Here is a 144,179-nt window from a genome sequence, read left to right as displayed (position 1 = left end):
TAGTGGGAGCTATATCACAACTTGCATTCTGTGGGTTAGAAATGAAAGCTCAATCAACTAAAAATGAAATGTAGATCATCCATGGATGAGAGAAGACGGGGATGCATCTGATAAGCCCATTGATGTTGCTGTCTTAACTAGAATGAAGCAGTTCCGTGCAATGAACAAGCTCAAAAAAGTAGCGCTAAAGGTGGGACTGAGAGTATCTTATTGTTTTTATTTTGTCCCTACAAATATTCTTGAAAATTTTAATTTATTTTAATCTGTATGTTGGGCTTTGGTTCTGGTTAAACTTGGAGAATCTAATTATGGTTTCTTGAGCTTCTAGGTCATCGCAGAAAATCTTTCTGAAGAAGAAATTGTTGGCTTGAAGGAAATGTTCAAATCAATGGACACAGATAACAGTGGAACGATTACTTTTGAAGAGCTGAAAGCTGGTCTTCCAAAGATGGGTTCCAAGCTTTCTGAGTCGGAAGTGAGGCAGTTGATGGAAGCGGTATCTCCAGTTTTTCTGTTTTTTTTTTTTTTTTTTTTTTTTTTTTAATTTCTAGCTTATCTTCTCGGTGCTTTTGGATATATTGCTCTAGTTCCTACATGCACGTGGGATATCATGATGGGCTTTTCATCGTTTTTGAGCATTGTCATAATCAGCCGGTCCTTAATTTTAGCTGTTTTCTCTTTCACTGAAGCTTCTAGATAAAATTAGATTTCATAGGTAGAAACTTGAACTTTCACAAGCTATTCCACAGTTAAAACTAAAATATCATGGTTCTTCCAGGCTGATGTGGATGGAAATGGAACAATTGATTACATTGAATTTATAACTGCTACAATGCATATGAATAGAGTGGAAAGAGAGCACCACTTATACACTGCCTTTGAATATTTTGACGAGGACAAGAGCGGGTAAGCTTCTCTCTCAAATCTATTGTTATCTTATTATGTTACACATCATTACAGCAATTTTTGTTCCCATTTTCGCCTAAACATAGTTGTAGGACTGATTCTTAAATAATTTATGCTTTGTCGTTCTTGCCTCTTAATTTAGGTACATCACAATGGAAGAATTGGAGCACGCCCTGAAGAAGTATAACATGGGCGATGAGAAAACAATAAAGGAGATTATTGTAGAAGTTGACACAGACAACGTATGGTTTCTCTCCTTTCTTAATGCAATACTTATCTAGCCTTTTTCATTCTCCTCATACATAGAAATTTCATATCGAAAAAATATAGTACTTCATGTCCATGTTTCTTTGTCATCCAACAACTACACTCGGACTAGCGGACATGTTATTTTTCAAAAGTGCAAGACACGACACACTTGTGGCATGTTAAAATTTCGTATTTTTACAAATTTATTATATTTCATACATATGAATGTTTATATATTTTGTAACTTAAAACATCAAGATATCTTGTATGTTACAATTACATTCTAAAGAATGCAAAACAATTATAGAAATTGTAATACACATGTTATATGCATCTTATAGATATTTCAAAATATATTTAGAAGAACGCATAAATTGTGTTATGAAGAATGCAGAACATTATTAATAAGAAAAAGTTATCACTTATGACGTGTTCAGAGGATTTAAGAAGTATCGCTGAAGTATCGTGATCACCATACGCTTCCTTCGCTGAAGTGTCCGTTCCTTTTAGACTATAAACCTTAGTTGCAGGAATCGTCCGCGTTTCTTAGAAAGAAACGTGTAGGAATCGCGTTTCCGTAGAGAGAGAAACGCGACCCTAGCCTAGATGGGATCGTTGGTGAAGAAGAACAAAAACCCTAGCTTGTTGGTGTCAGATACGGCGAGGAGAGAGAGACAGAGGAGAGAGTGTGTGAAGGAAGAGAGTGAGAAGACAAACCTTCGTCGAACCTCCAGTCGTCTTGGCCCTCGCGATTTGCTCGCGATCGCCTTCGATCGTCATCGCCATGGCCATCGCGATCGTGCTCACCTCCTGCTTCTTCTTCTTCTTCTTCTTCTCTCTCTCTCTCTCTCTTTCTTGTCGATCTGCGTCGTCTTCCCCCTCCCGTTTCTAACATATAATAAATATAATAAATAATATAATTTGTTATATAATGATAATAATATAATAATATAATAAATAATATAATTTGTTATATAATAATATAATAAATCTAATTAAATCAAATATAATAAAAAAAAAATCTAATAAGATTTATAAAATAAATCATTATTTTACTATTTTTTATTATTTTACTATTTTTTAACATATTTTATTATTTTACTATTTTTTATTTATAATATATATCAATTAAAAATTAAAAATTAAAAATTAAAAATATATATAAATAAATTAAAAATATTATCTATAAAAATAATATCTAAGATAAAAATAATAAATATATTTTAAAATAATTATTTAACTCACCTTTATATAATAAATATATTTTAGAAATAACTATTAAAAATATATATATATATATTATCGCTTCTCAAGGCGCTCCCAACTTAAGAAACTTCTATCAGCTCACGCTTCCCCGCTCCCGCTCCCGCTCCTGCTCCCGCTCCCGCCCCCGCTCCCGCTCCCGCTTCGTGCAACTAAGCTATAAACGCGTTGTCTTTTGATTCCAATACTCATGATGAATTGGCTCTTTGAAAATGTATCCTTTAATTCTTTTGCAGGATGGAAGAATTAACTACGATGAGTTTGTTGCCATGATGAGGAAAGGCAATCCGGAGATGGTCCCAAACAGACGTCGTAGATAAGATTTTTCAACGTTACATTGACATATGTTTTTCCAGCTTGAGGACATGATTTGTTGGTCTAACCGGGGCGTGTTGCAACTGGGATTGAAAAATGTTCTCAGTTTGGCTACCTGAAATCACGACGGCAGTTCTTGCTTTCTGGATTGGTTTGTGGTTTGTCTATACCTGCCTTTACACACAGAAATGAGTTAGATTGTCATCATTTTGCTACATAATTATACTACCAGAATGTGATTATTTACTCTCTACTTGTTTCCAAATTAAGCACAAGGGCATTTGTCATTTATAGATTGGATTTTATTCTCTCTCTCTCTCTCTCTCTCTGAGTTATGAGCTTCCTTAACTTCCATCTTTTTTTCTTTTTCTTTTATTTATATATTTTTTGAGAACTGTCTACCTTGTTTTACAATGCAAAGGACCATGAACAATATGCGTGACTCATGTACCACATCAGAAAAACTATTCAAGTCTAGCTCATAATCCGATTTATGTGCATTTAGAATTTTTTTTAAATTATTTAATGTCTTGAGACCAGTCGTTGGGAATGTCATTTAGAGTTTAAATCTAATTTTATTCCAAATTTAGAGCTTGAGAAAAATATTGGTTGTAATAGTGTCACAATCAACCAAATGAGTTGAATGAGATTGAACTTAAGATGTTCTTGTAATCAAATAATGCATAATGCATTCACATCCATATATTGACTCAAATTAAAATTTTGGTAAAAAAATATTCAAAATTTATTTAAATTTTTTGTTTCATACTTATATCAAATCGAGTTTTATTCATTTTTTTCTCAAATGAAAAAAGATTTAATTTAAATATTGAATCAAACATCCAACATTTTGGTAAATAACACTGTTAAAATATGTTGAGATTTTTTTTTTTAAAAAAAATATGAATAAAAATTTAAGACTGTTTGATTTTGAGATTATAAAAATGATTTTTAAATTTTTTTGTTTTAGTTAAATTTTTAAATATTTAAAAAAAAATTGTTCCTTAACTTATATGGACTTAAAAATAAAATATTTGTAAAAAAATATTAAAAAAAATTGTATTTAGTGATTTTTTAAAATTATGTTTATATTTTTTTTTACTTTTTAGGTATGTTTAAATTAAATAAATTTTAAAAGTAAAAAAAAACACTTAAAATAATTCAAAAAGCCCACTAAATTACGTAATAGCGCAACAATCAACAATCAATTTCCAAACAGAATAAAAGTTTACCATTAGAATTTTTATTGAAAAATTTACTTAAGTCAGTGCGTAAAAACTTCAATCATAATTGGAGGATATAATTTACATGTATTATAGAACTTTTTTTAAAAAAATCAAACTATTTTAACTTAATTTGTCATTTTTTATTTATTTATTAAAACTCATTTGAAATTGACTTGAATGATAAGCAAACTAAACTTTTAATATATTTTTTAAGCTCATTAAGTTTTAATTGTTCGGGAAATTTTAAATAAATTATATTTTATTTAAAAAAAAATTTTTGGTGATTTTTTTATTTAAAATTATGTTAATTTTTTATATTTCTAGTCTACCTTGTCTAGATGAATTTAAAGATAAAATTATTTTTTTTAAAAATCAAAATCTAAACTAATAAAAGTTCCACCAACAAATGATATTGTCCAAATAAATCAATCAAATATCACAATCAACTAGAAAAACTATTCAAGTATCCGATTTATGTGCACTTAGAATTTTCAAAATTATTTAATGTCTTGAGACTAGTAGTTGGGAATGTTATTTAGAGTTTTAATCTAATTTTATTTCGACTTAGAGCTTGAGAAAAATATTAGTTGTAACAGTGTCACAATCAACCAAATGAATTGAATGAGAGTGAACTTAAGATGTTCTTGTAATCAAATTATGCATAATGTATTCACATCCATATACTAACTCAAATTAAAATTTCAGAAAAAAAATATTCAAATTCATTTAAACTTTTTGTTTCATACTCATATCAAATTGAGTTTTATTCATTTTTTACTCAAATGAAAAAAGATTTAATTTAAATATTGACGTAAACATCCAACAGTTTGGTAAATAACACTGTTAAAATTTTATGAGATTTTTTGTTAAAAAAAAATCTGAATAAAAATTATAGATTGTTTGATTTTGAGATCTTAAAAACGATTTTTAATTTTTTTTTGTATTTAGTGAAATTTTTAAATATTTTAAAAAAAATTGTTTCTTAAGTTATATGCACTTAAAAATAAAATATTTGTAAAGAAATATTAAAAAAAATTGTATTTAGTGATTTTTTAAAATTATGTTCATATTTTTTTTTTACTTTTTAGGTATATTTAAATTAAATAAATTTTAAAAGTAAAAAAATAATGCTTGAAATAGATCAAAAAGCCCACTAAATTACGTAATAGCGCAACAATCAGTTTCCAAACAGAATAAAAGTTTACAATTAGAATTTTTATTGAAATATTTACTTAAATCAGTACATAAAAGCTTCAATCATGATCGGGGGTATAATTTATATGTATTATAGAACTTTTTTTAAAAAAAATCAAACTATTTTAACTTAATTTGTGATTTTTATTTATTTATTAAAACTCATTTGAAATTGACTTGAATGATAAACAAACTAAACTTTTAATATATTTTTTAAACTCGTTAATTTTTAATTGTCCGGAAATTTTAAATAAATTATATTTTATTTTAATTTTTTTTTTGTTTTTAGTGATTTTTTTATTTAAAATTATGTCAATTTTTTATTTTTCTAGTCTACCTTGTCTATATGAATCTAAAGGTAAATTTTTTTTTTTTTAAAAATCAAAATCTAAAGTGGTAAAAGTTCTTATAAACCAATCAAATATAACAATCAATTAAAAATACAATAATAGACATAAATACAAAAAAATAAATAAAATAAAAATAAATAAAAATTTAGAACAATTGTTTGGCCTTCTTCTACCAGACGATAGCTTTGAGAGCATTTCCAATTTGCTAGACATTTCTGGTCAACATCTCCACGTTAGCAAAGAACCCTTCTTGCCTATACGGCATCAACAACCGCCTCCTCCGATCTCTCTCTTGCGCCACCCTCTCTCCTCATCTGGCCACCGTCGGCTTCACTCTTCCGGAGACGCAGTAGGTTCTTGTCGGAACTCCGACGAGCTCATCTCTGCCGAAAATAGGGAAAATGGGCCTGATCTCATCGGCAAAGGTAGGGTACTCAGAATCATCATCTTCATCTTCATCTTCATCTTCATCTTCGTTGCTCTTCCTTTCTTCTTCTTCTTAGACCCCTGGCATCTGATCAATCTGATCAATCTCAGTGTCGTGCTTTTTGCTTCTTAGCCGTTCTTCCAAATTACTATTCTAGTTCCGTAGAGAGTCCACCTCCCATTCCAGCTCCTTCACCTGTACCAGAATACCTTGTTTCTTTTGGAGCATCTTCCTATTTTTTTCTGACTCCTCTGCGATTGTTTCTTCCAATTCTCTGACCCTGTTCTTTGCACCCTGAAACGCATTCAGAATTTCATGAACACGGCTCTCAAAGTACCCGTAGTCTTCCTCAATTGTGCTGTGATTCTCCATTAGCAACTTCACTTCATCTCCTTTCTGGGTACGGAGAGAATCCAGCTCAAGTTCGAAACCCCTCATTCGAGCTGATGTTTCACTTTTATGGGTCTCATGCATCTCGGTGTGACTCGCAAGTTCCCTTTCTCTCTCACCCAATTTCTCCCTCATCTGGCTACATTCGGTGACAAGTTCTTGTAAAAGCTTTGAATTCTCACCATTCAACGTTTCAGCTTCCATCTTTAAATCACTGATCATCTTCTCTGCTTCCTTCTCTTCAATAGTTTCTGTCAACTCCTTTTCCAAGTCAGCCACTTGAAGTTCTTGCTTAATGTCATCTGTCACCTTCTGAAACTCATTTTGCAATTCTCCATTTTTACTGCCCTTTTCCTTTGAAGAATAAGTTGAATTCGAGTCCAAGCCGGAGGAAGAAAAAGAAGAAAAATAATCTGTATTCCCATCTTTTTCATCCTCAACTAATGTCTTCTCCACCGACTTTCCGCCGCAGCTGCCAAAAATGGATCAAAGAAACCGAGAAAATTTTGAGGGTTTTTTAACAATGGATTGCGGTGGTTGTTGAGAAAAAACAACTTGCTGATCCATTGTAATTCTTGGGAAAAAGGACAGAAGACAGAGGTGTAATTCTTGGGAAACAAGACAGAAGGAAGACAGAGATGCAGAGATTGGGGTAGAGATGTAAGGAGTGGCTTTTATGGTGAAAGGTAGTTCATTTTTTTCCATATTCTTGCTTTGGTAGGTTCTTTTTTCCATATAAAATTGGGGTATCAAATGGAAAGTATTGACATTTCCATTCCACATTTCCTTAACTCTCTCTCTCTCTCTGAGTGTGTATGTACGTGTGTGTGTGGGAGATGAAATGTTTCATGATCAACATTTCTTAAATTGCAAAGTAAGCTGAGTAGCTAACATTTTTTGGAGGTAATGGGAGATGAAAATTTCGTTGTAGTCATCCTATTGTGTTATTCGTGAATGTCACTACTCTGACATTGTTTTAGAATGTATTTTTGAATGTTGGTCGGTTGTAAATCTCGATTCAAAAATTGACTTTGAGAAGTGACCAGCAAGTTTGCAAATATTTTTTTCAAACAGTAAAATTCGATCGATGGGTCATAATGGCCCTGTTTGGTTCGGCTTCTTGCAAGTTAAAATCTAATAACCAAAAGCAAAAGTTAAAAGTGCATCTTCCTCAGCATTCCAGTAATTAGTATTTTAAGCTATTTTTTTTATAAGCTATAATTGGAAGCAACACTAAACACTCTGGCACGCAATTCCAAAATAAAAGAAGCTATCAGCAGAGCTTTATACACTGCATTGAACAAGGCCAATAAAGTGCGTATGCGCGTAACGTGTTCTACTCTTCAAGTGTATCTATATGTATGTATATATGTGAATGCTAATTGTATCGTAGTGTGATCCTTCTTAGTAATATAGAATGATATCTCTATACTTTTGTAGTTTTGATCAAATTGTTTAGTTTGGTCACTTATTGTTCACCGTCGAGGGTTTTTTTTCTTTGTTATTTTTCAGAAAGCTTTTTTTTGACTAACTTTAGTGGTCCATTTGTATCAAAGGATGGATTTGATGTTTGGGTACGAGGTATTTTCTGTCATTAGTCTGGGTACAGGGTATTTTCTCTCATTAGCTTGCTATTCAGCAGTGTTTACTGTCATCTTTCAATATGGATTTTGTCAGAGTTAGTTTTTCAATTGATAACTTCTCATTATTGTGTATTTGGTTTATAATATACATGTCTTGGAATCAATTTTCAGATGTGTTGTCATGATAAGTGCCATTTTACTAATCTTATGCTTACACGTGATTAATTTACAGAATCGTGCACAAGGGGTTGCTGGGCTTGTCTTTGGAAATGAGAATTCTGCCTCAAGTGAAGATAGGTAAATTGTTGATTTATGTTCATAATAACTATTGCTATAGTGGTGGATTTTGTTTTGTTGATGACTCAAATATTTATGCAATGCACACCACATAATGCACTTGCTGGAATTCAATTAACAGTAAAGCCATGTAGTAAAAGATTTGTTTAATTTCATAAAATTTGTAATGTCACTTGTTGGTGGTATTGCTCCATCCCAGCCTCAACTAAAGACTCAGTGATGAAGCAGTGAATCTCTCACCTGTGGTTTAATTATTTTTCATCATCACCTTGATTCGTTTTGGAGTTTTACATATGGTTATCATGTGTTGATCCAACTTCTTGTGAACCGTTACTTGGTTTTATTGAAGAAGTTGGACCATTTGTTCATTTACTCATCAGTGTATTGTTATTTCTTTCTATACATAATACATATTTGCCAAATTTGGATGTTGTAACTAATCTGCATCATGTCTTATTTCAATAGTTATGTTGAACGCTTGTTCAACCGTATAAGTAATGGTGTGCTGGCAGAAGACAGGAGGACTGTTATTATTGAACTTCAATTTGTTGTAGCAGAAAGTCGTGCTGCCTAGCTAGCTTTTGGGGCAATGGGTTTGTACTTCTCTTTTGTTGGATAGAGTGGCATTATTTGGAGCATGCTTATCATGTATAATACAATTCATTAAATTCTGTTGCAGGCTTTCCAGTACTTGTAAGTGTCTTGAAGGAAGAGCGTGATGATGTTGAAATGGTTTGAAAGCTTCCATCCATTCTTTATTGATTTCAGTGTCTTTTTTATATTTTGATTTCGTACTTACTTTGAGAAATAACATTTTCTTTGCCTTGAACAAATGGTGGTTACTAGTGACATTATTAGAGAAACTTGTAAATAAATTTTAAGGTAAGTGGACCAATAAAACTAAGCGTTGTGTCCTGAAAAATAACTTGCTAGTTCTTATCAGATAATGTTGCAGATGGAAAATGTTTAGTCTCTTCCACATTTCCTCTTATGCGTATGATCTTTTTTTTTTTTTTATAAAAAAAGTTCCCCATACTTCCTGCCCTCATTTTACTGTACAATAATAAAATTAGTGTTTTCATGGTTTGGATGCTTGAAGGTTCGTGGTGCTCTAGAAACTCTTGTGAGTGCCTTGACTCCAATTGATAAGGCAAAAGCTCTGAAGAATGAGGTTCAACCAACTTTGATGAACACTAATTTGCTTTCTAGAGAAGCAAAAAGCATTTCTCTTCTTCTAAGTTTGTTGGTGAGAGTTCCCACTTGGAACAATTCATTTATTGAATTTACTTGGATTATGCATATTTTTGTACAATATATCGACTTGTACCTTGGCAGTCGAAGGAGGATTTCTACATTCGCTATTACACACTGCAACTATTGACAGTTCTTCTTACGAATTCTCCAAAAATATATTGTTTTTGTGGCTGCTTTCTTTATGTTATATTTTATTTTTGGATTTACTAGATTGTGCTGGGGAAAAATATATTGCTACGTTTCTCCTCAGGTTACAGGAAGCCATTCTGACTATTCCTCGCGGAAGAACTCGGCTTATGGACATGCTAATGGATCGTGAGGTGCGAAAATGGTTGACTGCTTGCTTTATTTAATTTTCATGATTTCAGTTTAATTTTATTTTTCTAAACGATTGTAATAGCCTACTTCTTAAGAAATTAGATAGACATGCATGATAAATTGAAACTTTTAGGAGCTTTGTGAATCTCTCTTCTTCTTTTTTTTGGTACATTGGAATGGAAAAGAATCTCCCTTTCAAATTCTCTAATACTGAGTTTTTCTCTTGTTTGTGAAATATGTTTATAATTGGAATTTTTTGTTTGGGGACTTTTCTTAATCGAACTTTCTAGGAAGGAAAAAGCACAATCTTTTGGCTGTTTGTGTTGTTCCTGATATTATTGGATCCTAAAAAATGTGTCTTACAGGTTATACGAAATGAGGCCCTGTTACTTCTCACTTACTACTCGTGAGGCTGAGGTGAATTTTTCACCTCCCATTGTCATTTTTCTTTATTTTCTTTCTTATTAAAAAATAAAATCAACTCATGATTTTGTTTTCCTACTAATAACTGGTTGAAATATGCTTCGTAATTGTAGGAAATTCAAAACATTCTAGTCTTTGAAGGTGCTTTTGAGAAGATTTTTAGTATTATTAAAGAGGAAGGGTGTTCGGAAGGTGGTGTTGTTCAGGTGATTTACTGAATTGATTCATTTACATGTGTTATGTTAGTTCTGTCGTCAGTCATAACTTTTTGCTGATAAGCCATTTGTTAATGCATGGCCTTTTGTTAGATGCAATATGCAATTTATGCACTATCTTGTGTCATGTACATTTTATTGTGTCATTGTCATTTTATTTTTTTAGCAATCTAAGTGCAATTCAAGTTCAAGGTGCTTGTTGTTTAAGATTGCTTTGTGTGAACTCAAGTGCCTCTACATAGTGGATTACTTGTTTTACTTACCATGATTTGTTGGGAACTTTGCATATTTGAAAAATTGTATTCAACATTAAATCTGGAAAACATTTATGTAAATGTTCTGGTATTCTACAACAAATAATTAGATTGTGGATTTCTTTTTCTGATAAACAAATAATTAGATCGTGGATTTCTTTTTCCTCTTTCATTTTATCAGTAAGTCCTATAACATTTATTTTAAATTCTCTCATTTACTACATGCTTTGTCTAGATGGCTTGTTTCCTAATAAATTCTTGTGTGAACCATCTAGTCTTTTTCGTGACACCTAAGATGATAAATACTTTAATAGTATATAAAAATATGCTATCAATCAGTACTTTGATGTCATATGTATTATACTACTAGTCAAAAGACTTGTTTTGGAAAACAATTCTTTAGCTTTGGCGATAGCCATGGCCAATTATTAATGCCATTGGTAATACGATAAACCAAGACTATAGGTTCTATCGCAGGATTAGGAACTTTGAAGTGGAGATTGCACTTAAGAAGATGAAATCAAATAAGGGTTTAGGACCCGATGATATCCCTATTGAAGCTTGGAAGTGTTTGGGTAAAAAGGGAGTTGCTTGGTTGACTAGGTTGTTTAGCAAAATTTTGTTGACTAGGAACATGCCAGATGAGTAGAGGAAAAGTATTTTAGTGCCAATCTATAAGAATAAAGGTGATGTCCAGAATTGTAATAACTATAGAGGAATCAAGCTAATGTGTCATATAATGAAAGTGTGGGAGAGGGTGATGGAACGCCGATTGCGAGACATAACAAAGGTGTCAGAGAATCAATTTGGGTTTATGCCTGGTAGGTCAACAATGGAAGCGATCTATCTTTTGAGGAGAGTAATAGAAAAGTATAAAGAAAAGAAAAGAGACATTCATATAGTATTTATCGACCTTGAGAAAGCATATGACAGAGTGCCCCGAGATATAATATGGTGGGTGTTAGAGAAAAAAAGGGTGACAAAAGGCTACATTGACGTGATTAGGGACAAATATGAAGGGGTGGTGACCACTATTAGATCGCCAGCTGGAGAGACAAATGAATTTCCTATCACTGTAGGGTTATACCAAGGATCTACCTTAAGTCCTTATCTTTTTGCTTTAGTTATGGACGAGTTGACGATAAATATTCAGGATGACGTGCCATAGTGTATGCTTTTTGCAGACGATATTGTATTAGTGGACGAGACTAGAGGAGAAAAGCTCTTGAATCTAAAGGATTCCGGATAAGAAGAACTAAGATAGAGTACATGGAATGTAAATTTAGTAACAGTAACAATGAAAGCAGAGGAGAAGTGAAGATTGAGAACCAAGAACTGCCTAAGAGTGAACATTTTCGTTATTTAGGGTCGATTATCACAACAGCGGGAGAGATTGATGCAGATGTGGCCCATAGGATTAAGGCGGGATGGTGTAAGTGGAGAAGTGCATCTGGGGTATTGTGCGATAAACGAATACCCACTAGACTAAAAGGTAAGTTTTATAGAACGGCTATTAGACCAGCTATGTTGTATAAGACGGAGTGTTGGGCAACCAAGAAACAATATGTAGATAAGATGAGTGTAACTGAGATGAGGATGCTAAGGTGGATGTGTGGTAAGACTAGACAAGACAAGATTAGGAATGAGTGTATTCGGGAATGGGTAGGAGTAGCACCGATAGAACATAAGTTGAGAGAGAATTGTTTTAGATAGTTTGGTCATATTTAACGGAGACCAGCAGAGGCAGTAGTGAAGAGATGCGATGCTGTAATAGTAGATGGAAGTGTTAGGGGACGGGGTAGGCCTAGATTAACGTTGACTAGCGTTATAAATAGAGATATGAATCTACTTAATTTGACTAATGAAATGGCCTTTGATAGGATCGCGTGGAGAAAAAGGATTCATGTAGCCGACCCCATTTGATGGGACTTAAGGCTTGGTTTGGTTTGGTAATTTCTCTGACATGGCTGTCATTGAACAGGACTTTCTTGAATTGTTGAACAATCTCATTCGTAACAATGCGTCTAATCATGTTTGTAGGCCTTTTGTTATTATTTTTGTTTTGACGCATACGCATTCCTTCATTACTACTAACCATGGTCTAGGTGTGGTGTAGGTATTACTAAGGAAGACTATGGGCTTTGACCCTTTGATATCAATTTTGAAGCTTAGAGGAAGCAGCTACAGTTTCACCCAACAGAAGGTTAGACACTCAGATTTTTAGAACTTTGTTCACTTCTTGTAGTTTAAACTGTCATGTATATGCGTAGACAAACATACACATGTATATGTTATCACTGAAATCTTACTGGTCATTTTTTGTTGTCTTTGAACCAATATGATGCCAGTAGACGATAAACCTTCTTAGTGCTTTAGAGACCATCGGTTTGCTAATAATGGGAGGTCCAGAAATTGACACTGGAAAAGACGCCAATAGGCTGACCAATAAAACAGTCTTGGTTTAGGCTTGTTTCAAAATAAGTTATCTACTATAATGAATACCTGAAAAACCTTATAATTTTGTAAGATTTCTCTCACTGGTCTATGTATATTATTGGTTGTAGAAAAAAGTTTTCAACCATCTTTTAATGCTAGGAGTATAAAGCCAATGGGCTCCTGTTCCTGTGCGGTGTACTGTAAGATAACATTCTTTTTCTTCGTGTGTGTGTGGGTGTGTGTGTTTTAAAGAATACCCTTATAATGAGATATCATAAGGAACACCCTCTTGGATGCTAGGTTACTTAAATTACTTGTACGCTTACTGGTGATTCAGATTGTGCAATCTGAGTTGTGTCACTCATTTCAAAGAATGTTAAAAGCTGGTAATTATTACATCTCCATTTCTTGTTCTATAATATTTAATGGAAAGCGAGAGTACAATTGATAGACCATTAGTAAATACAAAGTCCCTTCTGAAGATGTGTTTCACCATATACTCTTTTTCCTGGTTGAGGGAAAACAAACATGGACTTGGATATAGCTTGTGCCATTCCAATAGAGTATTGCAAGTGAGTCTATCCCGTTAAATGACACTGTGTAAAGCTGTAAAGTAAATGGTACATCTATGAAATACCCATCATGTATGACAATGATTGATGTTCCTAGGAATTTTGCTTTGATAAATAGCTAAAAAAATGACAGTCTTCTCTTATGGTGAACTTTTAGGCACTTATTTGCAAGAATAGCCTACTGTGGGTGATGTATCTACTCTAAAATAACGATTCCACAGTTAAGAGCATCAATCGAGTTGGAATTGCATTTCCATCAAGATAGAATTGAGGTTCCAATTGTGATGGGCCCATTCTCAAGCATATGAATCCGAAAGATACAAATGAAAATCAATGCAAAAAAAAATAAATAAATAATACCAAAGCAAAGCCACCGGGGCAATTGAGATGGGACCGTTCTCAAATACCTACATGGTGCTAGTTTCCTATGTCAGTGCTCTTTAGAGTAAGTTGTATAACTAGGAACTTTCCATTTCTTTTAAAGAAAATAAATAAATAAATAAAATACTGGCAAAGTATATCAATAAATATATACCCTCATCTACGTAGTTGGGCTCAGGATTTTTTTTTTTTTTTTGACTAGAAAATGCTATTTCCTGCTTATTACTAAATGGCTTATTTAAGGCGTATAAGTCTAGCAATAACTAATAAAGTAATTAAGTGTTAACAATAACTAATAAAGTAGTGTTTTACTAACTTTCATGCATTTTTTCTCAGAATAGAGATCTACTAATGAACTTTATGTTAAAATTATTGCATGAAATAAAACGTATGATCATTAATAACCATTTACTTATATACCAACAAAAAGAAACTTCCTGGTGCATCACCAACTTTAAAAAGGTGTAGAGTCTGTATAAAGAATTTCCAGGACTTCTAACATGCACAGAAGCTTTTTATTTATATCAGGTAATAGCTTTGAGAGCATTTCCAATTTCTTTTTCTCTTTTTTGTTCAACTTATATCTTATGGTGATTTCTTGTTAAATTTGCACAATATGGTAATTTTTTATGATTGCTATTTGCATTGTAAAAGATTTTGAGAATTTGCCTATGTTGGAAGGTTATTTATGTTTATAACCAACACATGGAAAATATAAAAACATAAAAAGGAAAAAATAATTGAAAAGAAAAGAAAAATAACAAGAGGAGGTGATTTTGGTTTCATATGTACTCACAAAAGTGTATAGATATTTTTTTTCCCTCAACAAGTGGATGCAACATATTACCTTGTGTGATTTATCGTTTCTTTGATATGATTCTTGGGATCCTGATTCGATGCACACTCTATAATCAACTGTTTTCTCTCTCTGAAGACGCAGTTACAGAGAGATGATTAGAGACATTGAAAAGGTAGATACTCGACCATCAATTTTTAGAAAATATACGTGTATGTGGAAGAAAAAATATTAAATATTTTTTAATTTCAAAAGAAATCTACAAAATTGTTTTGGCAACACAGCCATGTTTCTGTAGTAATCAACTTCATTTCCCAAACAATCTCAGCACAAGTGGCATCACTCTCTGTTATGTTTTCAGCCTTCTCCATCCCTATGCTCTTCTTCCCTTTTTAAGTCAGGTTGTATCATCTTTATGTTAGGAATTTATACTTTTAGCTTCAATTCCAAAAACCTCCCACAAGTCAAAGAATTTGTTTGTAGTCATATTCTTGTCTTCGTACATTTTTTGTGCTCTTGGACACTACATGAGCAAATGTGAACAATTTCATTTTTGGCATGTTCAGTGATTGATTAGAAAAGAACCAAAAGAAAAAGGGGAAGAAAATTGTCTGACCTGATTAGGAAGTTGACACCAAAGCTAGGTTGATGTATTTTTTGCTGTTTTCTTTCTTCTTCTTCTTCACTCCAGATTTTTTTTTTTTTTTTTTTTTTTTGCAGTTTTATTTTCCCTTTTCCCATCTACTTTTATATTCCATGGGAAGAAGTGAAGACATGATATCTCCAAAATCTGAAAAAGCATGTCCAAAATCAGAAAAAAGCATCTCCACCTAAACAGGTTATGTTTTCCTGATATGTTTTTGTTGTGGGATTATATGTCTTTATCAACAACAAATGTATGATTTTTCTCCTTTTTGTTAAATACATGTACAAATAGTTTCTGAATTATGATTGCAATAAGCAAGCAGTACTACTATTTATGTACAATTTAATCCAACATACATACATGCATGTGTGCTTGCATGAAAGAGAGAGGTCTGTTGCATTGTTTCTTTGGCAGATTAACTCTTGGAGTTCAAGATCTGAAATTGGACCAGACAAACATTCATCTCTCCCGACTGGGCAACTATTCAGGTTATTCCCTTTATGGAGCATCTTCCTTTCTTGCACGGCAATTACTTTAGTTAGACTTTAGGTTCAAAAAATTTTGTTTTTGCCAATTTTATTAATTCACTAGCAATTTAACAATTTGATTCACTTTCAGGCATATTATGGGCCCGGAGTACCCATACCATCATCATATTTGAACTTTGCAGTCATGGGTTGTCATGTTCCTCATCCTCATGTGTGGGCACCGCCACAGGTACTCTGGAGTTATCTAAGTTTCTATAGTCATCTTCTGCACATGGCATTTCTGTATGCTTAGCTTGGAGCAGTGTTCCAAATGCAATATTTGTTGAACTCATTCTCTATTTGACATTTAACTATTGCAGCATGTGATGCCACCTTATGGGGTGCCTTACTCTGCCATCTATTCTCCTGGAGTTGTTTATGCTCATCCTAAAGTTCCTATTGTAAGTCATGCTTTTTCTTTAGAACTTCGGTTCCCCACTTACAAACTTCTGTTTGTGGATTGTTTTAAATCTGAGTGAATTGTAAACACGAAATAGTTCCAGAGTACCTTCTCTACTTAAGAGAAGCAAGAAACTTATACTAATCAAAATTCATCAACAACTATGATTGGTGCTACTTAGTTTCGTATGATTGTTGAAATTTTTGTACTTTTCAAACTATTAGTGCGATGACACTTACATCACCACATTGCATCCCTCTTCCTCTTGTTGATATGGGAAACAGTTCCTCCAGTCAGATTCATCCTTTAAAGTAGCCTGTTCTGTTGCATAAATTTTTTACTTCATGCTTGCAATATTCCCAATATCCCATTACTCTGTCCATAAAATCTTTAGAGGTGAAATCTGCACAACATTCTCGTTGCTTAGAAGTGTGATAATTTATGAATTTTTTGGGCTAGGATGATTAACTTGAAGCAGCAGTTTCCTCTACAACCATAAAGTCTTACTTCGGCGACTGTCATGCAGGTTGCAACTCCTGTGAGTGCACAAATGCTTTCTACTTCATCAGACAACATGGATCAAGGCTCAACAAAGAAGTTGAAAAGATTGGATGGAGTTGCTATGCAAGTAGTCAATGACAATGCTGAGGTTGATGGTGAAGGATCAGCCCATGGAGCATCACAGAGGTCTGTTAAACTAATGTTGTTTTTCTATTTGCTTAATTATTTCCTGGGAGCAAACTAGGTGAGGCAGATAAGTTAGCTTCACTACAGGAAAAATTGGTTTAGGCAACGTTTTTTTAACAACATTTTTTTAAACGTCACTTCTATTAATATTTAACGACTTTTTATAAAAATGTTGCATATTCCTTTAATAAAACGACACCGTTTTGAAATAGGAGGCATTTAAAATCGCCTCAAAATGCATTGTGTCTCACGCGCCTATTTTGAGAATACATGTTAAAGCTGTGTAAACCCTTATTTTGAATCCTCACGCCTTCACAATCCTCACGCCTCTCTCTCTCTTGCTCAGCCCCTATTGCTTCATGATATTTCTTTCATGATATCTAGCATTATTGAATATTTAATATGTAGTAGAATACAAGCAAGTTCTTATGGGAAATGTCTAGTATAAAAGAGGAGGACTCCAATTTGTTGGAGAAGTATGGTTTTGGAAGAATACAAAATATTGTTGGAACAATTTTCTGTGTAAATAAAATAACTAGAAATAAATTCAAACACAATAAATAAATAACATACCGGATTTATTTTGTCGAACCAAATACAAATTGCAAGACCAAGTCGAGTGTGTGACACTCTGTCCTTAAGGCAGATTCGTCCCGCTACGGTGCTTACGGTTGAGTGGCGTCTATCTCCCAAGATACAATGATCTTTAAAAACTTGTAATAGCACTCCAACAAATTTTTACGGCGAACCAAACCTTGTGTTCTATACTCTCTTAATATTATTCTAAAACTAATAAATGAAGAATAAATGCAGTAGAACAGAATGGACAGCAAAGAGGCAAAAAAATAGGCTGATATTTTCGAATAGGAAATTCGATTTTTTCCAGATGTTAAGACTGTTGGAATAAGGCTCTATTTATAGGAAAAACCTGTGGTCCGAACAGGTTCCTAAAAAGAATGAACAGATGCCACAGTTTAATTTCAAAACAATTCTGACCGTTGGAAAAACCAAAATTTCAAACAATTGAAAAGTGTCGTTGGTCCAAAGTCAAAACAACTGTTGTGAAATAACATTAAACTATTTTGAATAGTTTAATCATTTTTTTTTTAGGAAACCACAATTTGAATTTAGAATTAAATTAAATTCCCACAATTACAAACTTTAGGAAACCACTTAAGAACCCAAAATTTGAATTTAGAATTAATTAAATTCCCACAATAATTTTTTTTATTGAAAAATTCAAATGAATTTTATCTAAAAAAATTAATGTTAAACCCGAAAACGACGTTAACTTCCCATTCACTCATAAATAGTTTTGACATTCCGTCTTCACTGTATGACTTGCCACGCGGCAAGGAACACTTCACCTCTTCGGATCCATCCCAAAAGACGTTTGGGGCCCACTCAAATTGGGCTAAAAAATATGCCTATATTAAACCATTTCCAACAATCCCCCACATGAATGGAATTTGACGGAGAGAAAATGCAACAACATGATCTAATAAGAGAGTTTAGAAATTGAAAATATTCTGTAAAGGATAGGTAGCTTTTGCCTTTGAACCTTCCCTTGTGAGACACTATCGGATTTACTAGCTAACCAGTGAACATGATGTCTTGAACTGTTCAGCCGTTTGTGTAAATCAAGACAATAGAACTCACACAGTATATCCCCAGACACAGTTTAGTTCTCACTATTGTATTCATTTTGACCCTAAACAGCCTGGTCTTTCATGAGTGCTCTAAAGACTTGTAGCCCTTCACAAATCTTATAGAACCGGCCCAGTTCACACTCACATAAGTGATTCTTATGAAGGGTATCCTGCCATACTCCACTAGGTTTAGCTAGATATAAGAATCATTAAAATTTTACTTAACCTTAAACACTGCAGACGTCACTATTTCATCAAAGAAATGGGTAGGAGTTAGACTCCCTAGTGATCCTTCTGAGTCATTCACAACTCGGTTGTCCCTTTGAACCTAGATCTTGGGATCTCCAGTCAACTAGGTTGGGTTTCCGTTGTGGTAACTCTTATTTAATAGGCTTAAGTCTCATTCCCCTCGATGAATTTTCAACTAACTCTCTTGCTAACCCTTTGGTTAGTGGATCCGCTATGTTGTCTTTAGACTTAACATATTCTATGGAAATAATTCCATTAGAGAGTAGTTGTCTTACGGTGTTATGTCAACGATGAATGTGTCGTGACTTACCGTTATACATATGACTCTGTGCTCTACCTATTGCTGATTGACTATCACAATGTATGCATATAGCAGGCATCGGTTTTGGCCAAATTGGAATATCTTCAAGGAAGTGGCGAAGCAATTCTGCCTCTTCCCCTGCTTTGTCTAAAGCTATGAATTCAAATTCTATAGTAGACCTAGCAATACAAGTCTGTTTGGAAGATTTCTAAGATACAGCCGCCCCACCAAGAGTAAAGACATACACACTAGTGGACTTCGAGTCTCTAGTATCCGATATCCAATTTGCATCACAGTATCCTTCAAGTACTGCTGGATATCTAGTATAGTTAAGGCCAATGTTACGAGTAAATCAGAGATATCTAAGAACCCTTATAATTGCTTTCCAGTGTTCTACTCCCAGATTACTCGTATATCTACTTAATTTACTTACTACATAAGTTATATCTGAGCGAGTGCAGTTCATCAAGTACATTAACCTTCCAATAATTTGGGCATACTCTAATTGAGAAATACTTTCCTGTACATTCTTAGAAAGATACAAATTCACATCTACAGGTGTTCTAGCAAGATGATCATCATCTTTGCTGAACTTGTCAAGTATTTTCTCAATGTAATGAGATTGTGACAAAGCATATCCTTCTGAAGTTTTGGTAATTTTCATACCAAGAATTACATCAACAATGCCCAAGTCCTTCATGTCAAAATGTTTATTCAACATTTTCTTGGTAGTTTTAATCATATCATTATTACTACCTATGATGAGCATATCATCTACATGAAGACATACAACGACATAACCTTTGTCTGTGTTTTTAATATAAACACATTTGTCACATTCATTAATTTTAAATCCATTTGACATCATTGCCTTGTCAAATTTCTCATGCCATTGCTTTGGTGCTTCTTTTAAACCATATAATGATTTAACCAATTTACACACTTTCTTTTCTTTCCCTGGAACAGAAAACCCTTCTGGTTGTTCCATGTAAATTTCTTCCTCTAACTCACCATTTAAGAAAGCGATTTTAACATCCATTTGATGAATTTTTAGATTATATAGAGATGCAATGGCAATTAGCATTCTAATGGATGTTATTCTAGTAACCGGTGAGTATGTGTCAAAGTAATCAAGACCTTCTTTCTGTCTAAAACCTTTTACCACAAGTCTTGCCTTGTATTTGTCAATTGATCCATCCGCTTTCAATTTTCTTTTGAAAATCCACTTGTACCCAAGAGGTTTACAACCTGGTGGCAAATCCACCAATTCCCAAGTGTGATTTTGCAAGATAGATTCAACTTCACTGTTGACAGCTTCTTTCCATAAAGGAGCTTCAGGACTGGACATAGCCTCTTTAAAAGTTAAAGGCTCATTTTCTAACAAATATGTTAGGAAATCTGGACCAAAAGATTTTGAGGTTCTAGCACGTTTACTATGCCTAGGTTCCACTTCCTCTAACTCTTGCTCTTGTTCTTGATCATGATTAGTAATAGCATCATGGGATCTTTTATTGTTACTAGTCTCTTGTCCAGTCTTATTTGGAAATACATGTTCAAAGAATGATGCATTCCTTGACTCAATAATAGTATTTACATGCATTTCGGTATGTTCTGATTTATGAATCAAAAATCGATATGCACTACTATTCTTTGCATAACCAATGAAAATGCAATCAATGGTTTTAGGACCTATCTTAGTCTTTTTAGGACTAGGAATAGCCACTTTAGCCAAACACCCCCACACTTTTAAGTATTTGTAGGATGGTACTCTTCTATGCCACAATTCATAAGGTGTTTGATTCACTTTCTTTCGAGGTACTTTATTAAGTATATAATTAGCAGAAAGTATTGTTTCTCCCCACAAGTTCTGAGGTAATCTAAAACTTATTAACATGGCATTCATCATTTCTTTTAAAGACCTATTTTTCCTTTCAGCAATTCCATTTTGCTGAGGTGAGTAAGGAGCGGTGGTTTGATGAATTATTCCATGTTCTTTACAAAATTCACCAAAAGGTGATTCATATTCACCACCTCTATCACTTCTAATTTTCTTGATTTTCTTACCAAGTTGATTTTCAACTTCATTCTTATATTGAATGAAAGTTTCCAAAACTTCATCCTTGGTTTGAATTAAATAAACATAACTATATCTAGTATAGTCATCTATAAAGTGATAACATACTTTTTCCCACCTCTAGTTTGAATTGATTTACAATCACATATGTCACTATGAATTAGTTCAAGTGGTTCCGTACTTCTTTTAATTGAATAAAAATGAGTTTTTGATAATTTTGCCTAAACACAAATTTCACATTTATGATTTGAATCAATTGCAAATTTAGGTAAACATTCCATATTAATTAATCTACGCAAAGATCCATAATTAACATGTCCTAGTCTACCATGCCATAAATTTGAAGACTCAAGCAAGTAAGAAGAAGATGTATTATTATTAATAACTGAGGGTACAACGGTCATTACATTTAACTTGAAAGGCCATCAGACATGTAACCTTTTCCAACATACATCCCATTCTTAGTAAGTACAAATTTATCACTCTCAAATACTAGCCTAAACCCATTCTTGCGAATGTCCGGTACATGCAGCACATTGTTGAGAGTGAGTTCCTTTCCAGATGTCATCTTGAGTACAATCTTTCCTTGTCCTTCAACTTTGGAAGTTGAAGAGTTGCCCATAAAAAGTAGTGAAATGTGTCTAGACTTACCGTTATACATATGACTCTGTGCTCTACCTATTACTGATTGACTATCGCAATGTATGCATATAGCAGGCACCGGTTTTGGTCATATTGGAATATCTTCAAGGAAGTGGCGCAGCCATTCTGTCTCTTCCCCTGCTTTGTCTAAAGTTATGAATTCAGATTCCATAGTAGACCTAGCAATGCAAGTCTGTTTGGAGGATTTCCAAGATACAGCCGCCCCACCAAGAGTAAAGACATACCCACTGGTGGACTTCAAGTCTCTAGTATCCAATATCCAATTTGCATCACAGTATCCTTCAAGTACTGTTGGATATCTAGTATAATTCAGCCCAATGTTACGAGTGAATCGGAGATATCTCAGAACCCTTATAATTGCTTTCCAGTGTTCTACTCCCGGGTTACTCGTATATCTACTTAATTTACTTACTGCATAAGCTGTATCTGGGCGAGTGCAATTCATCAAGTACATTAAGCTTCCAATAATTTGGGAATACTTTACTAGAAATTATTTTCTGAGTTTTCTTTACTTAAAATTCTGTTTTAGTATTTTAATTATTGAAGTGCTACAAAAATTAATTTTCTGTGTGGAATTAATTTGGTTAAGTAAAATTTTATTTTATTTCCAAATTAATTGAAAAAATAAAAGTTATATTCTTATTTCTTTTATTTTACAGAATTTAATTTCCTATGTGGAATTAATTTGGTTGAATAAAATTTTATTTTATTTCTAAATTAATTGGAAAATAAAAGTTACATTCTTGTTTTTTTTTTTTTTTTTTTACAGAATTTAATTCTGTGCATTTGGTTTAATTTTCTGTGTAGTGTAAATTCTAATTCTAATTTTGTTTTATAAATTAGAATTGATGGCTACTGAAACAAATGTCCAAACAAGTACTACTGTGGTGGCTGCAATTACACCAACCCCCTCTCTTGTGATGACAGTACCAATAAATCATGGAGAGAAGCCAGAGAAGTTCTCAGGAACTGACTTTAAAAGATGGCAATAGAAAATGTTGTTCTATCTTACAACTCTGAGCCTGGCTCGTTTCCTCCGTGAAGATGCTCCTATCCTGAAAAATGATGAAACCAACCGGCAAGTGGTTGCTGCGATTGATGCTTGGAAACCTGCCGATTTCCTTTGCCGAAATTACATCTTAAACGGACATGACAACACATTATACAACGTTTACAGTCCAATCAAGACAGCAAAGGAACTTTGGGAATCGTTAGAGAAAAAGTACAAAACGGAAGATGCCGGCTCAAAAAAATTTGTGGTTGGTAGATTCTTGGATTTTGTAATGGCTGATTCAAAAACTGTGATTAGCCAAGCTCAAGATTTCCAACTCATTCTGCATGACATTCACGCAGAAGGCATGTCTCTCAGTGAATCCTTCCAAGTTGCAGCCTTAATTGAAAAATTACCAAAAGGCTGGAAGGAATTCAAGAACTACCTCAAACACAAGCGCAAAAAAATTTCTATGGAAGAATTAATTGTGCATTTAAGGATTGAGTAGGACAACCGCAATTCTGAAAAGCGGGTTGGTAAGCATCCTATGGAGTCTAAGGCAAATGTGCTGGAACATGTTTCAAAAACCAAGAAACGAAAGTCTTCTGGAGAAAGTTCATCACAAGGCTCTAAAGGGGGGATAATAAAAAGTACAAGTTTAATGGCAAATGTTACATCTGTGACAAAGAAGGACATCGGGCCAAAGATTGCCGTAGCAAAGGCAAAAGCAAAAGAAGAACAAGCAAGAAGTCTGCTCAAGCCAATATGACCGAAGTGGACAATATTTCTAATGGTGTCGATGACATCAATCTTTCTGCAGTTGTTTCCGAGGCAAATCTTGTCGGAAATCCTAAAGAATAGTGGGTGGACACTGGTGCTACTCGCCATATTTGTGCCGACAAAAAGATGTTCACATCTTATTCTTCAGTGGCCAATGGTAAACAACTTTTTATGGGCAACTCCTCAACTTCCAAAGTTGAAGGACGAGGAAAGATTGCACTCAAGATGACATCTGGAAAGGAACTCATTTTCAACAATGTGCTGCATGTACCGGACATTCGCAAGAATCTTGTTTCCGGATCTTTGTTGAGTAAGAATGGGTTTAGGCTAGTATTTGAGAGTGATAAATTTGTACTTACTAAGAATGGGATGTATGTAGGAAAATGTTACATGTCTGATGGCCTTTTCAAGTTAAATGTAATGACCGTTGTACCTTCAGTTATTAATAATAATACATCTTCTTCTTACTTGCTTGAGTCTTCAAATTTATGGCATGGTAGACTAGGACATGTTAATTATGGATCTTTGCGTATATTAATTAATATGGAATGTTTACCAAAATTTGACATTGATTCAAATCATAAATGTGAAATTTGTGTTGAGGCATAATTATCTAAAACTCCTTTTCATTCAATTGAAATAAGTACGGAACCACTTGAATTAATTCATAGTGACATTTGTGATTTTAAATCAATTCAAACCAGAGGTGGGAAAAAGTATGTTATCACTTTTATAGATGACTATACTAGATATAGTTATGTTTATTTAATTCGAACCAAGGATGAAGCTTTGGAAACTTTCATTCAATATAAGAATAAAGTTGAAAATCAACTTGGTAAGAAAATCAAGAAACTTAGAAGTGATAGAGGTGGTGAATATGAATCACCTTTTGGTGAATTTTGTAAAGAACATGGAATAATTCATCAAACCACCACTCCTTACTCACCTCAGCAAAATGGAATTGCTGAAAGGAAAAATAGGACTTTAAAAGAAATGATGAATGCCATGTTAATAAGTTCTGGATTACCTTAGAACTTGTGGAGAAAAGCAATACTTTCTGCTAATTATATACTTAATAAAATACCCCGAAAGAAAGTGAATCAAACACCTTATGAATTGTGGCATGGAAGAGTACCATCCTCCAAATACTTAAAAGTGTGGGGGTGTTTGGCTAAAGTGGCTATTCCTAGTCCTAAAAAGACTAAGATAGGTCCTAAGACCATTGATTGCATTTTCATTGGTTATGCCAAGAATAGTAGTGCATATCGGTTTTTGATTTATAAATCAGAACATTCCGAAATGCATGTAAATACTATTATTGAATCAAGGAATGCATCTTTCTTTGAACATGTATTTCCAAATAAGACTGGACAAGAGACTAGTAACAATAAAAGATCTCATAATGCTATTACTAGTAATGATCAAGAACATGATCAAGAGCAAGAGTTAGATCAAAATGAGGAAGATGAACTTAGGCGTAGTAAATGTGCTAGAACCTCAAAAACTTTTGGTCCAGATTTCCTAACATTTTTGTTAGAAAATAAGCCTTTAACTTTTAAAGAGGCTATATCCAGTTCTGAAACTCCTTTATGGAAAGAAGCTGTCAACAGTGAAGTTGAATCCATCTTGCAAAATCACACTTGGGAATTAGTGGACTTGCCACCAGGTTGTAAACCTCTTAGGTACAAGTGGATTTTCAAAAGAAAATTGAAAGCGGATGGATCAATAAACAAATACAAGGCAAGACTTGTAGTCAAAGGTTTTAGACAAAAAGAAGGTCTAGATTACTTTGACGCATACTCACCGGTTACTAGAATAACATTCATTAGAATGCTAATTGCCATTGCATCTCTATACAATCTAGAAATTCATCAAATGGATGTGAAAATTGCTTTCTTAAATGGTGAGTTAAATGAAGAAATTTACATGGAACAATCAAAAGGGTTTTTTGTTCCAGGGAAAGAAAGAAAGTGTGTAAATTGGTTAAATCATTATATGGTTTAAAACAAGCGCCAAAGCAATGGCATGAGAAATTTAACAAGGCAATGATATCAAATGGATTTAAAATTAATGAGTGTGACAAATGTGTTTATATTAAAAACACAGATAAAGGTTATGTCATTGTATGTCTTTATGTAGATGATATGCTCATTATTGGCAGTAATAATGACATGATTAAAACTACCAAGAAAATGTTGAATAAATATTTTGACATGAAGGACATGAGCATTGCTGATGTAATTCTTGGTATGAAAATTACCAAAACATCAGAAGGATATGCTTTGTCACAATCTCATTACATTGAGAAAATACTTGACAAATTCAGTAAAAATGATAATCATCTTGCTAGAACACCTGTAGATGTGAATTTGTATCTTTCTAAGAATGTTCAGGAAAGTATTTCTCAATTAGAGTATGCCCAAATTATTGGAAGTTTAATGTACTTGATGAACTGCACTCGCCTGGATATAGCTTATGCAGTAAGTAAATTAAGTAGATATACGAGTAACCCGGGAGTAGAATACTGGAAAGCAATTATAAGGGTTTTGAGATATCTCCGATTCACTCGTAACATTGGGCTGAATTATACTAGATATCCAGCAGTACTTGAAGGATACTGTGATGCAAATTGGATATCGGATACTAGAGACTCGAAGTCCACCAGTGGGTATGTCTTTACTCTTGGTGGGGCGGCTGTATCTTGGAAATCCTCCAAACAGACTTGCATTGCTAGGTCTACTATGGAATCTGAATTCATAACTTTAGACAAAGCAGGGGAAGAAGCAGAATGGCTACGCCACTTCCTTGAAGATATTCCAATATAGCCAAAATCGGTGCCTGCTATATGCATACATTGCGATAGTCAATCAGTAATAGGTAGAGCACAGAGTCATATGTATAACGGTAAGTCTAAACACATTCGTCATCGACATAATACCGTGAGACAACTACTCTCTAATGGAATTATTTCCATAGAATATGTTAAGTCTAAAAACAACATAGCGGATCCACTAACCAAAGGGTTAGCAAGAGAGTTAGTTGAAAATTCATCGAGGGGAATGGGACTTAAGCCTATTAAATAAGAGTTACCACAATGGCAACCCAACCTAGTTGACTGGAGATCCCAAGATCTAGGTTCAAAGGGACAACTGAGTTGTGAATGACTCAGAAGGATCACCGGGGAGTCTAACGCCTACCCATTTCTTTGATGAAATAGTGATGATTGCAGTGTTTGAGGTTAAGTAAAATTTAATGATTCTTATATCTAGGTAAACCTAGTGGAGTATGGCAGGATACTCTTCATAAGCATCACCTATGTGAGTGTGAACTGGGCCGGTTTTGTGAGATTTGTGAAAGGCTACAATTTTCTAGAGCACTCATGAAAAACCAGGTTGTTCAGGGCCAAAATGAACACAATAATGAGAACTAAACTGTGTTTGGGGATATACTGTGTGAGTTCTATTGTCTTGGTTTACACAAACGGCTGAACAGTTCAAGACATCATGTTTAGTGGTTAGCTAGTAAATCCGATAGTGTCTCACAAGGGAAGGTTCAAAGCCAAAAGCTACCTATCCTTTGCAGAATATTTCCAATTTCTGTACTCTCTGTATTTAGATCATGTTGTTGCATTTTCTCTCCGTCAAATTCCATTCATGTGGGGGATTGTTAGAAAAATGGTATTTTATATGGCTTATTTTGGGCCAACTTTGAGGCCAATTATGAGTGGGCCCCAAACATTGTTTGGGGTGGGTCCGAAGAGGTGAAGACGGAACGTCAAAACCATTTATGAGTGAATGAGAAGTTCACGTCGTTTTTGGGTCTAACATTAATTTTGATTAAAAAACTCATTTGAATTTTTTCAATAAAAATTATTGTGGGAATTTAATTTAATTCTAAATTCAAATTTTGAGTTCCTAAGTGGTTTCCTAAAGTTTGTACCTCTTCTTTTATTTATTAAACTATTCAAATAAATATATATATATATATATATATTCTAATTGTTTAGTATATATATTTACCAAATAGTTTAATAATAAATTTTCCAAACAGGTGGTAGAAAACTATTCCACTAAACGGTTGGTTTTTATTAAACTATTAAAATAGTTTAATAAGTCTAGTCCAACATTTTGAATTTTTGTTCTACAACGGTCAGATTCAATTTTTCAATTAGCACCTGTTCGGGTCTAATTTTTGGCTATATATACAACCATTTTCCAGCAGTTCGGATGAGGAAAAATTAGTCTGTAAATTCAGTTTTCCTGTCCTAAATTCTGCACTTATGCATTATTCTTCATATTAGATTTAGAATAAAATTCAGAGAGTTAGAACACAGGTTTGGTTCGCCGAACAAATTGTTTTGAGTGCTACTATAATTGTGAAGATCATTGTATCCAGGGAGATAGACACCACTCAACCATAAACACCGTAGCGGGGCGAATCTGTCTTAAGAACAGAGTGTCACACACTCGACTTGGTCTTTAATTATTGATTCGGTTCAACAAAATAATTTCTGTAAGTTTATTTTATTTTGTTTGAATTATTTTCAGTTTATTTTATTTACACAGAAGATTGTTCCAACAATCCATTGTCCACTGAAGAATAAGATGTGAACATCTTTTTGTCGGCACAAATATGGCGAGTAGCACCAGTGTCCACACACCATTCTTTAAGATTTCCGACAAGATTTGCCTCGGAAACAACTGCAGAAAGATTGATGTCATCGACACCATTAGAAATATTGTCCACTTCGGTCATATGGGCTTGAGCAGGCTTCTTGCTTGTTCTTCTTTTGCTTTTGCCTTTGCTACGGCAATCTTTGGCCCGATGTCCTTCTTTGTCACAGATGTAACATTTTCCATTAAACTTGTACTTTTTATTATCCCCCCTTTAGAGCCTTGTGATGAATTTTCTCCAGAAGACTTTCGTTTCTTGGTTTTTGAAGCATGTTCCACCACATTTGCCTTAGACTCCATAAGATGGTTACCAGCCCGCTTTTCAGAATTGCGGTTGTCCTCCTCAATCCTTAAACGCATAATTAATTCTTCCATAGAAATTTCTTTGCACTTGTGTTTGAGGTAATTCTTGAATTCCTTCCAGCCTTTTGGTAATTTTTCAATTAAGGCTGCAACTTGGAAGGAATCATTGAGAGACATGCCTTCTGCGTGAATGTCATGCAGAATGAGTTGGAAATCTTGAGCTTGGTTGATCACAGTTTTTGAATCAACCATTACAAAATCCAAGAATCTACCAACCACAAATTTCTTTGAGCCGGCATCTTCCGTTTTGTACTTTTTCTCTAACGATTCCCAAAGTTCCTTTGCTGTCTTGATTGGACTGTAAACGTTGTATAATGTGTTGTCAAGTCCGTTCAAGATGTAATTCCGGCAAAGGAAATCGGCAGGTTTCCAAGCATCAATCGCAGCAACCACTTGCGGGTTGGTTTCATCCTTTTTCAGGATAGGAGCATCTTCACGGAGGAAACGAGCCAGGCTCAGAGTTGTAAGATAGAACAACATTTTCTGTTGCCATCTTTTAAAGTCAGTTCCTGAGAACTTCTCTGGCTTCGCTCCATGATTTATTGGTACTGTCATCACAAGAGAGGGGGTTGGTGCAATTGCAGCCACCACAGTAGTACTTGTTTGGGCATTTGTTTCAGTAGCCATCAATTCTAATTTATAAAACAAAATTATAATTAGAATTTACACTACATAGAAAATTAAACCAAATGCACAGAATTAAATTCTATAAAAATAAAAGAAGCAAGAATGTAACTTTTATTTTCCAATTAATTTGGAAATAAAATAAAATTTTATTCAACCAAATTAATTCCACACAGGAAATTAAATTCTGGAAAATAAAAGAAATAAGAATATAACTTTTATTTTTTCAATTAATTTGGAAATAAAATAAAATTTTACTCAACCAAATTAATTCCACACAAAAAATTAATTTTTGTAGCACTTCAATAATTAAAATACTAAAACAGAATTTTAAGTAAAGAAAACTCAGAAATTAATTTATAAAACCCAAAATTAATTTCTGAAAAAATTTCACAAAAATATATTCTGAATTGTTAATGACACCAGTATCGTACTACTAGTTGTTGTCAAAGAAAATGGACAGTATATTACTACTATCTGTCAAATAGCATATAATCACTATTTGTTTTTCCAACCAGAATATTATTTTGTAAATTCACAGAAAATAATTTTCTTCTGAAATTATTTACGAAGAATGAAAAAGGAAAACAAACAAAAAATTCTGTAAACAGAATAATTCGAATCTGTTTAGAATTAAATTAAATTAAAAGAAGAGGTACAAACTTTAGGAAACCACTTAGGAAATTTGAATTTAGAATTAAATTAAATTCCCACACTAATTTTTATTGAAAAAATTCAAGTGAGTTTTTCAATCAAAATTAAGGTTAAACCCGAAAACGACGTCAACTTTCCATTCACTCATAAATGATTTTGACGTTCCGTCTTCACCTCTTCGGATGCACCCCAAACAACGTTTGGGGCCCACTCATAATTGGCCTCCAAGTTGGCCTAAAATAAGCCATATAAAATACCATTTTTCCAACAATCCCCCACATGAATGGAATTTGACAGAGAGAAAATGCAACAACATGATCTAAATACAAAGAGTACAGAAATTGGAAATATTCTGCAAATGATAGGTAGCTTTTGGCTTTGAACCTTCCCTTGTGAGACACTATCGGATTTACTAGCTAACCACTAAACATGATGTCTTGAACTGTTCAGCCGTTTGTGTAAACCAAGACAATAGAACTCACACAGTATATCCCCAGACACAGTTTAGTTCTCATTATTGTGTTTATTTTGGCCCTGAACAACCTGGTCTTTCATGAGTGCTCTAGAGAATTGTAGCCTTTCACAAATCTCACAGAACCGGCCCAGTTCACACTCACATAGGTGATGCTTATGAAGAGTATCCTGCCATACTCCACTAGGATTAGCTAGATATAAGAATCATTAAAATTTTACTTAACCTCAAACGCTGCAGTCATCACTATTTCATCAAAGAAATGGGTAGGCGTTAGATTCCCCGGTGATCCTTCTGAGTCATTCACAACTCGGTTGTCCCTTTGAACCTAGATCTTGGGATCTCCAGTCAACTAGGTTGGGTTGCCGTTGTGGTAACTCTTATTTAATAGGCTTAAGTCCCATTCCCCTCGATGAATTTTCAACTAACTCTCTTGCTAACCCTTTGGTTAGTGGATCCGCTATGTTGTCTTTAGACTTAACATATTCTATGGCAATAATTTCATTAAGAGTAGTTGTCTCACGGTATTATGTCGATGATGAATGTGTCTAGACTTACCGTTATACATATGACTCTGTGCTCTACCTATTGCTAATTGACTATCGCAATGCATGCATATAGCAGGCACCAGTTTTGGCCATATTGGAATATCTTCAAGGAAGTGGCGCAGCCATTCTGCTTCTTCCCCTGCTTTGTCTAAAGCTATGAATTCAGATTCCATAGTAGACCTAGCAATGCAAGTCTGTTTGGAGGATTTCCAAGATACAGCCGCCCCACCAAGAGTAAAGACATACCCACTGGTGGACTTCGAGTCTCTAGTATCCGATATCCAATTTGCATCACAGTATCCTTCAAGTACTGCTGGATATCTAGTATAATTCAGCCCAATGTTACGAGTGAATCGGAGATATCTCAGAACCCTTATAATTGCTTTCCAGTGTTCTACTCCTGAGTTACTCGTATATCTACTTAATTTACTTACTGCATAAGCTATATCCAGGCGAGTGCAGTTCATCAAGTACATTAAGCTTCCAATAATTTGGGCATACTCTAATTGAGAAATACTTTCCTGTACATTCTTAGAGAGATACAAATTCGCATCTACAGGTGTTCTAGCAAGATGATTATCATCTTTGCTGAATTTGTCAAGTATTTTCTCAATGTAATGAGATTGTGACAAAACATATCCTTCTAATGTTTTGGTAATTTTCATACCAAGAATTACATCAGCAATGCCCATGTCCTTCATGTCAAAATGTTTATTCAACATATTCTTGGTAGTTCTAATCATGTCATTATTAATACCAATGATGAGCATATCATCTACATAAAGACATACAATGAAATAACCTTTATCTGTGTTTTTAATATAAACACATTTGTCACACTCATTAATTTTAAATCCATTTGACATTATTACCTTGTCAAATTTCTCATGCCATTGCTTTGGCGCCTGTTTTAAACCATATAATAATTTAACCAATTTACACACTTTCTTTTCTTTCCCTGGAACAGAAAACCCTTCTGGTTGTTCCATGTAAATTTCTTCATTTAACTCACCATTTAAGAAAGCGGTTTTCACATCCATTTGATGAATTTCTAGATTGTATAGAGATGCAATGGCAATTAGCATTCTAATGGATGTTATTCTAGTAACCGGTGAGTATGTGTCAAAGTAATCTAGACCTTCTTTCTGTCTAAAACCTTTGACTACAAGTCTTACCTTGTATTTGTCTATTGATCCATCCGCTTTCAATTTTCTTTTGAAAATCCACATGTATGCAAGAGATTTACAACTTGGGGGCAATTCCACTAATTCCCAAGTGTGATTTTGCAAGATAAATTCAACTTCACTGTTGACAGCTTCTTTCCATAAAGGAGCTTCAGAACTGGACATAGCCTCTTTAAAAGTTAAAGGCTCATTTTCTAACAAAAATGTTAGGAAATCTGGACCAAAAGTTTTTGAGGTTCTAGCACGTTTACTACGCTTAGGTTCCTCTTCCTCATTTTGATCTAACTCTTCCTCTTGATCATGTTCTGGATCATTATTAGTAATAGCATTATGAGATCTTTTATTGTTACTAGTCTCTTGTCCAGTCTTATTTGGAAATACATGTTCAAAGAAAGATGCATTCCTTGATTCAATAATAGTATTTACATGCGTTTCAGAATGTTCTGATTTATAAATCAAAAACCGATATGCACTACTATTCTTGGCATAACCAATGAAAATGCAATCAATGGTCTTGGGACCTATCTTAGTCTTTTTAGAATTAGGAATAGCCACTTTAGCCAAACCCCCCCACACTTTTAAGTATTTGTAGGATGGTACTCTTCCATGCCACAATTCATAAGGTGTTTGATTCACTTTTAAGTATTTTATATGGCTTATTTTGGGCCAACTTTGAGGCCAATGATGAGTGGGCCCCAAACGTTGTTTGGGATGGATCCGAAGAGGTGAAGACGGAACGTCAAAACCATTTATAAGTGAATGGGAAGTTGACGTCGTTTTTAGGTCTAACATTAATTTTGATTAAAAAACTCATTTGAATTTTTTCAATAAAAATTATTGTGGTAATTTAATTTAATTCTAAATTCAAATTTTGGGTTCCTAAGTGGTTTCCTAAAGTTTGTACCTCTTCTTTTATTTATTAAACTATTCAAATAAATATATATATATATATATATATATTCTAATTGTTTAGTATATGTATTTACCAAATAGTTTAATAATAAATTTTCCAAATAGGTGGTAGAAAACTATTCCACTAAATGGTTGGTTTTTATTAAACTATTAAAATAGTTTAATAAGTTTAGTCCAAGAGTTTGAATTTTTGTTCTGCAACGGTCAGATTCAATTTTTCAATTAGCACCTGTTTGGCTTCCTCACCTGTTCGGGTCTAATTTTTGGCTATATATACAACCATTTTCCATCAGTTCGGATGATGAAAAAAAAATAAGTCTGTAAATTCAGTTTTCCTGCCCTAAATTCTGCACTTATGCATCATTCTTCATATTAGATTTAGAATAAAATTCAGAGAGTTAGAACACAGGTTTGGTTCGCCGAACAAATTGTTTGGAGTGCTACTACAATTTGTGAAGATCATTGTATCCTGGGAGATAGACGCCACTCAACCGTAAGCACCGTAGTGGAGCGAATCTGTCTTAAGGACAGAGTGTCACACACTCGACTTGGTCTTTAATTATTGATTCGGTTCAACAAAATATCTTCTGTGTAAATAAAATAAATTCAAATTAATTCAAACAAAATAAAATTAAACTTACAGAAATTATTTTGTCGAACCAAACGAAAATTAAAAGGCCAAGTCGAGTGTGTGATACTCTGTCCTTAAGATAGATTCGCCCCGCTACGGTGCTTACGGTTGAGTGGCGTCTATCTCACAAGATACAATGATCTTAACCAATTTGTAGTAGTACTCCAAAATAAATTGTTCGGCGAACCAAACCTGTGTTCTAACTCGCTGAATATTTATTCTAAAACTAAAATGAAGAATAATGAAAAAATACATAATTTTGGACAGCAAAAAATAATAATCAGACTTAATTTCTCCCGGCGACCGATTGCTGGATTTCTGGTTGTATATATAGGCAAAATCTCTGTCCGAGCAGGTCCCCAAAAAAAAAATGAAAAGGTGCACAACAAATATAACCGTTGCTTTAACTCTTTTTCAAAAAGTTTGAGAAAGTACCGTTGGAAGAACAAATTTCAAACAATTTGAAAAAATAGTACAGTTGGTCCAAAGTCAAAGGAACTGATTTAAACAATTTGAATATTTTATTCAAAAATGCTAAAGGTGGAAAAGTTTCTAAACATGTGGAATACTAATATTTAAACTATTTGAATAGTTTAATCATTTTTTAGGAAACCACTTTAGGAAACCAAAAAATAAATTTACATTTAAATTAAAGTCCCACATTAATGTTAGACCCGAAAACGACGTCAACTTCCCATTCACTCATAAATGGTTTTGACGTTCCGTCTTCACCGTGTGACTTGCCATGCGACAAGGAACACGTCACCTCTTCGGACCCACCCCAAAAAACGTTTGGGGCTCACTCAATTTTGGCCTCAAAGTTGGCCCAAAACAAGCCATATAAAACACCATTTTTCCAACAATCCCCCACATGAATGGAATTTGACGGAGAGAAAATGTAACAACATAATCTAATACAGAGAGTACAGAAATTGAAAATATTCTGCAAAGGATAGGTAGCTTTTGGTTTTGAACCTTCCCATGTGAGACATTATTGGATTTACTAGCTAACCCGTAAACATGATGTCTTGAACTGTTCACCCGTTTGTGTAAACCTAGACAATAGAACTCACACAGTATATCCCCAGACACAGTTTAGTTCTCACTATTGTGTTTATTTTGGCCCTGAACAACCTGGTATTTCATGAGTGCTCTAGAGAATTGTAGCTTTTCACAAATCTCACAGAACCGGCCCAGTTCACACTCACATAGGTGATGCTTATGAAGAGTATCCTGCCATACTCCACTAGGTTTACCTAGATATAAGAATCATTAAAATTTTACTTAACCTCAAACGTAGCAGTCATCACAATTTTATCAAAGAAATGGGTAGGCGTTAGACTCCCCGGTATCCTTATATGGTTACATTCTTATATAATCCACAGATGCCCAAACAAGTACTACTGTGGTGGCTGCAATTGCACCAACCCCCTCTCCTGTGATGACAGTACCAATAAATCATGGAGAGAAGCCAGAGAAGTTCTCAGAAGTTGACTTTAAAAGATGGCAACAGAAAATGTTGTTCTATCTTACAACTCTGAACCTGGCTTGTTTCCTCCGTGAAGATGCTCCTATCCTGAAAAATGATGAAACTGACCGGCAAGTGGTTGTTGCGGTTGATGCTTGGAAACATGCCGATTTCCTTTGCCGGAACTACATCTTGAACGGACTTGACAACACATTATACAACGTCTACAGTCCAATCAAGACAGCAAAGGAACTTTGGAAATCGTTGGAGAAAAAGTACAAAACGGAAGATGCCGGCTCAAAGAAATTTGTGGTTGGCAGATTCTTGGATTTTGTAATGATTGACTCAAAAACTGTGATCAGCCAAGCTTAAGATTTCCAACTCATTCTGCATGACATTCACGCAGAAGGCATGTCACTCAGTGAATCCTTCCAAGTTGCAGCCTTAATTGAAAAATTACTAAAAGGCTGGAAGGAATTCAAGAACCACCTTAAACACAAGCGTAAAGAAATTTCTATAGAAGAATTAATTGTGCATTTGAGAATTGAGGACAACCACAATTCTGAAAAGCGGGCTGGTAAGCATCCTATGGAGTCTAAGGCAAATGTGGTGGAACATGCTTCAAAAACCAAGAAACGAAAGTCTTCTGGAGAAAGTTCATCACAAGGCTCTAAAGGGGGGATAATAAAAAGTACAAATTTAATGGAAAATGTTACATCTGTGACAAAGAAGGACATCGGGCCAAAGATTGCCGTAGTAAAGGCCAAAGTAAAAGAAGAACAATCAAGAAACCTGCTCAAGCCCATATGACCGAAGTGGACAATATTTCCAATGGTATCGAAGACATCAATCTTTCTGCAGTTGTTTCCGAAGCAAATCTTGTCGGAAATCCTAAAGAATGGTGGGTGGACACTGGTGCTACTCGCCATATTTGTGCCGACAAAAAGATGTTCACATCTTATTCTATAGTGAACAATGGTGAACAACTCTTTATAGGCAACTCCTCAACTTTCAAAGTTAAAAGACAAGGAAAGATTGTACTCAAGATGACATCTGGAAAGGAACTCATTCTCAACAATGTGCTGCATGTACCGGACATTCGCAAGAATCTTGTTTCCGGATCTTTGTTGAGTAAGAATGGGTTTAGGCTAGTATTTGAGAGTGATAAATTTGTACTTACTAAGAATGGGATGTAGGAAAAGGTTACATGTCTGATGGCCTTTTCAAGTTAAATGTAATGACCATTGTACCTTCAGTTATTAATAATAATACATATTCTTCTTACTTGCTTGAGTCTTCAAATTTATGGCATGGTAGACTAGGACATGTTAATTATGGATCTTTGCGTAGATTAATTAATATGGAATGTTTACCTAAATTTGACATTGATTCAAATCATAAATGTGAAATTTGTGTTGAGGCAAAATTATCTAAAACTCCTTTTCAATTGTTAACCCTTTGGTTAGTGGATCCGCTATGTTGTCTTTAGACTTAACATATTCTATGGAAATAATTCCATTAGAGAGTAGTTGTCTCACGGTATTATGTCGACGACGAATGTGTCTAGACTTACCGTTATAAATATGACTCTGTGCTCTACCTATTGCTGATTGACTATCGCAATGTATGCATATAGCAGGCACCAGTTTTGGCCATATTGGAATATCTTCAAGGAAGTGGCACAGACATTCTGCTTCTTCCCCTGCTTTGTCTAAAGCTATGAATTCAGATTCCATAGTAGACCTAGCAATACAAGTCTGTTTGGAGGATTTCCAAGATACAGCCACCCCACCAAAAGTAAAGACATACCCACTGGTGGACTTCGAGTCTCTAGTATCCGATATCCAATTTGCATCACAGTATCCTTCAAATACTGCTGGATATCTAGTATAATTCAACCCAATGTTATGAGTGAATCGGAGATATCTCAGAACCCTTATAATTACTTTCCAGTGTTCTACTCCCGGGTTACTCGTATATCTACTTAATTTACTTACTGCATAAGCTATATCTGAGCGAGTGCAGTTCATCAAGTACATTAAGCTTTGAATAATTTGGGCATACTCTAATTGAGAAATACTTTCCTGTACATTCTTAGAAAGATACAAATTCACATCTACAGGTGTTCTAGCAAGATGATTATCATCTTTGCTGAATTTGTCAAGTATTTTCTCAATGTAATGAGATTGTGACAAAGCATATCCTTCTGATGTTTTGGTAATTTTCATACCAAGAATTGTCATTATTAATACCAATGATGAGCATATCATCTACATAAAGACATACAATGACATAACCTTTATCTGTGTTTTTAATATAAACACATTTGTCATACTCATTAATTTTAAATCCATTTGACATCATTGCCTTGTCAAATTTCTCATGTCATTGCTTTGGCGCTTGTTTTAAACCATATAATGATTTAACCAATTTACACACTTTCTTTTCTTTCCCTGGAACAGAAAACCCTTCTGGTTGTTCCATGTAAAATTCTTCATTTAACTCACCATTCAAGAAAGCAGTTTTCACATCCATTTGATGAATTTCTAGATTGTATAGAGATGCAATGGCAATTGGCATTCTAATGGATGTTATTCTAGTAACCGGTGAGTATGTGTCAAAGTAATCTAGACCTTCTTTCTGTCTAAAACCTTTGACTACAAGTCTTGCCTTGTATTTGTCTATTTATCCATCCACTTTCAATTTTCTTTTGAAAATCCACTTATACCCAAGAGGTTTACAACCTGGTGGCAAGTCCACTAATTCTCAAGTGTGATTTTGCAAGATGTATTCAACTTCACTATTGGCAGCTTCTTTCCATAAAGGAGCGTCAGAACTGGACATAGCCTCTTTAAAAGTCAAAGGCTCATTTTCTAACAAAAATGTTAGGAAATCTAGACCAAAAGTTTTTGAGGTTCTAACACGTTTACTACACCTAGGTTCCTCTTCCTCATTTTGATCTAACTCTTGCTCTTGATCATGTTCTTGATCATTACTAGTAATAGCATTATGAGATCTTTTATTGTTATTAGTCTCTTGTCCAATCTTATTTGGAAATACATGTTCAAAGAAAGATGCATTCCTTGATTCAATAATAGTATTTACATGCATTTCGGAATGTTCTGATTTATAAATCAAAAACCAATATGCATTACTATTCTTGGCATAACCAATGAAAATGCAATCAATGGTCTTAGGACCTATCTTAGTCTTTTTAGGACTAGGAATAGCCACTTTAGCCAAACACCCCCACACTTTTAAGTATTTGTAGGATGGTACTCTTCCATGCCACAATTCATAAGGTGTTTGATTCACTTTCTTTCGGGGTACTTTATTAAGTATATAATTAGCAGAAAATATTGCTTTCCCCCACAAGTTCTGAGGTAATCCAGAACTTATTAACATGACATTCATCATTTCTTTTAAAGTCCTATTTTTCCTTTCAGCAATTCCATTTTGCTGAGGTGAGTAAGGAGCGGTGGTTTGATGAATTATTCCATGTTCTTTACAAAATTTACCAAAAGGTGATTCATATTCACCACCCCTATTACTTCTAAGTTTCTTGATTTTCTTACCAAGTTGATTTTCAACTTCATTCTTATATTGAATGAAAGTTTTCAAAGTTTCATCCTTGGTTCGAATTAAATAAACATAACTATATCTAGTATAGTCATCTATAAAAGTGATAACATACTTTTTCCCACCTCTGGTTTGAATTGATTTAAAATCACAAATGTCACTATGAATTAATTCAAGTGGTTCCGTACTTCTTTCAATTGAATGAAAAGGAGTTTTAGATAATTTTGCCTCAACACAAATTTCACATTTATGATTTGAATCAATGTTGAATTTAGGTAAACATTCCATATTAATTAATCTACGCAAAGATCCATAATTAACATGTCCTAGTCTACCATGCCATAAATTTGAAGACTCAAGCAAGTAAGAAGAAGATGTATTATTATTAATAATTGAAGGTACAACGGTCATTACATTTAACTTGAAAAAGCCATCAGACATGTAACATTTTCCTACATACATCCCGTTTTTTGTTAGTACAAACTTGTCACTTTCAAAAACTAACCTAAACCCATTCTTACTCAACAAAGATCCGAAAACAAGATTCTTGCGAATATCCGGTACATGCAAAACACATTGTTGAGAGTAAGTTCCTTTCTAGATGTCATCTTGAATACAATCTTTCCTTGTCCTTCAACTTTGGAAGTTGAGGAGTTGCCCATAAAAAGTTGTTTACCATTGTCCACTGAAGAATAAGATGTGAACATCTTTTTATCGGCATAAATATGGCGAGTAGCACCAGTATCCACCCATCAGTCTTTAGGATTCCGACAAGATTTGCCTCGGAAATAACTGCAGAAAGATTGATGTCATCGACACCATTGGAAATATTGTCCACTTCGGTCATATGGGCTTGAGCAAGCTTCTTGCTTGTTCTTCTTTTGCTTTTGCCTTTGCTACGGCAATCTTTGGCCCGATGTCCTTCTTTGTCACAGATGTAACATTTGTAACATTAATATACTGTCCATTTTCTTTGACAACAACTAGTAGTACGATACTGGTGTCATTAACAATTCAGAGCATATTTTTGTGGAATTTTTTCAGAAATTAATTTTGGGTTTTAGAAATTATTTTCTGAGTTTTCTTTACTTAAAATTCTGTTTTAGTATTTTAATTATTGAAGTGCTACAAAAATTAATTTTCTGTGTGGAATTAATTTGTTTGAGTAAAATTTTATTTTATTTCCAAATTAATTGAAAAAATAAAAGTTATATTCTTATTTCTTTTATTTTACAGAATTTAATTTCCTGTGTGGAATTAATTTGGTTCAATAAAATTTTATTTTATTTCTAAATTAATTGGAAAATAAAAGTTACATTCTTGTTTCTTTTATTTTTACAGAATTTAATTATGTGAATTTGGTTTAATTTTCTGTGTAGTGTAAATTGTAATTATAATTTTGTTTTATAAATTAGAATTGATGGCTACTGAAACAAATGCTCAAACAAGTACTACTGTGGTGGTTGCAATTGCACCAACCCCTTCTCCTGTGATGACAGTACCAATAAATCATGGAAAGAAGCCAGAGAAATTCTCAGGAACTGACTTTAAAAGATGGCAACAGAAAATATTGTTTTATCTTACAACTCTGAACCTGGCTCGTTTCCTCTGTGAAGATGCTCCTATCCTGAAATATGATGAAACTGACCGGCAAGTGGTTGCTGCGGTTGATGCTTGGAAACATGTTGATTTCCTTTTCTGGAATTACATCTTGAATGGACTTGACAACACATTATACAACGTCTACAGTCCAATCAAAACAGCAAAGAAACTTTGAAAATCGTTGGAGAAAAAGTACAAAACGGAAGATGCCGGCTCAAAGAAATTTGTGGTTGGCAGATTCTTGGATTTTGTAATGGTTGATTCAAAAACTGTGATCAGCCAAGCTCAAGATTTCCAACTCATTCTGCATGACATTCACGCAGAAGGCATGTCTCTCAGTGAATCCTTCCAAGTTCCACACAGAAAATTAATTTCTGTAACACATCAATAATTAAAATTCTAAAACAGAATTTTAAGTAATGAAAACTCAGAAAATAATTCTAAAACCCAAAATTAATTTCTGAAAAAATTCCACAAAAATATATTCTGAATTGTTAATGACACCAGTATCGTTCTACTAGTTGTCAAAGAAAATAGACAGTATATTACTACTATCTATCAAATAGCATATAATCACTATTTGTTTTTCCAACCATAATATTATTTTGTAAATCCACAGAAAATAATTTTCTTAAAAGAAGAAAGAGAAACGGAAACAAACGAAAAATTTTGTAAACAAAATAATTCGTTTCTGTCTTAAGATTGTTGGAACAATCTTCTGTGTAAATAAAATAACTAGAAATAAATTCAAACAAAATAAATAAATAACATACCGGATTTATTTTGTCGAACCAAATAAAAATTACAAGACCAAGTCGAGTGTGTGACACTCTGTCCTTAAGGCAGATTCGCCCTGCTACGGTGTTTACGGTTGAGTGGCGTCTATCTCTCAGGATACAATGATCTTTAAAAACTTGTAGTAGTACTCCAACAAATTTTTACGGCGAACCAAACCTTGTGTTCTATACTCTCTTAATATTATTCTAAAACTAATAAATGAAGAATAAATGTAGTAGAACAGAATGGACAGCAAAGAGGCAAAAAAATAGACTAATATTTCCGGATAGGAAATTCGATTTTTTCCAGATGTTAAGATTGCTGGAATAAGGCTCTATTTATAGGCAAAACCTGTGGTCTGAACAGGTTCCTAAAAAGAATGAACAGATGCCACAGTTTAATTTCAAAACAATTCTGACCGTAGGAAAAACCAAAATTTCAAACAATTGAAAAGTGCCGATGGTCCAAAGTCAAAGCAACTGTTGTGAAATAACATTAAACTATTGGAATACATTTATTAAACTATTTTGAATAGTTTAATCTCTTTTTTTTTTAGGAAACCACAATTTGAATTTAGAATTAAATTAAATTCATAGAATTACAAACTTTAGGAAACTACTTAAGAACCCAAAATTTGAATTTTGAATTAAATTAAATTCCCACAATAATTTTTTTTATTGAAAAATTCAAATGAATTTTATCTAAAAAATTAATGTTAGACCCGAAAACAACGTTAACTTCCCATTCACTCATAAATGGTTTTGACATTCCGTCTTCACTGTATGACTTGCCACGCGGCAATGAATACTTCACCTCTTCGGATCCACCCCAAAAGACGTTTGGGGCCCACTCAAATTGGGCTAAAAAATATGCCTACATTAAACCATTTCCAACAAATATGATGTTTACTCGATAGAGTCTAAGACTGAAAGCATGTGTAAAAGCTTTGCTGACATATTCAATGCTTTGAATTTTTCCTGATATAAAATCTCAAAATTGGAAGAAAAATAGAAGAGATTGCAACAAGAGAATGAAAGACAGAAATAAAGAGATATGCATCAATATAGTTTCTTATTTTGGGTTATCAGAATCAGTACTAGCAAAGTTGCAGGAGACATACATCAGGATGGAATTTCTTTTGATTTTTCTGTTTTTTCCCATCATTGTGCCGCTCTTCACTGTGCTAAGACTTTCTATGTACTACACAAATATGGTGGTTTTTATTGCCTGTGCTGTATTAGTTGGCCTCTTTGTAATGCAGCACCACGGTATGCACATGGTGGCCTTCTTATTTGCTCCAATTATAATCCTATGGTTGCTATCCATTGCTGCGGTCAGGATCTACAGTATAATTGAGTGGAACCCAAAATTATACCGTGCACTTTCTCCGTATTATGCCTACAAGTTCTTTAGGAACACGGGAAAAGATGGTTGGCTTTCTCTAGGAGGAATTCTTCTTTGTATCACAGGTAAGTTTCATGTTTGTAATCCAATGATGTTTTGTTCATTCAGCTCTACAATAATCAGATTGTTATAGCTTTTTCTTCTTGTCTGCAGGAACTGGAGCTATGTTTGCAAACCTTGGCCACTTCACAGCTGCATCAATAAGAGTATGTATAGCTATTGGTTACTGCATTGGACTTTTATTCTTGATTAATCCATGTTTAAGTCATTATATAGAAACTATAAATAATGATCAGTTCTTTCACTTGCACATAAACCAATCACAAAACTAGACGTAACCCTATCACATGGATGTGGGACCCCTAAACCCACAAAAAATATGGGCCCCAACTCATGTGAGAGGGTTGTGCTTGGTTCTATGATTGGTTTGTGTTAATAAATGTTTTCAACAATGATGGTAACTTCGACTGGAAACACCTTGTAGAGTTATGTGACATGGTCTGACTAAGGTATTGGGTTTTGCAGTTGCAGCTTGACAGTAGCTTTTTCGAACTCTGGGATGCCAGAGGCCCAGAGTAGTACTATAGATGTCACAGCTGCCATTGTTTTTTTTATCCTTCCTACTATATCAGCCACCTAGGAAATTCATTATCATATTTCAACATGATCTGACACTCCTTGGATTTTAAATGTCAATATTGGCCAATATTTGAGATCCAAAATCTAGATGAATCAATTGATAGCTTGACATTGATGATGTATCAATTCATTATCGGTGAGATGTAGTTTTTTTTTTTTTCCCTCTTTTGTACAAGGTTGGTTCCCCCTTGGCACTTTCTCTAATGCAATTTCATTTACTTGTCCCAATAAAATATATGTTTTATGTGTGGGTTCCTTTTCTTTATGATCCATAGTTGAGTGAATGTGGGGATATATTTTCTGAGTACCAACACGTGGCAAGGTGACGCTGACGTGTCAGCCGAGGTGCCACGTGTCCTGGTCGTGACGCCAAGGTGATCTCGGCAAGGCCAAGGTTATCTCCGAAGATATTGGAATCCGAGATAAGCGGATAAAGGACAAGAGTCCTAGAATGAAGAGGGAACTCAACCTAGATATGGACAAGAGTCCTAGATTGGGAGAAGACTTCAGTTTGGGTAAACATAAGACTCTTAGAGAGTTTATCCTAATCTTACTAGGAGTCCCAGATTAGCAGTAATCCTAAGTCCATAGAAGTCAGGCTTCTAGTGGGATTAGGATTGAGTTGGCTATAAAAGAGAGGCACCCCCATGGGTCTAAGGTATGCTTTTGATACTCAAGCTTGTGAGTTTAGTACTTAATTTATCTTTGAGAGATATATTGACTTGATCGTCGGAGTGCCCCCGGGTGGTCAAAACCACCGCGGGATTCTTATATTTCTGTTGCAGGTCAGTCAGGTGCCATCTATTCTGTCAGTGCTCTCCAGCTGGTTACTAAGCGGGCAGTGTGGTCGGAAAATCACCCACACAATTTGGCGCCGTCTGTGGGAAAGAAAAAAGAATAGATGGCCAATGACGGACAGAAGGATCAGATTAGAGACAATGCTCCTACTGGGAGTGGGGGACCTATCGATCTCGACATTGAAGGGGACGATCGATACACAGAAACTCGTGACCAGAGTCACGGAGTGAAGGACGCTGGCCAGGAAGGTGACGCACCAAAGACAACAGATCGAAGCGGATACTACAACGAAGATGACCTCCGGGTATGGAAGGATAAATACCTGCGGAGGAACGAAGACCCTTCCAGAAGGGATGCAAAGACAGAGGGCATGAGCGCTCCCAAGGAGATAACATTCAAGTATAGAAGAGCTCAACTTGAGTGAGCAAATCCCGGATCCCAGATCCCAGAAGACATGATCTCGGCCTAGATGAATAGGCCCGAGAAAAGAAGAGCTCAACCTGAGTGAGCAGATCCAAGATTCCAGAAGATAAGATCTCGGCACCTGAGTCCGAGAAGAAAAGAGCACAATGAGCAGATCTCAGATCCCAGAAGATAAAAAAGAAACACACAAGATCAGACTAAAGTTGGCCAGAATTGAGAAGTATACTAGGGCCGAGGAGGACATGCCGGGAACAAAGGCGTCGAAACAAGAAAAGAGAAACGGCTCGCCGATGCGAGGCCGAAAATCAAACTCAGGTTGGAGCCAAGTAAGATCAATAGAGAAACCAAGGCCGACAACCTCGGCTTGAATTAAACCTCGGCGACAAGGTCGAAGCTACATGTATGATAAGAACCCAAGTGGATTTTAAGTTCACACTGGGGGGGCAGAGAGAAGAAAAATGCGTTTACCACTTGTTGAAATTTGTAGCAATTTACAAGTTGGTTAAACCAATATGATGCTTAACCGAAGTTAAGCCGAGATGATACTTAACCGAAGTTAAGCCGAAATAATGCTTAACTGAAGTTAAGCCCAGATGATGTTTAACCGAAGTTAAACCGAGACGATGCTTAACCGAAGTTAAGCCGAGATGATGCTTAACCGAAACTAAGACGAGATGATGCTTAACCGAAGTTAAGCCGAGATGATGCTTAACCGAAGTTAAGTCCAGATAATGTTTAACCGAAGTTAAACCGAGACGATGCTTAACCGAAGTTAAGCCGAGATGATGCTTAACTGAAATTAAGCCGAGATGGTTCCTTATTTTCACTTGTTGAAATTTGTAGCAATTTACAAGTTGAAGTTAAGCTGAGATGGTTCCTTATCTTCACTTGTTGAAATTTGTAGCAATTTACAAGTTGGAGTTAAGCTGATTCCTTATCTTCACTTGTTGAAATTTGTAGCAATTTACAAGTCGAAGTTAAGCCGAGATTATTCCTTAATTCATTTGTTGAAATTTGTAGCAATTTACAAGTTGGACTTAAGCTGGTTTCTTATCTTCACTTGTTGAAATTTGTAGCAATTTACAAGTCGAAGTAAAGCTGAGGTTATAATTTGCACACTTATAGCAAACTACAGGTTGGTCCAACCAAAGAAGATGCTTAACACTTGTTGAAATTTGTAGCAATTTACAAGATAACGTTAAGCCGACATATGATCATCTGTTGAAATTTGCAGCAATTTATAGGTTGAGGAAAAAGCTAAGTATGTTGTTTAAATACTTGTTGAAATTCGTAGCAATTTACAAATAGATTATTGTTTAACACTTGTTATGTTAATCCTTGTTGATCCCTGTTACGGTATATGTTAATCCTTGTTGAAATTTATAGCAATTTACAAGTAGGCTAGACCGAGATCACCGTTTAAACACTTGTTGAAACTTGAAAAAAAGTTTACAAAGTTAACATTGAGTAGTATATGTTTCACACTTGTTAGAATTTATGAAAAGTTTGCAGGTCAGTATCTTGCCGAAGTAAAAGTTTTGTAGCTATTATACCCGAGGTATGTAACTCTGAGAAAATTGCACAAAGGACGCAAAGTATGAGAGGCATGCAAAATATTCTAAGTATAGAATCATGCAAGAGCAGTTAGAAGAGGATCGAGACAGAATTCATGGTGATTGACACGCCCTCACCATACAATATCATCTTGGGAAGGCCATGGCTGCATACAATGGGGGCAGTTCCCTCAACGTTGCATCAACTATTGCGGTTCCCCACAGAACATGGGATTGAAGAAGTTAAAGGAGACCAACTGCAGGCAAAGATTGAAGACGAGGACATGGAGGTCCTAGATGATGTCGGCAAGGAGCCAGCCGAAAAGAGTGAAGAGACACTGAAGAAAATTCTCGTCCATGAGGGGGATAAAGAACGCTTCTTTCTTCTCGGCTTAGGCTTAGCTGAAGAAGAAGAAAGGGAATTGGAAGCTTTTTTTAGAGCAAACATTGGGGTATTTGCTTGGACACCTTATGAAATGCCTAGCATTGACCCCGAGGTCACGTGCCACAAATTGAACGTCGACAGGTCGGCCAAACCTGTAATCCAATGAGCAAGAGGGCCAACGTTGATGCACGTCGAAGCAATAGAAGTAGACAGACTTCTGGAGCTCAGGGCCATCCGAGAAGTCAATTACCCGACATGGCTATCAAATACAGTGGAATAAGGAATGATAATCAAGGAGCAAGGAATGTTAACATCGGCCAACAACAGACATTTTTCAGAAGTAAAAAAGGTGACATATGCAAAGAAAACAAAAATACAAAGATAAAGACCCTAAGAACTAGGGACTAAGGCAAGAACGTCGGACTAATCTACTTCAACGATTGACGATGGTTCAGCATTAGCAGTCAGCTGGAAGAGCTTCTCTACCATTATCTCGGCAACAAATTCAAGAAGGGACGTGGTTCTAAGACTATGCAGAAAACAGAAAAGAAGGCAATAATCTGGAAATACAATAAGAAAAAACAAGAAGAGAAAAATCAGAGTCAAGAAGGTGACAAAGTTCAAAGAATAAAGCCAAGTACACAGGCACTAAGTAAAATATGTGAAGAACAAGAAAGTAATGACCCAGACACGATGTTAGCAACAGAAAGCGGATATGGCAAGGACAGTTCCAGGCATTCAAACAATTCAAGACTTGAAAACAGACAAAAATAAAAGGCAACAGATTGCAAGTAAACAGAATCAGAAGAGCTATGAAAGATTGAGCTTAATAGCAAGTAAAGAGTTTATGAACCTACAAAGTGAAATGAATGCCGATATGAAGATCACCAGAGTCAAATAGATGACTGGAAGTTAGGAACCCACTAGAGAATGTGAGTGGAGCAATTGTAAAGCTCTTGGAGTTTACGAAGTAATGGAACAAGAACCTCGGCTAGGAGGTGTGATCTCGAGCAGCTTGGAAAGCATGAAGCTTGATACTTGACAGAAGTGGACAGTAAAGTACAGGGAACTTTGAGGTTGGCGAGTTTGATCTCGGACAGAGGGGCACAGATGAACGAACAGTGTAGGTTCCATCACCTCAGAATGCCGAGGTAATAGAACCTAGGGGGCAGTTGTGGGGATATATTTTCTGAGTACCAACACGTGGCAAGGTGACGCCGACGTGTCAGCCGAGGTGCCATGTGTCCTGGTCGTGACGTCGAGGTGATCTCGGCAAGGCCGAGGTTATCTCCGAAGATATTGGAATCCGAGATAAGCGGATAAAGGACAAGAGTCCTAGAATGAAGAGGGAACCCAACCTAGATATGGACAAGAGTCCTAGATTGGGAGAAGACTTCAGTTTGGGTAAAGATAAGACTCTTAGAGAGTTTATCCTAATTTTACTAGGAGTCCCAGATTAGCAGTAATCCTAAGTCCATAGAAGTCAAGCTTCTAGTGGGATTAGGATTGAGTTGGCTATAAAAGAGAGGCACCCCATGGGTCTAAGGTATGCTTTTGATACTCAAGCTTGTGAGTTTAGTACTTAATTTATCTTTGAGAGATATACTGACTTGATCGTCGGAGTGTCCCCGGGTGGTCGAAACCACCGCGGGATTCTTATATTTCTGTTGCAGGTCAGTCAGGTGCCATCTATTCTGTCAGTGCTCTCCAGCTGGTTACTAAGCGGGTAATGTGGTCGGAAAATCACCCACACAGTGAACTAATAATTACGACTGAAACTTATGCTTAAATTTTACCATACAATTCGAACTGATTTCCGTCACTCGGCTTTTTTGTAGCTTCAATAAGAAATTTTGGTTGGTCTGATAATTGTGCTTTTTCTCATATATTTACCAATTAAGTCAAATCCTAAAAATATTCATTGCGATTGCAGGTTTCGTTTTCTTGTGTTGTTTACCCGTCTAGTTCTTCAATACATGGGGCAGGCTGCATTCCTTTCAAAGAATTTTTATGCAATATCTTCAAGCTTCTGTTCTTTAATTCCGGGTAAACTATTACTTGACTATGACCTATATTCATTTTTCTCATTAAATTAGTAGTTTTCCATAAAGGATGCTATCATATATGATCTCAGTCGTCTAATAAGATCAGCATCAGGCATAGAAGATGTTTGAGGCAAAGCCAACTAAAAATTGGTTGTAATCTATTATTCTTATTGGTTCATTTTTGTTTGTAGATCAGTTTGCATATTCCCTTAACAGGGTAACCCTTAGTTTTGCACTTAACCCACATACCAATTGATCATGAACTAAGCAGTTATTCTTCATGCCAACTTGCCAATATTTAGGACAAATTACACTTACGATCATTGTAGTTTGTCGTTTGTATCAATTTAGACCTTGTAGTTCTAATTGAATCAATTTTACCTTTGAATTTTTCGCCTTGTATCATTTTAGTCCAATTGATACCCTCTAGATTGAGAGGTTGATGTCCAATTTGAAATGGTTCTTTTCCTTTAGAATGGACAATTTTGCCCTTGAATTTTGTTTAATTTTTAACAGATGTTATCAATTGGACTAAATTAAAGGGCAAGAGACAAATTACAAGGACCACTAGTATGATTTGCCCCAATACTTATTACCAGTAAATAGGAGTAAGATATTGTCTTGAGTTTGATACTCCACTGCTAAATAAGGGGCACTCCATAAATTTTTTGTCCTGGCCTTGTTATGCTTTAAAACATGAATAATTGAAATAATCAAAAGTTCATCAACAACTTCAAATCATAAAAGTTTGATACGACTCGTGTAAGACTTGAGATAAAAACCCATAATCTTGTAAATTCAACACTAAATAATAGAAATAACAGAAAGTCACATGGTTAGGGCCTATCAATAGCCTGATTAGCAGTTCTCAACTGGTCATGGCTAGGGTGATTATATGGGTCGTTACTTCTTTTAGGTTCCTTACCCTTCCATTGAGGACTCTGCTTTCGGGTTCTCCAAAGTGAGAACTTCCCTAAGCCTAAACCTGATCGAGTTGAATGGAAGTTTAAATTTCCTGAGTTCCAATTTTCTTGTAGAAAAGATATGAATTTGATCTTACATGATTCACCTGGAATTTGGGCAGGAATATGGGCCCATTTTGCTGCAAGCTTCCTTGTTTGGAATTTTTTTTTTTTTTTTTGGGATAAATTCCTCCACTAATATAGATTTGCATTAGCGGTCCACTTCATCATAGTTTACAAAGAAAGCAATTGTTTGTATTTTTGAAAGAATTTTCTTGCCTTTTGGTAGATCCCATATTTTGGCCATCTCTGTCACATTCTCAATTGTCAAACAATGCCATTCATTGGGCTGTTTTCCCCGCATCAAGGTTCTACACAAGGCAAGATGGATTGATGGTCAGATGTACGTCCCAGAAATGAACTGGATCCTCATGATTCTCAGTGGTAAGTTTTTCTTTGGTTAAAGCATCTTCAACTCATGAAATTTAAGTTACTTGGTCATCTTTTTCTATTAGCAATTTCATGGATATGTGTCTATTCATGCCAAGTGTATAAGTGGATAAAATGTTTGAATTCTTTTTATGCCATAATGCAAAACTTTTTACCGTAGATTCTCTAAGGCATCATTTGGTAATGCTTCTGTTTTCCTTTTCTTTTTTGGGGAACTAGAAAAGAAAATTTGTTTCGTATATTGTTTTTGTTCTAAAAAAAGTGGAATTAATTCAAGAAATTTTAAAAATTTTTGATACAAAGAAAAAATGTTTTCACTTGTTTTCAAAACAAGTTTTTTGTACAAGTAATTATAATGAAGGAGATCTTGCATACTGGTATTGTCATTGTGATACTGTCTATTGTATTTTTCTTGATGAGTATGACATTTTTTTTTTCTTTTTGTTTAAAAAAAAAAAAAAAAACTATTTTGGTGAATGTTTAACTTGGGTGAAAATGAAAATTCTTATGTTTAGTGAATCTTGTGTAATATTGTGGTATGTATTTCAAGTAATACAGGTTATTGTTGTCTTTGGTGTTTATTGCCTTGGAAATTTTCCAAAAGGAAAATTAAAAGGTACATCTCTCTTCTGTCTATCACAGGTTTCTAGCATAATATTTGCTTCCTTTGTGTTGCCAAATCAACCAATTTTAAGATTGGAGGCTGATCAAATTTATTTACTATCTGTTGATCATTATTATATTAGTGCAATAAATTTTATCTTTCATGCTAGTCTTTGCCAGTATGATGAACTTCTGAAGTGAACAGAAATTTCATAATTGAGATCTAACAAGATTTTTTTTTTCAGTGGGTTAAGTCTGTAGGAAATATTGAAGGTTGGCGTCAACAAAAATATTTTTGACTAATGTTTTTCGCATTTTTTAGCGTTGGTATAATAAGAATAAAAAATCAACGAAAAATGTTTTCATAGTCAACGGAAAATAAACATATTTGGCTAAAAATATTTTCTACTATCGAAGGGCGAAAAACGTTTTTCGAATCAAAGTCTTATCACTGCCATCATACTACCACTGCCACCACTACTAATACAATCATTAATATAATAGCTTCAAAGACGCAACAAAATATGGGAAAACATTTTATAGAAAAAAAATTGCACAAAATATTTTCTACTAAAATAAATGGAGCATAAGAGTGAAAAATATACTATCTAAAAACCGTAGCTACCAAGGTGAATAATCTGCAGCAAAAATTAAAACTAATCTCTGCAGCTAAAATAAAAGAAATAAAGTAAAATAAAATAAAAAAGTAAGTAAAATAAAATTTTGAAAGTTAAACAAAAAAATGCTGCAGAAAAAGTTAAATAAATAAATAAATGCAGGAAAAAAAAATTAAATGTCAGAAGTGGGATTTGAACCCACGCCTTCTCAGGAAGACCACCTTAGACCACTCGGCCATCCTGACCCTTTCGATAATTTTTGTAAGTTAATAATTCGGTAACTTAATTAATTCAGTGCTCATAAATATAAAACTATAAAAAATGCATGCAGCTCACGAATAGTAAAATCTTTTTGAAGGAAAAAAAAAATTGATCAAACAAATGGAAAATTGTTAATCCCACTATTTTTTTTATAAATAACTGTAAAATTTGTCTTTTAGCATGTATTTAGAATTCAATCATATGAACCCTTAAAGAAAAAATTTAAAATTTATTTATAAATAAATGAGATATAAATAATTATTATTTAAATTTTAAATTTAAGTAAAAATTTGTGAAGAAAAGGAAAAATAAAAGCAAATCTAAAACTAAATGGGTAGGTGAGGCTAAGATAAAATTTCTCATTCCAAACTTAACTAAAAAAATAAACAAACTTAATATCTCAACGCACATATGAGTTGAATATTTGCTTCAAATCTTTAAAATATTGAGTTAGATTGAGATGGTGGGCCAACTAGCATAACCATAATTCTTGTAAGGAGAATTAAATTAGGAGACAAGTACTTATTGCTTTGCGAAGGTGGGGAGATTAATTCATATTGGTGCTAATTTAACAATTAATAATTGACTTTTGCATATTTAAAAAAAAATCATTAGGCCATTTTGATTGATGCTAATCTAACAATTAACAACTGACTTTCGCAAATTAAAAAAAAAATCATTAAGCCATTCTAAAATAAATTCATATAGTGTCCTAATTTGAAATTTATTAATTAAAACAATTAGACTCAATACTTTTTGTTACGTAAAACAATACTCCAAAACCATTAAATAACCACTCCACTTAGAAGAGAGAATCTTCAATTTTTCTTATAAATTTCTATTATCACGCAATTTCCTCTCAATTCACATTATATTTTTTTATCAACTTCTGAATCCAAAAAATAAAATAGTCGAGTCATGAGATTTCGATCTAAAGTGTATTTTTCAATTATATAAATGGATTTTTTTGTTTTTTTAAAAATTAAATGAAGTGGGATAAACTTAACCCACCTTGCCTAGTGAGGCCTAAAAGCTGATTGGCTATGAGCTTCAGCGGCATCAGGTAAACACAGATGCATCGAAATTTGTTGTTCACTGTATCTATCTATTATTTTTTTTTTTTTTCAGGTGTTTGGATCAGTTTATGTGCATTTCAATGAATTTTTTCTTCGATTCGGTCAAAAATATCGGAATTAAGAAATTCACAAAATAATAAAATAAAAAAAATATTATGATCTGATCTCAAAAATTAAATCTTAAATAAATTATGTAAAAAATATACCGACAATGCTACGTACCTCAAATTTTGTGGCTCAAAAGTGGCTCAAATGGCCAAAACGACGTCGTTTTGAGTACAGAACAACATAAAAATGGCCAAAACTACGTCGTTTTGGCCATTTGAGCCACTTTTGAGCCACAAAATTTGAGCTACGAGACATTTTCCAAAATATACCAGCCATTCAAGACGAACCCTCAAGGATCACTGAACCCATCTACAATCAATGAATGTTCCCACAACTTTGTGTGAGGTTCACATTGCAATCTAACAAAATTTGCTTTCAAATTGATGCTATTATTAAATTGCAACTTGTTTTACATAAAAAGTTACATGAATGATTTATTTTGCCGTCAAACCAACTTCTGACTTTTTCATGCTTGAAAAATCGGTTAGATTGTTGGATTAAAAATGAATTAGTATTTTATAATATTTTTAAATTTAATTTATTTATATGATCAATCGATCTTAATCAAATAAATTAAACTTGAATTGAGACGTAATTTTTATTTGCATGAGAATAAGGGTGAATTGATTTGGCTTTTGATGAAGACGACAATAAAGTAACTGATTAGAGAGTGATAGCACGTCCTCATAGATGTAAAAACGGCCTGTAACTTGTGGGGTGGGGTTTGGGGCCGGGCCCAGCTTGGAATTCTGGATTGTTATTTTGAAGCTCGGTCCAATCCACCTAGCTCAACCCATCAGTCCGCTCAAGACTCACTCAAAGCCTAACCTGAGGCCCGGTCTGTCCAAGGCCTAATGTCATTTTAATGGAAAATAATAAAATTTTGGTAGAAAAAATTAAAAAAAAATGTTCAGGTCCGGTTCAAACCCGAGCCCAAGCTCGAATACTCCCTGGGCCTGAGCCTAATTGTCTGACCCGTGGACCGACCGAATCGGATCCAAATTTTAGCAAGAGTTGAGGCAGCCCAACATGGGCTAGCCTAAGCCCAATTTACACCCTTATGCCCTTAATAATGGTGACGGTAGTTGGTGATGGTTTGCATTGCATGAGCTATTAGTAATGATAGTAATGGTAATCGTGAAAGAATAAAGATTGAAAGTTTTAATTTTGGAGCTTTAAAGAGAACTCTAATAATGTGGCAAGGAGTAGGGCCCACATGTGATGTGATGTGTGTACCTATGTTTTTATATATTTTTTTTTTTTCTTTTGTCACATCATTAGAGTTCTCTTTAGAATTTCAAAATTAGAGTTCTCTATCATTGTTGATTGTGAAATGAAGAATTATTTTTTTGTTTGAGTTTGGAGAGCGAGGAAAAAACAAAAAAAGAGTATGGTTAAGAAAAATATAGGCTGTGTTTGGTTAGATGTTCAAACTATGATTCCACGGTTTGGTTTCAGTATGGTATTTGTTTAGAGTTTTCAAAAACTAATTTCACAGCCATTTTTTAAAATTCTTTCCAATGCGGGAAAATTTGGGCTAACCGGTCGTCTTCCCGGATATCCGGCCGGGTCGTCCTCCCAGACATCCGGCCGGTTGACCGATACAGTGTAATTTTTATTTTATTTTTATAATTGGCACTTGTTATTTTTTTATATTTTAAATAAAAAAAAAAATTAGAAAATTTTTAAATTTTTTTATGAGCTTTGAATAGAATTTTGAGTTGTGTATTTGGTTATGAATTATAAGTTTTTGTATCAAATATCATATGTCACATCAAAAATTTCTCACTCAATTCAAAACTCTTTCACTAAACAAATTTTCTATACTCAAATCATAATTCCCAAACTCACAAACTCAAAATACAACTCTATTCTCAAATTATATTTAGAAAATTTTACCAAACGCTACCTAAATACTGTCATAGAAATCTTCATCATTTTTCTCTATTGGGCAAAATGTAGAACTATTGCAATACTTTATTTTGTGATTGATTCTATATAGTAATTTTGCATTAACAACAATTAAATTCTTATGGATTGTATTGCCCACTTTTCCCACTAATAATTAATGTGTAGTACAAATAAATAAATAAATAATTTCGTATTTTAAAATGTGTAGTACAAAAAAATATAAATTATACTACTTACGAATACAATTTTAGCAAAACCTCAAAATAGAAATTTAATTACCAATTTCGTATTTTAAAATGTGAAAAAAAAATAAGTAAAAAACTACAATAAAAAAAATTTAACTACTCCAATGAGTTATAGTACACAATAACTTATTTAATCACAAATATCTTTCCTTAACCCATTTTTCCATACTTTCCATTAAAAAGTTCTATTTATTTATTTATTTATTTTTAATTATATGTTTTATAAGGAGTGAAACGGTGAAGAAAGTTCAAACTTTCAATTTCCTTTTTTCGCAGATAGCAAACAGCAATGCATATGATTCAAACTTCCGTTTCCTCTCTCTCTCTCTCTCAACAATTAACAACCAAACTAAAAAAAAAAAGAGAGAGAGAGAAAGAAAGAAAGAAAGAAAATCCAAAAAAACAGAGATTAAAGTACTAACAAGAGCACTAAGAAATAGCAATTTGCAAGACAAAAAACAGAGATCAAAACATAATCAGAAATCAAACAAAAAATTGAAAAATAACAAAATATGACCATGGATAATTAAAGAGAGTCTCAACCCATTTGACTAAGATAAAATAAAAATGATTCTTAATATGAAATTCATTTTTTCTTAACCCCTATTTGATAGACAGCGAGAGAGAGAAAAGTGGGTCAATCCAATTAATATTAAAAAATAACTAAGAAAAAAGCACAACACAAAATTTTATTTTTTTTGTTTCAGATCTTTTTTTTTTTTTTTTTGGCTCCGAGAAAAAACAATGGGTGAAGCTAGGAAGAGCAAAATAAATCTGAGATAGCAAACAACAATGCATATGATTCAAACTTCATTTCCCTCTCTCTCTCTCTCTCTCTCTCTCAAACAATCAATAGTCAAACTAAAAAAATAAATTAAAAAAAAAAAGAGAGAGAAAGAAAATCCAAAAAAACAGAGATCAAAGTACTAATCAGAGCACCGAGAAACAGCAATCTGCAAGACAAAAAACAGTGATTAAAACACAATAAAAAATCAAACAAAAAATTGAAAAAGAACAAAATATGACCATTGATAATTAAAGAGAGCCTCAACCCATTTGACTAAGATGAAATAAAAATGATTCTTAAAATGAAATCCATTTTTCCTTAACCCCCATTTGATAGAGAGAGAGAGAGGGGGGTCAATCCAATTAATGTTAAAAAAGAACTAAGGAAAAAAACACAACACAAATTTTTTTTTTTGCTTCAAGAAAAAACAATGGGTGAAGCCAGGGGAGAACAAAATAAATCTGAGCCATTGTTTAGCATTCAAACTGAAAGTATAATCGTGATATAAAGACAGAAAAGTTGGATGGGTGGGGATGACAGGATGATGAAAAAAAAAAAAAAACAGAGCTATGAACTGGAAGGGGGGAAAAAAAACAGAGGTAAAAAAGTGAATGGAAAACAAAAAGAAAGTAAGGAGATAAGAGTTCCTTACCTGGTGATGGTGGAGAAAAAATGAAAAGGAATACAAAGAGTTTTGTTTTTCCTTATGCAAAGAGCTTTCCATTGAGCTTTGTTTTTCATTCTTCAAAGCTTCCTCAAAGTTTTGTTTATACATACATATGATGTAAAGCGCAGCATACGTATGATGTAAAGTGCAGTAAGTTGGTAAGAGTTGATATGTAAACAAATTTGGACCATTGAATCTTATTTCTTAGATAAATCTAAACCATTGAATCTCTTTTGAATCTTAGCCATTATTTTTAAATTAGACATATCTGAACCATTGAAGTTGTTTGTGAGAGATATATTTTTAAAAGTAAATCTGAGCCATTACTTTTCAAATTAGACGGATCTAAACTATTAATTTGAAATATAATTTCAAATGAAGTCTTCTATTGTTATATGGGAGATTTGGTGATAGATCCTTCACTGTCTAATTTGTCTTTCAAAAGGACAAGAATTATATATGTACTTTCAAAACCCCCTAATATTTTAAAATTTATTTCTTTTACTATATTACTCTCATATCCATCAGCTCTCCTATTAAGCCATCTTCACAATGTATTTCAGAGTAAAATTTTACTATGATTCAAAGTAAAATTTTATATCGTTAAGCAAATCAACATATTTTTAACCAGAGTAAAATTTCAGAGTAAAATTTTACTTTGCATCATAATAAACTTTACTTTAATTCAGAGTAAAATTTTATATCGTTAAGCAAGTCAACATATTTTTAACCAGAGTAAAATTTTACTTTGAATCATAGTAAACTTTACTCTGACTAACTTTACTCTGATTCAGAGTCAGAGTAAAGTTTACTATAATTTAAAGTAAAATTTTATATCGTTAAGCAAATCAACATGTTTTTAACCAGAGTAAATTCTACTTTGAATCATAGTAAACTTTACTCTGATTTACTGATTCATAGTAAAATTTTACTTTGAATCATAGTAAACTTTACTCTGAAAGTACAATTTTACTATCATTATATAATTCAAATTTGCAATGAATTGATAGTAAAATTTTACTGTCACTAGGAGTCCAAAAACAAATAACAGAAGTACACAATAATAGAGTAAAAGTTTACTATCATTGTATAAAAAAAATAATAAAAAATAAAACAGATAACATCAAAGTAAAAGTTTACTCTCATTTTATTAAACAAAAATAAAGCACATACCAGAGAAAATTTTACTCTTATTTTATCAAACAAAAACAAAACACAAACCAGAGTAAAATTTTACTTTCATTCTGTCAAACAAAAACAAAGCACCAACCAAAGTAAAATTTTACTCTCGTTATGTCAAACAAAAATAGAGCACAAACCAAAGTAAAATTTACTCGCATTCTGTCAAACAAAAACTAAAGCACATACCTGATTAAACTCGGCAAATCAACAAAAAAAAAAAAATTAGATTAACAACCAGCCAGATTGAAAAAAAAAAAAAAAAAATTCTTCTTCAAAATCATCCATGTTTGCAACCTCAACACCATATTTCTTTTTGTGTGTGTTATGTGTTTGTATCAAGAAAAAGAAGATGCTACCTATCAAGAGAGAGACTTATGTCATAATTGCGAACTCGATGGGTCTTCAAATTGCAATCGAAGCTTCAAATCAAGTATAATTTCGCTTCAAGATAGCAAACACAAGTCTGATTTCGATTCAGTTAGCGAACCCGATCTGCAAGTCGTTTGAACTTAGAGTTTGCAACCTTCAAGCCAGATGCAAACTAAAATTGCAAGTCCAATTGGAACTCGAAATCCAAAGTTCTCATCGAAGTTGACTCAAAGAACAACGAGTCACAAGAGAAAATCCAAGGTCAGATCGCAAAGGACTCCAGTTTGTAATCGTGAGTCCCAGAAGCTTGAATTCAGGTTGATTGTTGAATCGGATCAGTTTCGCGATGAAGTCCTTGGTTTCTTGATAGACGCAAATTCGATTAAAGCTTCAAACTAAGCTTCAATTCAAATACACGAGGTCAGATTGTGATTGCTTGAACCAGGTCAGTGTTCAAGGTCAAAGATTGAATGAATCTTAGGCTTAGATGAACTCGATTTTGGCTGGCCAGAGCCATAGAGACGGAGAAGGTGGGGAGAGAGTGGGGGGAGAATGTGAGAAAATTTAGTTGAGAGTATAATAGTCTGATAAAATATTTAAATAATAAATTTTGTCATTTATGCAAGTCTTTATAATTATAAGGGGGTTTAAAAAGTATAATTTTTTTTTTTAGTCCTTCTAACTTAGTCCTTCTAACGATGAAATGAAGGTAAAGGAAGTTTATAGCCAAATTTCCCTAGTTATATATAGATTTTTTCAAAAATAATTCTATTTTATTATATAGATATACTAGCGTATGCCCGTGCCTAAAGGCACGGTGTAAATAATATTAAGATTAAAATGCAATAAATAATATTAAGATTAAAGTGCATCAAAACGTCTATTTCTCTAACCCCGGTAAAAAACAATGGTCACCACCACAGACATCAATTTCATATGGTACAGTCAAAATTTCACAGGTCATGTATCTCACCAACTTAAGGTATGACTCTACAAACCCATATCAAGTAACCTGCCCTCATTTCATTTCCAACAGTTGGAGCCTTGGGATGATTGTTTGGTAATCGATATTCATGCATAATCCAGTTGGTTTTTTCGCCTTTGGGAGGTATTCGTTTGTAGAATACTAATGCAGTTCTAAAACCAACATCGGCACCCATAAATCTCAGAGTCTTATTAGTACCGGTAACCTTCCAGTATCCATTATCTGCAGCTCGATTTGGCTGCTTCCCATTCTTATACCTGCGATCTCTTGGTGTAAAGAAATACCATTCCTTCTCTTCATATGGCTTGTAATTTTCTGTTAATTAAGACCAGACATAATATAAATAAAACTCATTGAACATGTTAGACTATTCGCTGGCCCTTATTCCTTAAAACTTCATCGAATGTTAGAATATACAATTCATAAACCAAAGAATGAATAAGCATACATCAAAGGAAGAAATAAAAAGAAACCAAAATGAGTAACATTACATATGATTCCAAAATTTCAATATGAGTAACAAAACTAATGCAATATTGGGACAATCAAATCTGGAAGAACCCATTAGGTATATCATAGCAGCCAACATCAATTTAAACCATAGAGACAAACCCGATAGAGAGAACGCAAAACAGCCCAAGAAATCGCGAGAAAGTGACAGAAAAATAGGGATTTGATAAACGAACTCAGAACTCAGAAATCAGAACTTAGAAATTAACAGTAGATAGCCCAAGAAATTGCGAGAAAGTAACAGAAAATAGTAGAAAAATAGGAGGTTGTTAAAGTGGTGGAGACGGTTCATGGAAACCTTGATCCTTACATTTTCACAAATAAAAACCATGCCTGTGATCAAATGTCCTCAGACAATATAACAGGAAAACAAACTGATTGTCTACTTAAAAAACTACATATCTATCCAAACAGCATTGTTTGTTACCTAAAAAGAATTACCATACCTATGTAATGTATAAAATTGAAATAAAAATTGCATAAATAAATTCTGGCCGAAATCAACCAAAAAATTAAGAACAGTCCACTTTTTGAAAACTAAGTCCCGTGCGGATTAAGAACCAGAACTCAGAACCTTCACATGTCTCAGATCTCCTTACATTTTCACAAATAAAAACCATGCCTGTGATCAAATGTCCTAAGACAATATAACAGGAAAACAAACTGATTGTCTACTTAAAAACTACAAATCTATCCAAACAGCATTTTTTTTACCTAAAAAGAATTACCATACCTATGTAATGTATAAAATTGAAATAAAAATTGCATAAATAAATTCTGGCCGAAATCAACCAGAAATTAAGAACAGTCCACTTTTGATTTTAGTTCATTATATTTGATTTTTTTCCTCCTAAGAAAACATTTAAGGAAATACATTTACAGAAACTTTTGGAATTGCTTCGGACCACAAAATTTATAATTTTGGAATGAAAGTGTACCATGTTTCGAAACATGCATACTAATAAGTAATTCGCTAGAATATTAGTATTTTCTAGTAACATGGATGTGAACACATTTGCCATAAAAATTCAGAAAATTATAGGTCCCTTGCCACAGTGCACAACTAACTCACTAATAACTTCTTAAAACTTCAATGTTTTTAGTAATTTTCCTCTCTCTGCACTCTTCTGAACCATCATTTTCTAACTAAAACAAAACTGGTTCCAAACAACTGCAAAATCAATACAGATAAATTGCGCTCCCTGCAATGAGGTTACAGTAGAAGAAGCTAGCAATTACCCTTAGCTTTTCCTTACCAATTGATATACATACAGTTATAATAGTAGAATCCTTGCCGGAATAATGAAAAAGTAAAAAAATTGTCATCAAATTAAACCTTGAATAAATAATTCATTTCAAATTAAGTAGGAAAATTTTAAGGAAAACCAAAGGTAAAGGTTTGAAAAAACAAACAAAATAAACTAAAAGGACCAAAATATTAACAGAAGAAAAGTACCATCCGCAAGTTTTAGCATCAATGCATCATATTAAAAAAAAAATTAAAATATATATAACATGAACAGTGTAAAAGAAAAAAAATAAACATCAATGCCCAAAACATCAAAGTACCATTTGCAGGTGGGGTTTCCAAAAGACGAATCAAAAGTAGAATCTTTCGACATCACCGATGAAAAAATGCACAAATTACAAACAAACCTTGTAGCAAAATCAACAAAAACAAAATTAAAAAGGGCAAAAAAATAAAAAATAAAAAACTACAGATCTCCATTTTTAGCACCAGGCAGAAAATTGTAAAATAATATCATGTGAAGAAAAAAAAAAATGAATCGAACCTGAGTGAGTGAGAAAACAGAGGAGAAGGATCGATGAATCCAGCACCAATTAAGAGAGTAAGAAGCGTTTCTGGGCTCTGAAGAGAGTAAGAAGCGTTTCTGGGCTCTTGATATTGGCTCTGAAGTAGCTCCGATTAAGAACCGCGATACCTTTCTGAACCCTGATTGGGGAGACGGGGAGAGGCACTCTGCGAAAGCCCATTGTTTCAGGTGGAAATTTCAAATAGAGTAAAAAGTGTTTCTGGGCTCTTGATATTGGCTCTGAAGTAGCTCCGATTAAGAACCGCGATACCTTTCTGAACCCCGATTGGGGAGACGGGGAGAGGCACTCTGCGAAAGGAGGGAGAGGGGGAGAGGCAGCGAGTGAGAGGGTGGGGCGAGAGGCAGAGATCGGGTGAGAGAGAAGGAGAGAGGTAGCGTCTCTGATAAAGAAGAGAAACAAAGAGGGAGATAGAGATAAGGAGGGAATGAGAGGAGAAGTGCAATAGAGAAGAGATAAAGATGGAACGGGGGAGGAGACGTGGGTAGGTAGGAGAGAGCTCCGAGTGTTTGGGCGGGAATTGAAGCAAAATCTCAACCATTGATGTGTATTACAATTGATCTGAGCCCTTGAAATGAAGTGTATCTCTGATACATTTTATATATTTTCAAAATCCGTCCTGTTTTATTATATAGATATGAGAGAAAATAGAAGAGACAATTAAAATGAAAAATGAGAGAGAGAAGTGGTAGGGTCTCTTCACATGAACAACCCATCGAAGCATACAGGGTTTATATTGTTATTTCCTTTTCCAAAACCTAATAGAAAAAATCACAATTAGGCCTTTTTGATGAATACATGTGGATCGCTACACAACAAACTCGGACGAATTACACGCCAGATTTGCAACAGTCGCAACAGCTATGTCGACCGATTCAACTCGCCATTTCTCCGTAATGTTAATTTATATACACACAATACATATATATATATATATATATTCCATTAGATATATCTTGTTCTTGATTAGTTGAGCTCCTCCACGCTCTCCATAGAAAAAGCAGGCAATTCACAGAGCCTAATCTTTACAGCTATGGTATTGCCCTTTCAAATCCAATTTTCTTTGTTTGTATCCATGCTTATATGAATCTAAATTGAGTGTTAATAGAAGGGCAATTTTTATTTTTGTTTTTTTCTGATAATTTCATGAAATGTGACAGTTTTGGTGATATGGAGAGTTATTGATTTGTTTGATTTGAACATTATGTGGAATTAGTACATGGGTTTTGTGATCAGAAATTGCAATTTATGTTTGAATGTTGATATGGGTTTTTCTAGTCTGAGGTAATAAAATCAAGTGCTAGAGAAAAGGTGGATATGAAGTGTAATTTTATTGAGTTGCATTTAATTCCTAGTGGTGTTGATGATGCTGGTATTTTCCAGTTGTTTTGTACTGTGTAGGCTGGTTAGGGTGTGTTTGGAATGTCCATTTTAGGAGTCTATTCTGGTTATTTGTTCTTGTGTGGTCATGTTAATCTTAAAGTCCTTTTCAAAATTCATTTTTTCTTCATTTCTTCCTTTGAGGGAAATAAATGTTGCCTACTTATGATTTCAAGTTGTTCCAACCCACCAAAAAGAAAAAAGAACCAAAAAACAAAAAAACAAAAAATCCCCTAAAAAATTATCTTTCTATCTCCGCCTTCTGTCTTCTACTTTATTTTATATTTTGTACGTCTCCAATCCATCTATATATAGAGATACACATGTAAGAGGAAAACTAAGAAATGCATTAGTTTCCTAATGCAGCCAAATTTGTATTGCCGTGTTGTCTGGATATATGATGTGATGTGTGATTCTTTTTAAATTTGAGGAATATGTAACTAGTTAGATTTGAATTTGTTAGTTTCTAGGCCTTTTACTTGTTTTGTTGACGAATTTTTTATCATTGATTAGATCTCCTAGATTTGATTATCTATAAGGTTATGGGCATCGAAGTATATTTTACTCATACAAAGTGAATGGGGTAAAATAAAGTAATTCTCAATATTATTGAGTAATTGTATAAAAGAAATTTGCGTGACAGCTACAATGCCAAGGGCTCAAAATCAAGAAATAACTTGTTAATTAAGGGTTGAAATAAATGAGGGAGCAAACAAAGATAAGATTTAGAAAGCAATAATGCTAGAGACTCCAAAAGTTTTACCAAATTTTAGAAAGTAGTATGTGCACTATGTAACTCACAATCTGCACCAATTGAGCACCAATTGAGAACAAATTCAGAAAGATCTTTCAATATGTGTGATAATGTGCAACAAAGAGCAATGACCATACAATTCCTTGCTACTCAACTCAAGTCAAAGATGTCATAAAAGAAACAGGTAGGAAAAAAATAATGTGGATAGAAAATTATGACAGACATGATGGCATTTCAAAAGAATGTATGGGTCATGGTGGAGCTGAATGAAAGAAGGAAAAAAAGAAAAAGAAAAAAAAGAAGCGATGCAACCAAGGCTGAAGACCAATTTTTGATATTGAAACGCACATGATCAAGGTTTAAGAAAATTGTTTAAGAAGCTGAATTTCTTTAGGTATTGTTTTTGGATTTAGGTCATGACATACTTGAAAATTATTTTGTTAGGGTTATTTCATTCTATTGACACGAATATTGGGCCTTAATTTTACTCTTGAATAGTTTATTAACACGAATGTTGACCCTTAATTCTACTCGTGAATGGTGTCAATCTATTAATCCATGAACTAGTCCTTTATGTAACCTAGATACTGCACCTGCATATATTTCTCAATGACCTTATAGGCATGTTTGAACTAAGATATTGTTAATATTTGATATTCATTCATTAAACATTGATTTCCAATCCAAGCAGGTTGACCGTAGAAATCAACGTAAGAATGTTCTCCTTTTAGCATATCAGAGTTTTGGCATAGTGCACGGAGACTTGAGCACTGGCCCCCTTTATGTTTACATAAGTACATTTTCTGGAAGATTACATAATTATCAAACCGAGGATGCAGTTTTTGGGGTATTTTCTTTGATATTTTGGTCTCTTACGCTTCTTTTACTGCTCAAGTATGTCATCATAACGTTGAGTGCAGATGATAATGGTGAAGGTAAGAACCAATATCTTTTTGATGATGCTTATAGTCAACCTCCATGTATTTTCTTCTTTCATTTGTGCTAAAATTGTTGGGCTTGTTCACAGGAGGACCATTTGCTTTGTACTCTCTCCTTTGCAGACACGCAAAATTCAGTTTGCTTCCTAATCATCAAGCTGCAGATGAGGAGATTAGCACGTATCATCCTCTTGGATACTCAAGTAGGAACATACCTTCCTCGGCATTTAAAAGGTTTATTGAGAAGCATAAAAAGATGAAAACTGGTATACTTCTCATGTTATTGTTTGGCGCTTCCCTGTTGATATGTGATGGTATCCTCACACCTGCAATTTCGGGTACTAGCACTGTCTTAGGCCTTTCCCAACCCTTTTAAGATCCTTGGGGATCAAAATGATTCATTCTGAACTGTTACTCTTGCTATTCATTAATCATTTATGCACTGGTCTTTTGCAGTGTTATCATCCGTTAAAGGGCTGCAAGTTTATGCTGCAAGATTTCAAGACCGTAAGTAAAACTTGAGAGACGGGGAGGGGGAAGGGGGGGGGGGGGGGGGGGGAGGAATTCTTTTGTCATAATGATCTATAAAAGCTAGTGCATGTGAAGATGCCGGACCAAGTATTCTGCTCATATTAATGGCGTGTCCGACACTTCTTCAACATGTTTTAATTAAAATTTTAAATTCATAATATCGGACACTTTCTAGACACTTTGGTGCGACTTCTTGATCACTCCGAACATGACCTATGTGATGAATTTTTTCATAGTAACTATATTTAGCATTTTTGTAGTGCAACTTGTGCACTCCAAATATGTTTCAAAATGTTTATAAGATGAATAATCATGTGCATTTCAATGTTTTAAGATTGTTTTGTATTATTAAGAATGCAATTATATCTTGATGTTTAAGGTATGTAATATATGACCTTTTAATTTTAATTAGTGCTACGTTGCTTCTATCTTTTTCCTTTTCTTTTCATTATCTTTGATAAACTATTCATATATTTGACATATAATAAATTTATAAAAATATAAAATTTTAAAGTGTTCCAGGCATATTGTATCCTACATTTTTTTGAAAATCACCTTGTCATCGTGTCTGTATCTGTGCTACTTAGTTCAAAACTCATGGGAACGGAGGAGAAAACATTATCATACCTAATTTAAATAATGACATGAAAGCTCTAACCTTTGTAACTTCTAGTTGCATTTGCAAGTGCCAGATGGATTGTAAGTTTACCTAAGGAGAACAAGACACGTTTTCCCGCACTTTTTTTTTTTTTTTGGGGGGGGGGGGGGGGGATACATTGAGATGGTCTATAATATTTTGATATTTTTCTTTACTTCTCGAGCAGAGATTTGTAGAAGATAAATAGTGCTTCTGTTTTTGAAAAAAGAGATATGGAAGTTGGAATCAGGCCTGATTCTTTTAAGTTTGAATCTTTAATCTTTTCCTTGTCTTTTTGGTATGCAAATATTTAAGAGTAATGCTATGCATTATGAAATAAATATCATGAAATGTTTCATGAAACTAATCCAATGGTGGAGAGTTTTCATGAAGGTTTTCATGATATTTCTTTCATGATACCTAGCATTATTGAATATTTAATATGTAATAGAATACAAGCAAGTTCTTATGGGAAATGTCTAGTAGAAAAGAGGAGGACTCCAATTTGTTGGAGAAGTATGGTTTTGGAAGAACATAAAATATGATGTTTACTTGATAGAGTCTAAGACTGAGAGCATGGGTAAAAGCTTTCCTGACATATTCTATGCTTTGAATTTTTCCTGATATAAAACCTCAAAATTGGAAGAAAAATAGAAGAGATTGCAACGAGAGAATGAAAGACAGAAATAAAGAGAAATGCGTCAATATAATTTCTTATTTTGGGTTATCAGGATCATTACTAGCTAAGTTGCAGGAGACATACATCAGGATGGAATTTCTTTTGATTTTTCTGTTTTTTCCCATCACTGTGCTGTTCTTCACTGTGCTAAGACTTTCTATGTACTACACAGATATGGTGGTTTTTATTGCCTGTGCTGTATTAGTTGGCCTCTTTGCAATGCAGCACCACGGTACGCACATGGTGGCCTTCTTATTTGCTCCAATTATAATCCTATGGTTGCTATCCATTGCTGCTGTCGGGATCTACAATATAATTGAGTGGAACCCAAAAATATACCGTGCACTTTCTCCGTATTATGCCTACAAGTTCTTTAGGGACACAGGAAAAGATGGTTGGCTTTCTCTAGGAGGAATTCTTCTTTGTATCACAGGTAAGTTTCATGTTTGTAATCCAATGATGTTTTGTTCATTCAGCTCTACAATAATCAGATTGTTATAGCTTTTTCTTCTTGTCTGCAGGAACTGGAGCTATGTTTGCAAACCTTGGCCACTTCACATCTGCATCGATAAGAGTATGCATAGCTATTGGTTATTCTTGATTAATCCATGTTTAAGTCATTATATAGAAACTATAAACAATGATTAGTTCTTTCCCTTGCACAAAAACCAATCACAAAACTAGACGCAACCCTATCACATGGATGTGGGACCCCTAGACCCACAAAAAATATGGGACCCAACTCATGTGAGAGGGTTGTGCTCGGTTCTATGATTGATTTGTGTTAATAGATGTTTTCAACAATGATGGTAACTTCAACTGGAAACACCTTGTAGAGTTCTGTGACATGGTCTGACTAAGGTATTGGGTTTTGCAATTGCAGCCTGATAGTAGCTTTTTCGAACTCTGGGATGCCAGAGGCCCAAAGTTGTATTATAGATGTCACAGCTGCCATTGTTTTTTTTATCCTTCCTACTATATCAGCCACCTAGGAAATTCATTATCATATTTCGACATGATCTGACACTCCTTGGATTTTAAATGTCAATATTGGCCAATATTTGAGATCCAAAATCTAGATTTATCAATTGATAGCTTGACATTGATGATGTATCAATTCATTATCGGTGAGATGTAGTTTTTTTTTTCCCCCTCTTTTGTACAAGGTTGGTTCCCCCTTGGCACTTTCTCTAATGCAATTTCATTTACTTGTCCCAATAAAATATATGTTTTATGTGTGGGTTCCTTTTCTTTATGATCCATAGTTGAGTGAACTAATAATTACGGCTGCAACTTATGCTTAAATTTTACCATACAACTCGAACTGATTTCCGTCACTTGGCTTTTTTGTAGCTTCAATAAGAAATTTTGGTTGGTCTGATAATTGTGCTTTTTCTCATATATTTACCAATTAAGTCAAATCCTAAAAATATTCATTGCGATTGCAGGTTTCGTTTTCTTGTGTTGTTTACCCCTGTCTAGTTCTTCAATATATGGGGCAGGCTGCATTCCTTTCAAAGAATTTTTATGCAATATCTTCAAGCTTCTATTCTTCAATTCCGGGTAAACTATTACTCGACTAGGACCTATATTCATTTGTCACATTAAAATAGTAGTTTTCCATAAAGGATGCTATCATATATGATCTCAGTCGTCTAATAAGGTCAGCATCAGGCATAGAAGATATTTGAGGCAAAGCCAACTAAAAATTGGTTGTAATCTATTATTCTTATTAGTTCATTTTTGTTTGTAGATCAGTTTGCATATTCCCTTAACAGGGTAACCCTTAGTTTTGCACTTAACACACATACCAGTTGATCATGAACTAAGCAGTTATTCTTCATGCCAACTTGCCAATATTTAGGACAAATTACGCTTACAATCATTGTAGTTTGTCGTTTGTGTCAATTTAGACCTTGTAGTTCTAATTGAATCAATTTTACCCTTGAATTTTTTGCCTTGTATCATTTTAGTCCAATTGATACCCTCTAGATTGAGAGGTTGATATCCAATTTGAAATGGTTCTTTTCCTTTGGCATGGACAATTTTGCCCTTTAATTTTGTTTAATTTTTAACAGATGTTATCAATTGGACTAAATTAAAGGGCAAAATTAATACAATTTGAACTACAGGGACAAAATTAACACGAGACAAATTACAAGGACCACTAATATGATTTGCCCCAATACTTATTACCAGTAAATAGGAGTAAGATATTGTCTTGAGTTTGATACTCCACTGCTAAATAAGCGGCACTCCATAAATTTTTTGTCCTGGCCTTGTTATGCTTTAAAACATGAATAATTGAAATAATCAAAAGCTCATCAGCAACTTCAAATCATAAAAGTTTGATACGACTCGTGTAAGACTTGAGATAAAAACCCATAATCTTGTAAATTGAACACAATAATAGAAATAATAGAAAGTCACATGGTTAGGGCCTATCAATAGCCTGATTAGCAGTCCTCAACTGGTCATGACTTGGGTGATTTTATGGGTCGTTACTTCTTTTAGGCTCCTTACCCGTCCATTGAGGACTCTGCTTTTGCGTTCTCCAAAGTGAGAACTTTTCTAAGCCTAAACCTGATCGAGTTGAATGGACGTTTAAATTTCCCGAGTTCCAATTTTCTTGTAGGAAATATATGAATTTGATCTTGCACGATTCACCTGGAATTTGGGCAGGAATATGGGCCCATTTTGCTGCAAGCTTCCTTGTTTGGAATTTTTTTTTTTTTTTTGATAAATTCCTCGTTTGGAAAATTTGTCACCACTATTATAGATGTGCATTAGCAGTCCACTTCATCATAATTTACAAAGAAAGCAATTGTTTGTATTTTTGAAAGAATGTTCTTGCCTTTTGGTAGATCCCATATTTTGGCCAGTTTTTGTCCTGGGAAATCTCGCTGCGGTTGTTGCCAGCCAGGCTGTCATCTCTGTCACATTCTCAATTGTCAAACAATGCCATTCATTGGGCTGTTTTCCCCGCATCAAGGTTCTACACAAGGCAAGATGGATTGATGGTCAGATGTACGTCCCAGAAATGAACTGGATCCTCATGATTCTCAGTGTGGCTGTCACGGCTGGTCTACATAAGATATCACTTATTGGGAATGCTTATGGTAAGTTTTTCTTTGGTTAAAACATCTTCAACTCATGAAATTTAAGTTACTTGGTCATCTTTTTCTATTAGCGATTTCATGGATATGTGTCTATTCATGCCAAGTGTATAAGTGGATAAAATGTTTGAATTCTTTTTATGCCATAATGCAAAACTTTTTACCCTAGATTCTCTTAAGGCATCATTTTGTAATGCTTCTGTTTCCCATTTCTGTTTTGGGGAACTAGAAAAGAAAATTTGTTTCATATATTGTTTTTGTTTTAAAAAAAGTGGAATTAATTCTAAAAAATTTAAAAAATTTTGATACAAAGAAAAAATGTGTTCACTTGTTTTCAAAACAAGTTTTCACTCTCCCCTCTCTCTAGTCTCCCCACCACTTCTGGCCCTGAGCTTAGTTATTATTTTGTGAAATGTTTATACTCATTCTAGGTCTCATCCTTTCGTATTGAAAGCTATTGTTTTTTGCTGTTATCTTACTTTCAGGTATTGCATGCATAGCTGAAGCATTTGTCACAACATGTTTGATGTCATTGGTGATCAACTTTGTGTGGCAAAAGAGTTTCATACTTTCCCTTTCATTCCTCCTACTCTTTGGGTTTGCCGAGGCCATCTATCTCTCATCTTCTTGTATGAAACTTCATCGAGGCGGATGGGTTCCTCTTGTGCTATCTTCAGTCTTCCTCATAATCATGTATGTGTGGCACTACGGCACCCGGAGGAAGCATTTATTCGACATGCAAAGCAAGGTGTCCATGAAATGGATCCTTACATTAGGTCCAAGTCTTGGGATCATTAGGGTTCCAGGAATTGGCCTTATCTACACAGAACTAGTAACTGGAATCCCAGCCACATTCTCCCATTTTATGACCAACTTGCCGGCTATTCACCAAGTGATCATCTTCGTCTGCGTCAAATCTGTTCTCGTTCCTTATGTACCCCATAAAGAGCGGTACCTCATTGGTCGAATCGGCCCCAAAGATTATCGTTTGTACCGTTGCATCGTCCGGTATGGATACCTAGACGTCCACAAGGACGATGAAGATTTCGAAAACCATCTCGTGATGTGCATAGCAGAATTCATCAAAATGGAAGCTGAAGGTTCTGCAGCGATTGAAGGGTCAGTGGACGGTTGGATGGCGGTCGTGAGGACGTCAGAGAAATTCGGGACGAGATTGGTAACGTCAGATCGCATTACATCCGAAGAAACCAGAAGTTCAAGCACTGCCACCACTATACCCAATGGCAAGTCCGCCACACTACAGAAATTGCAGGCAATGTATGAGCATGAATCGCCCCATTTGATCCACAGACGCCGATTGCAGTTTAATTTGCCGTATACGGATGATCATATGTATCCGCATGTTAATGAAGAGCTTTGTGAACTTTTGCAAGCTAAGCGTGCTGGGGTAGCATATATAGTCAGCCATTCGCATATAAAGGCGAGAAGGAATTCGTCATTCTTGAAGCAGCTTGTGTTCAATCTGTACTCATTCTTACGGAAGAACTGCCGGGCATCAGCTGTGACCTTGACTATTCCTCACATTAGCTTGATTGAAGTGGGAATGAACTACCATTTGTAAACGAATCTCGCTCGTTTTGGTAGATTCAGGTGTGACATCTGATATGCATTAGAAGGACGTGTTTTGGGGCAGCAAAATGTAAACGCACGTGTATATGCTTGTATTAGCAGATCCCATTTTAACAGGAATCTTGTGGACTGTGTCTCTCTCTTTTTTCTTTTTTTTTTTTATTTTGTGAGGTTTTTTTTAAGGCTTGGTTACTTAGCAAGGAGGGGAAGAGTTGCATCCGATTAACATTCTTGTTTTTGTCTCATAAAATGCATATTGTGGGTGTATTTGGATTTATGATTGAAATCACAACAATAAATTTTTTGTGCAAGTAATTATAACGAAGGAGATCTTGCATACTGGTATTGTCTTTGTGGTATTGTCTATTGTATTTTTTTTTTTATGAGTAGGACATTTTTTTTTTCTTTTTGTTAAAAAAAAAAAAAGAAAAAAAACTATTTTGGTGAATGTTTAACTTGGGTGAAAATGAAAATTCTCATGTCTAGCGAATCTTGTGTAATATTGTGGTCTGTCTTTCAAGCAATAAAGGTCATTGTTATCTTTTGGTGTCTATTGCCTTGGAAATTTTCCAAAAGGAAAATAAAAAGGTACAACTCTCTTCTGTCTATCACAAGTTTCTAGCATAATATTTGCTTTCTTTGTGTTGCCAAATCAACCAATTTTAAGATTGGAGGCTGGTCAAATTTATTTATTATCTGATGTCCATTATTATATTAGTGCAATAAACTTTACCTTTCATGCTAGTCTTTGCCAGTATGATGAACTTCTGAAGTGAACAGAAATTTCATAATTGAGATCTAGCAAGATTTTTTTTTTCAATGGGTTAACAAAAATATTTTTGACTAATGATTTTCGCATTTTTTAGCATTGGTATAATAAAAACAAAAAAAACAGTGAAAAATGTTTTCCATGGTCAACGGAAAATAAACATACTTGTGCTAAAAATATTTTCTACTATCAAAGGATGAAAAAAGTTTTTCGAATCAAAATCTTATCACTGCTATCATACTATCACTGTCACCACCACTAATACAATCATTAATATAATAGCTTTCAAGACGCAACAAAATATAGGAAAACATTTTATACAAAAAAAATTGCACATAAAATGTTTTCTACTAAAATAAATGGAGCATAAGAGTGTGAAAATTATACTATCTAAAAACCATAGCTACCAAGGTTAATAATCTGCAGCAAAAATTAAAAATAATCTCTGCAGCTAAAATAAAAGAAATAAAGTAAAATTAAAAAAAAGTAAGTAAAAAAAAAATTAAATTTAAAAAAAAATCCGCAGCAAAAAAAAAAAAAAGATCTGCAGAAACAGTTAAATAAATGCAGGAAAAAATTAAATGTCAGAAGTGGGATTTGAACCCACGCCTTCTCACGAAGACCAGAACTTGAGTCTGGCGCCTTAGACCACTCGGCCATCCTGACCGTTTGAAGAAGTTCTGTAAGTTAATAATTAAGTAACTTAATTAATAGAGTGCTCATAAATGTAGAACTATAAAAAATGCATGCAACTCACGAATAGTAAAATCTTTTTGAAGGAAAAAAAAATGGATCAAATAAATGGAAAATTGTTAATCCCACTATTTTTTTTATAAATAACTGTAAAATTTGTCTTTTAGCATGTATTTAGAATTCAATCATATGAACCTTAAAGAAAAAATTTAAAATTTATTTATAAATAAATGAGATATAAATAATTATTTCTTAATGATGTATTTAAATTTTAAATTTAAGTAAAAATTTGTGAAAAAAAGGAAAAATAAAAGCAAATCTAAAACTAAATGGATAGGTGAGGCTACGATAAAATTTCTCATTCCAAACTTAACTCAAAAAATAAACAAGCTTAATATCTCAACGTACGTATGAGTTGAATATTTGCTTCAAATCTTCAAAATATTGAGTTAGATTGAGATGGTGGGCCAACTAGGCCTAACCATAATTCTTGTAAAGGAGAATTGAATTAAGAGACAAGAACTTGGTGTTTTACTAGGGTGGGGAGACTAACTCCTATTAGTGCTAATCTAACAACTAACAATTGACTTTCACATATTGAAAAAAAAAAAAAATCATTAGGCCATTTTGATTGATGCTAATCCAACAATTAACAACTGACTTTCGCAAATTGAAAAAAAAATCATTAAGCCATTTTGGAATAAATTCATATAGTGTCCTAATTTGAAATTTATTAATTAAAGCAATTAGACTCAATACTTTTTGTTACGTAAAACAATACTCCAAAACCATTAAATAACCACTCCACTTAGAAGTGAGAATCTTCAATTTTTCTTATAAATTTCTATTATCACACAATTTCCTCTGTATTCATATTATATTTTTTATATCAACTTCTGAACCCAAAAAATAAAATACTCGAGTCTTAAGATTTTCTATCTAAAGTGTATTTTTGAATTATATAAATTGATTTTTTTTTTTAAAAAAAAAAATTTAAATGAAGTGGGATAAACTTAACCCAACTTGCCGAGTGAGGCCTAAAAGCTGATTGGCTATGGGCTTCGGTGGCATCAGGCGAACACACATGCATCAAAATTTGTTGTTTACTGTACCTATCTATTATTATTATTTTTTTTCAACAATAAGGAGTGTTTGGATCAGTTTATGTGTATTTCAACTAATTTTTTTTTTTGATTTGGTCCAAAGAGGTCATTCATACCGGAATTAAGAAATTCACAAAAAATAAAAAAATTCTTATGATCTAATCTCAAAAATTAAATCTTAAATAATTATGTAAAAAATACACGTACCAACCGTTCAAGACGAACCCTCACGGATCACTGAAACCATCTACAATCAATGAATGCTCCCACAACTTTGTGTGAGGTTCACATTGCAATCTAACAAAATTTGCTTTCAAATTGATGCTGTTATTAAATTGCAACAAGTTTTACATAAAAGTTACATGAATGATTTATTTTGCCGTCAATCCAACTTCTGACTTTTTCATGCTTAAAAAGTCGGTTAGATTGTTGGATTAAAAATTAATTAATATTTTTAAATATAATTTATTTATATGATTAGTCAATCTTAATCGGATAAATTAAACTTGAATTGAGACATAATTTTTATTTGCATGGGAATGAGGGTGAATTGATTTGGCTTTTGATGAAGACGACAATAAAGTAAATGATTAGAGAGTGATGGCTTGCTCTTATAAGGGTGTAAAAATGGCCTGTAACTTGTGGGGTGGGGTTGGGTCTGGGCCGAGCCCAACTTGGAATTCTGGACTGTTATTTTGAAACTCGATCCGACCAGCCTAGCTTGGCCCATGGCTTAACCCATTAGCCCGCTCAAGATTTACTAAAAGCTTAACCCGAGGCCCCAGTTTGTCCAAGGCCCAATGTCATTTTTAAAAAAAATAAAATAAAATTTTAGTAAAAAAAAATTAAAAAAAATGTTCAGGCCTGGCCCAAACCCGAGCCCAAGCCCGAATACTCCTTGAGCCTGAGCCTAATTGTCTGACTCGTGCCGGTCGGATCGAATCCAAATTTTAGTGAGAGCCGGGGCGGCTTGACATGGCCTAGCATGGGCCCAATTTACACCCTTATGCCCTTAATAATGGTGACGGTAGTTGGTGATGGTTTGCATTGCATGAGCTATTAGTAATGTCAGTAATGGTAATTGTGAAAGAATAAAAATTGAAAGTTTTAATTTTAGAACTTTAAAGAGAGCTCCAATGATGTGACAAGAGAAAAAAATAAAAATAAATATAGGCGTACACATTACATCACATACGGGGCCATATTCCTTATCACATCATTAGAGTTCTCTTTAGATTTCTAAAATTAGAGCTCTCTATTGTTATTGATTGTGAAATGAAGGATTATTTTTTTGTTTGGGTTTGGAGAGTGGGGAAAAAAAAAGAGTGTGGTTAAGAAAAATAGACATTCTATCATAAAATAAAAAATTTCTTGTATTTGACATATATATTTGGTAAATTATATTTATTTTTTTAGATTAAAAAAAATATAATATAATTATATTAACTGATCTTTTTTTGATAAGATTAATAATTTCAAACTAACACACTATATATATATATTTTTTTTAATGTAAAACAAATAAAATATGATTTTCCTATAACTAATAAATTATTAACAATAATAATTATACATATTTTGTGAATTAATTTTTATAAAAATTAATATAATTACATTAAGATTATACCACTTGAGCGTTCACATTTTTTATGATATGTATTAGTGGTAGGAAAATATTATGATACACATGTCTATGTATTTTATAATTAAATAATAAAATAACATAATTATATATTTTTTGAGTTATAATTAAAAAAAATTGTCATATTTAAATACAATATAAGACATAATTATAAATTTTATGAGTCATAATTAAAAAAAAATTATTATAATTAAAAATATATATAATGTATTTTTTAAGCATGTGCATATTAAAATTTTCCTTAGTTGTAACATAATAAGAAAAGGAAAATGTCTTGTAGCTCAAATTTTGTAGCTCAAATGGCCAAAACGACGTCGTTTTGGCCATTTTTATGTTGTTCTGTACTCAAAACGACGTCGTTTTGGCCATTTGAGCCACTTTTGAGCCACAAAATTTGAGTTACGTAGCATTGTCGATAAGAAAAAAACATATGAGTGATAGCTTAAAAAAATTATTATAAATTGATTAAAAAAATTTAAAACATTAATATTTATAAATTTAACATAACATAATTGTGTTTAAAAAAGGCGTAATGCTAGAGACTCCAAATATTTTACTAAAAGTTTTATCAAATATCTTATATATTTCATATGGGTGTGAGACCTATACAATGTGGGTCTTAGATCCCACACCTATAAGACATTTAATAAAATTTTTGATAAAATTTTTAACACTTTCAAACATTTTTGTTAAAAAAGTGTGACAACATTTGTCAACAAGTGCCACTAACTTGAAAGTTTCTCAAAAAAGAAAAGTAGGGCCCACGTACTGAGCCACTGAGCCATCTCTATCATCTAACGCTCTTAAAATATATATTATATTAACCATAATTATAAGTGACTCGAAAATTCATAATTCGTACAGCTTGAAACATTTAAAATGATGCTCTTTTGACATATTAGAGCATCTCTAACGGTGTACCAAATATTTCACTAAATCTGTGTAAAAAATGGGTCATTTCCTTAATTTGATACTTCGCGCTCCAACCGTTCAACATCAAATCCGTTTCATCAAATTTGCGCTGGGCAACCGGTTGGTTGACCGGCCGGTCGACCGGCCGGTCAACCGGTAATGGCAAAAAAATTTTTTTTTTTTTTTTTTTTTACCCGTTTGAACCTTTTTTTTTGGAACTTTTTGAACTTTTGGTGGTCGACCGGGTGGTCAACCGGCCGGTCGACCGGGTGGTCGACCACCTAGGCAATTTTTTTTTTTTTTTTTTTTTTTTGGACTGGTTTGAACCTTTTTATGAACGGTCTGAACTTTCTCCGGAGCGACCGGTTGGTTAACCGGTTGGTCAACCGGATGGTCGACCTGTTCGTCTCATCCCAACGGTTAGGAACAGTGATTTGTTGAAATGCTTCGCCTGCACTCAGTTTGGTACCATTTTTGCTGAATTCTGGATTTGATATCGATTTGGTGAAACCGTTGGAGCGTGAAAAAGTGGGTTTTTCATCAAAATTTAAATCTGATGCTGGGTTTGGTTCACCGTTGGAGATGGTCTTAAGTCACACAAATTTAGGTTATCAAATATTTTTTTTAGATTATCAACAAAAAAAAAAAAAAAAAAATTTCAAACATCACTCCTTTTGAAAAACCAACTCAAAAGAAACTTAGGCGGCTTTGCCAACCGTTATTTTAGTAAATTTTTAACTAAAATATAAAATAAAAAAATTTAATATGTTTGAAGTATCTTTTAAATTTTTATGTAAAGATATGTAAAAAAAAATAAATTTTTTTTTAAATTTTTTAATAAAAATTATAAATTATTCTAATTTTTTAAATAATTTTTTTTGACTAAAATATTATCTTGGCAAACGAGACGTTACTCACACTTCTCACCCTCAAAACACGGAACCGACTCCACACTACCACCACCACCACAACCAAACCACCTCTCCGCCACCGTCTACAGTGGCCGGAGCTCATCACTTCCTCGCCGTGTTTTTAGGACTCTCGATCCGCTTCTTCCGCCTTGCCATATATAGGTCCGAAAACCACTTTTAGAGAGAGAGAGAGAAGAGAGAGAGACCGATTGAAGACGAACGGCGATCCTAGAGAGAGAAAATAAGAACAACAGAATTTCTACATAGAGAGAGAGAGAGTGGCGGTTAAGATCGTTGTGTTTGTTTACATTTTTCTTTCTTCGTCATCGAGAAGTTGTGATTGCGTCAAATATTTGGAGTTTTTAGCTTTTAGTTTTTTTTTCTTTCAAAAAAATTCAAATCAATCTTCGTAGCATTGAGGTTTTGACGTATTTCAATTTCATCGCGATAGTTAGTAGTCAACAGTTACAGCGGTTATTGGTCTTTGAGTTTCGTATCAACCAGTCAATTATGTCGGTTTTGTTCGAGTAAAAACAGAGATAATCAACGAAGTACTTGTCTCTGTTTTGGTGTTTGAATTGAAGTGATAGGTTTAGTTTAGCGTGAGATTTAGAACAAGGTTTGAAGAAAATGGAACAGAAACCGTTTTTGATGTCTGCGTTGGGAGTTGGGATAGGAGTTGGGGTTGGGATTGGTTTGGCTTCAGGGCAGAGTGTGAGCAGTTGGGCTAATTCTGGTTCTTCAAACGCCATTACGCCCGAGAGAATGGAACATGAGATGCTCAAACTTGTTCTTGATGGTAAAGATGGCAAAGTCACCTTCGATGAATTCCCGTATTACCTCAGGTGAATAGAGAATTTCTTCTTATCCTCTACACTCTGTTTCTTCAATTTTATCTAACTTTATTAATTAATTAGGGTCAATTACACCGGTGCTTCTAGTTTGAACGAAATTTTACTTTGGTTTTCATAAATTTTAATTTGAACAATTTAGTTTTTATACTTTCAATTTTACTATAATGTAATCCCTCTCATGCAATGCAATCTTTTAACATTTTGAACGAAACAAAACTAGAGAGACATTGGTGGTCTCTCTAGTTTTATACATGTCTTTTTGGGTTTCATGGATAAACCACATTACAATAAAATTGAAAATGTAGAAATTAAATTATTCAAATCGAAAATTACAACAAAATTAAAAACATAGAAACTAAATTATTCAAATCGAAATTACGGGAGACTGACACTCTGTTTCTTCAACTTTATCGAACTTTATTAGTTATTGGCAGTAATTTTATATTTAAATTTTTGGACAGCTTGGCGATTGAGGAAAATTGATTAGCAATTTTCGGTTTGTTTAGTTTCACTTTTTAGGATTTATTTATTAGAAAATTGATTTTTATTTTTATTTTTTGTGTTTTTTTTTTTCATTTTTACTGATTTTTTAAAATATTTTAAGCAATTTTTTAAATTTTTTTAAAATTAAATACACCTAAAATATACTTTAAAAGAATAATATTTATAAAAAAAAAAAATCTTTAAAAAATTCACTAAATACCAACAATACAAAAAAAAAAAAAAACAAACAAAAAATCAGTACATTTTCATATTTTTATGTATTTATTGATTTTTTACAAATATTTTACTCGAAAAAATTGCTTAAAATTTTAAAAATATTCACTAAATACAAAAAATATGGAAAACAAAAAATTCAATTTCTAGAAAATTAAATGGAGAAAATTGAAACCAAGCACATTGAATCTCTAACTGTTATTGAATGGATGGATAGGGGTGACTGTTATTGGGTAGAAAGTGTATTATTCAAAAAGTAAAAAATGTGATAGCCTTCCAAAAACTTTCATTCAAGTAGGCATCACAGGATCTCAAGAATGAAAGTGGGTGTTTTTCCATGTACGGTTAAGTGCCCACCATATCTGTGATTGTTTTCTGTCCAGTTTTATATTGTGATTTATTTATTTATTTTTATGTTTTTCAGAGACTGGATGATTAGCATCATATAATATTGGAGATATTTTAGGGGCATGCTTATATCACACTTGGAATTCTCTATCTTTCATGTGCATGTTTTTGGGTTACGAACTTGGTTTTCTCACCTACTTCTGATTCACCATTGTCTTCTATTCTACCTATACTTTAATGGAGATATTTGTTTCACATTCCTAATTTAGTACTTGTCACTAGGAGGGCATTGTTCGGTTTCTATATTTCATTATCTGTTAATTTGAGGTCATATCATTTTGTGAGGTCTCAAATTCTGTTATTTATTTTAATGGCTTGGTTGAAAATCGTAAGCATCCTTAATATCAGGCCAACAGGTTCTATTTCCAGTACTGAACTTATTGAACCATGAAACAATGATCTTGATGGTTAAATTTATCATGGTATGGTAAAATGGCAGCATGAATAAACATTTCATTCCTTGTAAAATTATGTCCTCCAAAGCATATAACATGATTATAAATATAGAGTTGCAATGAACATGTCTTCTGGGAAAAATAAAGTCTTATCGATGCAATATTCACCATGAATTGTTACTCATAGTGTCGATGTATATTTTAGAATTATTGTTGGCACCACCGTTGATAAGGTCAACTTAAGGTTAATAAGTGTATTTGAGCAAATGGGTGGGTCCCTAAGTTTTAAGTTCGGTTCACAGTAGAGATTTTGGAACTTATCTTCTAATACATAGAATCTATGACAGAATTGGCATAGGCTTATAACAGTTAGATGGGAGCAGCCTTAGGGTGTTTTTTCAGGAGCTTTTGGATTTGCCTAATTCATTAACATGATGGAAAATAAATTCAATGAAAGTAAGGGGTAACATTAAACATTATTGGCAAGGTTTTAGGCTGGCCTTGAACTTTTATGTTCTTTTTGAAAACCATATGTAGCTGACTTGAACAAGTTTATGATTAAAAAATATCTAAGTTTGTTGAATAGGTTCTTCCTTTGTTTTCCTACAAGAAACTTTGGTGTGGTTGGAGATAGAAGTGCTTTTTCATTCTACATTTCCTTGTCTAAGTAAGAAGATGAACCTGTAAGGGATGTAGGACAGTTTTTATTTTTATTTTTTATATAAATCTTAAGCAAGCCTTCTTCAAAGGAGGTCTATCATTGCTAATGAAGTTACTATATTGTGCCATTCTCTTTAAATATTTGTAGTTTTTTGAGGCATAGATGTTTAATTATCATAAAGGGAAAGAAAATATACATACTTTTTATATCACTAAAATTGTGAGATCAGTTGCAATCCTTAATTGTACATTTTTTAATGTCCACTTAAATTGGTCAATCTAAACTGATAATCCGAGTGAGTGGTATCCGCAATCAATTTGTTGATTTGTTCCATCTCACGTACCATTTACTTAAAGCTGCCACTTGTAGAAATTGATTATTTAGGTATAAATACGCAAAAACAAATATACAAGTTAACATAAGCATTGCATATACTCTTTTTCTTAGTCCTTTGTCGAGTAAATTTGAGTTGTAACTTGTAACCGTTTAAGTGATGGTTGAAATTACACTATTGTTTCAAAGTCATGATCGAGCATCAAGATATCAGTATAAAGTGCACCAGTGTTTAAATAAAGTTACTGAGGAATTGCTGTATCGGAGATAATCTCACTATCGTACTCACAATAATGAATTTTTATATATATATTTTCCTGGAATTGCTCTTCTTATGTTACCTCAAAATTACATCCTTGTTTTTTTTATCATAATGACAGTGAGAAGACAAGGATGTTATTGACAAGTGCTGCCTTTGTCCATTTGAAGAAATCTGACTTTTCTAAGCACACACGGAACCTTCCTCCTGCGAGTCGTTCTATTTTGCTTTCAGGACCTGCTGGTTGGTTATTTGAAATATGTAGTCTGTTTGATCTAGCTTGAGTGTATTTACGTTGTTGTACGTTGTGTCTTCATCAAGCTCAATTACTATGTTTCCCATTTTGAAGAACTTTACCAGCAAATGCTTGCAAAGGCTTTAGCTCATTACTTTGAAGCCAAGTTGCTGCTGTTGGATGTAACTGACTTTTTACTAAAGGTGGGTGCTCAAGGCTGCGGGTTTTTCTTTGGTCTCTGCTTCTGATACTAACATTGGGTTGTTGGTTTTTTACAGATCCAGAACAAATATGGGAGTGCCAACAAAGAAGCTGTGAGTTATCCCAATTTATTCTGAGCATGCAGCTTTTTGTGCTGCAATTGATATCTTGCAACTGAGTCTGCTGGCCTTGATTATAAGGATAGTAATTTGGATTAGAGTTACATCGTGTGTGATTTTGTTTCTGTATTTTCTGTTTTTGCACTCATTGCAGTGTTAGACACACACAAGTCTACTGGAGAGTGAGTTCGTTTCCTTTGCTAACTTCCCATCTTGCTTTACAGATGTTCAAAAGATCCATTTCAGAGACGGCATTAGAGCGAATGTCTGGTTTGTTTGGATCGTTTTCAATTCTTCAACCAAAGGAGGGAAAAAAAGGTAGAATAATACTTGCCCTTATTTTTGGTAATGATGATCATTTTGTATTTGTAGCATGCGTCCCACATTCTAATGACCACTTTATACATGACAAGGATGTGAGCATGCAGTATTCATGTTCTTTCTATGCCATTTAGCAAAAATGATCGGCATTTGTTACAATTGAATAACACTATAAGTTCATTAGATTTATTCTTGGTACATGGTATGCTTCGATACTATTTAGAATCGTTTTTTAATATGTTATTAAATTAAGATAGTAGAGATGCTGTAATGTTTTCCTGTATTTTAAAGTAATTGATATTCCGAATCAATGACTTTATTCAGAGTTGTTTGTATGTCTGTTAGCAAACCATTTGACATAAATTTAGTAGTTCTTTTTAAAAAAAGTTATTTGTGCTTTCTTCCTGCCTTACAGGATATGTTCTGGTGACTTTAGATTCTAGGAGGGAGAAGTCTAGTTCTGCCCAAAACTGCAATGGATTTTTAAGGAAAATTGATTTTCTTGTTTATTGTGTCAGTGGTTTCATATAATGCATTGTTGACATCATTGAAGTGGGCTCTTCTTTAGTTACAGGCACATTGCGTAGGCAAAGCAGTGGGGAAGAAGTTGGATCAAGGTATGGCTTGTATGTAGAAAAAGATGCAAATGTGGTCATTACCTGTTTGGTTGTTTAATATTCCTTCTATTTTGTCTTCTGCTTTCATTTGCAGGGGAACAGAATGTTCTTCCAATCCTTCAAAGCTTCGTCGAAATGCTTCTGCTGCAGCTAATATGAATAACCTTGCTTCCCAATCCTCTTCCGCAAATCCAGGTTCTTTTGGAGTATTTTATTTTCAAAGAGTATATGATTTATAGTAGTCCTATTTAGTGTTAAGCATGAATAAAATATTTTAGCTACTTATTGGTGTTAACAGATCTAATCGAATATTTTTTTAAATATGTTGTAATTGAAATACCCCACATAATTCACATGGGTGGAGGAGGAAAGTAGCATTATTCTTATTCGGCCCTTCTACCTGATTATTTTTAGGTTCACCTAAAAAAGTATCAGAATCATGCCACATTGATCTACACATCTTTGTCTCCAAATTGACCCAAATAGAAATACTCAAAAATTGTCTTTTATCTCTAAGAAAGCTACTAGTTTTTTATTTTTATTTTTTATGTCCAACAAATTAGGAATGAACTATTATTGGAGAGCCATTTGGACTCCTAACAAAAACTTAATGAACCCTTCTACCAGCTAAAAAGTTTATTGGACTAGTTGTGGTAGAATCCTCCTATATGCAAAAAACCTATGAAGGAAACCTCTGGCATACGAGGAAGCGACGTGTTCTTTTTGTTGAAAGTGAGAACTTCAACATTTTATCATTGAGTTGGTAACAGGACTTTGTAGTTGGTGATTCTGTTCAGAAAAAATATTTAATAACCGTATCTTATGCAGTATGAAGTAATTCAAGTGTCTCATTCATATTTTAACAGTTTAATCAATAATGGACTTCGGGCTGATGAAGCAGTTCATGTAGGAGCATATTGCCTGAAATCATCTAACAACCCAGCTCTTGCAGTATCTAATTCTTACTAATATTTCTGATTTGTAGTTCCTCTCAAGCGCAGAAGCAGCTCTTTTGATGAGAAGCTTCTTGTACAGACACTTTACAAGGTATTGTCTGCCAGACAAATCAATCCCATAGTTTTTGGCGGATTAAGGGTTATATGCTTTTTCCGTTTAAATGTATTTTGACTTTATATAAATGTTTAGCTGATTATGTGGCATGATTTCTGTGTTATTGATGGTCTGACATGGCTGACACGATTTTTGATTTCATTGACAGGTCCTGTTTTCAATATCAAAAACCAATCCCATTGTGCTCTATCTTAGGGATATTGAGAAGCTCCTCTTTAGGTCACAAAGGATATATAACTTGTTTCAAAAAATGTTGAACAAACTGTCAGGACCAGTGCTGATCCTTGGTTCACGAGTTGTGCATGGGAACGACTATGGACAAGTGGATGAGAGGCTTACTGCTCTGTTCCCTTACAATATTGAAATCAGGGAACCCGAAGACGAAACACATCTTGTCAGCTGGAAGTCTCAACTTGAGGAGGATATGAAGATGATCCAATATCAGGATAACAAAAACCACATTATTGAAGTACTTGCAGCTAATGACCTTGACTGTGATGATCTGGGTTCAATCTGTGCAGCAGACACGATGGTTCTTGGTAACTATATAGAAGAAATTGTAGTATCTGCAGTCTCTTATCATTTGATGAATAACAAGGATCCTGAATACAGACACGGAAAGCTAGTTATTTCATCCTCAAGGTTAGATTAGTATATTATTTATCAAAAAAAGGTTAGATTAGTATATTAATTGGAGGCTAGTTATTTCATCCGCAAGGTTAGATTAGTATATATATTGGCGGTTTCCTTACCATTCAAGCCTTGTTAACTTACTTTGTTGGTCATGGAACAGTTTGTCCCATGGTTTGAGCATATTCCAGGAAGGCAAGTCTTCTGGCAAGGATACTTTAAAGCTGGAAGCGCAGACTGAACCTTCTATGGTTGTGTATATGTTTTTTCAATAATCTGATAGTATGGAATGTGAAGAGTATTTTCTTGATGTCCTCTTTTTGTTGTCCTAGGATGCACCAAGGGATGAGGCTGTTGCTGTGAAGCCAGAAACAAAAGTAGGAAGCACAGTCCCTGAGGCATCAGCTTTAACAGAGGCATCAGCTTCAACAGTGAAGGATGCTGGCAACTCAGCGCCAGCATCGAAAGCTCTGGTGAGTTAGATTTATTATTTCATTTCTGAGATTTCTTTGTTAGGATTTACTTATTCTCTACCATTGGTTCTACAAGTGGCTATGTATATATGCCTGCACCTGCACCTCTGCATTCCATGTTAAAATTGCGTATACTTTTTGAGTATTTAATTAATCAACTGAAGAATCACTGGCATTCTTTCAGGTATATAATATATAGACATGTAGATCGATTTTTTTTAGTTTTGTAAACTTAACATGAAGTTTATGATGACCATCCGTCTCTGTAGTGTTTATTCTTCTCCTGTTCCCTTCTTTTCTCATCGTGGTGTTTGCTTATGCCAGGAGATTCCTCCTGACAATGAATTTGAGAAGCGCATAAGGCCAGAAGTCATACCAGCTAGTGAGATCGGTGTGACATTCAAAGATATTGGTGCTTTGGATGATATTAAGGAATCTCTCCAAGAACTAGTGATGCTACCTCTTCGAAGACCAGACCTATTCAAGGGAGGCCTTTTAAAGCCATGCAGAGGAATATTGCTATTTGGGCCTCCTGGCACTGGGAAGACAATGTTGGCAAAGGCCATTGCCAACGAGGCCGGAGCAAGTTTCATTAACGTGTCTATGTCTACTATCACTTCAAAATGGTTTGGTGAAGATGAGAAGAATGTTCGAGCCCTGTTTACTCTTGCAGCTAAGGTATCCCCTACTATTATTTTCGTGGATGAGGTCGATAGCATGCTTGGGCAACGTTCAAGAGCAGGAGAGCATGAAGCTATGCGAAAGATAAAGAACGAGTTCATGACTCATTGGGATGGACTCTTGACAAAACAGGGTGAAAAGATTCTTGTTCTTGCCGCAACTAATAGGCCATTTGATCTTGATGAAGCAATTATTAGACGTTTTGAGAGAAGGTGCTTTGTTCATAACTTGAATTTTTCTTAAACGAACGTAGGTACACTTGGAATTGTGGTTGCATCTATTGGATATGGAAGATATCATCAAACTCTTGAGTTATTTCCCAAGTAACCAAGGAATAGAAATCAAAATAGATCTAATTTCCCTTTTTGTTTATTTGTATTGATGCTCGTTTTGATCAACAGAATCATGGTTGGCCTACCATCTCCCGACAATAGAGAGAAGATTTTGAGAACCCTTTTGGCAAAAGAAAAAGTTGATGAAGCACTAGATATTAAGGAGCTAGCAAATCTGACAGAAGGATATAGTGGAAGTGATCTGAAGGTTATATGTTTTCGATTATGTCATTATTACTGTTTAGATCCGTGCTAAGCCGATTTTGACCAGGACACTGTTGTTATGAACAGAATTTTTGCACAACAGCTGCTTACAGGCCTGTTAGGGAATTAATTCGACAGGAGAGGCTAAAGGATCTAGTAAGGATATCATCTTTAATCAGTTTCACTATCTGCCTTTATTTTCCTGTCCATTTGGTTTTTTGCTCAAGTGATTAACGATCTGTTAACAGGAGAGAAAGAAGAGAGCTGAGGAAGGACAGGATTTGAAAGATGCTGCAGGCACAGAAGATGATAAAGAAGAAAGAGTAATCACAATCAGGTCATTGAACATTGAAGACTTTAGGGAAGCAAAATATCAGGTAAATTGCTCACTTTCTGTTTTTCTTGGCGAACCTTTTTCATAAAACATGAGTGGTGAGTTTCTTCTTCCAGCAGTTGCTTCTCATTTTCAAAATTTATTTATAGACATCCTTTCAGTCTTATTTGTTCTAGTGGTGAATTTTCAATTACGCCTCTTAAATCTTAATGTCCTCTTATCTTGCCTTTTCTCTTTTCAACAAAATTTCTTCAATTTGCCACTTTAAATTTCCAAACCAAACCAAACCAAGCCAAGCCTTAAGTCCCATCACTTTAAATTTCCATTTTGCTAAAAAAAATTCTTATAAATTTTATATTATTTCTTTCTCTTCTCTCTCACTTCTTTACCCCTCTCTATTTCTTTTTCTGTGTCTGCATTTTGATGTAATTCCATACTCATCTTTTATGGTGGCATCTAATTGCATTTTAAATTTTGATGATTATCTTGCTCAAAAACGAAATAGAAAATCAAATTAATAATAAAAAATTTAAAAACCAAAAAATCCTCGACCATTACCACACAATTTTGGATTCACGCTAATCTTGAATTCTCCTGCAACTAAATGAAAATTAGGTCTAGTTAGATTGTAATAAATCGTGCTAAGGTTTCAACTCAATGTTGCATTCTAAGCCAAAATCCTGACTCTGCCATTGGTCGACATGTTTGGTTTTCTATTGGAGCATTCTTGAATTGTTTTTATTCTGGATTCCAATTTCTCGATTTTTTAATGTAGTTTTTTTCCGGACTTATTAAGGAACCAACCTTATCTTGGATGGAGGTGTCATAAACTTATATTCCCACGGTTGCTATATACTGAGAGTTAGGAGAATTTTTTTGTTCTTGCTTTTGCTGATGCACAATACATTGCCTGAATTGTGTTGCAGGTTGCTGCAAGCTTTGCATCTGAGGGATCTGTAATGAATGAACTGAAACAATGGAATGATTTGTACGGAGAAGGTGGCTCAAGGAAGAAGGAACAGTTAACTTACTTCCTATAGGAACAGTTCCTATGACAGTATTGAAAGCAATCAACACAATTGGCACTTGCCCCCTCTATTTTTACAAACTATTAGAGGGGAAGAAAAATGAAGAAAAGAGAGAGAATGAAAAGGAGAGAAAAAGAGGAGATTGCTTTATCATTTTTGTTTTTGTTTTTGTTTTTGTTTTTGCCGTGAACTAAAGGTCTCAAGTCGATGGAAAACGTCAAAACAGTAGGCTTCTTAGTAGTAAAACTAGGAGTTGAGAACTGTATAACATATTACTATACTACGTTATTGGGGAGATGTCTTACTGATCTTCAAACCATGTTGTTGTGTTGTAAAACCAAATAGACTAAGGTCACCTAGTTTGTCAATGTCGAGTGTATGTTCCATTGTCTTCAGAATTCATTAGAATAATAAGCATTATTGTTCTAAAGCCGTGAGGAAAAGACAAAGCATAGTGGTTGAACTGCTTCCTTACTAGCCGTAAAGTTTGGGTTCGAGTTCTTTTCCTATTCTCCTTTCTTGTATTGAAAGTTTCCTAGATATTTCTGTCCCCGTCAGTGTGTTCCTCTACCGACATGTGGTTGATTTGTGTAATATCTCCTCTGATCATTTCAGTCCACTGGAAATTTATCTTGCATTCAATGTGCTACGCTTTCACATATGTTAGAGCTACCCATTCCCGGACCAAGGGGTTCACAGCAGCAATCTGTGGTGCCTCCGTGGAGGCTTTTTATGAGTCTTTTTCGATGATCCAAACCGTTCATATTATAAAATTCGTTGAATAGGTCATTCATGTAAAAAATCAAATTGATTGAAAATATATAACCTTTAAAACAAGAATACTTTTGTTTTTCAAAAAATAAACATTTAACATTATTTTCATAATGTTTGTAAAACAATTTGAATCTAATTATAAGGTTGCAAATTTCTGATTAATTTAATTTTTTATATATATGATATATTCAACGAATCTTATAATATGTACAGTTAAAGACTTAAAAAAAAATCCACCAAAGCACCATAGTGCCACAACCACCACAGGCTTTTTGAACCCTTCGCGAACCCTGTCGCTCTCAACCGCGGTCCAAAGATAGCACCAATCCTATAGAATAGTTTTTTCTAAAGTAAACGTAGGCAATATTACTTTCTAACTTAAAAGTCAAAAAATCATTAAAAAATCAAAAAATCAATAACATATATTAAAAAATTAAAAATTTCTCTTTGTTTTTTGCACATTTTTTTTAAAAAATCAAAAAATTATCCCAAACATACTAAATTTTTTACATCATATTTTAACCAAAAAATCAAAAAATTACCAAAAAACCTATTCCCAAACAAGGCCTTAGAGGGATATATTGTATGGCTCAAAACTAAATCTCAACCACATGTGCGCGTTTGGAAAGTTACTATTTTAATAGGCTATTTTAATTTCTAATTATTTTAAGAGACTAAAATTGTTATTTTTGAAAAGATAATTAAATTTTTTTATAGTTAGATATGACATTTGTGAGAAAGAAAGTGAAATAATTATAAATATAATGTGACATTTTGTCTTATTGGCTACTTTAATCTATTTCGTCTTCCAATGCTATTTTAGCCAAAAAAAACCTAAAAAAAACTTCATCTCAAACACCCCCCGTCTAGAAAAAATCACTCCAGAAGATCTATGCTCGTCTAGCAGTAGATCCATCACATTAGATAAAACTCACCATTATAAAACAACCTGAATGGCATAAGATGGAATTACAGGACCCCACACCAAAGAGAGAAGCGAGGAAATTTTTTTTTGCACCTAGTAGGGAATTTTATTGTGTACTGTTATAGATTAAAATTTCCAAGCTGATATGATTTGTACCACTGAATCCCAACTTCCAAAGTGTAACTCTTAGAAATAATAACTACTAACAAACAATAACATCCACCATGCAAAATTCATTGAATGTCTTGCAAGATCTTTAAAGCAAATAAAAAAAATTCATATCTAAAACATCGAAGGAACCAAAATCATTGTTAAAACCGAATGTGCAATGCACTAACTGACATAAGATATAATATAGTAACTTCAGCACCAGATCTCACTCAAAGCAGGAAATAAACAGAAAATTAGAAAATGCTGCCCACAATCCTAGCAAATGCAAGTACATAAAACTATCCATGTTCATCCATAATTTTGAACCCAAAACCCTAAAAAGACAGATTTTAAAAACAGGGTTTGAGCCAATAATGGATAAAAATTCACAACACCTTGACAAAACACAACTACCAAACTACCTGGGGCCACCCTAAGCTCTTAAGCATTCTTCTTGCCTTTCAATGGCCCTCTTGGGATCTTACTCAAAACCTTGGCATCAAAGACTGCATACTGCTTCTTGATCTCAATCATTGCCTTCTCAGCGAAGGCGTCCACCTGATCCTCATATTTCTCGTACATCACAGGCACGGTGTGGAGCACAACAAATGCTGTCACCAAAATCATGAGTTTTTTATGAATAACCAAGTATGAATAACCAAGTAAATATGTCAACTAACATTGTAGTGACTGATTACCAATGTAAAACAAAGTCAAGAAGTTGCAGTAGCTCCCAACAAGTGACAAGACCCATAAGCCAGCAATCACCTGATAAATAACAGAACCATACCCCATCAAAATGGTCAACCTAAAATAAATTTGAAAACTGCATGCAATATAGATTACAAATTTAAAGTGAAAAATCCAGAATTTGCAAACTCGAACATCTCTCCCATACTAATAGATCAACATACTAAATATGTTAGTTGACTGCAAAATCACAACTCTAACTCAAGTAGAAGAAAGAAATCAACATACAGATAGAAACATTTTGAGGTCTTTTCCCGCAGCAATTTCCCTTAGAACTGCAAAAGCCTGATTGATTTCAATCCTGAGGGCAGAGGCAAACTCCAGAACTGGCTCCTTAGGAATGTGAACTTCAGGAATATGGGGAGTTGACCTGAAAACGGAACAAACCCAGTTAAGTTTCCAATAGATTTACACAAGGGAAAGAAAGATTATATGCCTATTTTGGAAATCTTACTTGTTGATGAAGGTGCTAGCATTAGACCACAAGAACAATACAGCCAGCGCTAGTATCAAGGCATGGCAAACTAAAGTGAGCAAATGGTATTCAAGCAACTCAAACAGAACCCAGATAGCGGTGGCCACACCCAGGGCTCCAGCAGATATCTTCTTGTTCCTCCACAGAAACACATCAGCAGCTGCACCAAAACATCAAAACGGTGTGCGCAAATTTTAAAGAGAAAGAAAGAGTTCATTCTTAATGGATTTAGAAACTTTAAAATCCTGGTAAATCAATATGATTGATACATATTTCCATTATCTACGGTGATATCTCTTATTATAATCAACTAGTCTCAACTTTAGAAAAAGGTGTGGAACTACAACAATTTTATCAAGCAAAAAAGTAGAACTTTTGCAGAACCAATCCCATCAAAACCACTAACAATCATAAATAATAATTTACTTTGAACTCCTAAAATAACAATTAACCAATTTACGCCTCCGATCTATAAAAAAAAAACAGATCTAGATCCGCTCATACATCCACACAAAAACAGAAAATGTTCAGACATTTCATAACATACAATCAACAATTAGGGTTTAATTGAAACCAAGCCACTAATTTGACAATCCTAGATCCATTAAGTACAGGAATATAGAGATAACTATTTATGAGAGAAATTTCCGATGAACGAAAATCAAATTGCTAGGGTTTAGCACATATTCATGCCCTAATTTTTCATTCTATTTACGAAACTAAATTAAATCCACAAAAAAAAGGAGAAATGAATTTACGTTTTCCGCCGCCGAGGACCTTATGGAGAGGCTTCTCTCTTCCGAAGAGCCGGTAAACCTTCGACTTCAACGGCGACGTAGACGGAGACGATTTCTTGTCGTCGTCTGAGTCTGACGATGAGGACGACGATGAGTCGCCGTGAAGCTTTTCGGTTATCTTGTCCATCATCGATTCCACCTTCGACTCTTCGTGATCCGCCATCACTCTCTCTCTCTCTAACCTCTCTGGATCGAAACCCTAACACGAACGTTTGTTTGAAAAGAAGTGAAACCGATACACAGATATAAACCCCACTTTCTCTTTCTGTCCCTGGTATGTATGTATCTATACACTCGCCAGTCCGAGATCAGACTGAAGCACGCTGCTGGGCTTGTGGGCTCACTTGGTTTTGTTTGGATAATTTAAACAGTATAATATGTAAAATTATTTTATTCTGTAATAAATTATATTAATTAGATATTAATAATTACTTAATTAAATTATATTTTTATTAACAGTAATATATGATTTTAAAAATAAATTATTAATAAAAATTAAATGTGATCAAGTAATTATTGATATCTAATCAATATAATTTTTTATATAAATAAAATATTTGAAGAGCATTTATATTCGATGATTCAAATTATCGAAACAAAATTTATAATGGGCGGCATGAACCTGAACAGTACGATTCAGTCTACACGGTGGATGGAGAGAATCTGTTTCCATATGCATTAATAGGGTTTTGTAACAGCTCAGGTTGATTTTTTATTTGCTTGGGCTGTGTGTGTGACGAGATGAATGATCTATCAGATTCAATCTCAGCCGTTGAAATGAATGAGGCCAATCCCGAGCCTTTTATTTTGATGACACTAGGGATGGCCACTTCTAAAAATGGCCTCCAACTCGAGGGTAGTTTGAAATTCTTGCAATTTGAGATAGGCTAGTCTATTTACACCCGATTAAATTCGAGTCTGAGCCCAAATCGAAATCTTAAGCTTGAATTTGGACCATCATTTTAAAACCTTGCCCCTTCAAGGGCCGATCTGATACTAGTCTATCTAAAATTCGGTGTTGTTTTTAGTAAAAATAAATAAAATTTTGATAGGAAAAAAAAATGTTAAGGCCTCCTAAGCTTCGAGTGGAGGCCTTACCTACCGGTCCGTTCAAGGCCCGAATATCCCTTAGGTCTGGGCTTGGGGTTGAGTTTGGACCTAATTTTCTGACTCGTGACCTGAGCCAACTCGGCCCGAATTTTGGCATGAGCCCATACAGCCTGATATGGGCCAGGTCGGACCTAATTTACAACCCTAATGTCTTCTCATGCCTTATCGAGGTCGAAATGCATTGATATATTGAATTGGTGACGGGAGTAAATTAAAATAAAATTATTACTAATAAAAATTATAAATTATATAATATATTATAGATGATATATAATTAATTAAAGTAAAAAAACCGTAAGATGTAAAAGAAATGAGTGAAAATGAATAATAAATATAATATTTTGTAGTTTAAATAAAAAATATTATATTACATTATATATATATATATATATATATTTAATATCTATCTATCTATGTAGGTGTTTGGGAAGTGAGTTTTTTTGTAGATTTTTTTAGTTGTAAGATATTATTTGAGAATTTTTTTTTTGTGTTTGGAAAGATAGTTGGGTTTTTTTGTGATTGGATGTGATATTTGTAAGAGAAAAAATGAAATGATTATGAGGTTTGATGTGATATTTTATTTAGATTTGTTTTTTTGATTTTGTAACCAATTTGTCTTTTAGTGAAAAAAACAAAAATCTCCTTTCCAAACAACGCTATCTATACTATACTATACATATATATATATATATATATATATATCTATAAGCAGGAAATGTAATAGAGTATGAAAATTCTCCAAATCTTTAATATTAAATTCTTATGAATTATCTCTCTTACGTGTCACTTCTCAAGTCTCTCATTTAACTTTTTTTTTTAAAATTTTTTTTAACCATTTGTCAATTATCTAAATCTCAAAAACCAAACGGATTATATATATTTAGATAAAATGATAAATATTTAGATAGGAACAACAAAGAGGTAAAGATAAAAATATAAAAACAAAAAAATAAAAAAGATAACTATTCAAATTTCAACCACAAAAAATAATATAAAGAGTCAAATAAAAGATTAAACAAAAAACTAAATAAAAAATAGAAGGATTATATATATTTAAATAAAATGATAAATATTTAGATATAACCAACAAAGAGGTAAAGATAAAAATAAAAAAATAAAAAAAATAAATGTTCGAATTTTAACCACAAAAATAATATAAAGAGTCAAATAAAAGATTAAAAAAAAACTAAATAAAAAATATTACGAGTCAATTAATTTTAAAAATAAAAAGTTAACTATTTATATATGAACAATTAAAAAATATTTAAATAAAAAAATATTACGAGTCAAATAATTATTAAAATAAAAAGGTAATTATTTATATATGAATAACAAAAAAATAGAGATGAAAAAATATACAAAAATAAAAATATAACTATTTAGATTTGAACCGCAAAATGAAAATTTAAATAAAAGATAATAAAATATTTAAATAAAAAAAGATTAAAATTGGCATATAAATATCCCAAAAAGATAATACTTTTTTTAACGATCTATATTTATCTTTTATTAGTTTGTTATAGAATTTCCATATATTTCAGTTTAATCTTTTTAAAATTTATCTTCAAGTTGAATTTAATATTTTATTTTTTAAAATCATTAATTAATTATACATACAAATTTTAAATATGATAAAATTCCATATATATCTTTTGTTTAAGCATAACATTTAAATAAAAAAAATATTACGAGTCAAGTAATTTTTAAAATAAAAAGGTAATTATTTATATATGAACAACAAAAAAAATAGTAATGAAAGAATATACAAAAACAAAAATATAATTATTTAAATTTGAACTACAAAATGAAAATTTAAATAAAATATAACAAAATATTTAAATAAATAAAAAAAAAGAGAAAAGATTGAGATTGGAATATAAATATCCCAAAAAGATAATAATTTTTTTAAAGATCTATATTTATCTTTTGTTAGTTTGTTATAGAATTCTATATAGTTTAGTTTAATCTTTTTAAAGTTTATCTTCAACTTGAATTTAGGGCAAGTTTGGGAAGATGCAAAAAAGCCAAAAAGTCAAAAAGTTACTCAAAAAGCTAAAAAGTTAATACTATTCACCAAAAGTCAACAATTACGGCTGCACAACTCCCAATTCAAATTTTTCCCTACAAATCAATTTTTACAATTTTTTATTACACATTTTTCAATAAAAAGTCAAAAAGTTAACCCAAACATCCATATTTTCAACTTCAATTTTTTAGTCCAAAAAGACAAAAAGTGCACTTTTTTAGTCTTCCCAAACTTGGCCTTAATATTTTATTTTTTAAAATCATCAATTAATTATTCATAAAAATTTTAAACATGATAAAATTCTATATATATCTTTTGTTTAAACATAATCTTTTCAATATAAAAACAAGTTCATGCAAAAGAAACCATGAACAAAAGATTAGGGGAAAAAATCAAAGAGCTATTTCTAATCCCTTTTCAGTGTCTAAAAATCTTAAATATTTGCTTTGCATTTGAAATGTGTACTTGCATGAGTTTTTGCATTTGTGAGAAAGTGAGTTTATATAAAAAGATATTATTATTTTATTTAAAAAAAATTTTTGCTACAATTTGTGTTTTTCCTTATTTCTTTCTTTTTGTTAATAATGTATCATTTAATTGAAATTTTTTTTTTAAATTTTTATAAAAGTGCTACTATTATCAATTTGTAACTCTCTCACTTATTAATTATTTGTGTTTAATTTTTTTTGGTGCAGATATTAGATTGAAAATGAAGAACACATCAAAATTTATTGGATATGAGCTTATACTTTAAATGTATTCATCAGTTGATTTTTTATTGTTAATTATCCTGTTGAAATAACTCATGATTAAATTTATTTTTAGGAACTCATTTCCTTTAAGAAGTAAACCACAAATTTGTCAATTTTTTTTTTTTTTAATTTAAGATTCAGGGTTTGAGCAAATAGAATATAGGGGGATGCACCAATAAATCCCAAATTAATAACTTATACACTGTTTAGTCCTAAAAGTTTTCTTATAGACTGAAAGGTCCCATTATAATGTTTCAAACATCAGATTAATGTTTCAAACATCAGATTTCGAACATCAGATTAATGTTTCGAACATTAGATTTCGAACATCAGATTAATGTTTCAAACATTAGATTGATGTGCAAATGGGACTAAATGGAGCACAAGAAAACTTTTAGGACTAAATGGTTCAACTTTTCAGAAATTAAGACTTATGGGTAAATTTTCCTAGAATATATCTCATATTAAAAATGCTTATTTTTTTGAATAATTTAAATATTTGTATTTTTTATGTTTGTCAATTCAAGTTTAATGCATTTCCAAACTTTTTTTTTTTTAATCATTCCAAACCTATTTGTGTTTAATGAATCAATATAAATAAAAAACAAATAGCATGTAAAAAAAATTTAACCATATAATGAGAATTAAAATTAATTTTATTTTAATTTATTATATTATATGAGATGATTAATGTAATATCTACTATTGATTAAACAAAATTAATTTTACTTTTATTTAATATATTAGTCATTTTGATTAATTATAATATGCCTTTGTTACTCTACTTTTGATTGTCTGAAGTAATTCTTAGATAAATTAACTATTATATATGTGATGATTTACTTAATGTATGATAGTTTTTAAAAAAATTCAATAATGTGAAATATTAACATTTTTTAATGATGTGAAGTAAGATTTATATACATAAACTAAATAAAATATTAAGAAATACAATTAAATAGTAATTTTTTTTTTTAATAATTATTAACTTTTTAAAATCTCGTGCATTGCAGGTGACCATGAGTATAAATCAATTGAGATGGGAGAAGAAGGGGGCAGAATTATCCTGAATATTGTTAAAATTATTTCATAAGTAGGTACAACGTGTAGCCTGATTAATGGTGTCTTGTAATTTATTTATATTTAAATAAAAAAAATTAGATTTATTATTAAACAATTTACCCATCATTTTTGTAGAATTTTAGATCATATATAAATATGTAATGCCTTGAATGATACACAAAAATACATGTTATTATGAAAATTCGGGATAATTACTTCAAATAGTAATATTACAAACTTAAACTTAACTACTCAGAAATTATTTAAAATTATCATTTTTTGATTCAGATTTATTTCACATTACATAAATTTAATTTCCACCACATAATTGACCACCTAAAAAAATTTAAATGAATATGTCAGAATTATGGACTTATTGTACTTCAAATATATACTTGCGTTTGCATCTCCCATTTGCTAAAATGAATAGTTAAAAAGCGCAACTTGAAGATTAGAGACTTTTCCTGATAGATGAACATTTTCTTACCATTATTAGATGTCTTGCCTGAATTTAAGCCGTATCACGGCAGCAAAGGTAATTTTTCTTTCAAAAATCTTGGTGTCTCAAATTGAACTGTCTCGAATGGCTTGATTTGTGTTCACTGGTTGACTAGCCGGACGACCACCCGAACGGCCTGGTAAAACACTTATCTATCACAGTTGTCACCTTGTCGACTGCGACTGTCAGCTTTTTTGCTAGACGATCGGCCGGATGATCGGCAAAACAAAATTCGAACCATTCGAGATAAGTTCAAATTCAAAATACGTAATATTGCTGTTTTTCTTTTTCAAATAACTTTTTATCAATAGTAATATATATTCTTTTAACTATCAATTGCATTCTTCAATATTTTCAATTTTAATTAATTGCTTTTATATATTGGGTTTCAAAATATAAATATAAAATGAAGTATGAATCCAAAATAATACCCAAAAGAAAACAACAAGTGAGAAATTATTTTTCATGAAGTAAGTTGTAGTGGCACTTTAAATCAATAACAGTTCGTCCAAATAATGATACTCACTGTTTTTATGTTAAAATTTTAAGAGACAATACGCAAGGTGTTAATCATTCAATGAAATGAAACATTACTCTAAGAACAATAAATAATTTTTCATAAAAAACTATTACCAAACATCTAGCCACGCATGTGCGTATGTGTTATAGGACCGTATTACGCTATTTAGGTTAGTCATACTATTGGTATGTTTTTTTTAATTTGGTTTGAACATACATTTGGTATGGTAGGGCTTCTATCTCTATATAAAAGTGCTTACCTGAAAAGCCTTGGCTTAAGAAATTTGGAGATCTGTGCGACGCCATGTCTATAGACTGTCTGTGTGACTTTAGTAACTATTTTTTAAAAAAAGTTATTTATTATCTGTTTAATTTAGTAGGACTTAAAATAAAGTTTTATAATATATTTTTTGAAAAAATTCACAAAAAATTTAAGATTAAAAAAAAAAACCTACTAAAAAAGCAACTAGTGTTTAAAAAAAGAAATTATTTGGTGATTCTGAAACATGGCCAAGTGGTGTACCTAGAATATATTAATTGGTAGAGGAGTAGAATCTATGATTTTGTGTTAAGTTATAGAGAAACAACAAAAGTCCTGACATTTAGTGATTAGTAGGGTGCATTGTTTGGAAGAGTTAGTAGGTAGACAAACTCTCAGCTAATAGATCACGACTCTGGAGAAGAATATCACTTGCTCTTGCACAAGTCAAGACCAAACTCACTTACCTAATCCTAGCAAGTACTAAGCCTATGGTATGGCTTGAAAATTGAATTGGATACAAGATTAATTCAATTTAGTACAAAAATCACATGGCTTGAACATTGAATTGGATACAATATTAATTTAATTTCGAATTAAAACGTTCCAATAGATTATGTGTTACCAAACACAACAAATTAACAAAAGTTCAAAACATGGGTTAAGAAATCCATTTCTTTTCTTGTTCTTTTTTTTATTTATTTTACCCCCATATTTAATCTATTTAAAACTATTGAAATGGGAAGGGACTGGATATCTTGACCAAGTGGTTGACGGAGGGACCCGAATTAATGCCATATTAATGCTAATTATCTTCTAGACAAACCATGACAATTTTATTTTTTAATGTTGGTATGTTAACAAATCATTGTTTAACACTGAATCAAAAATAATTGGGTAATTCTAGAAGAGTCAAGATCATTCAGTTGTATCTTTGTTTCTAACGAGGCTACATCTGTCCTACAATATATTTTCAAGTCCATGGGAAGTATATCGAACTCACATTACAAGAAATTTTATGCAAATGATTTCATACAAATATTGAATTATTCAGTAGATGGATGGAGGCGACACGACATGACTGGCCTTGTTTGGTTGGGTGAAAAACAAGTTTGGTTTTGTTGTTCAAAAGTATTACGTACAAGTGTCACAATGTCGCGTATTGAATAATTTTTAAAGGGTCATAGAAAGCTAAGAAAGCTAATCAATCATTTTTTTTTTCCAGAATTAAAACAAGTCATTTCTAAATGATCTGCACTGTATTATGCATATGAAAAGTATGGTTTCTAATAAATTGATGGAGAGAAAAGAAAGAATCAATTAAACTAGGTTCTCAATCAAAGACAAAGTTATCAAACCTCAATGCCCTCTGGCCATCCAAACTCAAAGTGATGCACTGAAGGAACTTTCACCTCTTGCCGTGCCGAACAATGAATGCACAAGTCACTAGGCATGTTTGGTGCAGCTTATTCAAACTTGAAAGCTGATAATTTATAAGCAGAATTTACACCCTACACCGGTTTTAGAGGATATTAAGTTTTTTTCAATGCAAGTTATTTTTACTGTATAATCAGTAAGCAAAAGGTACAACAGAATTTCAAATAAAAGTCATAACTAGCATATTTAAGCTGTAGCAACAACACCATCATCAAATGCAAATATGTGCACCCCACCACCTATTCCATCACCAGGATGTGCCTACCAGACAACCAAAAGTGCATCTTTTTTTCTTATGGACCCATACAAGTTCTTCTAAACAAACCCAACAAAAAGGAAAGTGAAGACAAACAACTTAATGATAATAACAATAATGCATTGGAACATTAACACTAGATCTGAATCTCACAATTCTGTCCTTAAAAGATTCTTTTTTAAGTTGAAAACTTTCCCAATTCATTTGGATTATCCTACATTCGGATTTTAAGTATCAGAAGCACTCATTGTAAGTGTCTACCAAATCATTTACAACAACAAAATCGATGGTGGATCTAGAGTAATGCATATAGAATCAACTATTATTTCAAGCCCAAAAAGTTCCAGTTGGAGTAAGAGTATTTTTTATATTTTCACACTTGTGACCTATTGTTCTAATTTCTATGCATATGTAATTAAGGGGGCAGTTATCTCTATATCTTTTGTGTAACCTTTCTAATCATAGTGGAATGATAATGGCCATGGACGTAGGCCCTATTTTTGGGGTAAATCAAATAAATCTTGTGTTCTTTGTGTGTGGGTGAGTGATTTACAATTCTCATGTGTTTGTTCCTCTCTATTTCCATGTCTTCAGAGTACAGGTTTTTTTTTTTCCCCCTCTCTTTTAGAGGTGAGTATAGTGTCGTTACCCATCTGACAGTGACTCATTGACCCATATTGGGTGCCGTTGCCATTTACTTATAAAGACCAGTGTACATAAAGGTGAGTTTGAACTTGGATGTATATAGCCCTTCAGCCTCACATCCATCCCTTTGGTCTCATGATCAAAGGAACAAAGAGATTGGCCAAATTGATATGGACTTTGAGTAACAAAATCAGATAATTAGATAAATATAAAATTGGAAACGAAATCGCAGGGGCAAAACATATGCAGAAAAACATGGAAGGTCTCTAGCCCTCATAGGCACGCATGGTATCCTTCTACGTTACACACACGCTCAGGTATGAGCATCGGGTGCGGATGTGAGTCTAGGCGTTGGACCTTCCTCAACCCTTAATATTACCATACAAGGATATCTATCCAAAAATTAAATACGAGTGTGTCTAGAACATTTAAATATATTGTATAGTATTCTACCATAAGGTGATCTCAGTATTTAAAATTTCAATCCCCCATTCATGTGAGAGGCTAAATTTTTTATTTTTTATTTTTTTACTTTCAAATTTGAGCTTCTTCATCATCTAAAATTGTTTAAAATTAGAGGATCAATGTGTTTAATTTGGGTACGGGAGTTGAACCCATATCTCAGACCCTTACTGAGCATAATGGAATAGTCCTGTAATGTAACACTAGTATCCTTGTCCTCCAATATGGTTGATTGAGGTGTAGAGTCGTTATTTTCTAATTTTGGCTCTAGAAATAGATGGAAAATGGAAATGGAATGCCGAGGTTTGATGACAAAGAAGAAAACAAATGAACGTTGAGGCCTAAAGGGGCTCAACAACAAACATCAACAGCAGAGGCAGTAGTAGTTGCAGACTTGCGGTAAAATCCAAGTGACATAAAAGTCTGGCAAAAAAATTAAGCAAAGAAAGTGAAGAAGCACCAGTAATAGAAAAGATAAAGAACGGAAAGAAAACAAAAAAAACCCAAATTGAATTGGAGGTGTTCTAGTAAAGGGAAGGCCATAGTTATATAACAAAGGGCAATGTACTCTAAATGTAATACATTGGCTTGCTAGTTTTTGAATTCCATCAACAGAGCCAAAATGAAGAGCGGCGGTGGAAGGTCTTATGGACAAATTTGGCTGCTCATTAGATGTGATCGAAGTACATGGTAGAAGTTCCGTAACTGGCCCAAGGTGTTTGATACTAATTTCACTTTCAAGTACAAAAATGTGTTGCACATCTATATGACAAAGAGTGTAAGAGAGGCAATAATTGATTTCTATTTCGGTTCACAGTCAATTTCAGCAATTGTGGGAGTGAGTGATGTGTGATTACTGTCACAAACACTCACCGATCCTTGCAATACTGTATCACAAACATCATGAATACATAGATCTAGAGGATCTAAAACTTGGAGGCATTCTTAAATAATAGTTAGTACTTTGACATACATGCTTAACATGATGAACTTAAAATGTGACAAGCCTAGGAGAAGAGGAGAGATAGATAATTACTGACTAATAGTTGCAGAGGCTGGGAATGGGAATAGAGATTAGAATAGGAGCATGTTGACCAGAAGATATCAAAACGAAGCGCAACGACTTCAATTCATCAATTCAACATCACAAAGGTAAGACAAGACATTGGTCCCCCCCAAGAAAACGTTCTGTGTTCTTACGGAGTCAGCAAGTGAAATGTTTTTCACAAGTTTTGGTTTTTCATAACATCGAAAACAAAATTCTTTGCAAAAGTTGTGAAGAGATGAAGCTAAATTCTCTTCCACGTGAAGCTTTTAGAATCAACATTGGCACATTTTCACTATGGTTTCTAAATCCTTATTTTCCCCACTTTCTCTTTAGTTTTTTCCCTCCAATTTTGCTTCCACACGTCGAGTTTTTTGTGTGTGTGCGCGCAATTGATGAGGTAGATTTTGTATAGTGAACATATATATATATATATATATATATTTAAGTTATGTTGTCTAACAAATAATCATGGGTTTGACTTTGAAATTGATCGAATTATGTTCTCTGTTCAAACAGCATGAATGAGACCAATCATGCCTAAACTGACACTGTAACGATCGATTAATTTAAAATAAAATAAAATAAAATAAAATAACAAAGACTCAGAACTCATTCCCCCGCCCCCTCTTCCAAGGCTTTCTCATCAATCAAACAGAAGATAAAAGGGTGTAAGTTAGGGTTACCTCATTTTGAATTCCTATGCTCGGAAAGCTCTGCAGCAGTTGTTGAGAACCCATTTGCTTCAGCTACTAGAGCACTTCATTCATACAGATGAGTGTACTGAATGACCATGAGGATGGTGTGTGTATGTATTGTATAATATATACACACACACACACACACACACACACACACACACATATATATGTTGACGATTTAGCCAGACTCAATTACCATAATTACGACCGTTTCATTGTTGGGTCATGTTGCGGAGAAGGGTAGTTTGGTCATTGAAACACCCGAAGGCGGCAAATCAGAATATAGCGAAGGAGAACAATTCAACGAATATGCGGTGTCTTGAATCCTGAATAGCCTCCACGGTTAGGTGCTGTACAATTCGTCAAATTACAAGAGAAGGGCAATCCTGTTATTCCCAATGAAACCTATGCACACTTCTGTCTTTCTATCCATTATTCACAAGTAATTCTATTTTCATATATCAAATTTCTTAAGTTTACACATTTAATGAAATTTTTTCTTAATATAATTTTATTATAAAATAAAAATACCGTAATATTCTTATTTTCATCCATTCAGTCATAATTCTAAAATATCACAACTATCTTTCACCATTAGCATTGCTTCTCTTTTCCACCATCCCCTCTTGTTATTTCTTTTTCCTTTTTCCTACAATCATCTTTAATTATAAGTCATATAATTTCAGAAGTCTCCCACCACAAATCACTCACTTTCAAAATTAATTGTAGAGACCTAAGATTGAAAATGATGGGTTAGGAGTGGTGGTGACAATTGAGTGCTGAAAGACCGTAGTGGTGAAGTAGGAGTAAGTGGATAAAAAAAATATATAAAATTTTGAAATTAAATATTAAGGTGTTATTGAAATAAATAGATGTGTAATTTTTTTTACTTTTTTTTTTATGGGTGTAAGAAGAATGTTTTCATTTGTTTGGTTTATAAATTTGGAGAGATATTTGAAAAAGAAAAAGAAAAAGAAAAAGTATTTAAAACTTAAGTAAAATATGATTATATTTTATTTATATTTATCAATATTTTCTAAATTATATTTTAAATTTATAAATCAAACACAACTCCAACTTAAATATGTTAATTGAGGAGAATTTAGGAGTTGTTAGGATTGACGTGGGTAAGCCCATAAAGGTCATAGCCCACTATGAACAACCCAAGCCCATCACTTGGAGCCCAATACATAACCCAGCTGGTAAAGTCCAGAACAGCTGGAATCTAACGTGGCATAAAGAGCCAATGACATTCAGACATATGGCTGGTAAAGGACAAGCCACATCAGCAGACAAAGATCTGCAAAGTTATTGCCACTACACATCACCATTAATGCAGCCCATCACAGCATTTATTATGACAACACCTCGCTGTAGGGACAGCACCCCCTTACCCTGAACAAGGTAAGCTACTACATAGACTTTCGGCGAAGATGGCAGGTCTGAAGGGATAGCGAAATGATGACCAAAGGATATAAGCAAACGTTGAAGACAAGAAGAAGGTTAAGTTTTTCTATCTCCAATTCATATCTCTACATTACACTTCTCTCTCTCTCTAACTTGCTCGTCGGAGGGTTCACTGGAGGACTCCTCGTTCCCCTGTTGAACTTGTGTGTAGGTTCTCTGGTGGGCTTGAACACTGAGTTACCGATTGAAGAAACGTGGATTAGTCCGACCCATTCCACCTGGGACCCGTTGTGTAGTAACTGTATCATCAGTTCGTTGTGTAGTAACTGTATCATCAGTTGGCGCCGTCTGTGGGAAAGCTTTGCTCCTCGCGCCAGTTGTGTTCATTGTCGCCGGAGACCCCGTTCCAATAATCCTTTCTTGCTACCCATCGAAGTGTATGGTCATGACTAGATCCATGGCTTCTCACCAAAATGCTACCGACCACCAAGCCGACCCCCCCAATTCAAACAGCCCACCACAATGCCCTGATCAATGCCGTACTCCAAAGAAACCTTCATATGCCCCCTTCACCACCTCCCGATATTCCTCTCAACTACGAACAAGCCCTAAGCCATACTATTCCGCAGCCTAATCCGCCCAACAGAGAAGGTTTGCAACCCCCTCCTCCAGGTATAAACCTACCACCCCGGGGCCCACAACCATTAATCCCATCACCAATCCTTGAAGGAGAGGCTAGCAACGTCCAGCCCTCATTGCCCTCCGGAGGTGACCACATCCCTCTCTGTGACGCGGAACTCCGAGCCATGAAGCTCCAACTCCAAGGGGTCATGCAGAACATCCAGCATAAACCCTCTACTACAGCAAACTCACCATTTGTCGCCTCCATCCGCGACAAACCTCTACCCCCCAAGTTCAAGATGCCCACCATCGACTCTTTTGACGGTACGACGGACCCAATCGACCATCTGGAGACCTACAGAACCCTCATGATCCTCCATGCATTCCCTGACGAGATCATGTGTCGAGCTTTCCCCGTGACACTGAAGGGGTCAGCTTGGCTTTGGTTTAGCCAGTTACCAGCAGACTTCGTCTCCACTTTCTAGCATCTTAGTGACTCCTTCCTCGGCCATTTTATTGGAGCCCAGCGCCAACGACGCCCCGCAACCCAACTCTTCAACATTCGACAGACCGAGGGGGAGTCGCTATGCAGTTTTGTTACCCGCTTCAACACCGAGGCCTTGCAAATAGTAGAAAATGATGACAAGGTCATCCTCACTGCTTTCATGGCCGGTCTGCGATCGTCCAACTTCCTGTTCTCCCTTTCTAAAACCCCCCGACCTCCATGGCAGCCCTACTCTCCAAAGCCCAAAAATATATGAATGCTGAGGATTCCTTAACCGCCCGGCAAGATCCCATAACCAAAAACCCGACCCCTACAGAAAAGAGAAAAGACTCAGAACCCAGAAACACCCAGTATAATAGCCAAACACCACACTATACCGACCGGCCCCCCCGAGCTGACCAGTCGGCACCAGCCCGACCGTCCGGTCGGTTCGAGCGGTACACACCCCTTAACTCTCCCATGGAACAAGTCCTCAATTAGATCTAGCAGGACTACCCTCTTAAATGGCCCTAACCGTCACAAACCTTTTCCAATCGAAAAGACCAGTCCAAATATTGCCGCTTCCACCAGAACCATGGCCATAACACCGATGAGTGCATTAACTTCAAAGATCAGGTCGAGACCCTCATACGCCAGGGATGTCTTAGCCGGTTCACGAACACCCGCCCTCAGCAGAGCCAAAGAATTGGGCCCCTCAGAAACAACCGCTGGCGCACCCCCCCAGCAACCAGCTCAACCTAACCAAGGCCATGATCGCCCTCCACAACAACCTCGGCCTCCAAGCAACCCCCCTCTACCTGTTAGAGAGATAAGAGTCATTTTCAGGCAGCCTTGCTTGCGGGGGACCATCCCGCTCGGCTCAAAGGACAGAACTCAGGAAGATAAAGCAGGGCTCAAACAAAGCAGTTGCCACGGTCGATCTACCCTCCAAACAGCCCAAGCAGTGGACCGAGCCTATCACCTTCACGGACGCCGACTGTAAAGGCATCTGCTACCCTCATGATGACCCTCTCGTCATTTCTGCCCTCCTCTCCAACTACAAGGTCAGACGAGTTCTCATCGACAACGGCAGTTCTTCAGACATCATCTTTCTCAACTGCTTTCGCCAGCTCAAAATTGGAGAGGAAAGTCTATCTCCTCTCCAAACCCCTTTGGTCGGTTTCACTGGCGACTGAGTCACCTCCATCGGCTCCATTGATCTTCTCATCACAATCGGCGAGTACCCACGACAGACTACATAGTTGCTCACCTTCCTTGTTGTGGACTGCCCATCCGCCTACAATATCATCCTTGGCCGCACTGCCCTAAATGCCTTCCAAGCTATCACATAACTTATCACCTTGCCGTTAAGTTTCCCACCGATCTGGGGGTCGAGACTGTAAGGGGAGAACAGACCATGACCAGGGAATGCTATGTTGCCTCACTAAAAGAAGTCAAGCTGAAGGAAGCTATGATCATTGAAGGACTTGACGTTCGAGATGAGGACGAGTTAATCAGAGGAGAACCTGTGGAGGAACTCGTGGAGGTTCCCATCGACCCTACCAATCCAACGAAAACTGTCAAAATCAGTAGCCAACTATCCCCCCAAGCAAAGGCCAACCTTACTGCCCTCCTGACCGAGCACAATGATGTCTTTGCCTGGACCCATTCAGACATGCCAGGTATTGACCCCTCCTTCATAACCCATCGCCTCAGCATTGAATCCCATTTTCGGCCTTACCGCCAGAAGCAGCGCATATTTCATCCTGAGCGTAATACTCTTATTGCCGCAGAGGTTGACAAGCTCCTTGAGGCCTCAAGAACATGGACTACCCTAGATGGCTGTCAAACGTGGTCCTGGTGCACAAGAACTATGGTAAATGGTGACTTTGTGTCGACTGCTCAGACCTCAACTGAGCTTGCCCCAAAGACAGTTATCTTCTTCTCCGCATAGATCTGTTGGTCGACGCCACGGCCGGTCACCAAATGCTCAGCTTCACGGATGCCTTCTTTGGGTATAACCAAATTCTTATGCATCCATTTGATCGGGAACACACCTCCTTCATTACCGACCAAGGCACCTACCATTACCAAGTGATGCCATTTGGATTGAAAAATGCTGGGGCCACCTACCAACGGTTGGTCAACGTCGTTTTCCATCATCAGATCGGTCGGAACATGGAAGTATATGTCGATGATATGCTAGTCAAGAGCAAACTCTCCGCTGACTATCTGACCGACCTGCGAGAGACTTTCGCCACCCTACGGAAGTACCAAATGAAGCTCAACCCGGAGAAGTGCGCCTTCGGCATAGGATCTGGGAAGTTCTTGGGTTTCATGGTCAGTTAGCGGGGCATTGAAGCTAACCCTGAAAAGATCAAAGCCTTGATTGAAATAGAGTCACTCAGAACGGTTAAGGAAGTTCAAAGACTCACTGGCCGAGTTGCCGCCCTTAACCGCTTCATTTCCTACGCAACGGATAAGTGCCTCCCCTTCTTCAAAGTTCTTCGGCAAACTTTTGAATGGACGACCGAGTCCGAAGAGGCCTTTCAGCAGTTGAAGCAGTGCATGGCCAACCTCTCCTCCTATCTCAGGCAATCACTGGCGAACCCCTCTTCCTCTACTTAGCCATTTCAAGCGCCGCAGTCAGTGCAGCTCTTATCAGAGAAGACGACTCTGTTCAACGGCTGGTCCACTATATCAGTCAGACCCTCAGGGGCGCCAAGCAGAATTACCCACTGTTAGAAAAATTGTGCTTAGCCTTGGTCACTGCCTCCAGACGACTCCGTCCTTATTTCCAAGCCCATTCAATAGTGGTCCTCACCGACCAACCTTTGAAGAAGGTAATGCAGCAACCAGAGCTCTCTGGCAGACTCATGCAATGGTCGGTGGAACTCAGCCAGTTTGACATCTCCTACCGACCACGAACAACAATTAAAGGACAGGCTGTCGCCAACTTCATCCTAGAATTCACTAATCCTACCCCAACCACGGCCATTCCACCCCCACCAACCCCTACCGAGCCAAAGGACCCTCATTCTTGGACTCTCAATGTCGATGGATCATCCCGCAGAGAAGGCAGTGGGGCTGGCCTCATCCTCACCGCCCCCGAGGGTGGTTACTTCAAATGTGCTCTCCGTTTCTTGTTCGATGCCAGTAGCAATGAGGCCGAATATGAGGCATTGATAGCAAGGCTCGGCCTAGCCAGGGACATTGGTGTTAGCCACATCCGAGTGTTCAGCGACTCCCAGCTCATTGTCGGACAAATTACGGGGGAATTCGATGCAAAGGAGGACACAATGCGGGCTTACAGGGATATTCCCCTTCCCCTTGTTCGTCTCTTCAATACCTTCCACATCCAGCACATCCTTCGGGCGGAAAACTCAAAGGCAGACGAAATGGCTCAATTGGCTTCTGCAGACCAGTCCGACCTCAGTCACAGTGTCCGTCTCGAGTACCTAGTCCACCCTGTCATTTCTCCCGATCAGCAAGAAATGCAGTTCCTCCAGAATGAGCCCATCCCTTGGGTGTCGAACATCTTTCTATTTTTGACAACGGGTGAACTTCCAGATGACCAACAACAAGCCGCCAAAGTTAAGGCCCGGTCGTCCAATTACATCCTCGTTAGTGGTATCTTGTAGAAACATGGTTTTTCACGCCCGTATCTGGGATGCCTCAGTCCAGCTCAAGCAACCTATATGATGCGAGAAATTCACGAGGGCATCTGCGGTAATCGTTCAGGCGGCTGGTCCCTTGCCCACAAAATACTTCGCACTAGATATTTCTGGCCTACCCTCAACCAAGATGCGACCGACTTCGTGCTCAAGTGTGATAAATGTGAACGCTTCACCAACATCTCCCATGCTCTTCCCACCGAGTTGATCACACTTTGTAGTCCTTATCCGTTCGCTAAATGGGGGATCGATTTGGTCGGTCCACTTCCCACCGGCCGAGGCCAGACCAAGTTCGCAATTGTCGCCATTGATTATTTCACCAAGTGGGTAGAAGCAGAACCCCTTGCCACCATTACCGAACGGAACACAACCAAATTCATTTGGCAGTCGATCGTATGCAGGTTTGGCATCCCTTACGCCATCGTCTCCGACAACGGCAAACAATTCGACAACTCCAAGTACAGGAAGTTCTGTGCAGGCCTCTAGATCCAAACCTGTTTCTCCTCCCCAGGTCATCCCCAAGCCAATGGCCAAGTCGAGGTCACCAACCGTTCTCTTCTAAAGATCATCAAAACTAAGCTAGAAACTGCTAAGGGACTTTGGGCTGAGGAATTACCGAATGTACTCTGGGCTTACCGAACTACAGCTCGGACTCCCACTGGGGAAACCCCTTTCCGCTTAACATACGGCGCTGAGACGGCTATTCCAGTGGAAGTTGGTCTGCCTACCCCAAGGGTTTCACATCCAGATTCAAAACTAACCGAAGAACTCCATCGGGCAGACCTAGACCTAATCGAAAAGCTCAGAGAGACCACCGCTGTCAGATTGGCCTCATACCAACAGAAAATGAGAACACATTACAACTGCAAAGTTCGACCAAGGGAGTTCGCTGTAGGGGACCTTGTCTTGAGAGAAGTAACTCTTGCCACAAAAAACCCGACTGAGGGTAAACTGGCAGCCAAATGGGAGGAACCTTACGTTGTGAAAGCCCGACCACGTCCGGGCACTTATCGACTTCAGGACATGGAAGGTCGAGACCTCCCCCACCCATGGAACGCTGAACACTTGAAGCACTACTTTCAATAAACTCCTACTTTTTTATTGCTCAGTTATTGTATTTTCTTTTTGACGAATTTATACACATGAACATACTTGTTCTCCCCTGGCATAATGTAAATTTTGATTAACTGGATCGCACTTTCCATGAAAATAATTTAATATCTCAGCTATCTGCGTGTTGTCTCAATAACATTTTTGTTGCAGCACTGATTAAACAGCCTTAGACAAACTGAGCACCAAAAGCCTCAGCCAGACCGAGCGCCAACGGCCTCAGCTAGACTGAGCACAAAAAGCCTCAGCCAGACCGTGCGCCAACAGCCTCAGCCCGACTGAGCACCAGCAGCCTCAGCCCGACTGAGCACTAAAAGCCTCAGCTCGACTGACCGCCAAAAAGCCTCAAACAGACTGAGCATCAAAAGCCTCGGCCAGACCGAGCGCCAACATCCTCAGCTAGATTGAGCACCAAAAGCCTCGGCCAGACCGAGCGCCAACAGCCTCAGCCAGATTGAGCACCAAAAGCCTCAGCCAGACTGAGCACAAAAAGCCTCAGCCAGATTAAGCACCAGCAGCCTCAGCCAGACTGAGCACCAAAAGCCTCAGGCAGTCTGAGCTTTAAAAGCCTCAGTTAGACTGAGCATAAAGCACTCGGCCAGACCAAGTCTCAGCCAAACAGAACGCCACAATTCCAGGTCCAAACTGAGTTACTTGCAACGTCAGTAAATCACAGCTTAGCCCCAACTGAGCACGCATACTTGTGGCATTAGTAGACACACTTAGTCACAATTCCAGGTCCAAGTTTTTACACCACTTTTCACTTAGTCAAATTCCAACAACGTTCTTACATGTTTCCTTTACTAGTCAGATTATTTTCTTCTCCATCAACGTTTACAAGTCTACCTCTTTCCTTACTAGTCAAGCCTAACTCCAGTAAACCATTCTCATCCACTTCAGTAGTGTGGCAAACATAAACTCATAATTTTATCACATTTTAAATTTCACTCTGCATTGAGGAGCCTTTAACTTTACTCTGCATTGAGTTTTTATCACAGATTCACTTCCACTCTACATTGAGGAGTTCTTAAATTTAGTTTTTATTACAACTTTACCTCCACTTTGCAGATGCACACAAGCCACCATTCTCATTCATTTCAGATGCACAAGCACAGACAATCGAATGAAAACACAACTGAAATTTTATTTATTCACAAATTTGTGCATAAGTTCATCACAGTAATTCAAAAACAAAAACAAACACACAAAAACAACTCTAAGTACAAGGTCTTCTTCTTCAATTACTCCTCCTTACTGGACACGAGGTCTTCTTCTTCAATACCCTTATCCAGGGGGATCTGGGCCACATCGTCGTCGTCAATTTTTACACTACTCAGGTCTAAGTCTGGGAACAGCTCCTCAGCTTTACGCTTGAACATCTTCCAACCACTGTCCCAGAACTCAACTATTTCGTGTTTATAGAAGTTAGACCGCTGGAAGCTCTCAATGACTTCTACCTCAGTCCTGTCCCCAGCAGTCGTCCTCGACGGGCCCGCCCCCCCAGACTTCTCTCTCGCCAAGCTGCTGGCGACCGCGGCATCAACTGCCATCTGAAATTCAGCAAACCCCTTAAACTGATCCATTGCTGCAACACACAGATCGGGGTATGCCGCCCTTTCAGAGGCTGCCTTGGCCCTCTCCTCCTCCAACTCCTTTTGCAGGGTCGCCCTTTTAGAGGCTGCCTTGGCCCTCTCTTCCTCCAACTCCTTTTGCAAGGTCGCCCTTTCAGCAGCCGCCTTGGCCCTCTCTTCCTGCAACTTCTTCTGCAGGCCCTCCCTCCCCTCCATTGCCTTAACACGTTCACCTTCCAGCTCCTTCTGCAGCCCAGCAATCTCCAGGTCTGCGTCTTCTTTTTCCTTATCTGCTGGGCACGCAGATTTTTATTGCTGGTTATAGCCTCTACAAATCGTTCGATGGTGACCGCGTAGTCCTTTTGAGCATCCCCAACCTCTTCTGCTCGCCTGCCAGTTGGAACTCGAGCGACACAACCTGGCGGCATTCGTTCTCCAGCTCTAACTTGACCGCTCGCAGCTCAGCATGGGCACTCTCCCAGCCTGCACGCTCCTCCTTCAAACTTGCAAGTTGAGCCTTGGCCTCGTCTGCCTTCATCTTTGCAGCCGCCGCCTTTCTTAGCAGAGCTCCTACTAAGGTGGTTACCTCCATTTGAGCAGAGCATAAACCCCTCAGCAACTCAGCCTCATTGAATCTGGCTACTGAGCGCACGACCGCCTCATCCACGATCCCCACAAGGCGATCTGCACCTGCCCTGGCTGGGCCTTCTTCTCCCTCCAGTCACCCAGTCATTGCGCGAGCGTGGTAGATCCTGGTCGTCAGCCTGACACCCCCTCCTCGGGGTGTGGGACCCCCCTGGGGCTGTTCTCCTCCCCTTGGCTCACGGCCAGTTGCCCCACCTTCTACCTGCACTTCGGGGGTGACCCTCGCCACCTCTGAGGTGATCTCCACCATTATTGGGACGACCTCTACTTTTTCCAAGGCAATCTCCACCACTTCTGGGATGACCACCCCTCCTGGGGTCTCCTCCATTCCCCACTTCTCTGCCTCCTTGGCCATGCTGGTCTCTTCTACTATCACTTCCCTCATCCTCTTCGCAGCAGGCTCTTCTTCACTCCTCCTCACTCTCTTCTTCTTCTTTACCACACACTCCACCTCCATCTCCTTCAAAGCCCTCTCATTCAAAGGATCTATTGGGGGCGGTCGGGGCACGAATCCACCTAAGTCTTTTTCCCCCAAGGGTTTGGGGCGAGGTCGGATCCTCTCCCTATCAATCGGCTTTGGCGGTCGGTCTTCCTGGAACTCTTTGAACTTACTGGCTTTGGCAAGGATGGCCATATCCTCAGCCTCTTGCGCTTTCCTCCTCGCCTCCAATTCAGCTCGCCCTAGATCTCCACTGCTCTGCTGAGGACCCAACCCTACTCCAAATAAGGCTGAGGGTTGAACGAGTTCGTCCCGCCTGACCCCCTCCTTCTCCCGCTATGCCTTCACCTTCTTTATTCTTTCCCCTGCCGCTGCTCCCAGTTTTGGCTCTACAGATTTGGTAGGCACTCTCCACACCGTGCGCACCCCAACCCCTCCATTCGCAGACACATAGAACCACCGCGGCCTCTAACCTTTAATTGATGACGGCAGCCCTGCCACCAGACCCCTCCCTGCCGCCGCCTGCAACGTCACCTAAGTCTCTTGTTGTCCTGAGGCCTTATAACATGCGAAGAATTCGTCTACTGTCATGGCTGCCCCTTCGTTTGCCTTCGGCCACACGCTTGCACAGGCCAGTACAATCTTCCACGCGTTGGGCATTAGTGGGCCCGGTGCCACCTCCAAACGATTTAGGACATCTACCACCACTTGCGGCAGTGGCAGCCTCAGTCCTCCATTCAATGCTTCATCGTAAAGGGCAAACTCCCCCGGCCTTGCGTCGGATGGTCTTTCCGTTGACGTCGGCAACAATGACTCTATTTCAGCAGGCACCTGGTATTTTTCGCGAATAGCCTCCAACTCCGCCGCGGTAACCGTTGATTTGTCAGCCTTCGTGCGCCAGTGATCTGGTTCCACCTGGCTGATTGGCTTCGGAGTTGCTATCATGGTGGAAGCATGAGATCGTACCACCTGTTCCCCCACCATTTTCATTTACCTCTCCGTCCTATACTGCTCTGCTAACTCCACTGCGTCGTCATCACCAAGCGGATCCACTCTGACATTCATAGCTTTTTCTTGGGCCATTTCTATGGTATGTCTACGAATCGCTTCGGATGCAGTGCAAGGAAATTGAAAAAATGTTGCAAAGGTGTATCGTCAGCAATAAAGGAGTTAACACTTGGGATGTCTTGATTTTTCGCAAAGAAGTAGGTAAATCGAATAATGCCAAAAGCTCAAGGCTTGCCCGTATTCCAAGGGTCGCACTTAATTTGCGCCAGTTTGAAAACTTTTCAAAACATCCACCAAAATTGTCTTTTCAACACCCATAATGACCTATCGTTTCATTTTTGATCCAACGCCTAATCTCCCCCACGAGATGTTGCCACGTATACGACCACGATCCACTGTCTCCTCCCCTTACCCTGTCTTTTCCACTTCAAATCACCACGTGACACGCCGCCTCTTGAGCCCCGCGCCCCTCTACTTACCCTTCGCGGTCGGCCCTCCTCATGGTCAGCCCTTCCATTCGGCCAACCTTCGTGGTCAGCCCTCTTCGTGGTCGGCCCTCTCACTCGGCCGACTTTCGCGGTCAGCCCTCCTCGTGGTCGGCCCTTCCACTCGGCCACGATTCGCGGTCGGTCCACCTCACGGTCGGTTCACCTACTCGGTCACCCTTGCGGGTCGACCTCCATCCTGCTAATCTCTAACACCCTCATTCTCTTCATTAGTATTCCCTTCGTTGGACTAAAACTGTACTCGAGAATAGGGGACTATTGACGTGGGTAAGCCCATAAAGGCCATAGCCCACTATGAACAACCAAAGCCCATCACTTGGAGCCTAATACATAACCCAGCTGGTGAAGTCCAGAACAGCTGGAATCCAATGTGACATAAAGAGCCAATGACATTCAGACATACGGCAGGTAAAGGACAAGCCACATAAGCAGACAAAGATCTGCAAAGTTATTGCTACTGCACATCACCATTAATGCAGCCTATCACAGCATTTATTACGACAACACCTCTCCGTCGGAACAGCACCCCCTTACCCTGAACAAGGTAAGCTACAGTATAGACTTTCGGCCAAGATGGCAGGTCTGAAGGGACAGTGAAATGATGACCAAAGCATATAAGCAAACGTTGAAGACAAGAAGAAGGTTAAGTTTTTTATCTCCAATTCATATCTCTACATTACACTTCTCTCTCTCTCTAACTTGCTCGTCGGAGGGTTCACTGGGGGACTCCCCGTTCCCCTGTTGAACTTGTGTGTAGATTCTCTGGTGAGCTTGAATACTCAGTTACCGGTTGAAGAAACGTGGATTAGTCCTACCCATTCCACCTGGAACCCGTTGTGTAGTAACTGTATCATCAATTCATTGTGTAGTAACTATATCATCAAGGATAATGTAAATAAATACACTTTTAAACTTTTTATTAAATGATAAAAAGTACGTTTACATATCACACCCAAAACAACGTCTTATTATGTGGAAATATTATTCACAGTTTGCACTAGTCTACAGCTGCGTCCAAACACCATCCTTTTGCGAACTCACCAACGAGTTCAATACGAGTCACACTCATCTGCACTAACCCCTATCAAAAACCCTCGTTTGTTTCCTCATCTCTCTCTAGCCTCTCTGCATTCCTGAACCTTCTCTATCCTCAACCAATGTGGGTCTACCGCCAACTCCTCGCCAGAACCCTCCACCGCCGGTACTTCAGCCCCTCATCGGCGGCGGCGCTGATTCAAGAACCCGAACTCTCACTCACATACCTCGAAGGCTTGCCCAAACCAGACCCCAAATATGCCGAGATCATACGCGCCGTCCCACGCGCCACAACCGGAAAAAACATCTCCGCCAAGGAACGAAAGGTGGGTCGCGTCCCGAGCATTGTGTTCGAGCAAGAGGATGGTCAGCACGGTGGCAACAAGCGTCTCATCTCTGTCCATACCAATCAGATCAAGAAGCTCGTAAACCATCTAGGAAGATCGTTCTTTCTCTCTAGACTCTTCGATCTTGAGGTTCGGTCTGATTTCGAGTCCGATGAGATCATTGAAAAGGTTCGGGTGTTGCCTCGAAAGGTATGCCATTTTTGATTTTCTTTGTTTCTAATTTCTTATAGTTTCTCTAGGGTTCTGAATTTGATTAGAATGAATGAGTATTTAATTGAGTTAACAAAAATTAGAAATGTGTTGAGGATGAATTGATTTGAGAACCTGGAACACCATCAGCCGAAATATATATATATATATATATATATATGAGAACCATATGATACAGCTCCAAATCTCCCAAACAAGCCATTTGGCTAAAGGTTGGGTTTTTGGGTTTGTAAAGCCATCTCTATATGAAGCACTAAAACTCAAATTTGAGTAAAATTGGCAAGTGTCCAGTTTGAGTGGAGTAAAGGAGATCATTGGAAAGTTTGGGCAAAAGTGCCCAAATGTCAAGTTTGGATTGGATAGAATATTGAGTAAAAGAAATGGGGTCTACATTGGTTTGAGTAAAAATTTGAGTAAGACTCCATTGGGTTTTTAGTTTGAGTAAAAGAGCCGAGGGGATTTTAGTGGCTTTTTACTCAAATTTAAGTTTCAGTCTAGATTTGAACAAGGGTGGGAGATGGTGTAACATTTGGGGGTAAATAAAACCATAGCCTAAGTTTGGGACATGGATGGAGTTAGCTTTTTGGAGGGCAAGAGTGCCATCATCTTAAGGTACTTGACAGCAGAGTGGAGCTGCCACAAGGTGGAAAGTGAATGCCTCCACAAATACTGCAGAGTTCATATTGCTTACATTTTGAAACTTAATGAAATCAAGATTATGACATATAATGTCAACATACAGTGTTTGCCGGCAAAGTGAACCATTCAAACTGTGCAATTTCTCATTGCTCATCGTCATTTGGGATTTTCAATGTTTTCCTTTATTGTACAATATGGTTTATCTATTAAATTCATAATCTTATGAGTACTATTGCCACTGCAAGTGGCATAGAAATATACTTGCAGAAACATGGCACGGCAAAGCTACCATTTAAATTTCATCTTTGATTATTTTTCTGTTTACTTGTATTTAGGCTGTCAAATTAGGAAGCGTGAGAATTTAACTCCATGGACTTGAACCATTCCTAAATTGGTGTGTGTAAGTAGTTTAGTTAGGCCCAAGGCCTTGTGGCCTCTAGCAGCGTGGGGCCAAGACATAAGTGCTTGCAAGGAGAGGTTGGGGGGTTCAATTCTGCTAATCTGAAAACTAATCACTGACATAGTTTAGTTGGAGTTCAAAGGAACTCCTGTTGATTAGGGGCACATGAAGCATTGTTCGATTCTAGTTTAGGAATTGCTATCTAATGTCTTCTGGTTTTGAGAATTTGTCTATACTTCTAACATGGTTTCATCATCTGAAGTTCTTCTCAGTTTGTCACATTCTGATTTTATCTATCTCTACTTGTTTCAGATTCATCTGCATGCGGGTACAGATGCAGTACTCAATGTGACCTTCATAAGGGCCCCATCTCATGCTTTGTTGAAGGTGGATGTTCCTCTTGTATTTATAGGAGATGATGTTTCACCTGGACTAAAAAAAGGTATGGTGAAAATGGAGGTTTTCTTCAGCCTTGTGCATAAGTTGTGAAGGTTTTTTTTAGTTAGACAACTTGTGAAGCTTTGCTTTGTCTTATCTTTTTAAACTCTCAAGCGACTTGGGTGTTTATCATTTTTGGTGAGAAATTCTCTATTGCTAATGTTATGTATACTACAACTGTGAGTGGTGTGATGATGATTGATGTCTAAGGTTTTGTTAATAATTATATGGCCTTGGCAATATTTTTTGTTTTCAATTTTATGGAATTTTTTTCCCCCATAGGCAAGGTTCTGAAAAGCGGTTGCGGTCGCCGTAACGGTGGCGGTGGCGCAGTTGTGGTTGCAGGGTGTAAAGGCTGTAGCATAACGGTTGCGGTAACCGGAACCGTGAATTTTTTTATTTTTCGCACAATTTGAAAAAAACTTACTGATACGCACATTTTTTTTTCATGATCATATTTATTGGGTTTTAAAATAAATATTGATCAATTTTTATAAATTTTTAAGTTTGATCCAATATATTTCATATTTTTAAATCACTATAAACTGAGTTTTTTACATTTTATTTTAATAATTAATGACTTTATATTATACAAAAAATCAATCACTAACTATTATATATAAGATAAACAATGACAAAAGTAAGAGAATAAATAAAAACCTAAATATATATATATATATATATATTAATCAAGCCAAATAGATAATGACCACACTTATTATTATTATTATTATTATTAAACAATATATAGATAAACACATACAAACAAAATGGTTGAGTGATGGCAACTGAATAGAATAGTATAGGTCTTACAGTTTCAACAAATCAATAACATATTATTCATCTTCCCACTTCTTTCTCTCTATCTCTTGTTCCTCTATCTTCCCTCTTCCCTCTATCTCTCTTCTCCCATTTTCAACTTTTTTTTTTTTTTTTTTGTGTTTTTTCGAAAGAAGCAATTCGGAACCGTTACATAATGGTGCGTAAAAGGCCGTTACGGCCGTTACCGCACCGTTACGACCGTTATAGCAGCCGCTACGGCCGATACACCTGTGAATCTCAATCACACTGCAAAAGCAGCCATAACAGGTGGCGGTAACTACCACAACCGTTACGTAACGCCGTTACTACGTAATGGTTGCGGCCGCTTTTTAAAACCTTGCCTATAGGGCAATAGTTTGAACTTGCTGTTTGATGTATGGTTGTTGTCGTCTTAGAAGCAAAGGCTTTCTACTGTTGGCTTCTTCATGCATGGATCTCACACACTTCTTGATAATTATGTTCTTCTGTATGTGTGTTTTATTTGTAGAGTTGTTAAACTATTGATTTTCATGTGCAGAGGCTTAATAAGAAGACTCACTTCTTCCAATCTTAGAGAATTACAAATTAATTCATTTCCTGAGTATTTTATTTCATTCTTTGGAGGCTGCTGAATACTTTCTTAAACTATTTATCTGCTATGCTTCACCTAACCTAGTTTTGCTACTGAGTGAAAACTTTGACTAAACTATATTTCACACTATTTTTTTAATCTTTATTTCTTCTAAAATAAGCAGTAAGTAATGCTTAGATTGCTTATTTGAGAGAACCACTGTTAGCCATTGTCCTTGGCAAGTGAAACTGTTGGCTATTATTTCTTTTGTATTCTTCTTGACAAGCCCAATAAAACTACTATGACCCTTGGTGCATCTATTTCAAGAATAGTGAAATCCCTTCTGAATGTGTGTTTTGAAAGAAAGGGATAATACCAACCTCTATGAGGATTTCAGAATGTTGTGGATTTTATCGGTGGTGTTTTTTTTAACTGTTCTCTTTTAATGATATTGAATAAACTAGTTCGTAATATATTTCACATTATTTTGTGGTTAAAAGGATCATGGGCTTAAGTTTGAACTTTTTAGGCTGTTAATTTGCGTTTAGTGTGAAAGGGAGTCTCTAGTTTGGTGAAAATACTGAATCTGTGACTTTCAATCTAGAGATTTTGAACTTCACTTTGATTACTATGTTATGTAGATGATCGGTCTATTGGCATCAAATCAGCATGAAAGTCATGGCTGGGGAATTTGAAGTCACAAACTGAAGTAGGATTAAGTTTTTAGACACAAATGTAACTACTAGCACAAATTTGGGGCACTAGAGCCTAAGGCCAAAACATCAAGCATAGATGGATTAGGCATTGGGTCTCCAAATTCATGTTTGTTGCTCACCCTGATGCAGAGTTTCTAAATTTTTTTTTGAATTTTACAATGATGAAAGTAACAGGTTTTTTGTTAACACTACTAAGCACTCAAGTTTGTGTACTTCTAAGGCTTCTATTCAGCAGCCACAATTGGAAATTCTGTTAAAAAGGTCCTAAAATTTTAGTTAGACTTGATTTGTCACTGAATGGTCAATTATCTTGGAGGAACATGATTTTCACTTATAATCTTGATAGACAAATTTATTGTTCAATTTTCAATTTTCAAATGTTGTACTTGAAAGTATTTAGTCTATTCAAATAGGACGGTATGTTGGTCCTGATGAAATGTGTGATTGTTCCCAAAGTAAACTCGAACACCATGTCTTTTTTTTTTTTTTTTAAATGTGTGATTTGTTGTCATGTCCCTATCATGTCGTGCCTTGTTCTTTTTTTTTTTTTTTTTTGAAAGTTGTTGTGTAGGCGTTTCTATCTCGTTTCCATATATATATATATATATATATATTTTAGCTTTGCAGTGATTGTCCCTTATGTTTCCAAGACTGCTTTCAAAGAGCAACTTGAGGAAGCTTTTTTGATCCAACAAAGTTTTAGGATATGCTGCCACTACGGTCATAATATATTTTCCAGACATCAACATATTATTTCATCTCAATTCGCAATGGTTTTTTTATCCAAGGACAAAGCTTTGCATTGATTATTATTATTTGATCCAATGACAAGTTTTTATTTATATTATTAATATGTTGTTGTTGCTGTTGGTATTATTTTGTTTTGTCCACTTATTATAGTTTGTGGTCAATCCAATGTTGTGCTGTATTTACCGGTACTTCTTGGACATGCCAGGTGCTTATTTGAACATTATCAAGAGAACCGTTAAGTTCCTTTGCCCTGCTGATGTCATCCCTCCCCATATAGAGGTGGATCTGAGCGAGTTGGACGTGGGCCAGAAGCTGGTGATGGGGGACCTCAATGTTCATCCGGCTTTAAAGCTTATTCAGTCGAAGGATCAACCTGTTTGCAAGATTATGGGATCGAGGGTTTCTGATCAACAAAAGAAATCTAAATAAGCACTTTTGAGTTCAAAGCTTTGATAGAAGCCTTGATAATACAAAAGCCTTGATAATACAAAATCTGCATCTTTGGCCAGGAGGTGTATCATTTGAGCTAACATATATTAGTCCTGGTTCATGATTTTGTTGATTTATTTCTCCTCACCTCTTCGAGGATAGGATTATTGTATGACAAATGTTGTGCTTAATTTTTATTACACTTCTTCTTTCTATCATGGATGAATTCGGGGAGCATCGTGTAGCATTTGAGGATAGAGCTGTAAACAAGTTAGTTGAGTCAAGGAATAAGTTGTTCAAATTTAGTATGAAAATTTAATGAGTTTTGATGTGTTTAAATTTGATTTGTTTATATAACAAGCTAAATACAAGTCGTTATAAAAAAAAAAAAGAAAAAAAAAAAGCTAAATACAAGTCAAATTATGATTTTTTAGAACAGTAATAGAGTTGAACATGAGTTTGCTTAATTGGTTTATTCGTTTTACAACACTATCCGAAAATTATGACATGATGTAAGTGTTTACTAGAAGGAAAATGGTTGGAACCTCTTTTGGGATGATCTCTACACTTTTAAAGTGATTTTGGTCCTCCATGTATGTGTAGAACCTATTCATGTATATATGGAATTTATATCATGAATGATTTAAATTTGTGGAGGTTTCAATCATTGATGAAAAACAACTTTCCATGTTGAGAAATTATTTAATATTCTTAAAATAAATTTAAATGGGAATCTAAATTAATGGTTATTAACTTCAACTATGAAAAAGCAGTGTGAATAGTGTCAATTAATAAATGAACTGAGGTATCATCAAAGAGAATTGAGTAGTTTCTCCTCCATATCTCCTTATGGGAGAATTCTATCGTATACACTTCTTATCATATGTATATATCGTTATATTATTTTTTTTTTTAGTTTAACCGATTTTTTATTTTAATTATGACTTATAAGATTATATCTTATATGGTGTTTGATTGTGATTTTTTTTTTTAAGTTATGATTCAAAAAGTATGAAATTATGTCTTTCTTTTTTTTTTTTTTTTAAAATTATAAGATACTTATGATACATACCTTTTGAGAGGTGTGTACCATAGTTTTTCCCGTTATTATAGGTTCAATTGAAAAGAAATATAAATTTTTCTTGGTATCAAATTTAAATTATTAATTAGTTTACTTCGGCCTCCCATAAACAATTTGCACCTACAATTATGATTCAAATTTCTACCATAACTTCATTAGAATTAAATGTTAATTTCTTATTATTTATTTACAATATTGAATAATAATTTAATTTATAATATATATTTTATCATTATTTTAATGAACCGGACATAAGAATAAACATTTTATTGAAATAGTCATTCCAGTCTCACCTGCATTTTAGTGAATCAAGCACAGGTAAGCATTGAAATAGATATGAAGATAAAAAAATCATTTTATTCCACCCACTAACTAAACCAAACAGAGCAAACAATATGGAGGCTTTTCCCAAATTAAGTTAAAATAGTAATTTAATTTTTAAATTAGGCTTAATTTGGACGGAATTTCCAAATTAGGTTAAAGCGCTATTATAAACCACACTTTCACTATTTCCAGGCCACTCCCGCGAAAAATTTGTGAAATAGTAAAAGCGTGATTATAAATCACGCTTTTAATTAAGAAAGCGTGGTTACAAGTCACGCTTTTAAGGAAATTTCATTTATACATAAAACGTGGTTAGAAAGCACCTTTTTAAGCAAAATTTGTTTTCTTCTGAAAACGTGGTTTCAAACCACGCTTTTACTGTGCTTATAATTAAATTTTTATTTTCTGAAGAAAACGTGATTCCAAACCACGCTTTTACTGTGCATTTGTTTTCTAAAGAAAATATGGTTCCAAACCACGCTTTCACTGTGCATACTTGTTTTCTTAAGAAAACGTGATTCACAATCACGCTTTCACTGTTGAATGTAAAATCCGTGGTTAAATGAAAGCATGGTTCGTAACCATGCTTTTACAACTTATATAAAAACCCCCAAGCCCCCTCATTTGCAATCACGTTTTTTACACTTACGTTTTTTTCGACTCTCACTCTCGCTCTCCGTCTCCCTTCTGCTCTACTCTCAGACTCTCGCTCTCGCTCTCGCTCTCCCTCTGCTCTCAGACTCTCTCTCTCTCTGCTCTCTCTCCGTCCGTGGGTTGCTCTCTCTCGCTGGTATGGCATCTGTCTCTCTTTGTCTCATTTGAATTTTATGTGTTTATTGTGTTTGTGAAAATGTGAATGTGTGGTTTTGAATTGGTAAAACGTTGTGGTTTTGAATTGTGAAAATTTTCTAGGATTTTCAATTGAATGTGAAATCATAAATTAGGGTTAGGATTTTGAATTGTGAAATCAGAAATTAGGGTTAGGGTTTCAGAAATTAGGGTTTTGAATTTTGAATCGTGTCTATATTTTTTGTATTGTGAATTGTGAATCCTGTCTATATTTTTTGAAATTAGGGTTTGGAATTTTGAATTGTGAATAAACCAACCTATATTTGTTGAATTGGAAATTTTATTTTTTGCTTGTTAATAAAAGGAATTTTTTTTTAATTAAGAATAAAATTATGAGAATTGAAATTCATATAATTGAGAATTGGTAATGTCATATTATGAAATTCATATAATTGAGAATTGAGAATTGAAATTCATATTATAAAATTCATATAACCGCTGATACTTCTAGTTTATGAGAATTGGTAATTGAAATATATTTTTAATATAATTAAAAATTATTATTTGTCTTAATGATTTATTAAGACAAAAATTTATTATAAATGGAATAATCATTTATTATTATAAGGGAATAATGATTCTAGATGGGAGACTAAAAAATGACCATTTTTATGTCATTCTATCTCATTTCAATGACTAAAATAAAACGAAAGGTATAAAATGACTAATTAAGTAATCAATCTTAGAGTTTGATACATTTCTTATACATATTATAATTGTTGTTTTAGATATATTTTATAAATTATATATTTCTATTCGTAAATCAAAACATATCGGATAAATTACACTCACATCTCTTAAGATAATATCATACAAATTTAACATAATCACACCAACCTCTTTAGACCGGGTTGAGTTCCACACGAACTTTGTCCAAAATGTTCACAGACTTGGGCCGAGCTCTTAGACAGCCTAGGAAAGATATTGCTTCAACATCATCCAGGTATTAGATCATCTCTATTAAAAAGAGAAAAAATAGTTACAAACTTTGTTGAATTGAGAGGAAGAAAAACAAAAGATTTTGAAAAAGTTAAGTGTATAAAAAGTGAGGATTCGAGGGTTTTAGTGAAGGATGAGGATATTATGTAAAGATGAAAATGTTATTTTGAGAAAATGTTAAATGAAAAACATTTAGAAACTTTAGGAGAGAAATATGGTAGCATTGATGGAACTAGAGAGTATAAGTTTTGTCATGTAATAAAGGAGTTTGAAGTGGAATTTATATTGAAGAGGATGAAATTAGGTAAAGCATTGGGATTGGATTGTATTCTTATTGTTGACATTGAAAATGCTTAGCTCTTGGTTAACAAAATTATTTGATAAGATTCTAATGATTAAGAAAATGTATGATGAGTGGAGAAAAAGTATATTTGTATCTATATATAAAAATAAAGGAAATATCTAAAATTGCAACAATTATAAATGTGTTGATGATTCATAAAATGATTGTGATAGAGGGTAAGTGTTAGTTAATTAGTTTGGATTTATGCTAGGCCAATCAATTGTGGAAACCATATATTTACTAAGTAGATTAATGAAAAAGTGAAAAGAGAAGAGGGGTTTTCATATACTTTTTATAGATTTAGAAAAAAACCTTACGATACGTTGCTTAGAGATACAATATAGTAGGTGTTAGAGGGAAAAAAAATGTAACCAAGGAGTATATTGATGTGATAAAAATATATATAATGAGGTTGTGACCACAATTAGTTCACCTGTTGGAGAAGCTAGTGAATTTTCAATCATTGTAGGACCTATACCAAACGTAAGCTTTGAGTCCTCACCTATTTGCCATAGTCATGGATGAATTAAGTAAACACAATCAGGATAATGTCCCATGGTGTACGTTGTTCGCAAATGATATTGTTCTAGTGGATGAAACTAAGGGAGGAATTAACACTAAAAATTTGGAGATAATCATTTGAGTCAAAAGGGTTTAAAATTAGTAGCTAAATTGAATATGTAACTTTAGTAACAATGGAAGTAAAAATAATAGAGAAGTGATCCATAGAATCTAAGGGTGGGCATCGTGTTTGTGTTGTGTCATGTCATCTCAAATTCGTGTCAGAATTCTCTTAACACTAACACGATATTATTATTATTATTATTTTGTGTTATTGTGTCATGTTATTTGGATTCATGTTTGATTCGTGCCATATTAACGTATCATGCTAAAAAAATCGTTGTAATTAAAAATACTAAGTGTATGGAAAGATTAACGTTTTTTCCTAAGTTAAATTTCATGAAACTAATATCTATTAAATGAAATTATTCAAAAAAAAAAAAAAATTTAATTTTGATTCTATTTTATTCAAAAAAAATATATTTTTATTGACTTCAAAATAATAAATGAAAAGATCATGTTCTCTCAAATAAAAGACAAAATGACTATATTAACCTCAAAATACTATTTTACGTATTTTCTTTATTTAATTGTGTAGGTTACATAAGAGATTTAAACATTTCTGGCATCCTTTAATGAAAATAACATTGAATTTGTAACTAATTATCTATTAAATGGGTTATCTGTGTCAATTTCATATTATGCAGGTTTGACATAACCCTATTTATTTATCATGTTATTATATAGTGTCATATTTGTGTTTGTGTTGAAAATGTTCAACCCTAACCCCTAACTTCGTGTACGATTCATGTTGTGTTAGAAATTCTCACTTGTAATAGAATCAAAGTAGGTTCAAGTGGAGTGCCTTTGGCATATTATGTGATCAATGATGCTAACAAAATTGAAAAGAAAAATTTATAAAACAATTGTAAGACCAGTGATACTTTGCAGTTCACATAATATTGGACAATTAAGAAACAACAAGCTCATGAAATGAGTGTAGTTAAGATGAGGATGCTTAGGTGGGTGTTTGGTAAGTTTTGGACAGAGAGAAATAGAAATGAATATACATTAAATGGTAGGAGTAGCACCAATTGAAAATATGTTAAGAGAGAACAAACTAAGATGGTTTGGTATGTACAATGATGACTAGCAGATGAAATGGTAGAGAAGAATGTGATAGGATCACCGTAAAAGGAAATGTTAGGGGAATACGTAAATTGACTTGGGATGTGATAGTAAAAAAATTAAACGAATTTATTTAATTTAACCGAGCATATAGCTTTTAATAGTACGAAATGACGAAAAAAGGATTTACGTATCGTAGCCCACTTGATTGGGACATAAAGTTTCGTTTGGTTTAGTTTCGTTTGGTTTATTTCACTATATTTGGGGTTAGGCACCCAAAATATTATAAAAAATTCTTAGGATTTATTTTCATTTGGGTTTCGCTAAAGGTTTCTACTTAGTTGTTAACTACCTAAATCCATGCTTTAGGACATAGCTTATTGTAGGTGTCTGCATATAAGCACATAAGCACTTGTAAATTGTATATTAGACCGGATTACACTCTGTCCCTCCAAGCTAATTAATAAAAAAAACTGAATTTTGGGAGGTGCCACATTATTCCACAACCATTTGGGAAATCAAACCAAACAATTTATTTTTGTCAAATTTATTTATATTTTTTCAAAAAAATCAAAAAATAATTTAAAAAATCAAACCAAACCGCTATATCATGTATTATTTTTAATATACATTCAATAAAATTAATAATTTTTATAAAAAATATAATTTTGATATTAGAATAATTTGAAGACATTTCATCATAAAATACTAACATTTAATTTTATAATTTTTTAATAAAAATTTTAAAAAATTTAATGAGCTGAGTTTGTAATACATATAATAGCATTATAGTAGAAATTAAAATTTCCTCACAAAACTTAAGAAAATTTGAAAAAGTTTTTGAAATGGGTATTGAACGAAAAGACTCAACGCCACTTCCGCTTTGTGACTGTCCACCACCATTGAAAAGGAAAATCTTAACATTATGTTTTAATAATTTTATTTTGATTTATATAATTATAAGTCATTATTAATTGCACCGTGCCTTCAGGCACGAGCATACACTAGTTATAACATATGCATCAAAAGAGTCTTAAAACATTCTAATTAATAGTCCATAGAAATTTCTTAGGTAAGAAGGAAAAAAAACAAAAAAATGGCACTTTGATGGGTAAGTTTGTGTTTTATAATACCAAATAATTGCTACGGATGGCCCAATAGATTGGCATGGATAACTATCCAAAATTTACTACATAGATTTAACCACCAACATAAATTTTCTCTCTATTTTTTGGTCATTATAAATTATCTCTCTAATTTTTTTTTTTTGTATGTTTAAGAAAAAAAAAGAGTAAATAACTTAAATTTTTTTCTTACTTTTCAGAATAAGCCAAAATGAGCTTTTTGTTTGAATTTCATAACAAAGCCTTTATGACCTCTAAAAAGTGGACGAGGGTTACTATTTCACATAGGAAATAACTTTGTCATTAAGGTCCCTAATGGCACAAGTTTGAGCAAATCAAATTAACTTATCTTTAATTGTCCATAAATCTGAAGAATTGGATCACCAGTTTTAAAAAATTAAGAAAAATGTTTGAAACCTCTAGTTTACATTGTCCAAATCAATTGAGTTATTTCAACTCAATGAAAAAAATAATAATTTCATACAAAACTTACACTATGATTTAAGATGTTTGAATGACTTGTCCAATTTTGTCCAATCTCACTGAATAAAAAAAATACTTGATAGAATGAAATGCTTTTTAAATGTGTGATATATCTGTCTACTTTATCAAAATACTAAAAAATAGATCAACATTTATGAAAAGAAAACAAAATAAGTATTTTTAAAATGGGTCCCACTTACATGCGTACAATTAAATCATTGCCTAAATTAACGGTTGTGTAGAGTCATTATTATTTATTTATTTATTTTGAGTGAATGCCTTTTAAAAATTGATCATATTGAGGGAAAGAGGCCCTTGCCGCAATGGTAAGGTTGTTTTATTATGCTGATAATAATATAAAATAAAACAAATCTATTATAATTCGAGTGTTATGGATTCAAATCATAGAAATAATGGGCTTGTTTGGTTTGCTTTTCATAAAAAATTTTGGGAAAATTTCTTTACAAACAAATTTTCAAGAGTAATCAAACCAAACAATTTTTTTCAAAAAAAATCTCAAAATTTTGTTTGGTTACCTACTTTCCAAAATAACTTTCTCTCTTATACACATCAAATCAATCATTTTTTGTAAAACTCTCTCCCCAAAATAATCCTCCACAACCATTTCTAAAAGAAGGCAAACCAAATAAGTTTTCGTACTTTTTATCTAAAAAACTACTCTACAAACACAAACCAAACACACCGTCTCTGAATACTGAATAATGCGCATGCATATATCTGATCTTCCTCTAAACTCTGCCATGACTGTAATATTTGGAATTGTCCCTTTACAGATCTTGTAAATCAAAATGTGTTACTAGCTAAAAATCTTGTAGTTTTGTTATAAACAAACAAAATTGATCATAAAATTGAATACAAATACATATATATGCATAAAATTTTATAGAGTTTGTTACTATTTTGAAAAATTTTATCCATCTATATACATTTTGTGTACAGTTCTATAACCATTTTTTTATTCTTAGACTTATTCAAAATTTGAAGTTATTGCTGCTATGTGATTCAAAATTTCTTTTTGGCCACTAATTCAATAAACATTTTTGTATAGGACATCTATACATGTGTATGAATTCCAAAAAGGATCATATGAACAAAGCATATCCAACCTCAAAAAGAATGAGAATAAAAAAAGACCAATGACAACAAAGAATTAAGACAAGAAGTATAGTTATTTTGATTTTTTTATGAATTAAGACAAGAGAGCAATGACAACAAAGAACCTTCACACAGAAAAGATAAGAGTCTCCACATAGGAAGTAAATAAAAACTCCACGTAGAGATAAAATCTCAGTTGTTGTTTTATACGAATAAAAATAAGTGAGAAAAAATGAGAAAATAAACACTAATAAACAAATTGAGACACAAATAAAAATGTGACAAAATATAAATTGAAGTCATGTTTCACCTCTACAATTCCTTCTACCCTGGAAAATATAAATTGAAAAAAATGAGAGGGCTGATTTTTGTAGGAAAATGTCACTTATGATATAAATGTCACTTATAGGAAAATATAAATCGTCTTTTGACTCCCACAACTTCCTTTCACCAAGTGTCCGCCTAAACAAATTCAAATAACGAACACAAAAATAAAAGCAGGTTAATTTACAAAAATCATATCAGCACTGAAAGATTATCAAAACAAAGAAGACGAACCATGGAAAAAGAAAAATTTACATTTACCGTGCACAAGAGCATGATGTTAATCGTAATAAATAATGAAAAAAGCAGAACACAGGAGTTCCATAGACAGTTATGTCCAAACAAATAAACATTCTTTATGTGTTGTAAGCTTTTTTCTTAAAAAGCTAAAAAATCAAAAAAAAAAGGTTTATTTTAACTCATATTTTAATTAAAAAATGAATAATGATTGTTGGATTACAATTATTGATTACTTAAATAAAGTTATTGCCTCACAAGTAATTGTAATTGAATGATTTAAAATTCATATAATTTTTTAGAAGTAAAATTCGATATATGTATATTGTTGATATTTTAATATTTATTGTTTCATTGAAGCAAGTATATGGCAACTGTTCCAATTATCTTCTACTGGGGGGGAAACATAATTCGGGATCCCGATGAAGGTGTGTCATATGATACTGAGCCGAAAAGGATATATGGGGTGCAACTTGGCACCACGCTTAGTAATTTGGAGGAGATGTTTATGTCCAAGGTGGCAAGTTACGTGGAAACTGTCCGATTGATCTTCAAATGTAGATATCCTCATCGCCAGTGGTAAGCAACCGGCAAATACAAAATATTACTGATCAATGATGATAAGGCGTTGAACATCGTATTAAGTATTGGTGGACGTTTCCAACCACCAAATTATTTGGAAGTGTACATTAATAAAGAGGTTGTACACAATGTCCCGAATAAGACACATATGGATTCTCGTCCGTTCACTACATTGTTGACACATGGGATTGACACGACAGCATTTCAGTCTCCTATTGTCACGACCCAAACCCGCCCCTAAGGGTTTAGCACCGTAACCGGCTAGTAATCCGTGATTACCAAAAGCCTGCTTAACAGTCAAGACAATAATATAGAGTACAGGGGCTGGCGGAAGCCAAAACAGTAAATAAAGGGTGTCCAATGAGCTGTGACATTCTGAATGCAAAAAGACTTTCCTGAACATATTCACATTCAAAACCAAAACAGTTTATACATACGTCATATATACAAACATTCAGGTTAAGGACCAAATCCCTACTATAACAGTACAGTGCAAGTCTTAACATTTATTACAGAACAGAGGCAAAATGGGAAATCTAAAACACCCCAAAACAGCCTTGACTTGGCAGCACTTGGAACTTCGAAGTGAGGCACAATGGTTGGCTTTGACAAAACGAGAGCTAACCCGACGCCCTTAGCTCCGGTCCGGTGCCTGGACACCTACATATATATATAAACAGTAAGCTAAACCCCAGTGAATAACAGTTGTGTAAAGAGGTTAAGAATGAATGCCCTTTCAGTTATTAAACAGTCATATTAGTCATTTAGAAACCATAGCAGTTATATGTGGTACATCCAATAGCAAAACAGTACAGTAGGTCTTAATAGACCGAACAGTCAGTTGATGGCCATCATAACAGTAACAGTAGTGGTTCCAAACTTGGGAATCGACAGAGATCTCTGTGACAGTAGCAGTAACAGTACAGTAACAGTAAGTTGCTAAGGATGCCACGAATACAGTTTACAAATAGGACAAACATTCGTTCATTAAACAATAACGTTTCAGTAAACAGAACAGTTGATCATTCAGAAAATATTCAGAATTGAACATTTCTTTACAACATTGTTACTCACAGAGCACTGGGCTATAGATAGGCTAGTGCGCGTCCTCGGATGCCAACCCTACAGTTACAAAACGAACACACACTAAGTTATACACTTGGGTTTAATAAATTAACTCCTAACTTGACTCGGTGTGGTTTTACATCAATATCCTCCTTAAGATGCCTTAAACATGGCCTAGGAATGCCTAGGATGGAAAGAGGATGCAAAGAGACACTTTAAAATACTTTTCAAAATTTGCTGAACACAGGGGTCCACACTCGAGCATGACTTTCTACGCTCGAGCGGACATGCAGACAAAGGAGCTCCGCTCGAGCGTGACTTTCCCCGCTCGAGCGGACTGAAAACTCAAGCAAAAGTACTGGGTGCATGCAATTCACGCTCGATGGGCGCTCGATCCACGCTCGAGTGTGAGACTCAGGTCCTCGCTTGAGCGTGAACTCTCTCGCTTGAGCGGACTGCAAAACAAATGAACTTCTAGGTACACGCATTTCACGCTCGAGCGTGACTTTCTACGCTTGAGCGAAAGTGCAAGACTCAGAGTGTACACTCGAGCGTAAAGTCCTACGCTCGAGCGTGGGTCCAAAATATGGAATTTCTAAATTGAACCTCTAAGCTCAAATTCAACATTTAAAGCATCAAATTCGATTCTTTTGAGCCAATTTTCTGGAAAACACTTTAAAACTCATAATATGACATGTTTCAAAGATCAATTTGCAAAATCAAAGCCCAAAGGTAGTTCAATTAAACACAAATCCAAACAAAACTTCATGAACATAATGTATATGTAACATGCAAGTGTTCAATTGAAATCAAAGCTTCAAATACTTGATCAAATGAGTCAATTCACTCAAAAATATGATGAATTCATGGACCATAGCTAGAATATAGACATGCGTGTGAGGATTTCCATGAAATCAACCTCAAAACTCAACAATGTGTACATGCATGCATGATTTAGCTATTAGCTACTCAAATCAACTCTTTAAACCAATTCTTGACTTAGATCACTAATGACTCATGAACCATGCAACAACCAACTTGAATTCACAAACTAAAGGATAAATATCCTACCTTAGATCCTCAATTTCAAGTCTAGAAGCTCAATTATGCAATCTACTCTTCAATTCTTCTAATTCTCCAAACAATTCTTGTTGAACCAAAGCTCTTCTACTCTCCCTCTCTTGCTTGCGGTTTTGGTCTCAAGAAGGATGATGAAATGATGTATGGAATGTACTAATGAAGTCCCAAACAAGTGTATAGGAAATGGCCACTCAATGGCAAAATTGTAATAAACTTGAACTAATGTAATTTAGCTTTATTTAATCTAATTTAATCACACCAAATCAAATTTAAATTAAATCTACCATAATAACACATAAATTCTAATTAACATAAAACACCAATCAATTTCAGATTCGGCCGCCGATAAGGCCTTCAATTCGTAATTCGAAGTTAAAACACAAACAGATCATTTAGTAATCAAACTGATAGAAATGCATTTACAGACAATACACTCATGCAATCAGATTAGGATTTCCCCCTAATCAGTTACTTATCATATTCAGTCACAATTTAGCAGTAATCAGAAGTGAGGGTTGTCACACCTATGTATGAATCAGATGAATATTATGCAGTGGGCTACACAACAGACATTTGAGGGCCATGGTGTAGAATCAAGTTCACGTGGTGGATATGAGACTGAATTTCACAATAACATAGAAAATGTGCCCACCTATAGCCATCATACCACTCCAGTTGAAGTTGCTGGTAATATGGCTGAAACGGTGAATTATGTGCAGTTTGCTGACAGTGACATGTACGGTCTTGATGTCGCTTTAGACAATGATGAGAATGAAATGTGTGATGAAGAAAATTTATTGAACGGATTAGATGATGATGATGAAGAAGATGATGCCAACGCTCCCGTTGACCTTGATAATGCCCCCATTCCACCTAGTCTTGAAATCCCTTTCTATGAAAACATTCACCTGGGTGGTGATTTTGACATTAGTAATCGTGATGTCGTTCCCCGTAACCGAATCTGGAACGCTGAAAATCCAGAGTTGGACATAGGGATGGTTTTCGTTGATAAGAAGTAACTCGTACATGCTGTGAAATTGTACCATGCAACAAATAATCGAGAGTATAAAGTCGTAACCTCCAAGCAAGACGTTTGGGTGTGTGCTTGCAAACACGATTGCAGATGGTGGTTGCGTGCATCTCTTAGTAGGAAACATGGTCTTTTTGAAATAAAGCAGTATAGGGGTCCTCACCATTGTTTATACCCATGAATGAACAGGGACCACACTAATATTAGCTCAAGTTACATTGCTTCTCATCTTTTGGGACAAGTTACGGTGAGTATACAAAATAAATGTTTACATATATATACATATTTGTTTGTTTATAGTGTTCACACCAAAATAATCTGACTCATAGGTATTGTCGTATGCAGAATGAACCTGATATGTCAATTAAGAATGTCATTGAAGATATCAAAAAGACCATAAACTATAGTACATCATACAAGAAGGTGTGACATGCAAAGGCAAAGGCAATTAGAATAGTATTTGGGGATTGAGATGAATCATATAGGCTATTGCCTAAATTCATGCATGCATTACAAACATCTAATCCTGGCACCATTGTGCAATGGCATCATAGATATACCGGAGGTACAACCATTATGCCCGTTTTCCACTTTGTTTTCTGGTCTTTCAAACCCATCATCGATGGATTCAGATATTGTAGGCTTGTTATAACCATAAATGGTACATTCTTATATGAGAAATACACTGGTGTGTTGCTTGTAGCAACGATTGTCACTGCTAATGACAAAGTATTACCGCTTGCATTCGCTGTTGTCGACAGGGAGAGTTTGGAGTCTTGGTCGTTCTTCATTTCAAATATCAAGGGATGTATTGTCATGGACCGACAGTGAGTGACTTTGATATCTGATCGAGCTGAGAGTATTTTAGCTGTTGTGAGGCGGTATTGGCTGAATCCCTCGCTCCAATTTGTTGGATATCATCGGCACTGCCTTCGACATGTTTGTAGTAACTTTAACACTAGGTTAAAAAATAAGGAGCTGAAACAACTTCTATGGAAAGCAGGGAGTGCCTATCAACGACGAAAGTGTAGTGGTTACTTAGAACAAATATAGGCTATTAACCAAGATGCCATCGATTGGGTTCACAAGATGAATCCTGTGGAGTGGGCCCTTGCGTATGACAGTGGATATCGGTGGGGGTATTGACCAGCAATGATGCAGAGTGCTTCAATAGCGTCTTGAAAGGTGCAAGGAACTTACCTATCTCAGCTATGGTTGAATTTACATTTCGGCGACTCGTAAAATATTTTGACTAGATGGGAGCCCAAGCTGAAATAGATGTACGAAATGAGTTCCAATACCCTAGAGAGATGCAAAAAACTATTGAGGATGGCATCGTAAGGGGAAATACTTTCAAGTTGATATCGTATGACAGGTTAGTTTGTAATATAAACTAAATTGTTCTTATTATGTTGTGAAGTTAAGTACACCTAAAAACATGAACTTGATTAGTTTGTATCAATATTGTCTGATAGGCCTCGCCGCGTATTTGAGGTGCAAACATCTTTTCACCATGGATGAGGTCGCAATACACAAATTGTGCGGATGAATCAACCCACGTGCAGTTGTTGGAAATATGAGATAAGACACTATCCATGTTCCCATATGCTCGCTGTAATGTTTGAATGCGGTGGCAATATATTTGAGTACGTTGATCTAGTATATAGGCTTCCTGTATACATGAGGGTTTGGAAAACTAAATTCAATCCAATACCGCATCAAGATTATTGGGATGATCCGCAGTGGACCTTAATGCCTAATGTACTTTGTCTGCGAGAAGTAAAATGGGGTCGTACATCTATGTCTCGTATTCCGAATGAGATGGATATATCAGATAGGCGTTTGACCGCTCGTTGCAGTGAGTGCCAGCAGATAGGTCATGTCAGGCGAACATGTCCGGCGCGACTTGGTCGATGAAGACTATGTAATACTTACATATTGTAATAGATCATTTTTTAATTCTTTATTTGTAATAGATCATTTAATTCTTTATTTGTAAACGGGGTCGTACATTTAAATAGATCATTTCTTGTTTGTAATAGATCATTTCTAATTTTTAATTCTTTATATGTTGTAATTGTTTGATTTCCTTGAAAAAATTTACAACTAACATACTAAACAAATAAATTAAACTAAATATGTATGCCAAAACATTTAACTATACCACATAGGCCTAAGTTTTTAATTGTCTACTTGATTGAAAATGTCTATTACAAAATTTTAGTGAAAATCACATAGTTCTTTTACCATTTAAAAATTTATTATTTATGAATAAATTTAATATTTTCGAATGCTGCAAGCATTTTTTACATTTACAATTTATGAATCAGATCTACGTAATTTACAAATTTTATACTTTATTGGAACTTTTACCATTACAAAATCAATAATGAAGTTTTGTCAAATATGCCATAAATGTAATTAGCAACCTCTTATTGAAAAAAAATAATTCTCATTCAATTTTTTCGCAAATATTTATGTAGGAAAACTATCCACATGTTACTGGTCATTATTAAACTTCTGTAACTGAGACCCTAAAATTATTTTGTAAAAGATTTCTATATTAGTTATAGCATAGATAACGGTAGGTTCTGTTGAATTGCTTATCATATTTAATAGCACATAAATTGATAAATTTAGATTTTAGTGAATTGCTTCCATGTTAGTGGCACACAAGTTGATAATTTTAAAATAATCGACCACATTTGTTTTTCAAGTCGTCATGTATGGAATAATTAGAATTTAATTGTTATAGTTAAATTACATGCTCACCAATACAGTTTTTTGAAATAAAAATTAATTATATTTTAGTAAATTGCTTCCAAATATGGTGTCACACAAATATAAATTTGTAAATAGTTGAACATACTTTTCTTTTACAAATCGTAATATATGAAATAATTATAGTTTTCCTGTTATGATTAAATGAGACTTTTATTGTTATGATCTAGTATTTCACTTATACAGGCTTCATGGCACATCTACCTGATGAGGTCCCACTTTTCAGTCATCCACATTGGGCTGACAGTAAATGGGAGGATCTGGTATGCAATAACGTTTGCTGGACTTTATGCTTACAATGAAAATACTCTGTATTTTGTTTTATAGTACGTGATAATGCTATAATTTAAACTAGTCATTCTGTAATGCAGGACGAGGCACGCACAGTGGTGACATGCCGGCGGGGAGATTCCAGCCTGTGGGAGCATCCATTGGACCATAGAGTCTTGCAGTGTATACTACGCGCGGGATTCTATGGTGTCTATCGTACAGGCCATATTAGACTGGACCACCCACTCATCACTGCTCTCGTCGAGAGGTGGCGCACAGAGACTCATACATTTCATTTCCCGATCGGGGAGGCCACCGTCACATTGCAGGATGTATCTGTCCTATATGGTCTACGAATTGATGGGAGAGCAGTTATTGGAGTTGACCCATCATTGACGAGGGAGCAGTGGATAGCCCTATGTGCTGAGCTATTGGGAGTAGCACCTACACCTGTAGACTTACAGACAGGTTGACTGAGGGTGAGGTGGCTGTTCGAGCAGTTTGGTTATCTTCCAGATTTGGTTCTAGATGAGTTAGTACAGCAGCATGCCCGAGTATATATTCTGTGGCTTATTGGGGGGGTACTTCTCCCTGATAAGTCATAGAACCTGCTCAAGCTGATGTACTTGCCACTGTTGAGAGACATTGATGCGATTGGCTAGTACAGCTGGGGTGGCACGGCTTTGGCATGCTTGTATAGGATGCTATGTCGAGCAGCTCAGGTGGGTGGGAAGGAGATCGGAGGACCCCTTGTCATGCTATAGGTTAGTAAGAATTTTATTACATGTCAATTCATATTGTATGACATATATCAGAATTGTAATTGTGTTCAAACTATTGCAGATTTGGGCGTGGGAGAGATTGATTCGCATTGCCCCGTCTAGGTGGCAAGTGGTTGCTCCTGGTGAGCTTCCCATCGGCCAGGGAGACATGCAGTTGCCAGCCGGACCTTGAGGTAGCCGGTGGAGGGTTGACATGGGCCACGAGGTCGTAACAACCTACGTAGTCGTCGTGTATAGAGACCAGCTTGACCGGATAATAGAGGGCGAGGTATGAAATTTAAATACCTAAATTTTAGTTGTCTTGTTCATTGTATATGTTCATGAGCGATTTTTAATATACTTGTTGTTATTGTAGTTTATCTGGCAGCCTTATGTTGGGGTCCTCAGTATGCTCCAAGACTATTGCCGACTAGGTGAGGAGATATGGATGGCGAGAGTGCCACTTATTTGTTTTGATGTGGTTGAGTGACATCTCCCTGATCATATCCTCCGACAATTTGGTCGGGTCCAGTTCGTGCTGGATCGGTGCGACACCGAGTGGCGGTTGTATACGACTGATAGACGTGGCCGAGCCGGCACTGACTGGAGTTTGTTTCATATGCGATATGTACAGCTGTGGGATGCCTGTCGCAACAGTATTGTACAGGCTGACTGAAGCGATGAGGTCCTCCCCTCTTCCGACCCTTACATGTTGTGGTATCGGCGACATACACACCTACTAGTCGGTAATCCGAGCCACCTATCTGAGTCCGGATATCAGGGAGTTGGGCCTTCTCTCGAGACATTAGTGAGTATCATAGTATGTGTCAGATAATTGTTAAGATCATAATTGATTTACTCTCAGTCAACTATAGCCTAATACCTCTGAATTTTTGTTCAGGTGGTTCGAGCTGGGAGGTCATATCACTTGGCTGAGGATGCCCTTTTCAGACGTGATAGATAGCATGCGATGCAGGCCCTTGCAGAGATCTGAGAGTTATTGTACGAGGGGATCCAGCATGCCCATCGGGTAGATCGTCTGCATTTTGGCCACAACGGTGTACATAGTGCAGCAACTGCTCCAGACACATCAGTCCCGTCCATGTTAGTGCCTTCCACTTCAGCGCTAGCCACAGTAGGTCCTTGGACTTCAGTCACCCCACTGCATGGTACCCCATACATTTCTCTAGATTCCCTACACGTACATCCTACCCAGCATGCTAATCCCGATTGGACACTGCCTCGATACATGCATGATGTTGTTACCCTACCCACCCAGTTACCACCTGCTTTTGTGGGGACTAGTTCAACCGCGACCACAAGTACACATGATGCAGTTCTCACTGACATCTCCCACGTTGAGGATGAGGCCCATATTGAGCCCTCTCCAGAGCACAAGGGAGAGGCCAAAGTTATGGTCGTGGCGGACATCGCGGCCGAGGTCGGGGTGCGGATAGAGGCAGAGGTCGAGGTCAATGTCGAGGTCCAGCTGCAGATCGTGATACAGTTGCACCAGATGAGGGAGTTTCACAGCTCACAGCAGTATTCGATCTTCGGCCAGAGACAGGATCAGGGATAGCACATGCAGGAGAGGGGGGGTCACACTCACAGGCTCCATAGGCAGTTAGTGGAGGGCCACATGCAGGGGAGGGAGTGCCACTGGATACACATTTACGATTAGGGGAGCTAGATATTCAGAGAGTCTACCGCAGGAGACTGAGGAGGCAGGTCCACGGTCGGGGTTGTGGGACTGGGGGCAGGTTAGGGCATTAGCGGGTGTGATATGGAGTGTATAGTTTTTTTTATTTATAGTAATTGTTATAGTTTTTGTAAATCAAACTTGTATAGATGATGTAAATGTGTCATACTTATTTATTCGAAAATATAATTTCATAATTTTTTATTCTTACTTATTTTGATGATTTCCAAAATCTCTTTCACATCTCTATCTCTCTCTCTCATTCTCCGTAGTCTCTGCATTTTTTCAATTTCAAAAGCCGTAATATATACATACACAGAATATACAGAGAAAAGCTAGACTCAGAGAGAGAGAGAGAGAGAGAGAGAGAGAGAGAGAGAGATTAGTCTTCATTTGAACAAATGACATTGGAAGCGCTCATGTGCTAAACAAACAACAAGGCAGTGGTTGCTTAGATTTGATGAGCGAAATAAAAATGAAAAGGAAAACAGAAAGAAAAGGATAAGAATTGAATGGATTTTAAGTTATATTTAGGTTTCATTTGTTTGGAAAGAAACCAATGATAGAAAATAAAAATAGTAGGAAGTGAATTGAAAAAAAAAGAAAAAGAAATGAATAGATGACAAATTTTATACACAACTTATTTGGGAAAAAAATATAAACATTGCATAATGGATAGTTGTGGGGAGAAATATGAGTAAAAAGGAAATAAAATAAATTTGCGAGAAAAAATAAAATTTCATATATATTTTGTAAAAAATTGTTAGCCTATCTAACAAACTAGTTCTATTATTTTATAGGACTCTATCTATCTAAACAAACACATAATTTTTTTTTCCCTTTTCTTTCACTTTTTTGTATGATTGCATTCACTTTCTTTTTTCATGTATTTTCTATTATAACCAAACAAAATGTAGAATTATATATATATTTTTCTTTTCTTAAATCTTCTAAGCAAATGGCAGAGAATTTCTTTTCTTTAATCTTCTAACCAGAAGCAAGCAACAGAGAATTGACAGTGATTGAGCAAAATAATGTCTTAAACAATGTTGTATGTTGTGTCATATCTTCGTTACTGGAGTGTAAGACAATGTTGTTGTTTATCTAGCTTACGGATGTATTTCAACTATTTGTTATATGAACCTGAAGTTTATGAAATCACTACATTTATAAGTACACATGTCAAGATTCGTTACGAATTTCTCTTCCTATTGATAACTCATGTATAAGCATTGCAAAGCCATTATACTGAATGAAAACGTTTGGTTCATTCAGTATCATCATTATATTCCACATCAATAATGCATGAAATTATGAAAGTTTAGTTCAAGTAGCGTTCTTCAAAATAAAAATAACGAAGAGAAAGTAAAGGTATTTGTTATTTGTAGAATTATAAGAACTCTTCAAAAATAATTGAAATATTTCCCTTCATTGATAAGTCGTGGATAAGCATTACAAATCCAATACAAGATAAATGGTTTGGTCATTCATCCAAACAATTTCATTTATTATCATCATCATCTGACATCTCAATATCAGATTCATACATAACATCCATGTTCCAGGCGAAGTATTGGTGTGCATCATGCATTAACCCATATTCGGCATGTTCATTTGCGGTCTTCATTAGTGAGGACCTTTGCAAACGTTGGGTCATGCAATTAATTTCGTCGCGGATACAATGCAATGCCCTTTGCAACAATTGTGGAGTGTCAGTTGGCATACACATGGCTAACCGGCGAGGAAATTTAATATTGACTTCACAACATAGCTCAACGAGAACGTTTGCTCGAGTTATGCGAAATTCCTACTCAGCTCTCATGGTATTGACGGTGGCATGTGAGTAACGCAAATTTGGATTTAATGGGTATTGAAATTCATCTCCATCTGCAACGCAATAGCGACCCATTGCTGAATATAGATCAACCACCGTATATCTCATGATGATATCGCTTGAAATAGCTATAAAACTTTTGTTGTGGTATGATGCGATATTTATACCACATATACACAGGGTAGCTGTATGTATGAAATTATTGTAAACAACTATGCATTAGGGTTGTCACGTCAACTTTTATGACCTGAACAACTATGCATCAACTTTATAGAAGTTGTCATTTCGACTTTTATTTACTACTCAGTGCATATCTGAAGGTTTTAAGTAAAATTCAAATCCGCTTAGAAATTTAATTTAATTTTTCCCGCTTATAAATATAATTCAATTTATTTTGCCTTGAGAATATACTTAATTTCACTTTTTACCTTACATATTTCATTTAATTTAATTGGAGAAATTTGACTAATTTAATTTGAAGTTAATTATGTGTTCATTTAAGTTGGTGTTGTTCTTGTCTGCATACTAGGCTAGGTTTTATCTGTAACACTTTCAAGTTCTGTACATCGAAAAATCCATTCATTCTAACTCTACTACAAATTAATCTTCAATACATTCTAACTGTATAATATTTTATCTTCAACGTTTATGAATCTATTTGGGGCTGCATAGGGTGGCTTTTTAAACACAAAGGGTCTAATTGTTTTGTTATTTTGTTCTGACACCCCCTCAAAAATTTTATGAATTGCAGAATTCACATGGGCACAGTAGGTATGGTACGATAATACATCCTACATTTCTTAGTGATGCAGTGCAGTGACTTGAACATACGTAATAATTTGTATGCTTTGTTTTTTCCTCAGATGCTATGTGACTTTGTGCAGCGATGCAGTGATGCATGTGACTTTGTGCAGTGATGCAGTGATGCATGTCACTTTATGCAGTGATGTAGTGATGCATGTGACTTTCTGACTTTGTAAATTATATACTTTGTGACTTTTTCCCTCACATTACGTGATGCATGTGACTTTGTGCAACGCAACTTAGATGCTTTGTTTTTTCCTCACATTTCAGAATTCATCTAAGTCACATTAATACGACCACATGGCAATAGTGTTGATAAACAATTACATAAAGGACTGAAGGAGTGAAGTATAATTTACCGAATATAAAAAGAAGCAGAAAATGCAAAGAGGAGAAAAGGGGATGACTGTGAAGTTCATTAAGTGAAAATAAGATAAAATATAGGCTGCAGTGCCAATCTTGTTTACATATCAGGTGACCATTTTATTATTTTGGTGAAAAAATCAACGATAGTTTTGTAGGTCGAAGTGAGTTGGACGGTTGTGTATTTACTTGCACTCTGTTTCATAGTTGTTTATGAACAATATTACTTTAAAACAAGGAAAATTAAAGCCGCTGTTTCATTTTATGATTTCATTTATAAAATTTTGAAAACACCAATTTGTGCTGAAATCGTCAATTCGAAGTGGCTACTTATTGTATTAAAAAACGTAAGCATGAAAAAATAGTTTCATGTGGCGATGTGACAGCTCACTGCATTACTGATTAATTTGACAACTCACTGCTCGAATATGAAGGGATTGCATTGTGAAAAGGACGGCCTACAATTATGATTTTATCTGACAACCATGTCCGTGACTATATCACAGGTACACAAAGTGACGGGTACTCAGGAGTGCATGAAATAAATAAGATAAAATAATATCACGGGTATCACTTCTTCCATAGTGCCCCAACTCAATTATCGTCACCAGATCATTTCTAGTTAACCCCCAATACGATGTCTATAAATAGTGCTAGCCCCAGTATGATGTTTGTTCAAGTCATAACAATAGTAATACATCTACAATTACTACTATTATTATTATTATTTTTTATTTTATGAACAATGTCTTCAAGAGGTGCAAGAAGTTCATGCCGGCAAAGAAATCCGAAAGTGTGGCTACTACCTCCATTTACTTATGACTACAAGAGCGAAAAGTACTCGAGTTCGAAGGATTATTATGCTGGTATCCGAGCAGAATGGGCGTTCAGGGTAACAGAGCAAGAAGGATTGTTTAATGATCTACGTAACTTTGGGGCACCGGTCTCTCATCGTCGTTCATTAACCATGGCGAAATGAAATATGAGTTACTATGAAAAAGCAGTTAGTAGAATTAAGAAGGAGAACAACAAAATGTTGATGCGGAGATGTCGACATTTCATGCTTCAGCTAGCCACCGAAATGACAGAAGGAAGCAACAGAGATTTGATAGTGATTGAGCGAAATAATGTCTTAAACAATGAAAAATATCTCTCTGACTACTACATGTCAGATAAGGAATGAGAAATCAAACACCTTTATCTTTCATATATGTTTGTATGTTGTGTCATATCTTCGTTACTAGAGTGTAAGACAATGTTGTTGTTCATTTAACTTACGGATGTATTTAAAGTATTTGTTATATGAACCTGAAGTTTATGAAATAACTACATTTATAAGTATTTTCTTTATTAGTTCATGACTTTCTTTATTGAATTGCAATAAGTTAATGAATGTTCTGGATTAATGAATGTTGAATTATGTGAATACTTAAGGTTTTTTTTTTTCAAACATGATATACAACTCTATTTTTTGTACCCACTTTATAGACTCAGTGATGTGTGAAGAAGATGATTGGTTGATAATCAGATAATATTTAATTATCAACCAATCCTCTTCTTGACATATCAGTAGACTTATAAAGTTTTTGATGTTGTACTTTATTTAGTTTTTTTAATTTTGTTTATGAAATTTTGAAGTATTTCAAAAAAATATTTACATGTTAAATGTTTATGAAGACATTTAAAAAAACTTAAACTTATTTTGAAAATTTGTGTTAATAATTTTTTTTATGATTTTTATGAGAGTATGACTAGGAGTGTCATGAAAATTTAATATCAACGAGAAAGAGACAGAGAGAGAAAACAAAATTAAGGTTTGTGCTTTCAAATTTGTAGACACTAGGAGTGTCATGAAAATTTACCCCCACCAATTATCTCATAAAATGAAATTAATATAGAAATATAATATCATGAATACAAAAGTATACACAAAATCACAACAATGTTGCATTGCATAACAACAATATATTGTACAAGTTCACATTAGAAACATACAAAACTTAATGCACCGTCTATTCCAATAGAACATGGAAATATAGGGAGAGGAAAACAAATGCATTTTGACAGATAAAACAGAATTTGTTAGCTGGAGAAACAATCTCAAAGCCAAGTGGTTGGTCTAATTAGGGGACTAATAAAGTTACGACAGACGAATTGCCGCCTTCAACAACACAGAAAACAGAATAGGTAGTTCAGTCAAAAGCTTCCCTTAACTGGGGCTCCTCAAATACTGATCTTCTATGTAAAGAATTTCAATCTCCATTAAGAAAGACGAAAGAGTCGCCTTCCAATTCCTGGAAGTCCAGTCAAAATGATGACACAGGTAAGGAATGAGGGGTTGACAGAAAACTAAACTTGGGAGCTGGACAAACAAGCTTAAAGCCAAGTGGTTAGTCCAGTTGGGGGACTAATAAAGTTCAAACAAACGAACTACCGCCTTCAACAACACATAAAACAGAACAGGTAGCTCAGTGAAAAGCTTCCCTTAACTGGGGCTCGTCAAACAGTGATCCTCTAGGTAAAGAATTTCAATCTCCATTAGAAAAGAAGAAAGAGTTGCCTTCCAATTCTTGGAAGTCCAGCCAAAATGATGACTCTGGTAAGGAATGGGGGGTTGACAGAAAACTAAACTTGGAGGCTGGACAAACAAGCTCAAAGTCAAGTGGTTGGTCCAGTTGGGGGACTAAGTTTAAAACCCAATTGGTTTTACTTGATTTGCTTGTCAAAATATCTATTTACAATTAATTATACCCAAACAGATTGTTTTCTGCACCTCTTTAAAGAAATTGACGATTCTCTTAGTATAGAATAGCAATCAACGCAAGGCCAAAAATGTAAGAAACTAGACTTGTAACCAGTTCTAATGACGCTGATTTGATATTTTTCGGATTTATACCCACACAGAACAACACTTTCGAAATTACTAGTTAACACCAGTTTTCTAGACAGATTTGAATGCACCAGTTAATATAGATTTTCACTCCCAAAAATTATGAGAAAATTATGATATGCAATTCAATATGTAATTAATCAACTGTAAAATTTTTTTACCTAGAGGATCACTATTTGACTTGGTGCACAGGCTTTGGTTTTCTCGATTTTTTGATTACAGTGACAACTCATCTCTTATTGATATATGTGGGATTCTCAATTCAGAAAGTCACATGGCAACAGTGAATTCATTGATTTACCGTACAATGAGCATGCCCTTATTTTGTCAGTATATGCAGATGGATTGTTAAGTCATGTGACTTGGTGCACAGGCATTGCTTTTTCTCTGTTTTCTAATTACAGTGACAACTCATCTCTTATTGATATATGTGGAATTGTCAATTCAGAAAGTCACATGGAAACAGTGAATTCACTGATTTACCTTACAGTGAGCATGTCCTTATTTTGTCGGTATATGCAGATGGATTGTCAAGTCACGTGACTTGGTACACAGTATTTGTTTTTCTCTGTTTTTTCATTCTAGTGACAACTCATACCTTGTTCGTATATGTGGGATTGTCATGCAGAGGCATTTATTTTCTATGGTTTTTTCTTCAATGTCTTTCTAAAGCCGTTCATAACCAACTATATAAACGACTAAAGGTGAAGGCATAACCTTACAACTCATTTCGCCCTATGAAATTATCATTCATTTGTTTAAAAAAATTAGCATGGCTACACGATTCATGGGAGGGAGTGAGAATCGCAGAGGTGGCAGGAACTTGCAAAGGGGTGACAGTTCACGACGAGGAGGGAAAATGGGACGTGGCGATGTTGAAGACGAAACAACAATACCTGTTTTAGATTATGCTTGTGGTTATCGTGATAAGTTTGGAAAGCGACATTTTTTGATGCCTAAGTATTATCGAGTTCAAGGAGGTTCATATATGGAGCCATTTGACAATCAAACAGGATATGGTTTATCTGACGCTACTCATCTCAAGTGGCCCACACTATTCATAGAGCGGGTACAGCTGGAAACCTTAAGTCGCGAAAATCAACTTAAGGTGCCAAAAGTACGTTCTGTTGAGATCCAAAAGGAAGATCCTGATAATGTTGATCGACTATGTGAAAGATTACAACGTGAGATTTCTCAAATGCGCCGTAGGTTAGCTCGCGATATGCAACTATACATAGTTAAGAAGGATGCCCAGAAGAACAGAACAGAACCAAATGTTGTGGCTATCAAGGGTATCATGGAGGATCCTGAACTTGTCTCTGACGCTGAGCTTTTGGATTATTCAGACTCTGAGATTGCCGATTTAAGTGCGAATTAGGTGTTTATGTCTATACATCAGCAATATTATGTCATGCATTAATA

The 144,179-nt window shown here is 35.0% G+C and overlaps 5 protein-coding genes, 2 long non-coding RNA genes and 1 other non-coding gene across 10 annotated transcripts in view; 5 read left to right on the top strand and 3 right to left on the bottom strand.

Annotated features, from left to right (window-relative positions):
- The window catches only part of LOC114316422 (calcium-dependent protein kinase 1-like), an 8,326-nt gene extending 5,302 nt beyond the window's left edge, over positions 1 to 3,024 (top strand). The window contains exons 4-8 of the mRNA XM_082896159.1: positions 75 to 190; positions 329 to 496; positions 779 to 906; positions 1,049 to 1,148; positions 2,655 to 3,024. Of these exons, the coding sequence (XP_082752285.1) occupies positions 75 to 190; positions 329 to 496; positions 779 to 906; positions 1,049 to 1,148; positions 2,655 to 2,738 (596 nt within the window). The 3' untranslated portion in view covers positions 2,739 to 3,024. The remainder of the gene's footprint in view (positions 1 to 74; positions 191 to 328; positions 497 to 778; positions 907 to 1,048; positions 1,149 to 2,654) is intronic.
- A 5,111-nt stretch (positions 3,025 to 8,135) lies between these two features.
- LOC114295031 (uncharacterized) lies at positions 8,136 to 9,142 on the top strand. The gene is made up of 2 exons (XR_014344989.1): positions 8,136 to 8,200; positions 8,666 to 9,142. It is a non-coding gene; the product is annotated as an uncharacterized LOC114295031 (long non-coding RNA).
- Positions 9,143 to 61,745: 52,603 nt separating this feature from the next.
- LOC114316421 (potassium transporter 7) lies at positions 61,746 to 71,080 on the top strand. Of its 2 annotated transcripts, none has more exons than XM_028263078.2 (9): positions 61,746 to 62,009; positions 63,942 to 64,185; positions 64,278 to 64,526; positions 64,645 to 64,695; positions 66,208 to 66,468; positions 66,557 to 66,609; positions 67,484 to 67,598; positions 68,900 to 69,154; positions 69,637 to 71,080. In XM_028263078.2, the coding sequence occupies exons 1-9, from the start codon at positions 61,980 to 61,982 to the stop codon at positions 70,731 to 70,733; spliced, it is 2,355 nt and encodes a 784-aa protein (XP_028118879.2). In that variant the 5' UTR covers positions 61,746 to 61,979; the 3' UTR covers positions 70,734 to 71,080. The 2 variants fall into 2 exon arrangements, with proteins under 2 accessions (XP_028118879.2, XP_028118880.2); XM_028263079.2 differs by having other exon boundaries at positions 61,779 to 62,152.
- A 1,012-nt stretch (positions 71,081 to 72,092) lies between these two features.
- Positions 72,093 to 72,176, bottom strand: TRNAL-CAA (transfer RNA leucine (anticodon CAA)). The gene has a single exon. It is a non-coding gene; the product is annotated as a tRNA-Leu (tRNA).
- Positions 72,177 to 76,740: 4,564 nt separating this feature from the next.
- Positions 76,741 to 87,286, top strand: LOC114316419 (uncharacterized). Of its 2 annotated transcripts, none has more exons than XM_028263076.2 (16): positions 76,741 to 77,616; positions 80,520 to 80,641; positions 80,748 to 80,836; positions 80,912 to 80,947; positions 81,178 to 81,271; positions 81,843 to 81,891; positions 81,986 to 82,086; positions 82,877 to 82,938; positions 83,111 to 83,604; positions 83,756 to 83,843; positions 83,925 to 84,065; positions 84,390 to 84,958; positions 85,148 to 85,286; positions 85,370 to 85,438; positions 85,531 to 85,659; positions 86,543 to 87,286. In XM_028263076.2, exons 1-16 carry the CDS (start codon positions 77,402 to 77,404, stop codon positions 86,654 to 86,656), a joined length of 2,511 nt encoding a protein of 836 aa, XP_028118877.2. In that variant the 5' UTR covers positions 76,741 to 77,401; the 3' UTR covers positions 86,657 to 87,286. The 2 variants fall into 2 exon arrangements, with proteins under 2 accessions (XP_028118877.2, XP_028118878.2); XM_028263077.2 differs by having other exon boundaries at positions 76,758 to 77,616; positions 81,849 to 81,891.
- Positions 87,287 to 88,598: 1,312 nt separating this feature from the next.
- On the bottom strand, positions 88,599 to 91,195 carry LOC114316417 (reticulon-like protein B2). Its single transcript, XM_028263073.2, has 5 exons — positions 90,477 to 91,195; positions 89,698 to 89,878; positions 89,472 to 89,613; positions 89,192 to 89,261; positions 88,599 to 89,104 (listed from the first exon to the last, which is right to left on the bottom strand). The coding sequence occupies exons 1-5, from the start codon at positions 90,676 to 90,678 to the stop codon at positions 88,935 to 88,937; spliced, it is 765 nt and encodes a 254-aa protein (XP_028118874.2). The 5' UTR covers positions 90,679 to 91,195; the 3' UTR covers positions 88,599 to 88,934.
- Positions 91,196 to 95,658: 4,463 nt separating this feature from the next.
- Positions 95,659 to 98,238, bottom strand: LOC114316418 (uncharacterized). The gene is made up of 2 exons (XR_003648195.2): positions 98,101 to 98,238; positions 95,659 to 95,801 (listed from the first exon to the last, which is right to left on the bottom strand). It is a non-coding gene; the product is annotated as an uncharacterized LOC114316418 (long non-coding RNA).
- Positions 98,239 to 113,724: 15,486 nt separating this feature from the next.
- Positions 113,725 to 119,428, top strand: LOC114316416 (Ribosomal protein L25/Gln-tRNA synthetase, anti-codon-binding domain-containing protein). The gene is made up of 3 exons (XM_028263072.2): positions 113,725 to 114,324; positions 115,697 to 115,826; positions 118,866 to 119,428. Exons 1-3 carry the CDS (start codon positions 113,911 to 113,913, stop codon positions 119,087 to 119,089), a joined length of 768 nt encoding a protein of 255 aa, XP_028118873.2. The 5' UTR covers positions 113,725 to 113,910; the 3' UTR covers positions 119,090 to 119,428.
- Positions 119,429 to 144,179: the final 24,751 nt, after the last annotated feature.

The sequence above is a fragment of the Camellia sinensis genome, chromosome 11, assembly GCF_055761805.1.
Source record: "Camellia sinensis isolate YWXY chromosome 11, ASM5576180v1, whole genome shotgun sequence".
Taxonomy (NCBI): domain Eukaryota; kingdom Viridiplantae; phylum Streptophyta; class Magnoliopsida; order Ericales; family Theaceae; genus Camellia; species Camellia sinensis.
This window is presented reverse-complemented; position numbering and strand designations above follow the sequence as displayed.

What these genes read in the sequence shown, in the direction of transcription:
- LOC114316421 (XM_028263078.2), top strand. Translation starts at nt 61,980, where the DNA reads ATGTCGACCGATTCAACTCGCCATTTCTCC. An exon ending in CCTCACACCTGCAATTTCGG is followed by an intron (nt 64,527 to 64,644) that starts GTACTAGCACTG and finishes GGTCTTTTGCAG; the next exon opens with TGTTATCATCCGTTAAAGGG. An exon ending in TCACATCTGCATCGATAAGA is followed by an intron (nt 66,610 to 67,483) that starts GTATGCATAGCT and finishes TTGCGATTGCAG; the next exon opens with GTTTCGTTTTCTTGTGTTGT.
- LOC114316419 (XM_028263076.2), top strand. Translation starts at nt 77,402, where the DNA reads ATGGAACAGAAACCGTTTTTGATGTCTGCGTTGGGAGTTGGGATAGGA. An exon ending in CGCAGACTGAACCTTCTATG is followed by an intron (nt 83,844 to 83,924) that starts GTTGTGTATATG and finishes TTGTTGTCCTAG; the next exon opens with GATGCACCAAGGGATGAGGC. An exon ending in ATAGTGGAAGTGATCTGAAG is followed by an intron (nt 85,287 to 85,369) that starts GTTATATGTTTT and finishes TGTTATGAACAG; the next exon opens with AATTTTTGCACAACAGCTGC.
- LOC114316416 (XM_028263072.2), top strand. Translation starts at nt 113,911, where the DNA reads ATGTGGGTCTACCGCCAACTCCTCGCCAGAACCCTCCACCGCCGGTAC. An exon ending in TTCGGGTGTTGCCTCGAAAG is followed by an intron (nt 114,325 to 115,696) that starts GTATGCCATTTT and finishes TACTTGTTTCAG; the next exon opens with ATTCATCTGCATGCGGGTAC. An exon ending in TTCACCTGGACTAAAAAAAG is followed by an intron (nt 115,827 to 118,865) that starts GTATGGTGAAAA and finishes TGGACATGCCAG; the next exon opens with GTGCTTATTTGAACATTATC.
- LOC114316417 (XM_028263073.2), bottom strand. Translation starts at nt 90,678, where the DNA reads ATGGCGGATCACGAAGAGTCGAAGGTGGAATCGATGATGGACAAGATA. An exon ending in GGTCCTCGGCGGCGGAAAAC is followed by an intron (nt 89,879 to 90,476) that starts GTAAATTCATTT and finishes GTTTTGGTGCAG; the next exon opens with CTGCTGATGTGTTTCTGTGG. An exon ending in GCTAGCACCTTCATCAACAA is followed by an intron (nt 89,614 to 89,697) that starts GTAAGATTTCCA and finishes TTCCGTTTTCAG; the next exon opens with GTCAACTCCCCATATTCCTG.